Below are 104,218 nucleotides of genomic sequence, written 5' to 3'. Positions count from 1 at the left end.
CACAAACCATAAAATATCAAAATGCCTCTAGCTGACTGAATACTGGTTTGGCTCGCTCCGGTATGTGGACTTATCTCTCCTCCTGGGGCAACGTTGAACCCGGGGACCTCAACCTGAAGTTGTTAATGTAGCATCTACTACTAGCGTAAAGCTCATCTTTGAACCAGCTCCAGCATCAGAGTCTGTTTCCCATCATTTTTACTTTGAAATACCACGTAGTCATCTCAGTAAAAAAAAACATTTATTTTTACTTAACCTAAACATTGTTTGTTTTGGTTTTTATTCAAATATAAATGCACTCAAGACCGTATGAAGTGGAGAATAAGTCTTTGGTCAGTGACCAAAAGGACCTTATTGATCACATGATGGTGACATACCACTTGTGTTAGAAACAGTAAGGATAGCATACTCTCACTGATGGTGTACAGTATGCTGATGCTGTATTGCTAATCCACACAGCGATTGAGACAATCTAAAAGGATATGCATGTTACAAGAGGCTGGCAACGTTATCTCGGTAAAGACGATGTGGTCAAGCTGCAGTTTCCACTGGAAAGTATCTTCCAGCTCCAGAGTTACTGTCGTCTATGTGTAAATGTAACGGGGGGTTGATTCAAACGTAGATAAAAAAAAGCTGCACGTAATGCTCGGTGTACAGGGCCAGCAAGCCTCCACAGAGTATGTGTGGCAAGCCCACAGCGTGGCTAATCTGTCCGCTGGATGTTAATCTGTGATGTTAAACCAAGGCTCAGAAGACGTACGCAGACTTGGGGCCAGGCTGTATTACAGCTCATGCTAACTGCCCTGCTCCAGTTGTGTGTATCTTGCTAAGCCACAGGTCTAGACAGCCGCCTATACCTACCTCCCCGTGTTGGCTAATATGGTCTCAATTTCAGTATTTCCCTTGATATATTTTTGCATGTTCTGATGATAAGCATGTTCTTTAGATAAGATCTTGATATGGTAGCAGAAACGGCGTCATAATGTGATTTTTTTTATGTGATATTCTCTGTACAACTAGCCGTTTCCAGGATTTCCTTATGTTCACAAATGTTCCTTTGGCTGAACTAAGGTGTTACAAAGACATGCGATTTATTAAATGTCATGCCTTCCGCTTTAATACTCCCCGCGTTGAGTTGAAAAGCTTTGCCGTGACTGATCCGTACAGTAGAGCTGATGTAACAGTATCACCGGTATGTCGCCTGCGAGGGACGTGCTCGCTCAATCTCACCCCGATTCATCCCACATGGTCTCCAAACTATTCAGCATCTGCCAGAGTGCCAGCCTACACCATTTATGTGTTAATTGAGACCCGCACGCCTCTCATCTGGTGACACCAGCCCCACTTCACACCGCCCCGATGAATTCCATGTGTGTCTGTTTGTCGAGAGTTCCTACTGTTACCATCTCTTTCTCGGGGCCTCCTGGGTAAATAGTGAGAAAGTGTTGCCATCTCATAACAAGCTGAGCTCAAACAATGTGTTCTGGACCAAGCAATAACAAAATGTACATAAGATCTGTCATTGTGACATAATGTGGGTAGTGTGGTAAAAATATACAGAAAACCTGAGAGATGAAGCTGATACATAGGGCTGCCCTCGACCAAATCAATTAGTAGTAATTAGGATTTAATCGATAGATCTGTAAAACTGAGTTTCTCCACAAGTAATAATGCAAAATAAAGCACACAAAAATCTTGTGTTTACCAGAGTTATGTGCGTAAGTTTCTCTGCATTAAGTCATTCAGCATGAAAAAGCATTAAATAATTACTAGTTTACTTTCCATTGATGCAAGATTTGCTTCATGTTTTCCCTCCTTTAACCTGTATACTTATTTGGACTCAATGTAAAGACATCAATGTAGTTGCTGGTTGGATCTAGTCTACATAACATCTCTCACATTTTACAGAGTCAATATTTGAATTGATGACTCAAACACCACTAGTCCACATACGCCCCTTTGTATGTGAAGCATGTTAGCATGCGCGTGTGCCTCCTGTGGGCTGTGGTGCCAGCACATGAGAGCAAATAGCACATTGTTTTAATTACAAGTCCTCTGTAATAGTAACAAAAAAAACCCTGTTGCCTTTGTGATATTAAGTACATCGTATGATCGACGGCATTGCCGGGATTGTAACGTATTCAGCGAAATCAAATCAAGCATCCTCGCTCTCCTCTGGAGGCACTCTCGCTGGAAAGTGGGTTAGGCGGTCACGTCTGTGGTTACACTTCGCTTCCTTGCTAGCAGGCAGACCGGGCTAGCCCTTCCTTTCCTCACAGCAGTGTGGTCCCCAAACAATACCCGCCTGCCACTATAACTTTGTGGGACCACGTAAGATCACCGCTGATCAGCTCCACTGCACCCAGCCATTGACACAGCCCACGCCAAGACGCACCGGCTGCTTTGGTTTGGTTGTGTGATACTTGCCTAATTGTCCCTCGCTGATCGTTAGCACGATCTGGTCCATGAGAAGCGAGCGGAACTCAACGTCCTCGTCGGCGCAGCGCTCCTTCAGCGCCCGGAGGATCTGCACCTGAGGGTATTCCTGGCTGATACGGCGGTCGGTCACGAACCAAACCCGAGAGCACATTCTGGATGAGTGGATTAAAGTAAAAAAAAAAATATATCCGGCACAAAAAAAGACACAATTGTAGCTGTGCGAGGCGGCAGGTGTGTGTGTGTGTGTGTGTGTGTGGTGATCCGGGGGCTCACACAATGGAGAGCTCGGCGGCTAGCAGCACGAGCAGGTTGTGATATGGCTAAAAACAGGACCACGGCTCGTTGTCTGGACCCAACCGGCTAGGACCAACAGTCTTCTGTATCACCTTCGATTGCCTTCATTTGCAGCCATTTAGTCTCCCCGTGGTGCAGCTAGTTGAAACCCCAGACCGCGCAAAATTCGACACGAGTGAGCCGAAGATAACGGTATGTTTACCGGCAGAAACGTGTCCCTTTTCCACCGTTATCCGGCTCTCGGCGCTACTGAGAGCCGGGGCGAACAAAGCCAAAGCCGTGCCGCTGTATAGTGTCCACTTTACGACTCAAAACTACCAATGAAGTTTTCCCGCGATCGCAGCGGTATGGTAATGCAAACCGCAGACTCGTCGGTTTAGTACAATAAGCTAGCCCACAACGACCACCCTCTCCTTCGTTTGGCTGCTGTCCACGAGTTTTGGTGCTGAAACGTGCACGAGCTTCGTTTACAACTCCACTTCTGTGCGTGCCCGTGCACAAGAACATACGGGGCCTGCCCCAAAATAAAAGTTTTGGAGTGGCGTGAACCAATCGCAAATCGGAAACTTCCCCATTGTCCACACAGCACGCGGAGAGATGTGGGCGGGACGCGAGCGTCCTAACCAATGAGGGCGGGGCCTGAGGAGGGCGCGGAGTGCTGCGTGAAATCAGTGCGTGGAGTCTGCAGTGCACACGAGACTGCGCACATCCCCGAACCGGTTCAGACCAGACGTTGCGAGGAGGTTTTGGCGAATACCGACGGCGCTGTCTCCATGCCGAAGTGGCAGGAAATGAAACAAGGTCATGACAAACCGAAGCCACTATATCTTCCTTTTGTTTCCCTCAATTCTGCTTCATAATCCCAGAGATTCAGAGGCGTTTACGCTGCCATTACGCAGTAGTGCGACAGTCCTGGTGTCTAGCAGTGCTGTCCAGGGACCACTGAGTCCGCTGAGTGGAAGGAAAACACTCCCATGTGATAATGGTGCGAAATTATGCGAGTGACCCACTTCCTCCCTCTGTCCCTGTGCCAGAGACTAACATCGCTGTGGGTGGGTGGGGGGGGGGGGGGGGGTGGTAACTCCTGTCAAATGTGAACACGCAGACATGATACACATGTTTTTAGATTCAGTGGGACTTTCAGAGGATATCATCTCCGATGTCCATCACGAATAACGTCTTTAAGTTTTCTTTAAAGTAATCCGAGTCTGATGTTTGACAGTGATGTCTGTACATATTGCAAACATGAAAGGTAATAGCTCATTACAATGGTGTTGTAAGCCAATATATTGGGTTTCAACTAATTGGTACCTTTGTATAGTGTTGAATACAGACAAAACCCCCATATATATATATATATATATATATATATATATATATAAACCCATATACACATAGAAAACACAAACACGTCATTGACTAACTAAATAAGGCATACAAGTAATCTATTCAATTTAACTGAACAAAGAGACGATACTGACATGCCCAAGGAATATTTATTAGAATAAAAGAAAAATATGATCGTCAAAAGTAGGCATGCAGCTGCCTATAACAATTTGAAACCGTCACATTTTAATTGAATCCATCCGACGCTCTTTGCTTCAGTCGGCTCCAAATGATCCTCGTGGTGACCCTGTTAGGAAGCGGCAACAGACATGTTACAGAACATACACGTCAGCATAAAAGCTAATTATTGAAGCGAACTCACCCGAACAAACTTTTTTTTTTTTTTTCATCGTTGATGATAATTGTTTCGGCAGATGCAACTGTGCGCATGCGCAACACTCCTCTTTCTCATGGCGAGCTAGGCGTATTCTCGCGAGGCTGGGTCATGCTCTGCTCTGCTGTCATCAAATATGATACAAAATTATGAAATGATGTGACTGGACTCAACTCGTTAATCTGTCATCTTGAGATGTTTACTCATTCAGAGGACATGGAAAGCCCGAAACCTAGAGATTGAAATGTTTGCGTTGATGGCGTGTTGCACCCAATTCCGGCCCTGAGAAGTTGCATATCCGGTTGTGACGTGTGTGCGCGCGCGCGTGCGCGCGTGTGTGTGTGGGTGATATCTCGGGCATCCCTTGCCTCCACACACTGCAACGTCTGAAAGTCAGCAGGATCAAACCGGGCAGATCCAGTCGTGCTGCCTAATTGTCACAACATAAGGGTAAGGCATCGAGGTAGACACATGCCTCTAGATCAGGGGTGTCCAAACTATTTTCAAAGAGGGCCAGATTTGATAATGTGAAAATGCCCAAGGGCCAACAGTCCCTGCTGACATTATTTTAAACAATACAAGTAGCCTATTCATACGTTGTTATTTAATCATTTTATTTTCAATGACAGCAAATAGCAATGTAACCAAATGTAAGCATTCATGTGTGACCGGACTTTGGACATGCCTGGCCTAAACCTTAGTTGTTTCCTGTGAAGATGGAAGTTTATTTTGAAAAGACAGTATGCATGTAACAAGCGAAAACAGACTCATGTTGCTGGACTTTTGCAGGAAAAATGCACGAAAAGTGAGGAGTAATATTTCGTAACATATCAATAAAACGGGGATGAATTTATATCATTGTATAAAGAGAGTGACATGAGAAGATCAATCTCATGTCTGTAAGTTAAATCAGCTATAATCACTCTTTTAAAGTGATTAGTGACTCGTCTAAAACATTTAAAAAAGGAATAACTTCAATAGAATCATTCTATACAATGTAACTTCTTTACATTCTATTAGAATGTAAAGAAGCTACATTCTAATACAATGTAACTTCTTTACATTCTAATATAATGTAAAGAAGCTACATTCTAATACAATGTAACTTCTTTACATTCTAATATAATGTAAAGAAGTTACAGTGTTGCCTTTTCTTTTCTTCCCACAAGAACGTAATTTTGTCAGGTTGATAAAAAAAATGTCACTTTACTTCCTGACATTATTGTTACTTTAGATCAACGTCACGCAGTCAACAACAGACAGGTTTTCTGCTCTGAAGCCAACCTCCTATCCTATCATGTTTACAACATAAACTTAAATCTTAAATTCTGTGCCAAAATTCACTGTGGTTGTCCTGAAACAGCCTATGTTTTATATGTATCGTGGCAAAATACACTGCATACTTGACCCACACATGACTGTACTAGTAATAGTATATTCTGTTTGAATCATCATTCAGTGTCACTTAATTTGCAGAATATAAGATCACCATGTTTGGATGGAATCAACACAGAAGATTCAGCTAAATAGCTTTTCACATTTTGTCATGACAGGTAAAGCCTGGTTGCATTTTGTAAGGAGCAGACAGGTGATACTCATTTAACGACTTAAAAGACGAAGAAATTTTGTGTTTTCACGTGTCTCTTCACAGTTTACAGTGTTTAAGTACATTATACTAAAATAATACAAAACACAGATAAGTGCACATTTAAAAAACAAAACAACCTTCAATAGGTCTGTCTAACTATGGCAACATGTTTATTTTAACCTGGGGAGTCCTCTGGTGGTGGACTCACAAAATACAACAGCTGGCCCAGAATAAATTCCAAGATTGTTTATTCCTATGTTTTAATTTTATCAATCTTTCAAAGAAAAAAATGAGAGAAAATTCATGAACATACATGGATTTTTATCTTTACAGTTTTACAATCTCTTCCATCCTAAAAAAAAAAATGTAGCACTGTTTATTGCTGCTTTGAAAATCCTCAAATCCTGGAACAAATATTTGCAATTGCAAGCACCTCCAACATCCAGACGAGTGCAGCGCTGAGCTGTTTCTGAGCTGATGAAGTGGGACTGGAGCCACGTGACCAAGCTCGCAGACAAAAGCACGTAATTGGTCTGACTAAATGTAGTGGTGTTAAAAGATAGGGGAAGAAATTATATTACAGGAATGCTGATCAGAAATGAGTTGTTTTCATAGATGAACACTGGAGTTAGCAGGAAGCTTAAAGATCCCATTCAGATACAAAACTATATATATATATATATATATACATTTGTGTCCAATATGATTTTTCCAAAAATTAAATTACCTTATTTAACATATTTAAAATGGCATCTGCTCCTTCTCCCTAATTGAAAATCCACAATATCTAAATGTGCAAATATTGCTCATTTCAAAAGTTCAACTGTTGGACACAAAATGTATTTTTTTGCCCTGGAGGGTTCAAGTATCCAGACCACACTTGTGTAAGTTACTTGCTGGACCACCAATGGTGGTTTCTAAACCAGTTGTAATGTCACAAACCCATGCTTGTTTTAAACTCTGAACATAGGCAATTCTCCACATTAAAGGTCAAACATCCAAGTGAAGTATAACAATAAGCAAAACTGCTATTATTTGAAAGTCAGGCCAAATATTCCATATTTTTTATTTGCTCATCTTGCCAGCATCATACCAGTATTAATCCGTTTTTAATAAGCTAATTTTTGCACTTTTCAACAAGAAGGCAGTTCAAAGTGCTCCACACGAGACATGAAATGGAATTTCACACAACTATGTCTCTACTCTCTGAATTATTTCATTTAAAGTGAATTGTTTCACCCATCCTCTCAGGCGTTATGGTGGGATTATGGAGTTAGCTGTCTGCTAACTCCACAGCAAACATCTATGGAGCTAAGTGTTAGGGGGGGTTGTACACTTGCCAAGCAAATTGTTTTCTGAGGCCTACTGTGTTTGCATAGATTCAAACCTGGCTTGTGCCACTGTCATGTCTTTCCTCTCTCTTACATACTTATATATACTGTATATATATATGTATATATATATATATATATATATATATATATATATATATAGAGTGACATGACGTGCTGTAACATAAAGCTGTTGTTCATATTGAGTTTCCATGCACGTATATTTGGTGGTTTATATCCCAGTCAAGAACTTGAGTGTGTATTCAATGCTGAGTGAAAAACCTCTGTGACTTTTATACAGATTTCACTCAAAATTTGCATTTACATCCAATAGTTAGACGCAGGACCTGCCACTAATTTACAGGACATTACAATGGCAACATCAAGAGACGTTTGTGTGTTGTGGTTGCATGACTGGCAAAGCTCACGCTAATCTTTTAGCATTATGTGTCTTCAGGGTTAAAAATCCATATTTTGGCCAATCATATTTTAATTTACAATGCTCAACCCCAAACAACTGCTGCAACAGTACAGCCAGTGCGAGACCACACAAACAAATATCACTCTGACCAGAAATCTTCAGCTTCAACAAGATGCTCTGACTGATGTTCTGGTGGCCGCGCTGTGCTTCACATCAAGCTTCTCCTTGCATTCAATCAACAAATTATCGGCATGCAGCCTGGCTGAGGAATCACCAAGCCCCCTATAGTTTATTGTGTAACAGAACAGTATAATATGCTACTATAGGTGCCATTAAATGCCACTATTTTGCAGCAAATGATTTGTTGCACTTGTAGCAGTATGTAAATTGAATGCATGTTTCCCATAACTCTGGATATCACACAGACAGTGTTTTAAAAAAATAAATAAAAATAGTTTCACCCTTTTAGCAAAGTCATGCTTTAATAATTTGTCATACTTCTAATATGTATAATGATTAGAGTGCATCAGATGATGGTGATTACTTAAATACATAAACCTAACATAATAGTGTGATAATGATCACGTTGTTAATATGAATAGTTATTATATGTATGGCTTATATGCTATCCAGGGGTTAAATGTGGTATGTCTGCGTGTGTCCTGGTAGAATCTCATTAATACAGAATTTGGGAACTAGTTAGTGGATGTGATTTCATTTTTTTTTTTTCATTGTGGTGCATGAATTTATCTTCAATGTGCTCCGGCTGGCGTTGGAAGTAGTTCCGGTGGTTCAGCAGCCGAGCTGAGCACAGAGACCCGGGATCTTCGTGCTGTTGAGCGCAAATGCGAATTGCGGGTCGAGTCCGCCCGTCATGACTGTCGAATGACCCACGGCAGCGGTCAGCTTGACGCCCGCAGACGCTCACTTGCGTGCAGCCCAAGTGACAGCGTCCAGACACCGCTGGAGCTTTTGTCTTCGAGGGGGGATTTTTCAATTGCGGAATAGGCGTCTGGAGCTTCTGAACCAGAGTACACACACACACACACACACACACACACACGCACACGCACACACACACACACAACATTGAGCCGGTTCATATTCAGCCTACGACGGTGAGTAGTCTGTGCAGAATGTTTGTTTGAATGTCGGTCGTTGAGGTTTTGTGACAGTATATTGATTTACCGAGAAAGCTTCTAATGCTTTTTACTCAACGAGCAGGCAGGCTATGACAAGTTCGCTGCCTGTCACTGTATGCATGCAAGACACGGGAGCATTCGTCTTTATCCCGAATGTCAGTCAGATAAAGTCAACTTATTTATAAGTTTGCAATAGCATTCAGATAGTGGGGGGGGGGGGGGGTCGTATTGAACACAGCACAGCTGAAAACACTTTTGAAGTGATAACGGTGGAAGAAGCTTTAGAGCCTGACCGAGCAACAGACCAAGCTCGAAGAACACCGAGTCCTCACCGGCAGCAACGTAATTGTATGGAGAGGAAATGTATCTTTAAAGTAGCGAATCCACCGCAAAGTTTAAAGCACATTGACTCGATAGGTGGAGAGGGGAAAAGTAGAAAGAGAAGGGAAAATATGTCAGTTCACTTGATTTGCGGGGATTCATGATGGGCTAACTAACTTTGTTTTTACAGATTAAAATATGTCAGCTACACTGTAGGTGTTGGTTTCTGAATGTATAGACTTTTACAGTATGTGTCCTTTGTGTGTAGGCTCCTGTGTGGATGTACAGTATGTCATTCATATATAACTATCCCTGTAGGCATCGTCAGCCGGCACATTTTTTTGCAGGATGTGTCATTTCCAGTGGCTCCCCATGTCTTGTTGGGGACTATTTTACAGAGATTGTACACAGTGTGAGGACTCCAATTGCCAAGTCAGATTTACACCATTCATTATTTACAGACTCGACGTGGTGCTTCATATTAGACACAGACAGCAGACAATGGCACATCTTTGAGTGAAGATATCTTGGTACACTTGATGCAGACAGTAGATACTGCAATTTGCCATATAGCTGCCCGTGAGTGCCTGTTTTTCAACAGTGCGTGCAGTTCACTTTTGTTTGCCGTTTACCAATAATAATTGGAGTTTGTTGATGGTGCAGCTATGCTCACCTACTATGGATTTATTTTCCACAGGCGGCCTCAAATGGACAGGTATAGTCTCTTTCCATGAAGAGACTACACCACCTTAACATGAACGGTGACCATCCATTACTGTAAAGGAGTTATTATCTTTCATCATGCTGCCGTTGGCCAGCCAACACTATACAAAAACGCACGGACATGGGGAGGGATGTGTGTGTGTATGTGTGTGTGTGTGAGAAAACGCTTGAGAGAGTACACTTTTCCTGATTTGGATGCGCCTCTAATTCCTATCAAGATGAGAGCTGTCTGAACAGATTTCTCTCATCATTATTTGCTCTGAGATTTACTTGCGCTTGTAAATGGTGTTGATTGAGGGTAATTTGGCTTTTTAATTGCCAAACAGCTGCCACACTCACTGCTGATTGCCATTGTAGACTTTTTTCAGTAGATCACTCATAGGCCCCTAAATGCCTCATCAAAACGTTATGCAGAATCGCATGAAACGCGAAGAGAAGGAACCCTCATAATGTTTGACTGATTTCTGTTTTATCATCGGAAAGGTCGCCATTATTATCGTCAATGTCAGCAAATGCAACGCTAAGAAAAACGGGTGTATGAGTGACTTTTTTGAATCAAGGGCTATTTGTGGATACACTACATGCGTTTGCATCTTTTGGGATCAAGATGAACTCCATATGCCAGTGTAGCGGATGTTAGGTTGGCATAGACGAGCAACACTCAGACCATTTATTCCATGCTCTGCAGAAGACAATATCACACACATGTATTTCCTCCAGGTTGGTCATTGCACATCTGGATCATCAATGCAAAGCACCACTTTGAGGACTTCTGTCTTTAACACAACAATAGTACATTACTTTGACATATATAGCTTTGACAATGTGTTCCCTATGTTAGGAAATTATTAGCGAAGAGTTTTTAAAATCAACTGGAAATCCTTTTTTTTCCTTTTCCTTAAATCAATAGAACAAAACATTAACTGTGTCTCTCAATAAGACATTAATAACATAATAATAACATTGAAAATATAGAAAATGTAATCCAGTGTAATAAGATGCATGTGGAGTTAAGCCACTTAACATAGGCGACAACATAACACTTACCTTAGATCACGTACCTGTTTGAAGACAATACAACACATATTTCATTCTCCAGTTCAGTCACTAGACATCTGGACATGTATTTATAAAATAACCGCCAAAATCTCCACGTGAGTCAAGTTTAAAAGCGCTTCGTGAACTTCAGAGGTGAAATAGAAGCATCTACAAAAATAATGACAGCTGTCGAAATCACTTAAAAACAGCAACGTAATGTCAACAATAGGCATTACAGATTACAACTTGATTAGTGTACAAAAAAACAGTAAAATAGCACCGCACAAGTTACCCACAATGCAAAGCAGCACTGCGAGGGTTGTTACGGTCCATTAACAGCGATGTGACTTAATTAGCACAGGAAACGTTGGTAAATAAAGATAGGCTGCTCAATGACATGAAATCCACAGATTCTAAACAGAATTATTTAATTATGAATAAAATTCACATATGCTAAATAAAATTCGGAACTGATAAATGAAGTACATTTTATGCCAGTTACACTGGCTGGGTTATGAATCATCGTGGCTACTTTGTGTTCCTGCATGTTCATTATGACTTGTAAAGTATTATTTTTGTGTGAATTCATTAGTAATAGTGGGCAGCCAAGAATGATATATATGATTTATACACACATACATATATATATATATATATGATCCCAGCATATCCTGGTGTCTGTTTTTCGGAGTTCATTCTATTGAAGGTGAGCATGTATCATTCAATCTTTTTTTTTTTTTTTTTTTTTACAGCTCAATGGCTTTGACGAGCTCTGCGTAAAATGTTTGTCTGTCTGCGCCACAGCTCCCTGTAAAGAGGCTACAGGCTCACCTTTTCATACCGCTGCCATTATACAGAATCTGTGTTTAACCTTGGAGAGAAGATCTGTTTACTTAAGGACTTACTAAGTACGATTATGCTTTTAGCAAACACTAACACCCACTCTCTTCAGTTGTACGGATTGATGCCTGCGAGCGTCTTCCTTTTCTACTGGTGTCTACTGCTGTTGATGAACTGCCATGCTGGAAGATGGCTCGGCCACAGCTATTAAAAGAGACGAGGAAGAGGTCTCAAAAGCCATCTGACCTTCCTCTGTAATTATCCGGCCACTACAGCGTTACTGGGTCAACGGGTCATTTTAATTACCTCAGGTCACTTCAATAATCAGCTCTTTAAATCATCATTTGGACAAAGTGATTATTGAAATGACCTGATATTAGATGTAATCAGCAAGTGAGTGGATGTGAATCCCTTCATCCCCAATCAGCTGTTCCTTGGTTGTTGATGTACCTACTGTATATACCGTACCATAGCAAACTCTTCTATCTGCAGGCTGGGAAGGTGAAAAAGAAAAATATTTGACAAGGCATTACAGCAGACTTACTCTCCTTTTTAAGTACCTTTAAGTTCTCTGAGTGCTCACAGTCAGTGTGATTTTTTTTTTTTTGTCTTGTCCCCAGTAAAGTACACATAATTTGAATTCAGATGCAGCAAATCCTTTTATCTTGTCAAAATCCTCTTTTGATTCTGTTCAGAAAGCGTTGCTGTGATTTGAAAGAGAAAGATGTAAAAGATAAGACGGGGGGGATGATCACTTTTAAAGGGCTGTCATTTGGATTGAACTCAGCGGCGGCGCGCTGCCAGCAACCAGAGTTCAGCGCAAAGCCTCCATTGTGAACCTGATGTAAAGCCCGCGTCTTACACAAGCTGAGAGTGTTGCTGCACTCTCCTGGTAACGTTTTAATGAGGAACAATTGTTAGCCAATTTGCATGTAAAACAATGTAATTATAAACAAGCATCAAAAAGCTGTAATACTTCTAAAAAATGTAAATGACTCTCCATTTATAAAGCGCAACAAAAGCCATGCCTCTGAGCCGGGGCCTCTAGGTTTTGGATGCTCGCTTCCATTATTAATGCTATTCACAAGCCAAACTTTTTAGGTTGGGCGCTTTAATCTATTTTTGCTGTAAATTAATGAATTTTTAAAGAGGACTAGTCCTCGCTGAATAGGGCTTGATGTGAAAATGTAATTTGAGTCGTGGTGATGCAGCGCTACAGCCTGCTTTTACTGTGCAAAGCATGAGTTCACAAACAGCATCCCCGTCCCTCTCTCGGGACCTTTCGTTGGGGGAGTTTGCCGAAATGCTGCACTCCTATGTTTTATTTATGACAAAATATGCCTTTTTAACTTCGCCGTTGTCAGACTCTGGAATTGCGATAGCTTTTTCCTCGTCGGCAGCGGTAAGTCTTCAGGGTCGCTAACTCCCTCTACCTCGGCAGATGTTTTCAGGTGTTATGTTCTGTGTGGGCTTAGTGACTTCAATATTTTATTCGAGGCCTTCGGGGGATTCAGTGGAACCTACTGATTTCCTCGCCTTCTTTCAGACCTTAGAAACATGATTTTCATCAGGAGGTTGCGTTTCATTTGAGATGCCACTTGATTGACATGGGCCAGCAATCAGAAACCATTGATGAAAGTGTTGTTCTGATCCATTATCGTCCTTTCTCTGAATTAGGCCTACTCTCCCCCCATGTTATTTATTCCTCGTAAGCATTAGTCTGCCTGACCACTCGCTTTAAGCAGTAAGGCCAACAAACTGGATCTGAGGTTGAAACGGTGCGTTTCATCGATGGCTCTCCAGGTCTCCTTTGAGAGTATCAGGCGATAATTGCTAAACCCAGCATCCATAGAGCGATGAGCAAGCAGCCGCCATAAGGGCAGCTGATTTGCCTTGATATCTTATAATTGAGCCTTTTCAGGGGTATGTTTTCTGGCGCTGATGCAGAAAGTAATTAAGACGTTCAATACTGCTTTTTGGACCTTTTCCTTCTTCCTTTGAATGGCCCACCCTCCTCGACACGACAGCGCTCGCTATGCTTACAGACGTTCTTTTGACACATTAGCCTTACCGTTGCCAAGGCAGTCCTTCCCAGAAACCCCCTCTGCTTTTGCGCGCTCCGGGTGGATATTTTGTCATTACTTCATTTTCCTCTGAAAATATTTTGATGCCTCTTTCTTTTGGCTCCCCCCCCCCCCCCCCCCCCCCTTCGCTCACCCATCCCCCGTCACTCCATTCAAAGTTCTCTATTAAAATGCAGAACTGTAAAGCCTCTCTCACTCTAAAAGCCTGCTAGCAGCGGGGGACTGTTAGCTGTTAGGGATGCATACAGCTGAGCGAGTGCATCACAGCTACAAAGTCTAATGGGTGAATACATTCATCACACACGGACCCTCAACTCTTTTTAAAGGGACAATGTTCCCAGTCATGAAAGCCCCCCCCCCCCCCCCATCCACAGTGCATAGAGTGATGTGTTTAAATTCTTTGGAGGATGAAAGATTTCTTGTTCATAAGCATCCAAATCCTTGCTCTTCTTTTTATATTAATGCTTGTAATCTTCTCTGGAAGTCGAAATAGATCACAACTTCCAAGTTGCCAAAGAAATGTCGGGTAAGAAATTAAAATCTGAGATGCCACTATATTCTCCTTCTTCTAATGTTAGCCAAATGTCTATCTCTGACATTGTGAGTTCCCATGCACATTCACACTACAAGCATTCAAACGATTTAATCAAACAGTGCTATACTTCTGTATGATCAGCTGCCAGGATATCCCCTCTTCACTACCTTTGTTTTCTCTTCAACTACAGCTCTTTGAAATGTGCCTGGTGGTTGGTAGAGTTTTTGATGTGTCCTGATCGATGACACAGAATGTATCTCGTGGGGGATTTGTCTTTTACTGTGCAGGAATTGTGTAATTTGTGTTACTCTATGAGCCCCTAAATCATTGTGTTACAATTAGCTCTCTCCTGCCCTGCAGCAAGGAGAATCACTTTCAGAACTGTCTGAACTGTCACGAAATGTACTTTAAATTATTCGGCTCAGTTTTGTCTCTAAACATGCAGTTAATCACATATTTATCAATGAAAACGGATACATTTTGTTATTGATGACAACATACTATCAGTATAGTGTTTAAAGTGACACCTGCATTTAATAAACAGTACAATTACATCATAGGCACTTGATAAGGATCTTAATTTGAGCATGATGTAGTCGTCTCTGGCTACATAAGTGGAGTACGTGCAGTATACTGATAGATTGTATGGATGCTCCCAGTCCAAACATTTGTCCCTGAAATGCTACATTTAACCTAAAAGAACATCAACAAAGACCGAAATAGACGGATGGGTTACTTTCCTCTCTCTCTCTCACACGTTGCTGTTTCAGTACACTCAGATAATCACGAACAATTACACGAGACGAGAGTTTAGCACTCAGCATCTACGCATACAATACAATGCGTTTCTTTAGAAAACTGATAGCCCTAAGATAGAGGTGATATACAGTAAGCCGTCTTCTCTGCCGTGGTCTTTTTTCCTCCCTTGAGACCATGCAGGCCTCCGAGGCTGATGTGAAACGGCAGAAAGCAGAAACAAAAGGCACAGTGCTGAGGTTGGCCCAGTCACCTTGGGACCAGTTGACTGAGTCGACGAGGTAATTGGTATAGCGTCTACCAGCCGAGCAGGGCCCCTCTCCCCCAGAAGCCAAGTCATGCCCCTCCTCTCCTCTCTCTCTCTCTCTCTCCCTCCGCTCTCTTCTATTACTCACCATCCCGACGCCTCACCGGGCTAACGGTGCGAAAGCTACACCGTGCCGCCGTGCAGCCAGCCCACGCTCCCAAACTTCTCGACAACAACAGCAGCCACGGCAGCGCGGCACAGCAGGTCAGGGCTTGTGGCGGGCTGATTTGCAACTTGAGCCTCCTTTTAATGAGGGGAAAATAAGTACTTGTTGTGATGTGTCTTGTGTGTCACCACCCCCATCCCCACCTACCCGCCACCACTACAACTAGCAATGCCACCTTCCCTTCAGCGAAAAAAGAAAAGGTGCACAAATTAAGACGGCTTCCCGGGATTGTAAGAGGGAGGGGGGGGGGGGGGGGGGGGTTGGCTATGGCTTCTCCCACTGTAGCAGGGCCTTGAGGAGGAGATGGGGGTGGTGTTGTGAGGGAGGCCTCATCGGGCACATCTCTTCTCTCCGTTCCTCTTTCATTTCCCGTAGACCCACTGCCTGGCTTGTTTGGCTTGACGAGTCTGCGGCTAAACATTTACATTTTTTTTTTTTTTTTACTTGTAATTAAGCAAGGTTTCTGCAGGAGCTGAGCACTTCCCTTCCTCTTCTTCATCCTGGTGTCATGCTGGCTCTCCAGGGGGATTGGTGGAGAGAGAGAGAGAGAGAGACAGGGATTTGTGTTGCTGGTAGGCAGGCTCCTTGAAGTTCTCCCACCTTGATTATATACAGTGAGCATGAATGGAGAATGCGTGGGCCAATAGGCTCTTTGTTGTTCAAGGACATGCGAAGGTTGCTGCATGGGATGGCAGATGAAGGTTGAGATGTAGGTTTTTGTATCCTTAGGAGGCTGAATCCATCCAGCCATTGTTAACTACTCACTGGCATTGGCCCCCACTCTGTATCCATCTCCTTCATAATACTCACAGGTTTACCTGCATTTCCCAGAATGCGGGATGTTTATCTTCTAAAAAGCACCGAGAAACGTAGTGAGGCCATGCTCCTTGTGGAATCAGAGTGTGGTCCGAATGCAACATCTTCGCTCCGGTGATGAGTAACAGTTACACGTCATTCTCAGTCCAGTAGTGACAAATCTACGAATGTTCTGCAACAGAACAATTGTTGAGTCATTTCACTCTAGTGTCAAATGATCGTCTTTGTTTTTTCAAAGTATTTTCAAAAGCCCCCACCACCAAAAAAAAAGGAGTTCTCTACTTATGCAGGACACATTTTTAAGTTGAGCGCTGCTCTAAAAATAGCTTCCAAGTTAAAATGTTGGGACTTCTTGAGTTCTTTCATTGTTGTTGTGTCTGTCTGAACAGGATCTGAGACGCTGGAGGAGTAGTGTGTGTGTGTGTGTGTGGGGGGGGGGGGGGGGTTGTTTGACAGGAGAGTGAGGCACGTCGAGAGTCGGAGAATGGGAACACGGTGCGGGGGGGCTACACAGAGAGGGAAAGGGGACGAGCCTTTTCGGCTCCTCTAGAGGGTTGGAATTCCTCCCGCGCTGTTCCCCCCCATTTGGCAGGCACTTGTGAAAACAATTCCCCAGCTTTTAGTCACTCCGCAGATCCAATTGCCATTTCCACTTTGGAGCGAACGAGACCGAGAGAGGCAATCCAGATAGACAGAACACAGAGAGGGAAAGAGAGCAGAGTTTTAATCGGACTGGACAGATGCCGAGGCCAGTTGAGCGCTTGTGCGATATTAATATCTCATGAAGGCTGTCTGGCAGCGCGAGCTCACCGTCTTGTGTGTTTTTTGTGTTTGTGCGTTGCAGCAGCGGCCATTGCCGTGGCTAAATGAAGAACGTGTGAGGATGCACGAGGGAAGGACTCTACCTTTCACTTCGGTGACTTCCCCAGATGCTTTGGCCCAAAGAACGATGGAAAGGAATGGGAAGAGTAAGACCCTTAACTCATACCTAGCCTCCCATACTGCTCTGCTTTTCACTGTGTAATTAATGGAATACAATTGATTAAAGTTTCTCTCTTATCCATAGTGCACATTGCAGATCATATTTATGTGCAAAGAGGAAGTGATGAACCTGCCAAAATATTTCGTTTTCCATTGTACAAAGCAGCACTGTATGTGGAAAATGATGTGCAAGTTAACATCTGCGTGTCTCTTGCCAAGTGTGCTTTCTGCTCCAGCTGAAGGAGATGAATAGTCATAGTAAACAAACCTCCTCCTCTTCCAGACTTGAGCCAAGGCTGCTGCACAGCACCCACTCAGTGAGCCAACAGGAGATCCTCCGTACGCCACGTCGCTGAGCCTCTCACCCCTTCCCTTTGGACCCCTTCATCCTACAAGAGCCATGACCTCCGAGCTGGAGAGCAGCCTGACCTCAATGGACTGGCTCCCCCAGCTCAGCATGAGAGCGGCCATCCAGAAGGCCGACGCGGGCCACCACCACAGCCACCACCACGGACACCACCACCACGGCCACCATCACGGGCCCGGCAAGAAAGTGGTCCACCTGGAGCCGGGGACGACGCTGGACCAGGAGGAAGCCGCGCAGCACAGAGACGGCAAACCGCCCTACAGCTACGCCAGCCTGATCACCTTCGCGATCAACGGCTCGCCGCGCAAACGGATGACCCTCAGCGAGATCTACCAGTGGATCTGTGACAACTTCCCCTACTACCGAGAGGCGGGCAGCGGCTGGAAGGTAAGACCAGACAAGAGAGGAACACTTTGCAATATGTTGTCAGGCTTTTTTGGGGGTTAAGCTTCTATATCTGGTCTCAGGTCTGTGTGTCGAGGTGTCTAATACCCGGGTGGACCCGGAAGTACCTTATGTCAAACTTTTATGCTTTTAAATGACAATTACTTTTTGGAATTTAATAAACAGATATTAAATTAGACTTAGAAGCCTTTAAATAAATATTTTCTCTTTGGTCGTTATTATTAAATTGCTGCTGTTTTATTTTATTCATAGCGCATCCTCTGCTGAAGGAGTGTGGTCTCTTTTTAAAGGAATGAATTTATCTATGTGGTTTTTGGATAGCTTTTGTCTGTGTCGGATTGCAACCTAGTAATTCTGAATTAGGACCTTCTGTTTTGGAGCAAGTAGCTCATGAAATACAAGCAGGCGACAACAATTATTTGTTTTATTGTGCTCATGTTATTATCGTGTCATAGCTGCTCAAAGTGCTTCTACCTTCCCACGCAACAAAAGGTGATTACAGATCTCCATTTCGAGTGAAGTTATTTATAACTTCCAGATGTAGAAAGCTAAACCGAGACTAAACCTGATCCTGGACTGATCAAACGCTATCAGAACTCAACCCTATTGCTTAGTGCTCAAACTGCACACATCTGATCCAGCGGTTGCCCGGAAGAGCACAGAAACCTTTTAGTGAACCAGGAATGATTGACAGACGCGTGTTGTCTCATTCAGACGACATTATTAAATCCTTATGTAAATGCCGCTATGCAAATCCTGGCTGGTATGAGCAGAGAGGTGGCAGTGTTATTGGAGAGGAATGAATAGATCCCTACGGTTGTGTCTTGGGGATTCTCTACCTTATTAGTGAAGAAGGGGAAGGATACAGTCCTTCCACTGACGCATTGTAAAGGCTCTCTGCAAACTATCAACCAATTCATCTCTCTGAGAGCGGCGACATTATTTCTTCTTCTCTCATTATTTCTCTCTCTTTCACTTTCTATCTTCATCTCCCAAGCACTTCCACTCCCCCCCCCCTCCCTCTCTCGTCCTCTCTCTTAGTCACTCACTCCTCTCTTCTCTTCTTCTTTTGCCTTTCACAAACCTGTTTGTTCGCCGCCTATAATCTTCAACACACCCGTTCCCTGAGCAGAGATGCACGCCAGAAACGGAGACAAAAAGGTTATGATACAAGCCAGGTTGTGTTGGCAGAGCTTCTTACCTGCATGTAGGATTCAATCAATTCCATTTCTGTTTCGGAGAGAGAGGATATGGGTTATTAGGACCATTCAGGGTATCTCTCGCTGCAGCTCACGACTGCCTTCTCCTGCTGGTTGTACTTGGGCGCCGGGATGTTTTAGAATCCCATAATTACACATTTAGATTCATTGATTAGTGCGTATGTGTGGCTGCATTTAAGTTGCGTCATTAAAGGGCTGCACTGATGGTGTTGTGGCGATAGTTTCACATGTTCTGGCATTTATCCACAATGACAGTGCAGAGACTTTGTTGTGACACACATATAATACGTTGTGTTGCTTTCCTGTTAGGCCAGGACCATTTAAATACGACACAATGATATGCAGCATTCAAAGCACAACAGTTATAAAACTCACTCAGTTTGTCCTTTCTGTTTTTGGCCTCTTTTGTTACCAGTGAAAGCATAATACAGTCTTACACAGGTTTGTGGTGAAATAGGAAACCTCTGACTTGTGCATGAACTGATATTTAAGAAGTCCGTAAAGTATCAAATTCAGCAGTACTTCAAGGTAAAGCAAAAGTCCCATTTCTGTGTTAGAAAAAGCTGTAAACTGTTGCTTCCTGGTTGACCCGACTCAAAACAGTGGGGCTTGTTTTGTACCAGCCAATGGCCGTCACAGGGAAAGTTACGTAAGTCCGGTTCATTCCAGTTCAGGTGATTGCTGTCAGCTGTACACAGTGGGACACAGAGATTGTCTGGCTGCTATGCTCGGCAGACATGGTCGACTCACACGTTGCACACTTGGAAATCCGTGTTTTCTGAATGTACCGACTCAAGTCGAAACACTTGAGCTTTCAGAAAACGCCTCATACGTGGTCCGTTGTCTCCTTTCACCCTCTGCCACACATGCGTGCAGACACACACACACACACACACACACACACACGTACACACACACAGAGGGAGAGAGAGAGACTCCCGCTCAGGTAGGCAGTGTACGTGTGCAGTCTGCAGATTACACACAAGGAGCGCAGCAGGAGAGGAGATGAGGGTGGGGGGGAGTCGGAGAAGAGAGAGGAGACTGTCAGAGAGCAGAGGAGAGTTTTACTACCCAGCACACGCACTCCGTCTGCTCTGTATGATAATGTGAGAGGAGCGCAGGAACGCCAGAGTTGAAACCAGGACACACACACACACACACACACACACGTCAGCTTCCATCCTTAGAAATCACACAATTACGTACACTGGTTGAACACCACAGGGTTACTGCATGTGTTGCATACACACACACACACACACACACACACACACACTTTCAAATGCTTTCCAAGGTCGTGAGATTTTTGTGTCTTAGCTGAGCTCTTTTCATCTGAGGAGTAATGATGAGCACCTTCCTCCAGAGCTGTGGAGGAGATTTGGAATCTGCAACAAAAAAACAAACATGAAATTAGATAACACACAAATGCGTTTGCCATTTCTTTATAGAGCTCGTTGACGCACCCAAAAGCATCTCTGTTTTTTTAAAGCAACCGAATGGAGCTACTGGAGCAGAATGCAAACAGCGTTGCATCAGGCTGCATCATTCCCGCATTATGTTTTATCACTGGAACAGCATTATGTCCCTCATGTTATCTTCCCCAACCTCTCTCCCGCTCTCTGTCTGTGTCCTACACCGTGCACCCGCTCTACTTTCCCATGTTCTCTGCAGCCCTTTCACACCCACGTGTCCCTCCACTTTAGGGTCCACTTTTACCACAACTCGTAGAGAGCACCCAGCGGGAAACCAAAGCCAGGCAGGGCTTTCTCTTTTTGGTGCTTTTCTCTTTGTCTCTTATTCATCAGTTTGTCTCAAATGAAATATGTTTTTGGTATTTTGAGAATGTCTTTTTTTTTTTTATTATATTCCAAGTGCAATCACACATTCTAAAACAGACCTTCACCACCTGCCCGACAGTATTTTCCGTTTTGCTTTAATTAGCTTTCCTTTCATGCTGTTATTTCTCCCTATTTGTTTGACAATTTAAAGACTAAATGATAAATTAATTAAATGAAAAGCTATGAAAGATGAATCCGTATTCAATGCTGCTCCATTCTATTCAGGCTGAACATAACGAAGGGAAGTGTTGGTTATTCAAAGCTCATGCACCTCACAGTTATATTATTATTGAAATGTGAAGGCCTTCCCATTATTTACCGCTTGAGAAACACAGTCTCGTCCCGTACCTTCACCGAATGGTTTGTTGCAGTCGGTGCTGCTCCCTGGTGACCCCCATCGCCTCAGGCTAGCTCCCATGCAGCCAGGCTAATTGCCTGTGAATTAGCAGGGCCTAATGCGACGCTGTAAAGGGCAGCGCTACCGCAGTGGCCTTTGGCCTTTGGCTGAACACCACATGTCGCAGACAATCACCTGATATGAATCAGCACTGGGCCATTATTCTGCCTCCCGTCCTCTCCTGCCTGCTCTGTGGGAGATCTCCGGCTGAGCTCAGTGGAGATCGGTGCACAGTGTCAAGTGTACTTACGTGTGTGGGGAAAGGCTGTTGTCATTGGCTGCTGGGAGTTTTTTTTATTATGTGGATGTAGCTGCACCGGGGCTCCTGAGCTTGTGTGTTATGAGCACAAGTGAAATTTCACCACAGTGCTGTGCTTGTTGTGATTCAGCTTTGAGATAGTCTGTGGAAAACACAGTGTGTGTGTGTCTGTACGTCTTCAGAATATGATGCACATGTACGTCTGGGGCTGAGATGATGCGATTGTGTGTACGGCGGCTTGCTTTGGTCTGCGAGAGTCATTTCAGGAAGAGAAGAACGCCACAGCGGTCTGTTTGTTTCATTCTGTCTCTGTGTTGACCCCTTCGCCACTGGGTAACGTATACATAACTGTTGCTCCCAGTTTACATGTCACGTTAGACCAATCTGCTGTCCAGATGTGTGTGTGTGACTCAAATTCTCCTTCCTGACGCTGTAATACGTTATAATATACAATACAGATCCCATGTCATTCAAACTAAACTTTGACTCTGACACTATTTTTATATTTCAAATCAAAGCTCATATCACAATGGAAATCTAAGTATTAAAGTGTATAGATGGAGCCTATATTACTGAAGGTAGAAAATACTCTGATTGTTCTTCACAGTTTAAGCAAACTCTCAAAAACTGCACTGTCATAAGTTATACTTCTGTAACGTGAAAGCATCTTGTGATAGGTGAACCAAAATATATAGCTTGTAAAATAATATACAACAACAAAGTATTTCTTCTTCAATGCAAAGTTAATGTTGAGATTTATAACTGTGGTAATACTTCATGCAACAAATATTGTTTAATTCCCCGATTTGCAAGAAGTTGTGAATCTGAAACAATGAGATGAGGCACTTATATATATAAATATATACACATAGTTTAACTCGTATATGTAACACTGCTCGTGCTGTTAATTACATACTAATCACTAATAGCAGTCTCGGTATTGAATTCCTAATTAAAAACAAGGAATTTCTCTTGCGGTCTCCTCGAGGATTTGGCGCCCATCCAGCACTGCGTTTCCCTCTCTAACCAGCCAGGCCTGTAGCACTCTCCATATGGCTAATAATAGGCTTAAGGCTGGTTTCCGTAGCACTCTGGAATGCAACAATTATACCACAGAATGAGCTTATTCTCTAGTCACTGGGTTTGAACCCCGGAAAGAGACATGGGGCCCATCTCTTGTCAGATCCTGAATGACATCACAGTGTTTATAGAATTAAAGAGGAAACTGTAGATGTTTGAGAAATTTAGCAGCTAGGAAAAGGCACATGAAACGAACACTGGTACCATCAGTTGACTTTTCACTGAAGTCTTTTGACGTAACCAAGTCTGAACCAAAGCAGGCTTTTGTCAGTGATTGTCAGTTGTGATCAGTCGATTTTACATTTTTAGGTTTTTCAGAAATCAATACAAAGACAATGGAAGTATTGACTAAATGCAAAAGCTATCTCTCAAATAGCACAAAAGCAAGTGGTATAAAGTAACAAAAAAACAATTCTTACTCTGTTTTGCAGTTGAGCTTGTTTGTGCTCTGAGCACCGTCACTGCGATCAAACATGCACAGTATAAATGTGTGGACACTTTTACATGAAAACATCACATTTTTCACTTTGCATGTAAAAAAAACCCACACGCCTCCACCCTGGCACTCTCAGGTCATTTTGGTAGAGATCACTTTCCACACTGAAACAAGTCAAAAGTGACTAGAACTCCTCTTTGTGTTGCCAAACAACAAAGGTGTGCAACGGTTTGGGTACTTTGCTGAATCTGAAATGAATAAAACTCCAAACTTTCACAATCTGTTCATATTTTTGGGATTCTGTAGTCAGACAACTAAGCTGATATAAAAGAGATGTGATCGTGGCTGGTAAATGCTAACTGTTAAACAAACCTGAACAGCATCGAGAATAGGAAACGCAGGTTGTCGACCATTGGTAGAGCAGCAGAGCACAGGCAGGACACTCCTTGTTCTCCTTCGCCTCCTTCCCTCCTTCCCTGCTCACTCGCCTCCGCTCCCAGGAAGCCGCTGACAGAAGCTGTCACCTCGCCGCACCGCTCAGCTCGACACAACCAGCAACAGGAAGTGAGCCACAGTGGCCTCTTGCTGCTCCGCAACCTAGTTTGGTCTCGGTGTTGTTGTTTTTTTGAAACACTGTATTAAAATAGCAGCTGAAAGCATTTGTCTTCCAAATCAGTTGTGAGGGGAGAAATGCTGCTGATGTGACACAGGGAGGGTGGCTGGTAGAGTCGCAAGATAAATCCGAGGGTCACAAGATGGGTACTTTTCTTTTTTTATTGACAACAGACTGGGTAGTTTGGCCACCTCAGGACTCTTAGAACCATTTAAATGAAACAGGACCAGACCAACACTTAGTTGAACTCTTTTTTTTGTGGTGGGAACAGTCTTTCCGAGCGGAGCCGTGAGCAACTGCGACCACTCAAGTCCTGCTGGAGTATTTATCCTCTGTACAGAATGGCAAAGTGAAAGAAGTTGTTTACCTTGATGACGCGTTGGTGGTGTGTTGGTTTGCAGAAAAGCCAGAGAGGAGGTGAGGGTGGGGGGGGGGGGGGGGGGGGGAATGGAGACCAGACCTGCTACCAGGCAGGACCGCTGTCAGGATACATTGGAAACGCATGTGTGAATGGCTTGGCGCAGCTCTTTGTAGTAATTAAAGCAGGCCGACTAAGGCTCGTTACCTGTGGTTGAACGCGCTTGTGATTCCTATTTCTTCACTGACGATGCAACGTTAGCAGCCCTTGAACAGCACAGTGATGCTTTGCTAAATAACAAAGCTAACAGCGAACGCACAGAGGTTCCAATGAGTTACAATATGAGGCATTCAAGCTCTATTCAGTGAAAATGAGTATTGGTAATGGTAAACTATAACATCTTGTAAAATGTTATCTTGTAAAATGTCATTTTTACTAAAAAACATAACAAATCCAGTTGTTTAAAGGAGATGTTTTCACAGCAATATGAAATAGATGAATTGTGACCTGTTTCACTTTTTAGTTTTTTATGCACTGGTATTGGATCGATACTCGGTATCTGCAAGTTCAGGTGTTGGTGTCGTGAAGGAGAAAATCACAAAATTTGAGAATATTATTGTTTTGGAGCTTCTTACTAGATCTCCAGAGACAACAGCAATCCTTCTTCCACCTTTTCTGAGATGTCGTTGTGCCAGACACACACACACACACACACACACACACACACACACACACACACACACACACACACACACGTACGTACACACTCACTCATTCCCTTTTTCTCCTCCTCTCTCCATCCCACACAAACATATCTGTAAGCAGATACAGGTACACTATTGCAGTAAAACATGCGTATACACACTCATATTCACACGGATAAACAGGTGTGACAGGCGCCTGCACAGATGCACACACACCTGCCTACATACACACTTGTGCTCAGGTGAATGCGCAAGCAAAAACTGAACAAACACTGTAAATACTCACAGCTGCAAGCACACACACACACATGCAAGCACATACAGCGGTGTACAAACACACACTGCACAGTCAGTCACACACACACACCTCATCTTATAGATGACTTGTGTGAAGTACTTCAGTGAGGGAGTGAAGAGGGCGGGGAAGGGTCCATCAAATGAAATGAATATGTATGAGATGGAGTTTGAAGTAGTGACTTGTATCCAACCCTGCATTCTCACGGAGTGTCTGTCACTCCGTCACCATCAGGATATAATAAGGCATCTGAATGATGCTCAGAACCCAGGAGACTTTCACATCTAAGACACCTGTCCGCATGCGCTCGTACCCCCACATTCCCTCTTCCAGCCGACTCCAGCGCTTCTTCTTTGTGCCTCTTGCACCCCCCCCCCCTCCCAGCTCCTTCTCCTCTGCCTTACCTTGAAACTTTACCACATTTTACCCTCTCTTCATGCACTGTATGGGTTCAGCTGAAAGTTAATAAAATCTCCAACCTCTCTCTTCTCTCAATATATCCCCTCTCGCTATATCGTCCTTCCTTTTCTCTCCTTCTCTTCGTTTCTCTATGTCTTGTTCAGTCTGTGGGCGCACAAGGACTCTGTATGCATCCACTTTGAAGGGCATGGGAAGCTCATGAATACTGCTGTGAGTGTGTCTGTTTGTTTGTGCACGTCAAACTCCATCCTCCACAGGTTAATACATCAATGCCAGCAAACGTCTTGCCCTTTGACCTCAGTCTCCCTGCAGGCGCACAGTTGAGCGGAGATTCACACAACCACATACATCCGTTCTGTTTTACCTGGCAAAGTAGAGACTTCCAGACTTTTTGTCACAGCTTGCCAAGCCACACTTACTCTGAGGCTTTGCCATATCCAAAACAGCAATGGTCCTTTTTGTTTGAATTAGTTTCTGTATTTTGTGCATTTTTTTTTTTCAGCTGTAAAATCTAACATCATTTAATTGTCATCTTAAGCTTTATACAAGTTGATTGTGCATTTTACTTATCTGTATTTGTGTTTAATGTCCTGTACATTCTTAAATAATTCAAAAGCCGTACTTGGGTCTGAAATATGGAATAGCTGTGATACAAAAAGAGAAAAGTATCAATGTCTGTACTTAAAGGCTAGCAAGGCAAATTTAGTGTAATTTCAGTTTTTAACACAGTCATACTCACTAGGTGCCATCCACTTGTGTTTGTATGTGCATTTTCAATTTAAAAAACAGCTACGGGTTAAGTGTCTCGCTCAAGGACACATCGTCATGCGACTAGCAGAGCTGGGAATCGAACCACCGACCCCCTGATTGTAGGACGGCCCTGCTCTCCACTTACCCACGGTCGCACTCATAGAAAGAAGCTGATGGAGACAAAAAAATAATGTTTTGTTGTTTGGGAGTCGTAGTTGACCTCCCTCCTTCAGTTCTTATGCTCACACACTTCTGCCTTTGACTGTTTTATGAAAGAACCAGATATCTCCCTAATGCAGCTGCTCAGCTGATGATTCAACCAGGATGCCTCACATTTCTCTGCAGAAAATGAATTCAATTCAATTAATTTTGTACAGCCCAAAATCACAAATTTGCCTCAGAGGGCTTTACAATCTGTACAGCATACGACATCCTCTGTCCCTGGACCCTCGCATCGGAACAGGAAAAACTCCCCTTTACCGGGGAGAAAAGAAAGGAAGGAACCTTTGGGAGAGCAACAGAGGAGACAGGAGAGCAATAGAACTGTCACTCCTGGAAACTTAGTTCAGCCGAAAGTACTTCCTTCCAATTTGCCACTCTATACCAGTTGGGCTGCATTGTACGTTTCCAGTGCACCCAACTTCACCAACCCTCCATGTCAGTGTCATCAGCATTGTTTTGTTAAAATGTGACTGTTAGCGCGTTGTTGCCTGACTTGTGAAGCTTTTCAAGACTGTTTAATTCAGTTTAGAGGAAATGCCATCTCGTGTTGCCCCTTTGTATTTAACTCAGCTGCCATGACCCAAATCTTCCAAACCTACCCGCTTATATAACTTCAGCCTTCTCCGTGTGACCTGTTTCCTTGGCGTATCTACACACACACACACACACACACACACACACACACACACACACACACACACACACACACACAGCAATCTTCCTGCCTATGGCCAGAACATCCTTCTGGCTCCTTCAACCTGCACCGTACCTCATCTACACACACACACACACGTACATATTTTTACCTCTTCGACCATTTCTGTCAAGCTTCAAACGTGGCGGTCTTTCTTTGATCACGCTTCTGACTGATCCACACAAACATAAACACACACAAACATAAACACACACAAACATAAACACACACAAACATAAACACACACACACATAAACACACACAAACATAAACACACACACACACACACACACACACACACACACAGAGAGAGAGTCTTACACTCCGTTCCTCTGTCTTTCCTCTCCACCCGAAAGCAAGTTTCCAAAACCTGACTTTTTGTCACACATCACATTATATCACATTGCATTTAGTCAAAAAGTCATCCATGCTTATCAAGCCCGCCTTATGTAACTAACCTCTTCAACGCCAGGACGCTGCGCCCTACGTTAAGCAGCAGCAGCCACACACAAACATAAACAGTCTCTACTGTAGATACCCCACATGCATGCACGAAGCCTCATATCTAATAATAACTGTGTAAAAACAGTAGTTTGACCTTATTTCTCTGCAACATAGCTCTTAATCTCCAATCTCTAAAAAATGGTCCTGTAAAATCGTGAGGCATTATGGGAACTGAACAATGAACGGGGCGCATTCTAGTTTGCACTAAACATGATATATTCAATGTCTTCATACACATGTACTCACACACTCCTTGTCAAATCTCCATTTGTGACTCGTATCTATCCATCCATCTAATGTGATGATAAACCTTCAGTTAGATCATTATTAATGAGTTATTCATTCATTTTCATTATTCATTTTGACTGCAGAATTATGGTTTACAATGTCATTATTTTACAACAATAAGATTGTGTTGAAAATGTAAGTATTACCTCAGACAATATGCAAGTTTTTGTCTTAGAATATACAATTATTAATACATTATTTAAATCAAAGATGTTATCAAATGGAAATAGTGTAGTCTTGCTAGTCGTATTGTATACATTTTTCCAAAATTCAGTCTGACATATGTCTCAAGAAACGTTTGGATCTGTACTACACTTTATAAATTGTGGTTTAGTGTCGTGGATGGAATGAAAGTGTTTTTTTATTTGAGTTTATTTAGGTTTGAACAAGCTATGCACAGCATGAGTGGGAAATCCTAAGTGTTTGTACTTGTTGTGAGCTGCCACACTCGAGGCAGAGTGAAAAGTAGAGAGGAGGGAGTCAGGATATTGTTTATATACGGCTGTGACGGTGCACGTTTTCAGACAGTCGCTTCCGGAAGACATCCATGATGTTGCACTTGATTGTACTCATTAAAGGGACATATACGTAGGTGTGTTAAGAATAAACAAAGGGAGCCATAGAGAGAAGTTCAAACCATGGCTCCTTTCTCACCTCCACACAGCTGGCCAATCCCGGCATGAAGTGTGTGTGTGTCTGTGTGTGTGCGTGTGTGTGTGTGTGTGTGTGCGTGCGTGCGTGCGTGCACGTTGGCATTGTTGGTCTCGGAAAGTTGAAGAAATGGTGGGACAGGGACTCCAGTAATCCGATGTCGGAAAGGTTTGTGTGTGTGTGTGTGTGTGTGTTGGAGGGCTAGCGATGTGATCATCGGACTAAGGCTTTGTATACAAAGATTGGTTGTGTATGAAAAAGACTAACACTGTGATATTGCTGATTTTTTTCATTTGGCTATACTGCTGCATATACAACACTGATTTACTCCATTTAGAGATATTGTCCTGCAGTGGAAACATTGCGTGTTTATAGAGAGAGGGAGTTATAGAGTTGGACCAGTCGTTCAATGTCCTCCTTTCATTTCACGCAGACATGACGCCCGCGACGGTGCGATCCATCAGCTGCTGGGCAGGAATGGCGTGGCCTCATCCCGGACCAATAAGCTCATTAATCAGGCAGGGTGAGGAGCGGGAGGAAGGAGGACACAGCAGTGAATCTCATTATCTTACTTCACAGCACTGCTAATCAGTACATTTATTGATGATGTCTATTCCCCTTCAGTGAGGGGATATTACTGTTTCCTTAACATGCAGGAAAGAAGGCATTGTATCCAGTATGTGCGCACAAGCAGGCTTAGGCTGATGCTCTCCAGGATGATGCGCTCCCTTCTCGCTACCCAATTATACACACAAAGACACACACACAGTTTCCTTTACGAACACGTTCGCCCCTGAAGCTATGTGAGTGGGAAAATTGTGGTAGGTTTGTTTTTTGTTCCATTTTTTTTTTTCTTCGGTTCCATCCTAGAAATAACAAAAAAAAAACTTTATCATACTTAATGACATGAACAAATGCTCATTCATAATATGAGATTTTAACGTCAGCATTGGTAACTTTTCGGTACACCGCCCGGCCCCAACAGAGGACACACACGCCTGAAGGTGAAATTGCCAGAGTGTGCAAAGTCTGAAATACACCGGATTGTGCATTGCAAGTAGTGCACAGGTGTGCAAAAAGTGCTTGGGTAATAAAAAATAGTGTGTAAATAAAGAAACCATAGATAGAGGTTTGCAAAGTTAGACGGGCTGGCTGCTGTAGGGACGATTGGACTCGATGTTAATGAGCCACCTCCCACAGGAAAGGTTTCTGGAACAGATGGTTGCCTTTGTGCGCCGAGCTGGTGGCAGTCCTCCATTGCCGTTTGTCATCGCCCGACTGTCACGCGTCTCCTTGACGGACGGCCGCATGCAGCCAGTGACCCGCTAAGTAGAGCAGCCGTAAAGCTTTTCTCCGGGAGCGGAAGGGTGAGGCAGAGGTGGACCAGGCTGTTATGGTATGCCAGAGACGGAGAGAGAGGTTGGTTATTGTTGGAGAAACAAAGCCGGTGTAGAGCAGTGAGCGCTCAGGAGAAAGAGCAGAGAGATACCTCCCATCCCTCTGTCTTCTCCCCTCCTCCTCCTCCTCCTCCTCCCCAGTGGTATTAATTAGCAGCAGCAGATGAGTGGAGAACGGGAGCCTGAAGGGAGAACAGGTTCACGTTAGGTTAGCCTGCACTGCTGTGAGCTCTCTCGCTCTCTCTCTCTTTCTCTCTCTCTCTCTCTCTCTCTCTCTACCTCTTTTCACATGTACACAACACCCACAAACAACAGGAAGTGTTACAAATTGTGTCGGTTTCCCTTCATTAGGGCCAGAACTATGAATTTGTTATTGTATAACAGAGTGTTGTTTCAGTTCTGCTTGAGTTTTAGCTTGAACACGCCCCCTTCACATATTCAAAACTGCGTTCAACCCGACAGCACCGCAGCCTCGGACCCCTGCCCCCTTCCCTGTCTTGCCGTCTGTCTACATTGAATGTGCTTCAACCACCTTTTTTCAATCGCCAGTTTCAGGTTTGTCTGACGGAACAGATACGCTTTAGTTTGGATCAAGACGTCCGTCTACATCTGCAGCATAACGACTCGCGTTTCACCCGGCACAACGGTGGAAAGTGGAAAGGTGCTTTAATGTCACGAAAGGCCAAGATGGAGGTCCAGAGCCAGAATAAACTGTAGCTAACATCAGATACAGCAGAGTGGCAAGATAATGTCTGTGAGTTTCTTGGAAGGTGCTGATTCGCAAACATTTGGTAAAGAAGACATGTTTTTTTTTTTTTTTTTTCAATCCTATTATATTATATCTTTTGACCCCTTGGATTTATTTTATGTCCCGACCCCGAGGTTGTGAACCACTGATAAAAGGACAGAATATCCAATCTCTCTCTCTCTCTCTCTCTCTCGCTCTCTCTCTCTCTCTCTCTCTCTCTCTCTCTCTCTGGAAAAAAAGGCAACTAAGTGCTGTTGCAATTTACATAGACTGGGACCAGAATCAGTGGACTGAAAATGTATTTTACTTGTTAGAAACAATGGATTTGTTGTTAAGTGTTAACTAACTCCAACAATTGTTTTTCCCCCGTTTCTTCTTCTTCTCTCCTTCCCCATTTCTTCCACCTTACCGTCTCTCCTTCTCTCTCTGTCTGTCGCTGCCTGCAGAATTCCATACGACACAACCTGTCCTTGAACAAGTGTTTTCTCAAAGTGCCTCGCTCCAAAGATGACCCTGGAAAAGTAAGTATGTCCTGAACAATGTAACGCGACTGAAAAGCTCAGCTTGAGTTAAGGTGCGGCGCACAATGAAAATACAAGCCCATTTCAGCCGGCTTACAAAAAAAATGTGGCGACGGCGATTACTTGTCACGTGTTGAGTCGCCCTTGTGCCGCACGTGTGTGCACACGCTCGTGCATAGGAGCGCCTCAAAAGACCGCACTCACCTGCTCTGATTCTCTGTCGCACACGCAGATTGTCTGAACTTAAAAGCAATTCGTAGCTCCGGAACCACCTGAATGCATAATGGTTGCTTTCTCCGTTTTCTGCGGCTCTTCCGATATTGATTCTGCCAAGTAGTAATGTGCTACAGAGAGTAATGAATAATAAGTATATGTAGGTACACTCCTTCAGTTGCGAGGCTGTTCACGCATCTGTTATGCTTTATTAGGCCCTGTTTCTCTCTCGCACACACACACACACACACACACACACACACAAACACACACACACACACACACACACACACACACACAATCAGAGGAAGCATTGATATGTTTCACCACTGCTACTGCTGTGGTTAGGAAGCACAGTTGCCACTTCAGCAGCACCGGTTTGAAAACAACAATTTGTCAACTCCTTGTTTGTGCTGAATTTTAAAAGCTCAAATGTCTGCTTTTCAACTCATCACAGGGTTCATGTGAGAAGCAATCCACCACTTTTTCAAAAAACTGACAAGCCGAAACTTTTCATTGTGCGCTCAAAACTCATGTTATTTGTAGGCGGGGTGTTCTCCAGGCTGCAGGGATTTTGGAGCCATTGAAAAATGAATTAGGGGGAAGAAGGTTTAAATAATTCAAACACAATCCATGGGCTTGAGTGGAGGCCTATAGTCTGCAAAGATACAAAGAGAGCGGCTCCCCCGTGATTAGCCCGACCTTGGACCTGACCAGCCCCTTAATTCACACCGTGGATCGAAGCGGTCGATACCTCGGCTACACATCTGTGTGTGGAGAAGTTGAATGTGCGAGCTCTGTTTGAAGCCACAGAGAGCGGGGAGAAGCTAAATCATGCATGTGCTAACGTTAATTGGCTGTGTACTGTGCTCACTGATGTGGGACTGAGAGACAGTGGGAGGAGAAGAGGCAAGGATGGGGGGGAGGGGGGGAGGTGTTCAGAGATGAGCCGTGTGTGTGTGTGTGTGTGTTTGTGTGTGTGTGTGTGTGGCCTAGATGAATATCCTGAATTCTGTCTGCAGCTTTGGACCTCCCTGGGAGGACAGAGGGAAAATGAAAGGGGGGGGGGGGGGGGCAGACCGGCAGGAAATCAAGGACCTAAAAGCAACTGATTTCCTCCGCTCTCATTGATTGTCTTTAGTTTGGAGTGTGCTGTGTTTTAACATTGTGTATCAAAAGGATTGCGGTGGATTTCTTTGGGGAAGCGAAGCAGGAGCGTGCACCGCAGGAAAAATACACCCAGAGAAAGATTGGATAGAGAAGTGGAATAACAACTGATACATTGGTTTTATCGGATGCAAGGGAGATCCCTCTGCTGTGCTTTTTTTTCTGTTTAGTGACACTAAAGAAGTGGGGAAAAGGAGTCTAAATAGTATCCACAACAGGAGGAGATACACCAGAGACAAATGGAAATATTGTAAAGAATGGGATGGATATTACTCGAGCACACACAATAGTTGACATTAATATAATGACAGCACAGCTAATATATTATTTACAGTAACGATGTAAGGGTTTAAATAGTTTCCTCATACAAATATTTGACATGAAACTGAACTGGTCAGAGTCTCCCTCTAGGTCACTAAGAAGCTTTTAAAGTTAGTGCCTTGTTTTATGCTGTCATATGTCGGGATTACTGGCAATAATAAGAACAGGATTAACACGTTAATTAAAGAGACTGGATCCGTAATTGGTTTTTACTGGCTGTGTTAAGTGTGAGTAGTGTACGTGATGATTATAGTTATTAAGTAGTCATACAGTAGCCGTGACACCGTCACCAGGTGTTTGATGCAGGGTTCATATCACGTTCACCTCTGATCGCTCGAAGCTTAGTTTGTACTCGCTGTAGTTTCGCCGGACCGTCACGTGACTGTCACAAATAGTTCACTGATAAAAGCACTTTTTACACGTCTGGGGATCATACAAAGAAGGCCAGTTTTAAATGCTTGGAAACAGGTGGTCTTAAAAATCTTCATTTGGGTAAATATTCTGCCAGCCAAATTAATATTTAACCTTTATTTCTTCACAATGCATTTAATTCTTGACTTGCTTCTTCACAGGGCTCGTACAAAGGCAGTAAAGTAGTCCATGAATATGAGATATGAGTTTCCAGATAATTACATTCCCTCCTCGGCAGGGTTGGTTTATGGCTTTTTGCCGGGTTACACCTCCAGTCTATGGGTTACACTCGTTGTCTGTTTGTTTCTTCACTGTTCATTTTGTTTGTACGGCCCTCTGGCGTTTCGGAGAGTAATGCAACGAACTGCGCATTCAATAGAAACGCGTCCGCGCATGCTTGGAGCTGGGCGCGCCGTCTGCGATAATAAACAAAGTTGTACACGGGAAGCGGTGTGGGGAGGCCGTTAGCTTCTACCAAAACAGGACAAGTGTGTTCTTAGCTGGCTTAGCTATTGGTGAGCTTGCAGTCAGGAATGGGTTTTGTTCACAGTTCGAGGGTGAATGAAGGACAGTGCTGCTGCTGTACAGGCAGTCGTCAGTTGACAGTCAGTAAATACCCTTAAAACACAGGCTGGCCGATGAAACCATCATGTCGTGTTTTTTTATTTCCACACGTCTTAATACAAAATGTGTGGGAATGGAGGCTTGGGAGTTGTTGAAAGTCCCCTTTGACAGAGGTTTATGTTTAAAGGTTACTTCTCTTTGATGTTGGTAGTGTGTTAAGGTTAAGATGCTCCAAAGATTGAGAAGATCTTCTGTGTCCACAGCTGTGAAACTTTTAAATGATTTCTGTTCGTCACATACATTGTTAGGTTTGGTCTCGTATGGATTGTTTATACAATTGTACAGTTTGAAGGTTTCATTTTATATTTGTTATACTTATGGGAGGCTGCTTATGTATTCATTGATTAGCTCTCTGACCTGTGTCTCTCTTGCTATTTGTTCGACCACCGACACCAATAAAAGATCCAGATCCGAAAACACCTTTTTTAACACAGAAATATTGAATCCTCATGAGTAATTGTATGATTAATACACAGAGTAGATATTTGTATTTATTTCACAGGTAACACAAATACAAAAAAAAAATGTAAGTGATTATTTAAGGACTTTAATTTCCACCACTGACTCCTTATTTAAGTCAAATAGAAATAAGAGGAATATGAAAGTGTACCTAAACCAACAAGAAAAATGACAAGCAGAGCATCTTCCATCAAACACAAGACTCACCTCTTTGTTTTATTGGGGTCACTCTGCAGGGTTCGTACTGGGCTATAGACACCAATCCTAAAGAAGACGCAGTACCCAGCAGGCCAAAGAAGAGACCGCGCTCTGGAGAGAGGGTAAGTACTTTAACAACGCTCGATAAAATCTTCCTTTTAACACTAAAGCTGGTTGTTTGAAAAACCTTGTAATGTGGCAGTTCGCTGCTCAGTTGGGCTGTCGCTGCCTCAAAACAATAATCTCAATAACCGTTGTTAGTTTCCATTTTTTTATTATTATTTATTTACACCAATTCAAGCTCACTGACATCAAAGTGGCAAAAGGATGTAGCTGCGCGAGAAGGCCTGTGGTCACAAAAAACAAGAGAGCGAGAAAAGGGCAAGTTTATTTATACAGCACATTTCAGAAGGCAAGTCAAAGCACTTTACATTAAACAAAAGACAAAGTGCAGGAGAAACACATTATGAAAAGGACATTTCAATTACAATCAGTGATTTAAGAGAGAATAGAAAATATAAACAAGGAAAAAATAGAATAAGACAATAATACAATAATAAAAGTTACAGTGCAGCGTAAGAATTTATTTAATAAAAGGCAGCGGCAAAGCTTTGATTTAAGGTCAACAGAGATGCTGCAGAAATGTTTGTGTGGGAACAGACTTCCAATCTTTTTCCCCCTTCTCCCCGGCTATAATGATGCCAAGATAGACCAGCAGGCAAACAAGGTGCCTTTTAAAGCAAAAAGCTAAAGTCTAAAGCCAAGCTGTGTGGTGTGATGACACCGTTTTGGTAATTGCTTCTGCATCCCGGTTGAAAAGAGTCTGTGATTATGTGCTAGATCAGTGATACCAAGTGAAAAAGCCAAGAGGATTTGGCGTCAGGGGAACGTATGGCTTAGAGTTGATAGGCTTCGTATATATTGATACTGTGCAGTTTTGTGTGGAACGACGTTAAACCTGCAGCTATACCTGCCTGACTGTGGTACAAATAAACGTCTCTTGCCGCATGTCGTGCTTGTTTGGATGATCTCCATTAGTCTAATTGTCGACCAGAAAAAGTCCGTCTTTGAATAGGGTTGTGTAATTAGGATTCTGTGAAGACACAAAAGTAGCAAAGACCTCAATTACATTGTACACCTTTTTCCCTTGGCTGAGTTGAACAGGCAGGGGTTATCTGTGACACCAGATTTGCTTTGTGCCATTTGAGTGATATTACCTGCTTATTACTGCTTATTACTGCTTATTACTGGACCTCTACCACGTGCTGTATGAGAACCAGAGCTTATAGTCTCAATTAAACAAGGTCACCACCTTATATTCTACACACATTTTGAGACTTGTGTGGAGCCAATCCCTCAATATGCTCTAAATTTGGAATTCAGCACCCATAAAGAAGTTGCCGTAGAGTTTAGAAAAACACCTAAACTTGGATGGTTAAAGGAGCTGCAGCCATTATATTGCTACATCTGCAGAGTTGACATCACCACATGCTCTGCAGAAAATACCTCAGAGATCGTATAAATAGAACATATAAAACTGTAATTCGGTGATGTTATGATAAGTATTCATAATTTATCAACATCCCGTATCGACACTAAACTTTAAGTAGCATGACGACCCTTCCTTCAGCCAACCAATTGAGCAACTATTTCAAATGGGAGTTTTTGATTCCAGTATGCAGATACCGATCTGTTTTTGTTCCATTGCATTCTGTATCCAGCTTCTGACCCACTGAGGTTTGTCTGAATGTACAGCTGACTGTGTTTGTTGTTGCATTAAAAACCTGCAGAGTCTTTCATCATGGTGCAGCACAGCTGGTCGTCTCCCTTCTTTTCTCATCCCGTGTCTCCGTAACTCTTTGTGTATCTTGATCATTATCTTTCTGTGCGTCTGTTTGTCTGCCACTCTCTCCCTCTCTCTCTCTCCGTCTGTATCGCTGCTTTAGCCCTCTCCTCTCCAGGGACCGCAGGCAGGCGTGGCGCAGTAAAGTGCACAATCACAGTTGCTCATTGGAGAAAGCATTGAGGTAAAAGAGAGAGAGAGAGAGAGAGAGAAGGGGGCGAAAAAAAAGGGGGGAAACAATGGAAAGAAGTGTGAAAGAAAGGATGCAGAAAAAAAAGAGACCTCAAGGTAGAGAGCAGAGAGGGAAAATCGAGCTGCAAGGGGAAGGAGGGGAAAAAAGTAAGAGGAGTAAGATGGAGAGGAGGGAGAGTATTCTAGGCTGGTGTTCCAGTTAATTACCACAGAGGGCCCGGGGGCTGCCATTAGACATATTTTCTTCACCGTTTTTTTTATTACAAACATTAATTAATTCAGAGCCTTGTCATCTCGTCTTACATGGATGGGCCCTTCGACCCCTTTTCTTACGCCTCACTTGCACTGCTGGCAGACACACTGTGGGCTGTCACACGGGCTAAAGAGAAACAGGGAGGTTTTAAGTGCTAAGATTTATAGCGGTGTTACCGTCTGAAAAAAAAAAAAAAAAAAAAAAGCTGGGCTAAATATGTGGTAGTGTTTTTATTAGGGTTTTGTTGCACCTAGGCTCCGCTGTCAAAGTCTTTAACGTCTCCTGATGACAGCGGTTGTGCAAATGAAAAGATTAGAAGTTGGCAGCGAGGCTAAACGGCAGCTGCATAAATGCATTGTGTAAATGTGTAGACAGGCAGTGTACACTTAGTTTAGGAGCTGCGTCTCCGGTGTCCCTCAGCATAATCACTTTCTTTCATTTCCTGTATGCCTCTCTCCGTCTGCCTGTCTGCCGCTCCGTCACCACTCAATTATCTCCCTACCTATTCTTCCTTTTTCGCTCCCCTTCTTCCACAAGCCTTCCTCACTCCTCTCTTCACCTCTCCGTTGTCTTCTTTTTAAGTGCCTCCACCAGGGAACCGACAACCCATTTCACTGGGAGTTTATCATAAATTAAAGATTGCATTGTTACCAACCAATCCTCTTACTGTAAGCAGTTTGGGAAGGCATGCAAGCTGTCTTGAACCCTGAAAGGAGTCAGACGAGGAAAAAGTCCTCGTTTTTATTTAGATTTTATTTTTTATTTTTTCCAATTTGCTGGCGTCAATTTAGCCCCTCATCGATCTTTGAACAGTTCCTCATATCCCCACACTCGGTTAACTCTACTTCAGCTCTCTGTGAGGACGGCAGAAAATGAACTGCTGCTGAATCCATTTTAGACGCTTGAATAATGCATGAGGAGATGGGTTCATTTATCTCATCAAGTGCGAATGATGGATCAACTTTTCAGGCTGTTTAAAGTGTCCAGCCATTATAATGAAGTGCGCCTCGAACTGGTGCACATAGCTGGTGCCCGGGGGGCGTGGCGCTGATTCAGGAGCCTCAGAAACAGAATCGTGAATTTGCAAGCGTTCAGAAATTTCTCATAAGATTTGTCCAATTAAATTTCCTTCATCATTTCTACTGTCACAATCAGCTGTGAGTACTAATAGCAGCAGTGATTGTTGTTTAAGTTCATAATGATTATTTTAGGGGAGTGGCTTTGGAGGGAAGCCTGAAGGAACGGGCTGTCGGTGTTGCCGACTTGGCTACTTTCTCGCTAGATTTAGCAGCGTTTGCAGCTGGTGCTGCTAGCTACTTTCTTCTTCTTGCTAGTTTCTCAACATTACCAACCCTAGCTTTAAAATGAGCAAATGAAAATAAATGATATGCCTCTTCAAACATACATTGCTAAATATTTTCACACTCACAGATTCGTTTGGTGTCTCCGTCCTCGTTCTCAGTCCTCTGTCCTCTACTTTCAGGCATCAACTCCTTACAGCCTGGAGTCCGAGTCTCTGAGAATGGACTGCATTATGTCGGGAGGGGCGTCCCCCACTCTGGCCATCAATGCTGTAACCAACAAGGTACGACACCAGCTACTCACGTTTGACTTAGTGGCCCTTTAAGTCTCATGAATATTCCTGTCCTAATGATGTGTAATGATGATTGTTAATAACAGATGAATTAGTCAAGAAGCTGTAGTTATTTGTACTTGCAGCTCAGAAGAATGTGTTGAAGTTTTTAATAATGATTACTAACTGGATGTCAGACGTACTTGCAGCAGAATGAGTCTTCCAGGTCAAACAATGCAGAGTGGTCGCACACATCCAAATACCGTTTTACAGGTCCTCACTTACACACACAACCGTATGCACTGAAACACACACACACACACACACGCACACACACACGCTGACTAAAAAGCTAAACTGGGTGTGACCGTCTGTATAAGGGTCAGAGATTAAGTAGCGACTGGGACCTCTGACGCTTGTCTGAACTGCCACACACACACACACACACACACACACACACACACAAACAAAGAGAATGATGATGTGTGGTACCTGACCTCTTCGTCTGACCCCGACCAAAGAGGAACATTTGTCCCACAGCAGCAGCTCACATAACTCTTGAGTGTTTGGTTCGAGACGTAATGTGAAGGTCTGGACTTGACAGCTTATTCCAGTTCTCCATTCTGCTCTTTTCACACATTTTGACTCATACTTCCTAGAATTTGTCAACATGAAACACTTTTATTAGAGATTATTAACGCTCTTGTTAATTAAAAATGATTTCATCACCATCATTATATAGCCATGTATTCACTTGCTGCAATCATTTATCCACTAAAGATAGGAAGCACAGTGAAAAATTGCTGATGTTTGTACTTCTAGGTTTGTCTTTTGGGGTTTTGGGAAGTAGTTAAAGGTATTTCTCATTCATTTTGACATTGTAGAGACTTAATAACAAAATCATGCATAGATTGATATAATCTGAATCTAAATAGTTTGTGTAAAAACCATTATTGTGCAAAACTGTTTTGTTAGATCCACAGACATATAGAGTCTTAAAAATGTGACAATAGAAAGTGAGAGGTGGACATCATTAACGGCCAAGGAGATCAGCGACAGTTTGCTGTAATTTACCTCTTGCATGTCAGTTTGCACTTATTCTGTTTTCACCAAAGGGAAGATTAAAACTTGATTTGTCTCAGCCATCCCTATACATTTAGAAAAAAATGATTCAGAGCAAGGAGAGAAAGACCTTGATGATAATGATGCCAGCGTCAATGATATCCGCCCACATCCAGACAGGTGGCGTCCTGCAGGCACAGCAGCGCATCAGAGCTTCTTTAATAACACATTTGCACACTAATATTCTGTCTGCAATGGAGAGTGCCTGTTCTTCTGAAAAAGACATTCCTATAAGATAATACTAAGAGCTTAGGATAACAGAAATGTTTTTTTCTCCCGATGCATGATTGTTAAAGTAATCATTTATTTCATTCGGATATTTTAATGTTTTTACTTGAAATCTAAAATTCCTAGAAATTGAAGCTCTGCCAAGTCTAAAAAAACACAAAGTTGAAACCTTTCCAGAGACATCATGAGGTGTTATATGATCAGTTTTTCCTTTTTTTTCCTAATGTATATAGACTTTAAGTGTTCTCATAAACCACATAATTATTTCCTCATTACTACAGTAACACAGCACGGAGAATTACATGTTCACTCAGATGTCACCAAATACACCAAAACAGAAAACGTTCACGAGTAACACTTAACGAAGCCGACTTTTGAAAATGCTTATTTTTTCCGCTACGAGAACATCTACAGGGTAGAGCACCGCCCCAGAGAGCCTTTACTGTTTTCTCCCCCGGAGGCTACCATTTCACATTTGTCTATACAATTATATGTAGCCTGGAGGTAATGCTGGCGCTCTTCTTCACAAGTGCTGGCAGTCAAAGACAACAAGTAAAACATGATTCAACATGATCCCGAGGCATTTCTTTTGAAAGCTTTGTGATCCGTCACCAGAAGACCACAGTACACAGTACACTTCCTCTGAAACAATAAAGTCATTTCTGAAGTTACCTATTTGTTTCTGGGTCGCGACATTTAATCAAAATCGCCATGTTCAAGGAAGAAAGATCATCATTAGTTAACGTTCCGTGCTGTCATGCTGCAGCAAGACCAATTTGCATTTACCAGCACTGTAATTTCCATATTTCCTCATGCGTTGTCCCATAAGTTAATGGTGCTTGGGTAATGTGTTGAGGTGGACAGAGTTCACTTTAGGCTGGAGATAAGTCTGCGAATGGACAAAATGAAGGAGCAGAACTACAACATCTCAAATCACTACCTTTAGAAGGAGTTTATATGGAGCATTGCCTCAACATTTTGGCCCTGTGTAATTTGCCTTTATTGTCACATTAACAATAAATGGATCGTGTGTGTGTGTGTGTGTGTGTGTGTGTGAGTGTAGGTAGCACTCTACAACTCCGAGGCAGAAGGCAGCGAGAGTCCTGGTAGTCTGGGCAGCCTGAGCAACAGCCTTTCAGAGCAGAGTTTGGCATCCGTCAACCTGAACAACCTGAACAACCTGAACACTGCCGTCAGCAGCGGCAGCAACGTACACAGCTACACACCAGTAAGTTCTTCTCTTTATTTTGGGTGACAGTCTAATGATTGCTGAAGGAAAATATCTCTATTCTTATTTCTGTCTGCACAAGAACAGCTGACCTGCCACTGCTACAGACCCTTATTTCAGGACACTTTCTCCCACTTTTCTTCTGCTTTTTTTAAGATGATTATCTCGAACTGGCAAACGTTCAACCGGCAGCATTCAAACTAAAAGGTTTTACTATGTTCACTTGATTCTGAAATAAACCGGATGATTCAGTCACCAGTTCAGACACTCTCAGCCGGTACAGAAGGTGTCTTAGCAGACTGAGGAGGTGGTAACCAGCTAACGACATGTACGCTGGATCTACAGTACTGCTGGAGCTCTGTGTCACATTTATACTTTGCAAGCAAATATACAATCAGTTGGCTTCTGCAGAGCACATTTAGTGTGCTTAGATGACACTAGCATTGTTCTGTACAATGTAAGTAGAGTTAAGCAGATGGCATGAACAGACACGTTGATATATCTTTTTAACCTGGATACATCATAGATTTTAGTGGTGCTCTCTTGCTAAATAATTCAAATGTTTTGCTAAATATCCATTTTATTGCTGTTTGACATGCAGAGACATGCATGTTTTCTATATGGAGAATTTATTTGGGCTCCCCAAACAAATCAAATTGGCGACACCCATAAAGATGTTTGTATTTATTTTATATATATATATTTGTTTTCTTTTCAGAGTTGTGGAAATGCAATTAAAAGTGCAGATTGATTGAAAACTCTCTTGCTTGTTGTTGAATGTTGAATGTTCAATTTTTGTTTGGCAGCCAGCTATCAATACTGTTTGCGGCCCCTCACACTCCTCAAGGTCTACCAGCACTAATAAATGCTAAACCTGTAGCAAATGCTGGTATTTTTTCATAGAAGTGCCTCTGTCGAGCAAACAAATGAAACATCAGACCACTCCAGAATGAACGACTTTGAGAAAAAAGGGGCAAAATTTTGTACAATAAAATCCAGATTAATTAATACATATTTAAGCCTGCAGTTGCACACTTAGATTTTCCCGTCTCTTTGCCATTTACTGCACTCACATACTCGCACACAGCGAGGTTTATTTGTATCAAGGCGTCTCATGTCATCTACTGTACTGGTGCATACGGGCTTGGCCGACGTAAAGTACACCGGGACTTGGCAGGCCGCAGACGCACTGAGACATTTGGCCAGATGTGTGTGAGACGATAACAAGTCGCCTTTTTTAATAAAGGAAACTTATTACAACAAACAATTCATCCCCAGCTGATCAATTGCAGAAAATATGGCTGGAGAAGGAGTCCATTATATAAGAAAGACTTTTGACAAAAAAATTTAACATTCATTTGATCTCTAAATTTAAAATATCACAGGTTTAGATGCAAACAGGTTTTACTTAAATTGGCAGCTGGACACTTTAAAAAAATAAAATAAAAGTTGACTGAAGATCTCAGTCGTTAATGGGGACTTTTGCATGTCACATGTTTGTCAAAGTTTGTCAAACATTTGGTCCAAAATTACAGGAGTGCTGAGAAGTCCCAACTCTTTATTATTTCCCCCTTGTAACAGCTGCTCACCTTTTTACCATCAATCACTTTGCCCCACTCACCTCCCACCTGCATTAGCAAAGGTCAGTGCAATCTCATCTCGTTAACCTCTCATTTCTGGAGGCCGTCTTTTGTTTTCCTCCTCCCTGCATCGTCTCCTCCATCCCTTGCCCTCCTCCTCCATCGCCTCAGACCTCATCTGCGGTTTGGTCCAGGGGGATCAGGGTTAGTTCTGCCTCATTACCTGGCACAGGTGATACCCCCCCTAACTGACGGTGATTACTAGTGGCATCGCTGGCAGAGATCTCAAAGACACCAAGAAAGTTGACGGAGAGGCATCCATTACTGGGTTGGAGGTAGACGTGTGGGGGATGCGTCATGCTAAGTCGGCTTATATCTGCGGAGGCACACTGATCACAGCAAATTGCTTGTGTTTGCCGGGTGGATGGTGAGGAAGGTGACAGCTAGGATGAGACGATTGAGGGTCGAGGGAGACAGGCAGCAATCACTATAGGAGACAGAAAATTGAAGCAGTGGATTTTGTTTTTGTGTGTTCATACGAAAAGGAAATTAGTGGCAGCCAAGATTCCCTTTTAATTGCGTGAAATTAAATTTGGTATGATAATCCTAGCGAATAAAGAAAAAATAATTAATGTGAAAATTTAATTTGAATGGTACAATTGGAAAATAAATTAAGTTTCTTGAAACTGAATGTGATAAGTATTGAATGTTACTTTTTATCCGTTTTACAATGCAGCTCTCCCAATTTAAATTCAGGTTTCTCAATTTAGACAGGTTGCAGCCCACACCAATGTGTGTATGTGTATATATATATGCATGCACAGTCCATATAAACATTTGCTGCTCATTAAATCTGTGCAGTTACTTGGTTCCTTCCACCTCCACAGCCTCCTCCTGTATTAGCTTGTAGCTGTTCGTTATGTGTTTTAAATACAGTATATGTTCATGTAAGTCGGGGGGTTGTGAGCTCAGGGACAGTCTGTGTCAAGCTTGTGATATGTGTCAAAGCATCACAGAGCCACACCGCCAAACTAAAACTGTTGCTATAAATGATGACAACCTCGAATTTTGTGTCATGACTGAACAGTTACCGACCAGGAATGTGCACATCGCCATGTTTTATTTGTGACTGTGGTGCTTTAATGGATGATGTTTCTGTTTGTTTATGATAAAAACCCAGACCCCCGGTACTCCCATTGTACCAGCGCAGTGGCCTTATTGGTCTTATTGAAATATGTTTTTTTGATGCAGTGCCGATGTCAGACTGACCGCAGGCTTTACACTTTGAGCTGCCGTGTGAATTCAGCCTTTGATGTATTTTTTTCAAACCGATTCCTTGATGTATTTTTTTATTTTTTTTACCTCTCACAGTCTCTATGTCTGTTCCCTCTCCTCTGTCTTGAAGGTGAGTAGCCACTCAGAGCCTTCTTCCCAGTCCCTGAGCCTCCAGCAGCCCGCCCAGCCGCCGCCGCCGCCTCCCCCACAGCCCCAGTACGATCTGCCCGTCCTGGAGTCCCGGGACAAGCAGCTCTGTTTCTCAGACTTCGAGGACCTCAGCTCTTCTTTCCGCAGTCTGTACAAGTGCGTCTTTGAGCAGTCCTTCTCACAGCAAGGTGGGTGTCGACCCTCATTTTGCATGTGGATTAGTGTGTGTCTGTTCATGTGTTCCCGTCAAACATCCTAATTGACGCATGTGTTTTCAGGAAAAACAACAACTTGTAGACCTCTATGTCATGCACATAATTAGCTGTCAAGCTTAAGCTCCTAATGAAATGCTAAGAATTTAACATTGCTGTCACAGCACTAAAAGCATTCCAGCATTAACCTCCATCACACTCTACTCCTACTCCACTGTATTTTAATAAACAACCTGTTGTTCCGCATATCTGCGTTTTACGACTCACTCAGTCAAATGAGTAAAGGCAATTAAGAGGAAGAATTCTACAGAAGAAGGAAGAAAAACTCACAAACACATCCGCAGTCGAGCAGAGCAAAAGGGTTTCGCAGCTTTGATAGCAGCTAATTAGATTGGTTCTACAGTTTGTGAAGCATCTTGCTAATTGCTTCCTGAAGCTTTCAGGTCACCAGGCCTCGTTCCACTTCGAACCCCCCCCCCCCCCCCCCCCACACTCCTATCACCTTCCCTCTTTTCGCTTTCGTCTCCACACACACACATCCACGAAAGTTATGTAAGCGTAGAGATTGATGCGCTCTGTTGAGCTCAATAACTGCTGCCTGTATTCACAGTCTGACAAGGTCCCCTTCACTTTGTGGTCAGGGGTGCACACGCAGAAAAGATAAGACGATGAGAATACTAGTTGGGGGGGGGGGGGGGGGGGGGATGATACAGACAACTCAATAAGAAAGTGAATAAGAAAATGGATTTAGTGGATCTTTGAAAGGGTCCCTGAGGTGTGAGGCTTAGCAGGAAGTCACAGTATTTGAGTCACATTGAGTCTCCCGGACTTCATCGCCTCCTTTGAAAAACTACAGTGAGTCCAAAGACCGCACACCAAACTGTAAGTGACTCAGGTCAGTTCGAACAATGGAGACAAAATGAACATCAAATTAATAATAGCAGGGGGTGTAAAAGCCTCACGATACAAGCGTAACAACTCCCTGACGGCAGGAGGGAAAAGTCACTCCCTGAGATGTGCTCAGATAGCCTCGGTATGATTTGTTGGTCAGAAAAAGAAAAACTCAAGTCCCTCTGTATCGCTCCTCTGATGTTTGAAGAGATCTTAACAGTCACTGCTCGGGCATTCTCTGTCTTTTGGTGATAAGCAATGAAACAGCAGATAAAAGAAATGGTCCAAAGACTCTCAACAAAAGAGATAAATGTAGTTATGGAAAGGAAATAAGTTTCTGACGATAGTGCACTCTCTGCTGGCCACACCTTTGCATCATCTCTGTCTTTATATTTAACCAGTATTGATTGTTGATTGCTGGGACAATCATTTACATTTAACTCGACTTACATTACATTTAAAGGAGCAGTGCGTAACATTTAGGGGGATTAATGGGCTGAAATGGAATATGATATTAACAACTATGTGCCTGAAACTAAGTATCGTTGTGTTTTCCTTAGCTTAGAAAAAGCCGTTTATATCTACATAGGGAGCGGGTTGTCTTCCACGGAGTCCGCCATCTTGTACCGCCATGTTTCTACAGCAGCCCAGAGCGGTCAAACCAAACACTGGCTCTAGAGAGAGCCTTTTGTGTTTTTTTGTAATCTGAAGAAGATCGGTATCAAACGTGCCGCGGTGCTGAATTATTAAAGACCGGAGTTTTGATAAGCTCCAACGTTACTGGTGTTTATTTATTATCACGCTGCAGCGAGCATCTCCTCTGCTCTCTGTGTCGGGCTGAGCTCATCCAACTACACACACACACACACACATAGACACAAGCACACACACACACACACACACACGAAGCGTCAGCGAGCAAAGATTCCGCGGTGGAGACCGTGAAGTGAAGCAGGTGAAGTAAAGAATACTGGAGTTGAAGGCAATTACGCTCGTTACTGTTGGTGCAATAAAATATTTGCGAGTAAAAGCCAATACCCAATCAATACATCTGTTCAACAAGCATTAACGTGTAAACGAAAGTGAAACCTAATTCAATCGGCTCTGTCCGCAGTCTCATCCACCTCATCCAGTCTCATATGTTGACACAAGCACAGTACTTTACAGTTACTGCAGCTTCCAGTGTCCATGATGAAGTGTAAAGGAGATTCAGATAGAAGCCATTGACAAGAAAATCCTGTATCGTTGAAATGTGTGTGGTATGTGAAAAGGAACGATGTTCGGCACCCAGCCACCCACAGCCCAACAACTGGACATAAAAAAAAGAAGAAAGTAATTGGTTTGTCTATCAACTGTTGCAACAATCTCTTACTCTGGTTTGGTCAAAATAAACCTGTGAGTTAGATGTGAGAATATACTCGTTCTGCGCACTGCTGTCCCCGCTGTGTCTCTCGGCCCGCTGAGCAGTGGCTCACCATCTTCAGAGATAACCCAGACCATTAAATTAGTTGAATGAAATGCCAAAAAAGCATCCAAAAAATCACCCAAAAACTGTAACCCTACTGGGTGATGGGCATGAGGAATATTCTGTTATGATATATATGCACCAGGAAGTAAACCATAAAACAGCTCCTCAGTGCTGTGGCTCAGGTCACATACTGGTTTGCCAAAAATAACCTTTTGAGTGGCATGAAAGCAAGAGAGAGTCGTAGACAGTCTGTAGCTGGTGACACTGAAACATGAGTGGGTGTAAATGTGTGGGGAAAAAAGCTGATTAAAAGGGCAACGTGAGGGTTGAATGTACATGTATATTCCACAGATCAACAGTATTTTCAGTCACACCAAGCCTCCAGTTTTTTTTTGTTTGAATTTTTGTCGTTTTCTTGTTTGCTGTCCTCACCCGTGATATTTTTTTGTCTTTGTCTGTTTTGTTTTTTTTCCAGCAGGTTTGATGGGTATGCCTGGTGATTCCAGCCAGCAGGCCCGGACCGCCTGCTCCTATCAGCACTCTCCTGGTGCGGGAAACGGCGTCGGCCACCACCACCAACACAACCACGGTCAGACGTCACACCACCCCCACCACCCTCAGCAGCACCTCTCCCCTCACTCCACCCACAGTCAGCACCAGGCGCACGGTCAGCATGGCCAACACCAACAGCACCCTGCTCATTCCCAGCAGCACCCGTCTCTCTCCCACCAGAGTCACACCGGACAAACCTGCCCCTCAACAGGTGAGAACAGAGCCGCAGTTTTTACGGTATACGGTTTTCATGTGCAGGCATTGGAAATGTCTGGCTCTGGTGACACCTAGTGCACAGTATCAAAAAAGACAAAACATCATACTAATTAGAAAGAGGCTATAAACACAAAAACATTCCACTTAAAAAAAGTTTTCTTTAGCAACACCCCGAGTTATTGAACAATAACAATCTTGTGATTGAGAAATCCCATTGTTTCCATGAGTTATGGCTATTAATGATATTCACATCATATTGCACTACGTACTGAGCATATTGTATAGAGTATTAATACAAGCAGCTGAGTGGGAGAACCGCTGACATCAGTCTCCTAGGCGTAATCGCAACTTTAGAAGGGTCCACGAACTGGAAATATAATCCAACATCAACATTCGTAACGTCAATGCAGCTATTTCTCTGCTCTGCTGCAAACCTCTTTGCTGATTTCTCTGTGTGAAAGGAAGCCACAAAGTGTACGGTATAGTTTATTGTCTCCTAGATATTGATGCTGTTCAGCAGCGAACAATGATTCTTCTCCTCCCGACTCCCAGAGCAACATTGGTGTAAATACAATTCACCTTAAACATCCGAATAGGCTTGTCTCGGCACGGACTCATTGCATTTATATTATATTCTTTCCTCTGTAAGGTCCCAGAGCATTTGGTATTATGAGGCTGTGCTGATACAGACAGGCATCTCCAAAGCTTCACCGAGGCTTGTCCTGCTCATATTCCCAGTCTTTGTTTTTCTTTTTGGTTTTTTCTTTTTTCCCTTTGTGTCTCCTTTGTGGCAACACGGCTCTCAGGCCAAAGAAGGTACTCTTCAGATATTATTTATCTAGGTTAGTATTCCCCTCAACCAGGCAGAGGATGAGTGAAAGCAATCCCTCAGTCTTTGATCCACGGCATCCGAATGTGTTGTTGTTTAGTTTGCGGTGGTGAAGGCGGTGGAAGGCATCTTCCTTTATTTTGTTCTACCAAGAGCAAACCTGTGGCTGGCATTTTTCAACGTGAAGTCACACCACCTTGTGGTTGACTGCAGAACTTTACTGAGACTTTTTAATCTGGATTAGTTCAGATAATTTAACGCTGCCACACTGATCACACTGAACTTGTATTTACTTTAGTGTTGAAACAATTAGTTGACACTTTGATAACTGATTCATTTCGGTTTCATTTATAATTGTAAATTAAACGATTTTGTAGATGTCACCTTGGGGTCCGGGGAACTTGTGATGTCCTCAATTTACAAACGACTGAACAACAACATTTTTGAATGTGTGTGTGTGTGTGTGTGTGTGTGTGTGTGTGTGTGTGTGTGTGTGTGTGTGTGTGTGTGTGTGTGTGTGTGTGTGTGTGTGTGTGTGTGTGTGTGTGTGTGTGGTCTCTCTCCCAGACTGGTACCCCAACCTGGACTGGCTGAAGGAGAGCTGCCGCATTGCTACCAGCTACAACTGGGCTGATGTAGACCTCTCCCCGTTTCAAGGTAACACACATCCTGTAAACACACACACACACACGCACCACCAAGAGCCATCAGTGTAAACAGCATCTGAAATGATGAAGCTGTCTACTGCAGCCTGTTTTGACACAGTGAGAATTGATATAATGCTTATTATGCCGATCAGTTACTTTGATTAAACCATTACGATTCCTCTCTGAGCTTTCATATACATTCGCCCTTGAGGCCCAATATAATAACATCCAGTGTTGTAATAGTAGCCCTAATAAAAGTCATTATCCTGCATCTGAGAGGTTGCCCTCTCTGTTTCTCTCTGTCTCTCTCACACATACACACACACACACACACACACACACACACACACACACACACACTGTCTCCCTCCCTTCCAGTTGTATGATGTGAATAATCCAATTAGGCCCCGGCTCAGTAACAGCCTCTTATCACGGTCAGCACACAAAGCCGGCAACATCCACACACGATGGATGGTCTTACAACACACGGGCCACGCTGCCTCTCTCTCTCTCTCTCTCTCTCTCTCTCTCTCTCTCTCTCTCTCTCTCTCTCTCTCTCTCTCTCTCTCTCTCTCTCTCTTTTTCTTTTCCTGCGGCGCTTGACCTCCCTCCCTCTGTCGACGCCAGGCGCATTGGGAATTCGATTTTTTTTAAATATCAGACAGCAGGTTGTGAATGGAAGCTTAGGTGTGTCTTTGTTTGAAGAAGAGAAGGTGTTACTCAGGGTCTCGTTCTCCGTCTCCAAATGTGAACAGGCATGTTGTCAAAGTGATGGATTTGTGATTCTGATATGAAGTTTTTCTGTAAGGTGCTTGGAGTGTTTGCCTGGAATAAGTAATTTCTGACTGAAGCATTGTTAGTCTGATGTAAAGGACATGTTACTGTCGATATGATTCAAGAAGAATCAGATTCTACCTTATTCATGAATCAGCGCTTAATATATCTTATTAATTATATAATAATAACCTTGTAAATCCTGGAAACCCAGGATTTGCACGATTGATTCAATATTTTCACATTTAATGAGTGTGATGTAGCTTCAGTGAACGATTGAAACAGACAGAAATTGCAGGTGAAGCTGTTTTACAGTCAAAATAAAAGTTAGAAATGTAGATATTACAACAATCTAATATTGAAGCTGTGAGATATGTGGGACATTCAGGTCGATCTTTGTGTCTCTGTCGGTCTGCCAGGTCTGAAGGACAGCATGCGGCAGGCTGAGCTCAACAACTGGTCGCTGGACGCCGCTCAGATGGCCGACCTGTGCTCCTCCATTAACCAGTTCTTCACGGCCACGGGGGTCATCCCCCCGGTGGGCACCGCCCACCCGCAACCTCAGGTCCCGCACCCGACGCCACCTGGAGCACCGCAGCACCCGGCTCAGCCGCACGGGGCGATGCACCCAAAGGCCAGCCAGCACAATCAGCACGGGCAGCACAACCAACATCACCAACACATCAGCACGGGTCAGCAGACAGAGCAGGCTTTGAAGATACAAGATACAAAAGCTGTAATTTACGAGTTTATCTCAGTTGTTACTCCAGCTGTCAGATGAATGTAATAGAGTAAAGAAATACAATATTTCCCTCTTCTTAAGAACGGTATTTTAAACCTCCCACCTTTGACTGGAGGCGTTCTCTTGCAAGATTTCTGCACGTTCTTGCTGTGACGGGAGCTGAGTTACAGTCTCTCCCCTCACTGTGCCTTTGTTTTCATTATTATAGATTTACAAGAGAATTGTGGATGTTGTCGGCTTCATGGCAGCTGGAGTAAAGATATGGAGACGAGGAGACATTTTCACCAGTGGGAATTCCAGCCCAATCTGTAGGATTTCTCAAGCTTAGCATAATATGGCAGTAAAACTGTGCGCGCAAGCGATCGCAGCTCGTGTTCTGCAGAGTCACATAGGCATGTGTGAAAGCCGGGATACTAATCTGACAGTTAGTCATTGGCCTTTTGTCTGTTCTCCCACAGGGAACATGTACATCGACTCGAGACAGAGCATTTCCTCTCTGATGGGCCCACCAGGGTACCCCCACATGCCTCCCATGAGCAACACGGCTCCCACCATGACAGGTGACTGCTCCATCGCTCTCTTAGCAGGTCAGGAGGAGCAGGTGGAAGTGAAGAGTGTATGTGTGTGTGCAGGTTTATATCCATGCAAGTGTGTGTGTGTGTGTGTGTGTGTGTGTGTGTTTGTCAATATCAGAATTTCACTAGTAGATGGTACAACATCAGTATTTGATAGTAATAATATGACACTATGGAGTAAAACCAAGATGCAATTTCACACATTAACGTTGATAAAAAGCAGAAAGAACCTATAATTCATCGGTGTTTTTTTTATTAAGGTTGGTAGATTAACCATATTTATTAACACGGTTTAATCTGTGCATTGACTACAAACTATAAATATACAAGGGAGTCACAGACTGGCTCAGAGAATCAACAAAGTAACAGGTACAATCAAAGGGTTACTCCAGCAATTTAGTACTGCATTGATGTTTAGTCTCCAGTATGTGTCAAACTGCAAAAAAACTGGATCCTACATTCCTCATGACTCAAACGATGCCCCTTGTAATTTTACATAATACAGATACAGTATGTGATGCAGAAGTGGCACTGAAATGTCACTGGGTGTGCTTCTAGTCTTTAGTCTTCTGCTCTCCCTCCACGTTCAGGTCATCTCAGCCAGCTGAGTCAGCAGCAGCAGCAACACAGGCTGCCTCTGGGACACTTCCAGGTGAGACGCATGCTCGCCGCAGACGACATCCAGGACGACTTTGACTGGGACTCCATCGTCTAAACTTAGCTGTAGGTGAAGACTGAGAGAGAGAGAGAGAGAGAGAGAGAGAGAGAGAGAGACACGTGATGACAGGTGAGGTATGGAACTAGCCGAAAAACCTTTCACCTGTGTGAAAAAACAGAAGACAATCCAACAGAAAACAAACCGAAAGTCAATTTTCTGATCTTCCTGGCCTTTCTCCCACCCCACCCCCCCCACCCCCCCCCCCCCCCCCCGTTACAAGTGGATGTTGAATCATTCAAAACAATGAGACTTACACGGGATTGGACCAAGCCGAGATGCAAACACACATCGTCCAAAGCAAAAATGAAGTCTGAAGCTCTCTGAATTGTCTCATGTTGTGTCCCCCAGTGCCAACAGGGTTACACGTCGCCAACGTGTTGTCAAATCGTCTGTGAATTGTTTTCTTTTTGTTTTCTTAAATCTGTTTCCTGCTAAAAACTTGTGTGCCATGTCTGCAAAGTCTCAGCGCCTGTGCCTGAAATGAATAGAAAACGTTGTCTTTTTTCCAAACTCCCTGCAGAAAATCCTCTCTCACACACTATTTCATCCTTTCCTCCTCGTAACATCTCTTTGTTCACTCTAATACTGGGCATCTGTGTTAGCTCTTTACAGCTACAGTTAGAAGGATGATTTATGAAGAGGAAGGAAATGATTGTGCAGCTGTTCAGTGGTGGTTGAGTGAAGCACCACCTGCTGGTTAAAACAGGCACCATTATCGCTTCCTTTGCCCAAAAAAGTTCTATGCACCACAATCTGCTCTTTCTTCATGTTTGTTCTGTCGCATCGGAAACCAAGTCTAAACTTTTATTTTAAGTGTCGTCATTGTGTGTGTGTGTGTGTGTGTGTGTGTGTGTGTGGAACAGTCCATGGTGCCATGTTCTCAGGGTGTTTACATTCATAAACCACGTCAGACCAACACAAAGCCATTTACATCTCTGTACATTAGGTTACTGTGTGTTGTTCGGTGCCGTCAGTGATCATTTCCAGCTGGTGACTGTGGTCAAAGCGTTTCAAATCTTCATTTGTCAGCTTATAAGCTCACTGAAAATACTGTGTAATAGGCTTTTCAGTTGCTCAAACAACAAACACTAATTAAAATGAAAATGAGATGCTGGGGCTAGACTTGGACTTTGTCAACAATGATCAAATATAATTCAGTGTTTCATTCATCAATTTTGGGAAAGTGCATATCAATTATGACCAGGCATGAGAAGGTCGGCCGTGATTTCAAGATGCCTCATTTGGGAGACGACGAGCATTTTTTGCACAACACCAAACATGATAGCATCTAGTGAACAGAAATAAAGGAAAACCGTGAACGTTATATTTCTTTGTTTCAAAAGACATTTAAAAAAAATAAAAAAATAAAAAAAATAGATCAGCAAAGGAGCAGAAAACTAAACAAAAGTTTCAAATGCTCAACTTTTCTTACTGTGATGTTTAATTTCGTCTGTGTGTACAAGTGTGTATAGTCTTCTCAGATTTCATTTAGCATACAGCTCAAAAAATATACATGAGAAATAAAAAGTGATTTGTTTGTATTACGTGGGTACAAAGTGAAATTTGGGACCTTAAAGTGCTCTTTCTTTTTGGAAGATCTCAGTGATTGTTCGAATGGTCTAAACAAGGTCTCATAGTAAAAAAAGAAGAAGAAAAAAAGAAAAATACTCTTTATTATTGCCATTAAATGCTGTATTACAGTGACCAGCATATATATCTTGTATGTTTGTGTGTTGTTGTCCATGTAAATAATGGTATGTTACTCCTATGTTTGCCCTTGAAAAACACAGACTGAAAAAAAGAAAACAGCAAATGGAGAGAAAGTATTTTGTTATCTGTCCTTCAGGAGACACAGTATGTACATATCTTCAGTATATTGTAAATAAGTGATGAAAAAAAAAATGGCATTGGCGTTTTGTGTGTTATAAATACTCTGTGTAATGGCAGTTTAACAGTTAAAATCTGTTTCAGTGTTTATTAAAATGTCATCAACCATTTTTACTGCGCAAACCTCACATCTGCTGTCGTTATTTAATCAGTTGTCGGCATCTTTGAAACAAACACAACTGAAAGCACAGAGAGAGACTCAGCTTTGTGCCGTTTTGACCCTCGTAGCTTGTTGTCCAACAGGTGTCAGCCTAGTGCCAAGCAACAGTTTGTTTGCCCTCCATCACATGTAAACTCGGGCAGACCACCGATGTTTGCCTGTGTGAAAGTCACACGATGTTCCAACTGTATTTACGGCTCCTTTGCACCTTTTCAGGGGAAACCTGTTTTTAAAAGCGGCGCTCTCTTGCTTCCGTCTGTTGGCCTCAGACGTACGCTTGCCTTTGTGAGAATAAGGTTGGTGGTTTAAAAGATCAATACAGATGCATCAAGGATGCTTGTTTCATTCACTGCTTTCTTTTTAACAGTTAGATACAGTTAAAGATGCTGATAGGTAACACTTGAAGCTGTGTTCTCTCTCTCTCTCTCTCTCTCTCTCTCTCTCTCTCTCTTGGCTCCTAACTCTGTGATTAAAGCTCTGTTTACATTTAGCTCCATTCATTCACAGAGCATTTTCAAGGCCTGTTTCTTTAGCTTTCTAATCGTATGAGCAGGCCAAGTGTAGTTTGAAAAGCTTGTGTTGTCCTGAGAAACAAGTCGACGGTGTATTTATTGGTATTTCCAAGTGTGTTTGCATTTGTGAGTGTGTGCGTGATATTGCAGGGTTTGCAAACAGGAGGGTTGGCTGTGCCCCAAGACGAGAGCACGTCCTACACGGGGCTGGCCCACGAGGGCTGAAACCACCTTACTGCCCCAATCCGGACTCCCTCCTCCCAACCCGCCCAGCCCACCACCAGTACCAGCACCCCTCCTCCACTCTCAGCTCAGTCACTCACACACGCTCTCTTTGCTCTCTCCTGCTGTGTGCCAGTCCCTCTCTCCCTCTCCACTTCCTCAAAGTGGCCACAGCTCCTCTCTGTTCTCTTGTCCTCTCTACATCCCTCCACCACTCTCCTTCTTCCTCTATCTATAATAGCAACCCGGCACTGCCTGCTTGCTTCTACAAGTTAAACGGATCTCAGGCTGATACTTTGCCAAACTCCCCCTGAAGACTTTATTTTCACCTCATTTTTTCCTTCACCTTCCCCTCCGGAGAGGCCGGTTGGTGCGTGTCTGGCGTGTGTGAGGGCTCTGGTGTCTTGCTCTTTGCCCCAAGGGAGTCCCTAAAGGTTGTGACTGGAGGAGAAACGTTATCACCACAATGAATGTTCAGCTGCTGCTCCTGTTGGCCCTGGCCGGCCCTTTCTGTGCCTTCACACATGCAAGTAAGTGAACTCTCCGCTATCACTGTCCTGCTGTTAGCACACTGTGTCCCCTCGCTCCCTCTCCCTCCATGTGCCCACCCCACACCACTCTTTGTCTGTTTTAATCCCCGTTGACTGAACAACAACACTCTGGAAGCTGGTTTCAGGAGGTAAAATACACTCCATTTCTATTTGTGTATTCATTAACTAATTAATGAGGTTCCCAAGTGCAACTGATTTTCAATACTTTTTCTATTTTTTTTTCTATTTTCACTGTTAAATCATCACTTGAAACTGCTTCTGACAACTGCCGGCTGTAGCCTTTTCCTATGTTCCACTTTAGCCAATAATATCCCTGATGGAAAAGCAAAACGTTGGTCAAGGGTGTTAGTTTAACAAAGGGGAGCGACTCAAGAAAGTCTGTGTTGATTTTAACATGTTTAACTCCCTCTGTCTCACTTTCTCTCTCCCTTTCACACTGTTCTTGAGCTCTGGAGCAAAAGTTTGATTTGCAGACACCAAAGGGAAATGTGATGAAATAGCAGGAGCTCCGCTGCCTCGTGTCTGTAAATTCTTGGCACTGGCAAAGAGAAGAAAGGAATATCCTTTGGATGGCTCCCAAAAACAGTGCTCATACACTGCGAGGGAGGGATGGGGGCTGTAAGCGGTAACATACACCGTACACATTTATCTGAAAGCCTATCCACTGTCGCCTCTCATTTTACCCCTGATTCTCTCATTTCTCTGGCACTGCATCTGTTTTTCTCCCTGCCTCTCTTTCTCCCCATTTACATGTTTTCCCTTTCTTCCTCTCTTTCTGCTTCCTTCCTTTTCGCCTTGACCAGCAGTGTTTGCCATGGGGAAGCAGCAGGCAGGGGCGGGTGGGGGTGCTGAGGCCTAAGGAAGCTGTAGGGCAGGGCAGGGCTGGTTTGCGTGAGTGTATTAATAGATAGTGGCTCTATGAGGGTCATATCAAGAGAGAACACCCGGTACGTGATGAGCTTTAAGAGGTGCCCCACCCTCTTTTACTTGTTGTTAGACCATGCAGCACGCCGCCCCTTGGCATTTACCCATCTTTGGTGGGGTATCAACTTTTTACCACTTAACCCCACCTCTCCTACTTCTCCCCCGTCTCTTAACAGTCCTCCGCCTGCCTCCAACTCTCTGCCCCCTTTCCCCTGTTGAGCTTGGTGAGTCTGTACCTCGGGGTTGGTGTCGGCACAAGGAGAGCAGAGAGGGGCTGGGTCTATTTTTAAACAACAACCTTTACCGGTAGGAGACGACGTGTACATTTCCATGGAGGTTTCCTCTGGAAGAAAAAGTCCTTAAACTTTCAGCATGATTCTCAGCTCAGCCGTCTCGGTCCTCCAAAGAGAAGGGAAACAAAGAAAATAGCTCATTTCACTACTATGCTTCACAAATGGGGGGGGGGGCTTTTAACTCCCTCACGCCCGCTCACTTAACGAGCAAACCCCACGTATCCTGTAAAATCCTCCACCTCCTCCCTCACTCTGCTGCCCCCCCCACCACCTCCGGTCTCCTTAATGAGTTTTGTCTGCCTCTCCGGGCCTATAACGTCCCTGTCACATCTGGCTGCTGAAGGGAGAGGTCAATGCCCTTTGTCCGTGCCCACTTCTAGAAATGACTAAAATGTTGCGCTCATACTCCAAATATGAGACAAATGCTGGTAAAGAGGGACCATGAGGAAAACTAGCACTTCTCACGGGAACTGAGTCTCATTTAGAGAAAAAATAAATGCTCTGTCATACTTCCAAAACTTTCCGCAAGGAGAAAGAAACATCTGTTTATGGAAAGGAGTCTGAAGCGGTTTTAGCCAGGACCAAGCCCAAGCCCTGGTGACTGTAGCAGGGCTTCAGAGTATGGCCCCAATCGCTCTGTGGAGATTTGTTTTTGTGTTTGTCTCCTCTGTGAGTACTGACACAAATGTCTCATATCTCTAGCACCTACTTGTGCGGCACGTGAGACATGGTGCAAGAGAAATTAAGAAAAACAATAGAGCTGCTGACTAAGGAACGCTTACACAACTGGGCGGGTGTTTTATGATGTGGGAGTTGGACTTTAAGGTGAACAAGATTTGATTTTGGGCGCCTTGTTGGCGCACAAGACAGAGGTCGTGCCATTAAGGCCGAGTCCTTACCGCAGAGTTTGAGTCCGTTCGAGGCTCTGCGCTGCATGTCATCCCCTCTCTTCCCCCTGCCTTTCCTGTCTAGCTTCTTGACAAGATGCTTCTTGATTAAATTGTCGGTCTGCAGTGTTTAGTTTTGTTTAAAAGAGTTGGGAGGCTTTGTGATGCCACAGCATGATCTTTCTATTTTGTCATTTCGCAGTGGTTGCATTTAATGTCATCCCTGCCCGGATTCATTACATTTTAGGAATTTAATCAGACCTGTTCGGCCTAAGATTAAAGGCCCACTTGATCTAGCTCTGGACCAGTCTCTGCCGCTGGCAATAGAGTCCAGATGGGACCTGCTGCATGTTGTCCTATCTGGGGGGAAAAACAAAGTGTGGAGCTCGTTGTGTTGCGTCTGTGATAAGTCTTACTGAGAATATTCCACTCCAGCCTGTCTCCTGCTTAAAATCCCCAGTGTGCAGTGCATGGCACGCCCCAGTATCTCCACAGCTGACTCCTACTGGTTGAGCAGTGGAGGCTATGCTGTGCGGCATCTCGACAAAAGTGCGTTGAGATGGGCAGGGCGCCAATTTCTCACTCACATTTCCCTCCTCCAGTGTGGCGAAAACATTCTTGGGCTCCAAAGGTGGACACACTCCCTCACACCGTCTGCACGGACCCTTCCCCTCCCACACAGGACTGTGAATTAGTAGCTCTCTCACACACACACACCCACACACACACACACACACAAACGGGGGGCCTCAGCGACAGCTGATTGTGATCATAATGGATGGAAGCTGCTACTCCCTCGTATATCGTTGTGTCCCTCCCTCACTCTTTTCACTCTCTCTGCAGGTTTTATGTATGCCTGGCCAGAGTGAAGCCCCACATGGGTGCCTCCACAGCTTCTTGCTGTGTTCCTGTACAACTTCTCCTACTTTTAACCCTTTTTTTTGCCTTTTTACGCCTCTCTGTCCCTCCCTGTATATCTACATCCTGTCCATAAACCTTAGTTAAGAGAAATGTTTAAATCATTCACAGTCACAATGACTCCATTGTTATTTGAATTACTTTCTGACATGTTATTACAGAAAGCGCCATCACCAGTTGTTTTCTACTTGTGCTTACCTCGTCTTAACTTTTCCATAATGAGTGAGAAAGTGTGTTTCGCAATTTCAATGAATCAACCCTTTATTAAGGCGCAGTCAGACAGCCATAGGTTTACACACACACACACACATAAAAACATTCAGTATGAACTCACTTGCACTTTTACGCTTGTTAAGTGTTGATGATTTCAGCCTCTTTCATGCTTTACATGGAAATGGATGTGAGAGAGCATGTGGCCAGAATGATGTAATCGTGGGTAAAATCACCCACCAAACATTTGGAATAATAACGCCGCAGCTACGTAAACGTTCTCAGTCTAGGAGGAAAGAATGGAAGGAAAAAACTTAAACTGCTTTTGCTGACGGGTGCATGGATCTGAGTTTCCTCGCAGTGTCCCCTTAAGTTCTGAGCTTTTAATGAGTTTCCACGGTGCTCACATATCTAAAAACATCTTTGACTGGTTGACCCAGACTCAAACCCCCTCGTGTTGGTAGAAGTCCTCACCAGCTTCAGGGGTCCTGTTCTGATTCTGATCCCGTGCTCCGACCCCCCTGAGGTTTAACAGAGGGTCACTTACACGCTAACCACTACACACATCTCGCTGTGAGCAGAGACGCCAAACCAGAGACAGACCGTGTTCACAATGAAATCAAGCATCAGAAGGGACCCGGGGCTGTTCCCCTCAGAGCTCCCCTCCACCCTATTGCTTTCCCTTTCTCTCTCTCCGGGGATTCAGCCTTCTCAAAGGTTTCAGCTGCAACAAAAGCTATCCTTAGGGAGTGGCAGGGTCATGAACGTGAGGACGGGCGAGAAGTTAAAAGGAAAGAGAGGAGAGGGGACCTAGGCTGCAACAGTCTTACTGTGTTACTCACTAAGCAGCTGTGTTCACCCAGGATACTCAGCACAGTGGGGAGGAAATACTACTCAGAGCTAATTGTGGGAACTGTACACATAATGAAACAATTGTTGGAGGAGGAGGCGATTACCCAGCGTACGGCCATGCTCTGTGAAGCGCAGGCCGTTTTATCATCACTTACAGACTTTCCTAACCAACCGTCTGTGAGTCGTCTTTTGAAAACCCCCTTCAGTACTCTGCCACAGTGGGAACAAATACTTTGTTATATTTATCCCGCCTGTTGCTAATGAAACACGCAAGCCAGCACAGGACTAGGAATAACTGCACCGGTTGTTAGACCATTCCGGGTTATTTTTACCCTTGTAAAGTATTCTCTATTATTTCAAGTATTCAGAACAATTGGAGAAAATGGAGATGGAGAGAGACCATGATGTCAGACGCTAAGATTAGAAGACTCGCGGGTCTCTGCAGTAAGAGTGTTTTCAGGAGAGAGAAGTAGTTTTAAAGGGAAAGAAGAAGCGATTTTTAGGCCAACATCTTGTCAGTGGAAAGTTAACTGTAGACCGTAATTTTGGTGCCACATTGAAATCTGCCTCCTTAATTTTGAAGCAGTGCTGTCCAGGCAACGCTTTCAGTTGTGGCTACGAGGATGTTGAACGTGGGGTTATTGGAGGGAAATGATTAGGTTGAGCCCTGGCTGCTTCATAGTCCAGACCTTGATGAGAGACACAAGGATAAATACATGTCTTTTGGCAAATGGTAAATACAAAACGGGAGCCTCCATTTTACTGCCAGCACTGAAGGTCTTTTGAGCTCTGTCAAAAACTTGATTTTACATAGTTATCATTCAAAATCGTTACTCGAGATTGATATTATACAATAATTCCACCTATCTTTTTTTTAATAAAGAGAGAGAAACAAAAGCTACGAATGCTTTCAAAATATATGGCTGACATTTCCTCAAGGTGTTCAGTCCACCATTTCATCAAACCTGCCTGAGTCTTTCTGAAACTGCAAATCTTCCGCTTTGTGGTGTCTCTCTCACCATCGGGCGTTGATCAACCCCGCACCCTCCACATGTTAAGAGGCTGAGGGTTGACGAGCCTTCCCGCGCTCTCGTCACAGGCAGATCACTCCACAGGAAATGAGGCAGAGGATGTGGCATGCCAGCACGCAAACACAGAGCCTTAAAGACAGGATGGAGGGGTGGAGGAGAGGAGGGGGGAAGGGATGTGGATTTTATGAAGTCACGGGGTGTGCGGGTCGTGCTGTCACGGTGCTGGTGATGGGAGTGTTACCAAAGAGTGTCTGGACGTAATGTAACCGGCCAAGAGGCAGAACAACGCTGTACGGGGTCGCTATGACAAGGGGCATCCAATGTACCAATGTGTTGTCCCTTCATATAGTCACACTTTTCAGGAAATTAACCATGAATTTTAATGAATCAGTCAGTGTAAAATATATACAAATCATCCACAAAAAACAGCTCGACAGTCACAGAAACCGATTGTATTCTCCCATACCTGCATGTGAACACATCTGTGACCTCTCTCCCCAGGCCCCACAGAGGTCACTAAATGGCTTGATGCTGGGATCACCGAATCTGCAGCACACATCGTACCTGAAGTTACAGAGGTTCCTGAAGCGGACATAACTATTATCACTGGTCCTCCTGCAACCGATCCGGAGGCAGCCGCAGAAGTATTCGTTACAGAAGTCGCTACACATGGAGTCGCTGCAACAGCAGCCTTCACCGAGGCGGCGACGCCCGCCGTTCCATTGATTACTGAAGAGGACGTCGTTGAAACAGAAGCCTCTGCTGCTGCTACTGCAGCACCAGGACTCATTATCACTGACCCTCCTGTAGTGGAGACCACAGGCCCCACTGAGGCAGCAGACGTTACGGTCCAACCGACGGATGCTGCCAAAGCAGGGACGGGAGAAGACGTGGTCGTTGAAGACGGCACAGAGGGTGAGGAATGTGTGGGATGGTAGCTGGTGGTCAGTTTGAAGTCAGGTGTTATTATTGACAGAAATCATACAACAGGCAGCCTAATGTGGAGGTGAGTGTGTTTGGCAGTGCCATAAAGGGTTTAAAAGTCACATGCAAGCCTTAAATCTCTCCGAATATTACTCTCTTCCATCTTTCGCTCACATGTCATTCTGTGTTAATCAGAGGCTATTAATCCACTCTTAGATAGAAAGATGACATTTGATTCATTCTTAGTGTGAAAATATCCCATCAAACTGTCACTGGTTCTACATATAACATTAAAACTAGTCATCTCAAAATCCAACTGAAGTCTGAAAATAAGTGCTGACTCTTGTCTTTCCGTCCCACAGAGGGCCTGAGTTCTGGCCAGGTAGTCGGCATCGTGATTGGCGTTCTGTTGGCAATGGTCATCGTCATCGCCGTTGTGATCGCTGTGGTGAGGAGGATGGGAAAATACTCGTAAGTACCTCGTCTTTAATGGTGGTTACACACACACACACACACACACACACACACACACACACACACACACACACACACACAGCTTGAATCCATGTGAATGCTGGAAGTTATTCTGATGTTGTGCAGTGAGTCATCACCTCTGGCGTCCTCTAAATATGGAGCGAACGAAACAGCCTGAGCTTTTAGTCATCACTGACACATCCGACGATGAAATAGCACGGGCAGTGATGTAATGGATCCTGGACAGAGAGCTGTTCTGTGTGATAAGCGGACCTGGCATGCCCAACACAAGCTGCGGAGCCACAGTCGGTCTCTGCTGTTCATGATGCTAATGATGAATGTTTCTTGTGTCACAGGTCTGCAAAGAGCAAAAAACCCGCGAAAAAAGACATTATGGTTTCTGTAAATTTCTCTATTTGATTCCTTCAGCTAATCACTTTAACCCCTTCAAGCCCATCAGGGTCCTAATTTACAGATGTGTAACAGATGTCCCCCCCCCCTCCAAAAAAGACACAGACAAAGTTTGATGCTTGTTGCTGCTTCTGCTGACAAACAGTCCCATGGCCTCATGAGGAAAATTGGGCATTCATGCTGACAAGCGGCTTGAGCTTGTTTATTGACTTAGTGTCTGGCGATGTGGCCAGCAGTCATCAAGTAGCTTGTTTTATGTTAACAGCTTGATTTGATCCCTACAAACAGAGGGATTGCGTTTGTCAGAAGTGGGGCAGCAACACAAAGTGTTCAACTTCTGTTTTTGTTTTTTGTCTCAGGAACTAATTATCAGTCTATTTTAAAATGAAGGTTTATTTCAGAGTATATCGTCTTAAGATCTGCGCTGACTTAAGCTACTTGTTGTCCGAAGACTAATCTTGTCAACTCCCATACAACCTGGCTTTAAAACAAAATGTCTCCCTTTTAAAGGTTTTGATAAACACGCCTCTTATGTAAACCTTTTGTTGTTTCTTTTTTGTATATCGACCTACATCTTTAATCTTTTAATTAAATCTAAAAAACAGCTTTTTTTTCACCATCCATATTGTTGTCAATGTTAAATTAAAATGTGCACCATTAAATGACACTAAACTCAGTGTACAGATTAATAAACTTTAATATAAATTGAGCCTCAGATACTCAACTACGGAAGCCCTAAATGGACATAATTCAAACATTTTTAATATCGTTATCTCAAGATCACAATTTGATTATCTCGTGATCTCAAGAAAATGAACTTTGTTATCTAACAACAAAAACAAGATGATGAACTTGTTATTACGTGAAAACAAAGGGTTGTTCTTTCTTTCTTCTTTTATAATGTTTGGGTCAAATCAGATCGAGGGGAGGTATAGACACATTTATTTTCAGATCAGAAGACATTTCAGTTTTTCACTGTCAGCTCAATCTAGGCCGTTTGAAAACATTTACAGTCGGCTGATTTGACCCAAACATTTTAAGTAATAAGAGAAAACAACTTTTTTCTCATGATATCGAATTAATTATTTTGTAATCTCAAAATAACGAAGCATGTTTTTTCGAGATCATGAGATAATCAACTAGTGATCTTGAGATAACCATATTAGAAATCATGGCCGTTTAGTGCTTCCGTACTTACTGTAACTTACTGTAGATTCAACGATCTCCCTTTTCCATCCACTGTCTGACTCTCTCTCTCTCTCTCTCTCTCTCTCTCTCTCTCTCTCTCTCTTATCCCACAGCCCTTGAGGAAAAAGTCGGCCAAGCAGCAGGAGCGCACAAAGTTCTGGAAATTCTGAACTACTGAACTGTGACATCATTCGCGACCATTAAAACAAGCACGATACCAGAACTAAACTAATCGAACCATGACTCTGGACTGTTGCCAAAAAAAGAGGGGGAGGGAGGCTCGTGTGTGTTAATGTATGAAGTGTATGAATGTGAGACAAGAGGGGTACATGAGCAAACATCCTCACCTCCCCCTTCCACATCCCTGACCCCTCTAAGTGCCGCTGATTAGAAAGGCTCCCTCCCCCTACTCCCTAGGAGAGAACAAAACAAGGTGACGGCAGGATGTAGCTAGGAATTTCAGGCCTTTTTAAAAGCATTTTGTTAAGAAAAAAGAGAGAAAGAAAGGTAGGGGATTATCTGACCTCTAGGCATAAAACCTCTCTCCTTTAAAGAGTGACTGATTTAGATTTGCATGGAAGTTTGAGCCGACATACAAATGGATATTGCTGACAAAACAAAAGGAAATTAAACGCAAATGGAAGGTGCGAGCAGCAGAGACTGCTACAAATTCCGCAGGATGTATATACAATGCAAGGGCACTACATAGTATACAGCTCATATAGTATACAGCATTATGAGAAATGACTTTCTCATATGTTGCAGTTGCATAGGCTAGCATTTGATATTATGGAATACACAGCACATACAGGCAGGCTATTGTTGTGGCAAACAGACCTTTTTAAAACACCCCCTGAGCACCAGTTAAAACATTTTCTCATGTAGCCAGAATCCCTGATATGTTGGCCAACTCTATATGAAGCACCGTGTGCAGAAGTTGTTTTGACATAACACACTCATGAGCTCTGAGGGCAAGCACGGAGCTAAAAGAAAAGGCACCCTCGTTTGCAAGAGTAACGCGACATTCTGCCCACTTTAACACTGACATATAAAAACCTAATACATATCTGTGAAATTTAGCAGAAGGGTTTGTGCCACTGTCTCTGGTATTCTCTAGGTAGTTAGGAAGACTTTAACTTTTGAAGTGCATTTTAATGTGAATTGACTGTACCTTTTAACTGCCACCCATTCCAGACAGAACAGCTTGTATGACTTGTTCCTCTCTAAAGGCTTACACACAGCCCTCCGTTATTAGACATAGTGATAGCATTGTCTTCACAATGTCTTCATAGTACTTTTGTTAATAGTTAGATTACCAGAACAGCCGTCCGGTCTTTAAATTGAGCTAGCCCCTGATTGCGTGACGAGGATGACATTTTATAGTTGCACTTAGTTTTAGTGCACAGTATTAGGCAGTAATGCCCTATTTTGTTATATTTGCAATTGTAAGTGTGCTAAATGGGTGTACAAATAATGAAGTCTCAGCTTAGCTCCGCTTGCTTTACAAACTCGTTTAATATGTGCACTGAATGAGTGCTGTAATGTTTAATGAATAGGCTTTAGACACTGCAAATGTTTGCAACGACATGTCTTTGTTTCCTCTCCTCTGCTTTGCCACATATCATCAGTTCTAGGCCTTTCGTTTGTGCCACCTGATTTGTTTCAACCCTTTTATTTAATTGCAGTGTTTTTGTTCATACTGTTTCAATAAAAAACTGAAAACACTCTGAAAGCTCTCCTTTGTCTTCCGTGCCTGATGTCCCTCAATAATCCGAGCCATTTCCTATCAATTAGATCACGTAGTTACCGCCGCAACGCCTAAGAGTCAACACATTGTTGAGCAGCACTGTATTTGTTCTTGAATCAGGCTAAAATACTGAAATTCACAAACACACCATTATAAGCGTCCACGGGGGCAGCAGTCCACTCTGATTGGCCCATTTAAGTAATGCTTCAGATTTAAAAAACAACCCCCTCCTCATCGGGGAGACAAACAGCACCAAATATGGAGGAACATATGGCCTCGGACCGTTGATTCGGTTGAGCCCTCTGACAGTTAGGTGTGTTTTTTATGTGATGTTGTGGACTTTTTCATACAGTGCTGTTAAGCTGAGGCAAGGCTCCAACAGAAGGCTGCGAGTCGCACAGAGATGCTCTGTGTCTGACTCCCTCTCTCCTCCGTGTGGTTTTAGGCAGTGGCCCAATGCCCACCGCCCCCGCCTCTGCCCCAACGGCGAGCCTCATAACTCTCTTTAGCTCACTTTCTCGCCTCAGACTGCTGGGAACAATGGAGTCTTTTGAGAGGGGCAGATGGAGAGGCTATGGGCCGGTCTGTGAAGCTGTTTGCCAGCAGCTCCCTCTCTCCCCTTCAGCAAGGGGGGAATTCTGTGCATCGCTACAGGGTGGAGTCACTTCCTGGGTGGGCCCAGAATTGATCATGTGAATTCACACACACACACACTTATAAATACACTAATAGAGATCTAAATCACTAACTATGTGCCCTCTGTGCCTATGAACACATGTTATACCTATCACAATGTTCCAACAAAAATGTCCCAGCAGAGGCAGCTATTAGGACACACCATAAAAGTGTGTGATTCACTGAGAGAGTCCCAGTCGGATTCATGACAAACGCACACAGGTCGATGTCTCATATTTAATTATCAGATCTAAAACCGCCTGCTTATGTGGCGTGCAGGCATAAATATGAGCTGAGTGTGCGGAAGCTCTGCACATTCACACGTGTTTGTGTGGTCCACCGTGTGCGTGTCTGGGTTGAACATGTTGTGTACTGCGTCCGTAAATACATACATGAGCCTATATATTTGTACATAAATAACTAAAAAATATATAATGGCTTCATCAGCCACTACACAAAGTCCCCCTCCCCTCTCCTGAGGTGACTGTGAAAGTGTCTGGGAGGAAGGAAGAAACGTCTCAGCTCTAGCAGACAGATGGATGAGGAAATGTCTTTCTCGCTTAATGAAACCACACCGGTGTATTGAAGAATGCGTGTATGTTTCTCTGTACAGTGGCAACCAGAAATACCACAGCACTTTTAGCTGACTGAGTTTGTGCTCAACTCCACACAGAACCTGCGGTCTGAACTGTTTTTTATTTGTAGGATGGCTGTTGGTGCCTATTCAGCAAATTATAATCCTAACAGTTAAAGAAAGCACAGATTGCATAACAATAGAGGAATGAGCTTTTCATAACTGCAGGCATGAGGCTAATTCTCTAAACTGACTGTGGATTCTTACAAATGTGTATATTCTTTCCAGTATTCAGTGTGTTTGGTTGATGAAAATGTCAATCATCTCACTGGAATATTATGTAATACTAGACACCAGAATACCTGTGTGAAGATGCAGGAGCATGTACATACAAAACATGGAGTCCTCAGCTGACCAAGGACCTTCATACTACGATCATGTTAGTGTTAGTCATGCAGCCTACAGTTGGCCGTATCACAAACAGTTTGAGAGCATCAAATGCACTCAATCCAATGCCTTTATAAAACCAGTGTCTGGCGTGTGATGTTTTAAAAGTGTTGGGCAAAATGCATTTGTGGCTTTAAGTGGACGCTTTGTTTAAATCTCCAGGAAGTTACAGATACAAACAAAGTATGCCTATTTTATACATGACTAGACACTAGTGTAAACAAGGAGCAGTTTCCTCCATGTGTGTCATTAGTTTATGTCTGCACTCTGCAGTGCTCATCTCATGGAGTTGACATGAATGCCTACTGTGATTGGAGTGATTGGAGTGTAGATCTGCGTGTGTGCCAGGAGCGCCACATGTCAAGCCTGGAGAGTGCAGTGGGTTTGTGATGTCATGAGATAAATGTCAGCCCGTAGGCCCGTGGAGCTTTGAGTGACGCAGACAGCTGGGTGGATGGAGAGGGCAGGGCGGAGGGGTGGAGGGGTGAGGAAGGGGAATAAAGTTGGGTGACAGGCACAGTGTGTTTGTGGTCAGATATAGTATGGATGATGCAAGTAAATAGCTGAATTTGCTTGTGTGACTGTGTGGCCAGCAGAGGGTCGGAGACAGTGAAAGGGGAGATGGATTGATGGGGTGTGTGTGGTATGCAAGTGTGTGTGTGCACAATATCCTTGTACATATGGCATGCTACTTCATCGGGGGTCAGAGTGCATCTCTTATTGTGTGTGTGTGTGTGTGTGTGCAGAAGTGACAGCGGGCAGTGGGTTTATTGGACTTTGGGGGATTATTTGCAATGGTGTGGTGTGTGTGTGTTTGTGTGTGTGTGTGTGTGTGTGCGTGTGTGTGTGTATGCTGTCAGTATATAAATATACAGTACAGTGGGCTACAGTTGTGCGGACATATACAGTATCACGTGTTTTTGCACAGTACAATTTGTATTTGTGTTCCGACATGCTCACATTTACATTTTCCTCCCTGCACATCTGGCGTCCCATGACATGAAGCGGTTAAATTGTATTTCTTCCCTGTGACATATCATGTTGTGGGATTACAGATAATGCTTTGTTTGCCTCATGTGGCACATAATCTTCTATAAGGGACCCTTATTGTTTCACACTGACTGATCTGCCTGATACACAGACACGCTGTGCACCACCTCTCCCTTCCTTCTTTGTCTCTCGCTGTATGTTCATGTTGATGGTGAATGTTTCATTGTGAATAGAGTCATTGGCACAAACCGGCGCCCACTACCACAGGATATGCTGCCATGCATGTAATCTGGGACACTTTGTTTCAGGTTCTCTCACAATCACTCAGTTTCCTGTTTGCTTTTAAAGTTGCCCTTTAAACCTATTTTAGACCTTGTGGTGTGGATGAATTACATGATTCAAAACACTGTTTTTAAATTCAAACATACAGTACCAGGGTTATTTATACAGTCAAACCAGGTGAAGCATCGCATGGTGACCTTAAGTTTGGCAGTGAAGCAAGCTGCCTATTTGAGTTACATAGAAGAGGATGCATTATACTTGATATGTGGTAGCAGCGTATAGCCTTACTGTAGCTCAGCTTACTATTTTAGAGTTAGGGAGTCTGAGTTGCACAGCTTTTGCAATGATTTTCTAGCTATGCAACTATGATGCATGAAAGTACAATTTGTTCTCTGATGAAGCCACATAAGTAATGACTTGCTTTCAGATCTAGCAAAACTCATACTTACTCTATGACAGACTTTGACTGCTTAGCCATATGTGTGAAATGGCTTCCAGGCGGTCAGCACCTGGTTATATGATGATTTGACGTATGTGTCTGACCAGTAGACCCCATCGTGAACTGCTCATCATAATTCTACAGCTGCAATTGCCATCAACTGCGAAATACATTCTGGAGCCTTGAGCATGCACAGAGTGATGCGCTATGACAAGCTATAAATAAACATGATCACAGTCAACTTGAAATTGTAGGTCGATTTAACACACCCCACTGTGTCAGCAACTTCACAGCAAAGTTTGGGAGGCTGCATCTAAAATACAGAGAAGGAGAGAAGCCTGAGTAGAGAGAGGCCCGTTGTTTATGATCTTTCATTATGGCTCACAGAAGTCGGGCATGTAGTTTGAAAGTGGAACACCACTCAGCCCACATACAACATTGCTACAAGAGACATACCATGCATGTGGCATGAGCACACCACCCATGTGCTGCACAATGCCACAAATGTACATGTGGGGTCTGGTGAACTCCTACAGATCCTCTTTAAGAACGTCATTTATGTTGATTCTGGAGGTTGAAATAATGCCATGTGAAACCAGAGGGTAGCTTTTTATATGTGTAGGTGGGAGCTTTATATGAATCAGTGCCTTGTGATTCAATTGACAATTGTTAGGGAAAACAGAGAGCTGGTCAGGGGAAGAGAACAAATGCTACTGCACATTATTAATCATCAACTTGTCAGCTTGGTGTTGCCTTTGTTTTCTCAACAGCTGTGAACCAGATATGTTAATGTGGCTTCAAGATATTCAGATATGACCTGGCTATATATATATATATATATATGCAGTATTTATTCATTAATTTCTTTTACACCACTGTTTACATTACAATTTATAAATGTGGCAATCGTTGTCTACCACAAATGTATTTTGTAACTTTGTACAACCTTTTTTTTTTTACATGTTTAATGACTATTGTTGGAGGGAGCTGAGAGCTATGATTTTAGACTCATTAATTGTTGTGCAAATGATAATAAATAACTTGAACGTGAACATCAGAATTTATATTGGCAATCAACTGCACAACCATTAACCACATGATTTTGCAAGATAAAAAACTAAATCAAGTAAGAAGTGTATGCACTTTAAATTGTGTAGATTAAGACGAAACCATATTTTTTTTCAATAAACTTTTTTTGCAGACAAGCTCACAGTAATTTGTCATATTAAAAAAGAAAAATCTAAATAATACTACTGTATTTATTACAATTGAAAACAATAAACTCATTACCATACAAATTGCTTCATGTTCATACCATGCAATAAGCACAGAAATACATTTTTGAGGTCTATGACCAAAGTTACACTACATTCAAGTGTACTGAAGTTGTTACCAACTTCTTTAGATTGAGACTTTATTACATTGCGCCCTCTACAGGCCCTTTTAATATACTACAAGGACACAGTTTGCTCAGAAACATATTTAGAAATTGTATGCGTCTTTGTCAAACTTACTTTACTTTTTAAAATTAATGGTTCAAATGTATTTAGAGCATGAAAATTAAAATGCATCTTTGATAATATGAAGAAGTTGTAGATTATCAAAATCAAAATCAAAACCAAAAGTATCAACATGTAGGTCTAGCACAGGTATGGCTCTGAGTTTAGTTTTAAAATTTGGAGTTTGGTTTTTTTCCTCACAATTTTAGATTAAAACAAAAACTCGTTATGTATAAAAATAAGCTGGAGACAGCGTGCATATCTTGCATAATCTTAGATGAATATCTGTAATATCTTGCCTTGCATTAGATATGCACATTGTTTATGAAACAACTAGTAAAGGCTGGCAACGATGCGCTAATGTTCTCATTTTAGTCCGAGATGACAGCTGCCTTTTGACATGATGTTTTCTTTTTTTCGTCGAGCCTTAACAAACCCTTTGCTGATTGGTCCAAATTTGACTTCCTCATTCACTGACCAATCAAAACGTCATTATCTTGTTGGTACATTAGGGAAGAAAAAAAAAAAGAAAAAAGAAACTCAACTGTACACAACCTGCAGGAGAGGAATATTTCAAACCGTTCAACGGCAGTTCTTATTGGGGAACAAGTATGTACAGAACCTGTAACGTGCAGTTTGTGTCAACGGCCAGTGTTCGTAATGGTCGAGTGGAACATTCTACTCTAGATGTAGCCAGGGCTTGCGAGCTAGCATTGCAGCTAGCAGTGTATTGTCAATGCTCTAATGGCGATAACAGCTGATTTCTTTCACTTAAGTGAAGCCGTGTCTCAAGACCTTGACGGCTACAGGGCTCTCATTTTGGTTTAGCGGCTTTCTCGTACCAGGACGACAGAATAGCGCTATTTTAGAAAAGCCAGTTGACCTTTCAGTGGACGAGCTAGCAGCCTCTGTAGCAAAAAGAGTAATGTGACGACGTGATGTGTGGCCAGCTAGCAATGGTGCAGGGACCGGGGGAAGCGTCATCAGAGCAGGTGAAGCAGATGCATGTTAACGAGTTAAAATAAAAGGTCAAATGAAACGGATAAGTCCTTTTATTTTACATCTGTTTGATGTTCGGCAGATAAAGTCAAATAAGTAGTGATATTATAGCACAGATGGATGGAAATAGAAGTTAGTATTACGAAACTGGCTCAAAGAAATCAGTATGTAGGCCCTTGTGGGAACAATTTTTCGATTCTGCCATGTCGTGACTGATTCTGTTGTATTTGTGCAACTGGAACTCAGTCCACGATGGTCTTAAATAATTGAAAGATATTTTGCATTAACATGAACTATAAAGTCTTTGTTTACGTTTCCCCTCGTGCCTACAGTTGCCTGAAAACTGCTAGAAATTTAATAATTATGAAGAATAAATAAATATAAAAAATATCCCATGCAAAACGAGCTGACAGTTAAAGAAAAGAGTAATTTAGTAAAATAGATTGTTGATGCTTCAAGAGCTCGTGCGCTCGCGAGGAGGAGCAGGTGGAAGAGCACGACAGAATCATGCACTCATGATGGGCCTCTGCCATTTTGTCCTACCAAGCAGTACATGAAGATCGAAATGCACATCTGTGTGCTTTCAAATAACAAGTGAAAGGTAGCTGTTTATAACATGCTAATGACTGTGTATAGTAGCAGGTTGTAAGGCAACCATGTCATGTTAAATGAGGTAATCTGGGGACAGATTAGCTTTATTTTAGGACTGTAGTCAGCTAATAGATAAAAAGAAAACACTTACTGTTTATAACACTGTGTTACAAAGTGTGGGTGCGTTAGTTTATGCGGTGTTTGTTTGGTACATTAGCAAACAAATTAGGACCTAAGGTTTATTCAGCAGCCACATGACTGAGGAGATAAAGTACACTGTGCTCAACTAATCCCACACTACAACTGTTCACTCGGATCAGTTTGTAGTTGGAGCTTAAGTGTCATGCTATGTGATGGAATGGGCTTTGTAGTCTTTTGTAACGCGTGTTGTCTTTCTTCTTCAAACAGAAAGAAAAGCCTGTGTTCATCCATAAAACCAGCTCTGGTTTCTACTCTGTATTGATCATTAAAATGGTAAGACGGCGTGATAACAATTCTATATATTACTTTAATGTTGACTTACTGGTTTGTGTTTCAAATGCTGAGGTAATGGAAGTATCATAATATATACTCGTCAATAATGGTACATTATGTCTGAACAAACAGGAAGTGGACTGATTATATAAAGAAGAACATTGTATTATGATGTATAGTATTTAGTTTATATCATGAACATATGTATAATGTCATACAATTGTAATACACTTCAGAATGTCTGAGTTGTATTAGGTAGTGGCAATATGATGTTTGTCATTAATGAATAAAAATACAGTACTACTGCTATTAGTTTGCTTTACGCGATAATTTGATAAAGCAGACGATAAGTTTGTGATGTATTGATTTGCATTGCAGTGTAGGGTGAATGATTCGACTGCATAAGTGTTTATGATTCACGTTTAAGTCAATTAATGCGGTCCTTAAACGGCCCTACAGCTATGTTATGTGTGCGTTTGCTGAATGACATCAGCTTCTTTATCTATTCAACAGGTGTGACAGACTCGCTTCAGAGAGCTGGATACAACCTCCACTAAACATGGAGGACTCTCCTCACTTGTACATCTCTGAAATTGGCGACAATGAAGCCATGGAGGGAGATGGGGAGGAGGAGGATATTTATCAAGAGGAAACTAACATGCAGCCAGACATCAAGTCACTGTATCCTGATCTTTATATACATCCCAACCAGGACACCGAGAGAGACTGGAACTCTTTTCCCTGCCAGCACTGTGAGAGACATTTCACCAGCAAACAAGGCTTAGAACGACACATGCACATTCACGCTCCGGAGAACGACGAGGCACACGCGTACAAAAGCCGCCAGAGCAACATGTCCTTTGGTTCAAACGCGGGTCAGTCGCAGCATGAGAAGATGAAGCCTCTGGACTCAGTGGGCTCAGTCATGCAGCTTCACGCTTCATCCCCCGCTAGCTCGAAGACTTCCAGCAGCGCTCAGCCGGACAAACCGGGAGTATTAGAGGGGCATCATGCTTGCAAGCACTGTGAAAAGATGTTCACTACGCATACCAACAAGCGACGACATGAGCGCAGGATCCACGAGCAGCATCTGCAAGTCTCACGTGTGGAAAAACCTCAGCTGGCCCAAGAGGGAAATCTCCAGAGGATGCTCAGTGAACCTTCTCAACAGGAAACGGAGATCGGTGACGATGCAGCACCCGCAGCTGTTCTGGAGAATGACGTGGGATGCGGAGAACAATACATGCTCGATGTCTCCGGCAATATTTCAGAGAATCTCAGCTTTTATATCGATGGAAAGATAGTGTCGACAAGTACAGTTAGTAGCTGTGAAGCGCCCGAGAGTCATTCTGGGTCTTCGACTTTAATTGGACTGGACGCCCTGATTCTAGACCCCGGCCAAATCAGCCAGGTTTTAAATACAGATTCAGTCGCAGGCAAAGAGATACCTGGTCAACCACAGGTCAGAAGAAGAACTGCAACGCCACCTCTTTTACCGCAAATTAAAACTGAACTGGAGTCTGAGGTGGTTGTGTCGTCGTCCTCCCTTGTATCCTCTTTAATAGAGAATCTACTTCCTCAGAATGCCGAGTCCACAGCTGTGCAGAAGGAAAGAACGGTGTTTCTGTCTCCGAAGCTGAAGCAGCTCCTGGAGAAGCAGGACGGCCTTAAACCTACACTAGCCCTCATCGCAGATGCCCAGAAGCCCTGTTCACCCGTCTCTCTGTCCGCCCTGGCTGCTGGAACAGGTAGGTTCAAAAGAAGGACGGGGTCTCCACCGAGCTCTCCAACATCTAAAGACGAAACGGCAGATAGCAGAGATTGTGACGCTGTAAGTACAGGGCCGATAGAGACCCAAAATAGTTCACCCGTGCACCAAACAGCCGATGCGAAGGATGACACAACTCCACCTGTGGAGGAGCCGGCAGTGAAACCTGTACCCACAGCCGGCGGTAATTCCTGTAATCAGCAACCACTGGATCTCTCTAATACGGTCAAAAGAAGTGAAGATTTAGCTTTAACTGATGCAGCGCTGGATTTGAGCTTTCAAAGGAAGACACTAGGTGAATCTGAACTGACATTGGAACTAGTTTCACAGGCAGTTTTGAAAGCAGGGAAATCAAATACATGCATTGCAGAGACGGCCGTGATAAATCTCGGAGAGCATAATGTAAGCCTAGGGAACCCTGAGATCCCTTTAGTCACAGACTTCACAATACTTCCAGGTCCAGATGTGATGGAGCCCATGGCAGAGGGACTTGTTTACGGGCTTGCGCTTCCCTCCAGTTCTCTGACTCCATCCCCCGCATCCCTTAACCCGGCTTCGCCGTGCACCATAGCCTTTGCTTCCCCAGCCTCACACTCAGTGCTCCCCACCGCTTCTTCATTAATAACCCTCATTTCTAACCCTCCAAGCCAACCGATACGGTTACTAGCCCCAAACATATCTCCCGAGCCCCTGGTACTCTGCACAGAAAACGCATTGAATTTTTCAGAGTGCGATTTAACGGCTGCATTTGCTGCCACAGATTCTGCAAACTCTCTCTCCCGGTCCCTTGACCCGGCTCTGAATCTACCCGGCCACGTGTTTCTCTCTGATCAAATAGCGATGTCAGAAGTGCCGTTCACGTCCACTGTAACTTTAAACGATTCCCTCATCAACTCGTACAACATTACCAGCAACACAGTGTTGATAGAGTGCACAATAGCTCTTGAAGCCCCAGGCAGTATAGTCCCCACTGCAGTTAGCTTACATGAAACCACTGCTGAGCCTCCAGCACCTCCACACATGGTTGTTAATCACTTAGAACAGCAACAGATCGTTTCAGTGCCCAACCCTCAAACTGTGGACCCCACCATTCTTATGTCCTCCTTTGCAGAATCGCTAACTCCATCCACCACCACCTCAGCGATGTCCGATTGTCCTGCTGTGGGTGAATCAAGTCCTGACCCGGAGCTTGTTGTCAATGCAGAGCCAGCAACCATAAAAGAGGAAGAAGCTGCTGACAGCCCTGTTTCCATACCTGAAATCTCACCGAAAACCCCACCGCCTTCAGAGAAAGCTCCAGAGGACGAATCCTCAAACGGCGCACCGAGCGATGCCCACCAGCAGACGTTCACCAAGAACTTCGTCTGCAATGTGTGCAACAGGCTTTTCCATTCAATGAAAGAGCTGGGCCATCACGTGGGGGACCATGCCGATGAATGGCCGTACAAATGCGAGTTCTGCGTGCTGCTCTTCAGCAACCCCTCCGCGCTGCTCGATCATCGATCGAGCCTCCACGGTGTCGGCAAGAGTTATGTCTGCAGCGCGTGTACCAAAGAGTTTGTCTATCTTTGTAATCTGAAACAGCATCAGGACGAGTTGCATCCCGGCCAGCAGTGTACCTACACGGAAGAGGAGAAGGGTAAACTGAGACCTCAGAACTACAATAACTCGATAAAAGTCACCACGGAGCCGCCGGTGCCCGATGCTGCAGGGGAGCCCAAGAAACCGGTGAAAAAGGAAGACAATGAGGTGGATGTGGCTGCTGAAGAACTGTTCACAACGATAAAAATCATGGCCTCAGATGGAGCCAAAGTCGAGGGGCCCGATGTCCGTCTTGGCATTAACCAACACTATCCCAGCTATAAGCCCCCTCCGTTTCCTTACCACAACAGATCACCCGCCGGCTCACTGGCTTCAGCCACAAACTTCACCACCCACAACATCCCACAAACCTTTACGACGGCCATCCGCTGCACCAAGTGTGGAAAGAGCTTTGATAACATGCCAGAGTTACACAAGCACATCCTGGCTTGTGCCAATGCCAGCGATAAAAGGAGATACACGCCCAAGAGGAATCCCATCCCGCTGCGCCACTTTGCAAAAACTCAAAACGGAGTTCTGTCTACCACCAACACGACGAACGGACTGAACGCTTCGAACAGACCCAGTCAGTCCAACCGGTCCAAACCTAGCCAAGAATCGCCGGTGAGCGTGAAGTTCAAGGTGCTGGACAAAAGGAAGAAGAAGTTGGTCCAGAGGGTCATGCCGCAGAGGAACAAATCGGCCCCGTCGTCAAATAAAATGTCACGTCCGCACGTGGATGAGCAGCAAGAGATCTTCGTCTGCCCGCACTGTAGCAGGGAGTTCACCATGCGTCGCAGCAGAACCAAACACATGGCCGTCTGCCCCAAGAAGCCTAAAGAGGTGAAGAAAAGGAAGGACGGAGGCATCTCTGTGACGAAGGAAAACGACGGACACCTGCACAGAAGGGCGGAAGACAAACAGCAAGCGTCGCCTCAGCATAAAACAAGACTCCAGAGTTCTGTGCCTGCTAAAAGGCCCGCCATCCTCCCAGTGCAGACCGTCTTCTCAAGCAAAAGAAGTAAAATAATCATAAAAGAGAGCACGCAGCCAAAACAGGAGACGCCCACACTGAACGAACTCCCCATTGTTCGCACTTTCAACCCCTCTATGCGCCAGTACGGCAGAGTGCAGCACAGCGTCAAAGGACTCCCCATTAAGATCTCCATAGTGAAACCGCAGCAGGCCGCACCACAGAGGGACGAGCTGCTTCCCGCCCAGAGCTTGGAGCAGGCAAGCGGAGCCGCCACCAGCAGCTCGGGGCGGAGTCCCACCGCCTGAAGACTTCCCAGCAGCCCACCGGCGATCATCAGGTAGTTTGTAGTTTTATAATGGTCATGATAATCTAGGGATGTGTGTAAATAAATCATTGAAAAAGAGCTACAGTACACAGTAATTCCACATCTGTCTGGATTAGATAGGTACAACAGCATAAGTAAAACACCGGCAGCTACAATAATCAAGCCTCTTAAGGTCATGTGCAGTATAATCTGGAAATTACCATTTTGGACAGACCGCCAATAAGATCTCGGCACTGCCGTGTTTTTAAATAGCTCATGTTATGTATAGAAATCAATAATTAAAATGTTACTAGCAAGAAAAGAAACAAAACCTCATTTCTATATCTTTTGCTTGTTCGACATCATGTTTTGATGTCTTTAGGACCCTGCTGTGTTGGAGCTGCTCATGCACTCTCGTGTCATCGTGATACTGAACTGTTAATCACACTGGAGACCCCACGGACCCGGTTTGCATCATACTGTACAATAAATGAAGATGGATGACTAAGGATACTGCAGTGAGTGGAGGCATTCAACTGAGTATTTGAATGCTTTTTGTAGTAGCTTTGGAGTTTATTTTTTTTTTAATATTTCTCCTTCATTTCATAACATTTCTGTCAACAGCTTGGATTTGCACTTTGAAGTTTATCCGACTGCTACATGTCACAAATTGGGAAGGAAGTGGGAGGAATTGAGCTGGAAGGCTGCTCTCATTTCCTACTTTGAGTTTTTTTTTATTTTCAGAGAGAGGATAGCAGGTGGCAATCATTCTCAGCATGCATTTGCACTTTTTCTTCTCTGTTGTCTGTGTCCCTTTGGTTTAAACTCTTCCTGCATGCTTGTGCTACAGCTACATTTAATTGGGATGGTTATGTTGTTAAACTCCGACGTTGGTCTAATTGACAATAAGTGGCGTCAATACGTGGAAGATACGTCTAGATTACTTCTAAATGCAAAACTACGGGATCATAGAAAAGTAACACACCGCATTGCAGTGGTTCTCAACCTGGAGGAAACAAATTGAGTAAAGTAATAATAAAATCGCATATTTTAGACTAGAGAATGTTTGTTTATATATTGCCTGTACCGGCGATATATATATATATATTTTGCCTCGGATTACATTTTATTGAGTGTGTTTGTGAGAGTGGGTCTGACTGGGGGATTGCTGAGCAGTCAAATGGAGAGAAAAGTCACGGAAAGCATGAAAAAGCCACAGTGCCTGGAGCACAGTGGACAATGATTCGTTGCAAGCTGTTCCAACTAAAGCAACGATTGCCCGCACCAGAGCAATCCCAGCAGAGGGAGGTCGTGGCCCACGAGAACCACTGCTCTACAACACCGTGTAGCTCTGGATATCACAGGATGTCACCGCTCTTGATTACTATTAGAAAGGTCCGTGTTTTCACCATCGGTGTGAATGTAACATTGGTAGATTTAATGCGTCAGCCTTTGCAAATCAAATTTGTATATAATCTGGTTGTCTCAGTTGCTATGTATTAGTATGAATGTTTTGAGAATACTTCTCTCTATGTGCCATCCAATGTATATAGTATGACTAAATGTGGCATCAAGGGGATCACCAATAAACTAGTTTGGCGTTCCCCTTACATGGATTTTATTTTGATGGCCCACCAACATATATTTATTCTTTTGTCTCGGTGTGCTGAACTGCAGGCTGCTCATAAACAAAGCATTGGTGTGCTATCACCTTTTATTAAAGGGCTTTCCCTCTGGAGCCTAATCCCACATGTTTGAGTTGAGTTTATAGGCCAACACAAATACTTTTTCAACTTTTGGGAAACAGTTTGATGTAATTGCACAGATACAGAAGTACTGTGCAATCTGAACAGCTTGGATGCATCATCGCCACTTTTACAATAATAAGAGTTTATTTCTGAGCAGCGTTGGAACTCCTGCTTGGCCTCACTGCACTTCCTCTGAAATCCTGACATATGTACAGTAGCCCAGTTCGCTTACAGGCTTTATTTTGCACCTGTTTCAAAAAACTCTTGTCACAAAATATAATTTTGTGTTTTTTGTTGTTTTTTTTTTCCTTCAAAAAATATAAATTGTCAAATTAGAAAAACATTCTGTTTGGGTCTCTGTTGTGCGTAGCGCTCAAGCCTTTTGTCATTGATTGTGTGAAGTGTGTTTAATAGATTCCACATGTACAGTACGAATCACAGAATGGAAATGTAACGCTGGAACCCTGTAGTGACATATGGAAACGTTTGTGGCGAGTTGTCACTAATCTCAGAGTGAGTGTGATGAATTGTATCTGTTTGATTTGTATAAGCTACTAGTTTGAAGAGCTGGTGCTATACAGGGTACTTATTTCCTTATGATTATCATTATGTTAATTTTGGCAAAGTAAAACTTGACAATGGCCTGTAATTGAGAGAGAGAAACAATAATGGTACCTCCTATTTTACATTTTGCCTTTTCAACCCTCACTGGTAAAGTCTGCTTCGTGCAGACGGACGGACTGCAACGTGTTGGATGTACAGGACGGTTTTGGGGAGACTGTTATTTAACTGTGAAAAGTGCTTGTAGCATTTCAAAGTGTAAATTGAGTCGTGTATATTTATTAATAATTTAAAATCATGTAATCAATATCTGAACAGTTCCTCTGTATGATTTGCACTAAAGTCTTTCTTAAAGAGTGTGTTTAAAATAAATAGAGAATGTTAAGATTATGTGACGTCTGTGTGACACTTTCTTCGGTACACAAATACAATTAATCACATTATTGTTGTTTAGTCGTTAATGTAGAAGTCTACGGATTTCATGTTGGGAAATTATACCAAATTCTCAGTCCTTACTTTAATGTTTTTAACCGTATTAACCAGATTTGCATAGTTCCTGCATTGTGAGCCTTACTAGAACATACAGAAATGTCCAGGTGGTGGCACACTTTCCTTATTTATACCTCTGGAGCGGTGGATTCAATAGAGAGCAGATCTTGTAATACCACTGCATCTCTTCTGCTCTTTCTGTTAGATAATCCATATTCAGGGATGTTTCTGCCCCATTTTAAAGCATGTTTCCACCACCAGTATGATCAAATGTGGTATTAAGATGCAAAGACATCCAGCCTGTGACCTGTTTTCTGAGAAAGCGGTGGATCTTTTTGTGGAGTAGCTATCAACTGTATTTGACCCATTTTTATCTTTTCATATTTAACATCTACAACAAAAGGATGCACAAGAAATATGGAAAATTACGTTAAATAAAAAATGAACGAGTCCAGTGAAGAGTGAAAATACACGGCAGAACTAGAAATATCAAAGTACGTGCATCAAAATGTATGTGCACTTGCTTTGGCTGGAGATCACACCGAGAACCGTCTCCAAACGGTGACGCACCGTGCCTCTCAGGAGAACTAATCTGCACAAGCACCGTTTTTTGTGGGAAAAGTCTTAATTAGCTAAGTTAGCTGTGGGTGGTGCGGAGTAGCTGAGAAAGTAGAAAGGGCGGAAAAGAGCAGCAAATAACGTGAGTGAACACCGAAAGTAGGGAAGCAGAGTTTGTCGGTAAAAATTAAAGAGGCACCGGATTTGCTGTGAGGCTGTAAATGAAAAAGTGCTGCTGTGATGCCCCGGCGACGATATTCTGCAGGACCCCCAAAATAGTCCAATCAACCAAACTCAAAACACCTGCTTTTAGGCAATACGCAAGGATTATAGGGAGCTGTCATTAGCTTAGCTTAGCTTAGCATAAAGTGAAAAAACACACCTAGTGATGTCTAAAGCTGACTTATTTGCACATTACAAACTGTTTCCGTAAAGTGTTGTGTTCAAGGGGGCCCTGTGGAGTGTTGTTGTAAACAAACTCACATTCAAGGTTACTCACCAAAAACACATTGTGTGAGTGTGTACTTGAGGCCTAACAAGCGTGTTTAAAACATTTCCTTCCAGCATAAAATATTTGCAATTATTGGAACATTTTGAAACCGGCATTGTTTACGTCCATGTTTACTTGCCAGCCTGCCAGCAGTCTTCTGGTATATATTGAATACTGGTATAGTAGGTAGACTCAGCATAGCATATTTTTACTAAGATAAGACATCTTTGCATGGCAGAAGCCTTGAGAGACCACTTTATCCCTTTTTTAATTGAACATGGATGTTGACTTTAATTTAGTGAAACTAAATTACCAACTAATACCGTCTGCAGAGACCAGGTCCAAGTGTCGGCACGCTTTCTCAATCAAACATTAAATGGATGAAAAGCAATCTAAATTTAATTGTTCGTCAACATGCAGTGCAATGGGCACGACTTGAATTGTAATTTTGGCAGTTACGCAGAATCTTTTATTTGCCACAGGCTTATATAATACAAGGATCCAATGGGAAGAATGGGTTGGAAACAGTAGCTGTGCTGATTTCCAGTCTGACATTGAGCTATCAAAGCAATTCCCCCTGATCCCCTTGTGTAATCATGGTTATAGCCAACACTGTAATAAAAAGCAGATGCACACACTCCAGCAGCAGCAGGTGAAGCGAGCTGGTACACAGCCTGCCGAGTGTTCCTACGTAAAGGCGTGTGGGTTTGTTCTTCCCCTGGTGAAGCTTTTATTTCCACTCTTCAGAAGTGTTGAGCACGTTAGTGACAAATCCACACTGGTGGTTTTGGATTCTTTGGATACCTTTTGTTTCTCTCAGATAAGTTCACAGCTCCAGCGGTTCCATTTATATGTATATGAAATTGAACACGTAAAAAATTGTGAACACAAGTTTGCAGTTGACTTGATGCTCTTAAGATTCAATGCAGATAATGTATAAAAAGGCATTTAATACACCTCGCGTCCCTTTTTTTAATGATTATAAAAGTCAAGTCTCTGGGAGCGAGGGACCAGCCTTCATGTGCTTTTTCAGCAGCAGTGCCTGGCAGATGATTTTTTTTACATACTTACGAGTTGTGCCATGTGTACCTAGAGCGACACACCACAGCCCTGGAGGTACAGCTTCTCCCAGCGCTCACAAGCTCAGCAGTAACCTCAAACTGCGAGGCTGCATTTGTATGCTCAACACGGCTGCGGCTCTTAGCCCCGGGGCCATGTTGAATTCTCACAGGAAGTTCTAAAGAGGAGCCGAGGACACATGATCAGAGAGGATCGAAAACAAAAACATTCATCCCAGAAGTCTGAGGAGAAACCTTTGAGCTCCTTTTTTCGCTGATTTCGTCAGTTTTATTGAACGTTTGGTGATATAAATTCTGAACTGAATCCAGTGAAATAGTGAGAGACAAATTGTATTTTTTCCCTTCCTGCAGTAGATGGGTTTGAGGTCTGTCCTGATTCTGGTTTGTGGAAATGAAAACAAAACAAGTAGAGTTTGAATAAAGGCGATGACTAATATAGCTGAACAGTGCATGAAATGATGACAGGGACCTGTCAGGATCACAATGTTGCAGGTGAAGAGAGATTAAAGCGCTGAGTCACACCATCTCTGGCATTGCTTCTTCAGGCTGACGTGACAGTGATGGGATTCTCATTCTTTAACGTCACAACGTCACTGTGTTTAATGAACTCTTTACTGAACGTTAAAACTTCTTCTTGCATGTTTCTTCTTATATGTTTCTTCTTCTTGTGTTTTCTTTAGCACAATTTTGGCCAGATCACCCTTGAAAATTCACATATTTGAACATCTGTATAGGCTTGCAGATCTCCTTATACAGCTGCCGCCGGTAACTTATATAAGACAGAGAGTTCAGAGGAAAGAGGAAGCGGCGTTATAAAGGTAACCAACCTGTCACAGCATCACTGGTGAGAGCAAATGATGCAAACAGGATGCTGGGATGAAGTACTTTTGTACCGGTCTCTTCTCCCCTCTGCATGCTGTTCAGCAGCGGAACAGACATGGTAATGAGGGCATTAATAAAGGATGTGGATCCATATTTAATCATCCACTGGCCCCTTTAGTTTGAAACTGATTTTCTCGTCTGTTTTTGAGTTTTCTGCTCAGAATCAGTTTTTGCTTTGAGCGGGACTCGCGGATGTACTGTTTATTATTATTTTTTGCCTGCACAAGCAAAGTGCTGCATAAGAGCTGCATACACCTGACTATATCGCAAGCAGGGTGCTTCTCTATATTTGGAAGATAATACCCGAAGTAAGCGTGGGGAGAAATAACTCAAACTTTATTATCCTGAAAGAAATTTGGTCGAGAGCCATGCAGGCATAAACCGCACACAGTAGATCACAGAGAAGAGGAGGAACAGTAAGGGTGGAGGTGTACAAAAACAAAATCCAGAGCCCTGCATTTGGCTTTGAGTTACACAGCGTGTGCATGCTGGCAAGCTGAACAACAAAGTCATGATTGGCTGTGTCAGTTAATAATTCTCAGTTTGTGTCTATGTTTAGCTCTTGTGTTTGAGGACTTGCGAGTCCTGTTTCCCCCCCCCCCCCCCTTCTCTGTGTCTTCCAGGCTCCCATCGAATAAGGATGCTACTGAACGAACAGACCTCAGGAGTCACTCTGAGAGTCTGCGTTTACTTGCAGGGTCTATGACCTTATTATCACACATTTGTTTTACTGCCCAAGTCAGATGTTGTGGTGCTTATCTGCAGTGCATCTTGTCACTTTCTCTTGGTAGAGAAGTCAGATTGGGTTTAAAAAAAAAGGAGGGGAGACAAAAGAGAGAGAGGGGGCGACCACAGCCAGAAACTACAAGCAGCAGCAGCCACGGTATAATGTTCTATACACACACTTACACACAGTCATCTCTGTTCTCACTTTCATCAGGGGAGAGAGTCCGTCTCCTCTCTGCAGCCCTTCTCATCACTCTCCCTCCCTCCCTCCCTCTCTCTCTCTCTCTCTCTCTCTCTCTCTCTCTCTCTCTCTCTCGCTTGCTTTGTTCATGCTGTTCGCTGTGCTCTCCGTCTGAAGCAGCGCCCCGCAGGAGCGCTAATGAGCAGGCTGAGAGCAACCCAACACAGATCTCCCGTCAGCTCAGGAGCAGCAGCAACTCTGACGGCATCTGAGGCACAGGACTGATCTGCAGTCAGCGGCGAGGCGGTATAGGGAAAGGCGTTAGGAGAGAGGTCGCGAGGTGGCTTCAAAGGCAAATTAGCAGTTGAGAGAGTGAGAGGAGAGACAGCAGACCGTCCACCCCCCCCTATACACTCTGAGGCTGACCCACAGCAGCGCACGCTCTCTTTCTGAAGACGAAGGACCTCTTCCCCTCCCCGGAGGAGTTCAGCCATGGAGGAGATGCTCACCTGCAACCGCAGCCCTTTCTCCCAGGTGTTTGGGCGTCAGGGTCAGCTCATGCAAGCCAGTGAGTGTTAACGGCCACCTAAAGTCTGCACACATATTAAAGTTGTATTTACCTTGCTTAGATCCTGATTTGAGTTGGACTTGATTGCATGTGATCCGATAATGAGTGCATCCGTTTTTGTATTGGATGTTATAATTTGTTTTAAAGTAGAGTGTTCTGATAATGAGACAGACATTTAAATACAGCAATATTGGAGTGCAGAATTAATACGTTTTGGGAGGCAACAGTTGAAGAAAAGTGTGTCCCAGTTTCACGGAAAAACATTAGAAACATAAAAGAAACATGAATATTACTTTCAATGTGTTATTCAGTTATCTCAACACTTTGAATGTTGCCCTTTTCTCTTATGGGGTGGTGTATGGGCTTCTTCTCTGTTGTGGGAAAAAGACACAATGTGTATTTCACACGACTTCATGCAGCATGGCTTTCTAAAATGTATAGGGTTTTACATTTTTTTTTATTCCCAGGAAGAATTACATAACACATTGTGATGTTTACATCAATATTGAATCATCGTGATCCGGTTTGACGCCGCGATGTGTTAATGAAGACAGACTGTGATGCTGCTCTCGTGCGCAAGAGAGATGTGAAAATGTGTCCGCTCTGTCTCGTGTGGGTTTGCAGGAGCAGACCCGTCCCTCGCATGCGTCTGGGTATATAATCTCCTTTGATCTCCGTCCGACCGAACATGCCACAGGTCTAAAAAGAAAATGACAAGAAAGTCGTTGAGTCGCAGACTAAAATTACAGTGTGAACAACTGTAGAATATAGTACATTCAGTCTTGCAATAAATGCCTCTGTGAAGTTCCCTATGTTTGCTTTTTGGTGAGACTGATAATAGAGAAGTGCATATTGTTTGTCCACTTGGTCAGAATGAAGTGTTGATTCTATTCACTAATTTACACTGAGTTAAACAAATGCTTCCACATTAAATGCTGCACCAACGCTACAAATACAGTTCTCTAGATTTCATCTCCTCATGTCTGTGAGGGAATTAGAAATGAAATACTAATTTTGCTTATGTAATTAATGGGATTACTTTCAAATGATTATCAATGTTTGAAGTGGTTCTCTGCGGTATGGGTGCCAGATACTCACATGGTATACCATTCAAACTCTGCTCATGGGCGCACATATGCATTATTTATACAAGCGAAGTCAGTGTGAATTGTATCGCTTGAGCTTTGAGGTCTTGCCGCTTTTTCTTTTCAGGATCAAACCCCACAGCATGACACCATCTGTTCTGTTACAAGGCGTCACATAATTCCTAAAACAGAAAATGGTACCGTTTGGTTCATGGCTGACCTGATGAGAAGCATAGTGAGTTAGATGATTGTATATGCACATGCCTGTATTCTATCTGCTGGCATGTTCATCCACTGTGGTACAAAAATGTATTTTTCATTTCATCAACTCAATTGCCACATGAGGAGGACCTTGAGCTGTTTCTTTTGAGTCTTGAGTTGAGCCGTGCCGTGTGTGATTTAACTTCTCATTCATCTGCAACAAATGGTTTGCTTCTCAGCTGCCGTCCTGCAATGGGAAAGCAATGGCCTTTCCCTGGCCTTCCTCTTGCTTTGGAAACAGTAACATGTTTGAATGGCTTCTCTGTGAGTTTTGGAGTCTTTAGAATGAATTCGATTGAATTGGTTTCCTGACGATAACTTTACATCCAGGCAGAGTGGAGACTGCAGCAGGCAGCGTAACGCCGACGGAGAAGACATGACTGCTTAAATGTTCGGAGGCACGTCAAGCTTTCTTTGTGCCAATTTGTTTTTGGACTTTCACATACGGAAATTACCCTGACACTGCATATTCAGCCTTTGTTGCATTTTTTGCTTTACATATGCCCGAAGGGGGGGGGATCATTCTCTTCCTTCTCTGCTGCTTTGTCCCACTCAAACTTAAAGACAACTTGAAGTCAAACTGCGGTGCTCGTTCACAGTGACTCTCCTCTGAGGGCCTGCTGATCAGTCACAGCATATAGGTGAGAGAGCTGTGCGAATCTAAACCCAAATGTTACTCTCTGGTTGTGAAAATGACACTATCGGTGCATGTGTTGTGCTGAATTACAGTCAGTCTCGCGCTCCCCAAGTTATCTATGCTCTTTGAAGCTTGTGCTGCATGTCTGTGATTTCAGATGTGCAAGCGAGGGAAGGGAAGGGGGAGATGGAAGGAGAGAAGAGGGAGAGGATGGGGGCAAGAAAGTGAGCAAGCTGCAAATTGTGTGAATAAGAGATGGATGTTTTTTTCTTCTTCTATTTTTAGCAACAACCTTACATACTGTTACACAGCTGCGGGAAGACTAATCCACAGTAGTGCTGGCTCGCAATATCTGAACAGTAATTATAGGGGGATTTTTTTGTTATCTTTGGCTGTCACCCATCATTGGATCAGAAGTCCCTCAGCTATATGCAAAGGCCTTCCTGAATTGCAGAGAGAAAAAAAACCCATTTCATGAGTGTTGCTCACGCCCAAAGAATATTAACAACCTTCTGGTGGTTCCCCGGCAGAATAACACTTGACAGATTTTTTATTTATTTTTTTGCCTCATGAATCGCATTCACGTGGCAGTGCCAGGTGCATAATCCTGCAACAATTCTCTGACTCCCCCACTGGTGGTTTGATTGGTTCTGTGTTCAGTGTTGTGATGTGCTGTCAAGAGTCCCCCGGTAACCAATGTTCCCGTTTGTTGGGGGAGCCTGACAACTTAGTTCTTTTAAAAAGTTGAAGTGTTCTGGAAAAGTTCATGTCTATGAATTTTCAAGGTTGGTCCATTTTAGGTCGAGCATCATTTCGCCTTGTGTGTGTGTGTGTGTGTGTGATTGTGCTATCAAATGCACTGTCCCTGTAACTGAAATCATAAAAGCTCACCATTAAATAGCACAAACGTATTGGAAACGTATATCTGTTGAAAGGATTGTGGATCAATAGTGTCACCTCACCATGACCTGAGGTTTCTGTCTCTCACAACCTCACAAGCTTCCTGTTTTCCACTATAATGTGAGAACCCGAGTCAGCAGAGCATCTGACAAATGTGTGAAAAAAGGATCTGCCTGCCCTGAAGCTGAGATGAATTGATTGTCACTGATAGAGGTTAATGATAACTTGTTGTTGGCGATGAGAGTGTTTATTTTTAGTTTAGCAGTCAAAGTAGGAGACCGCTTCCTTTCTTACCATCACTTTACCCTTGAATATCCCCTTAATACCTCAATAAACCGTCGGTAAATCCCTGCTCAGGAGAGGTGAACGTGATTTGAAGTTTTAATATGTGACCACTGCAGGTGTAGAACATATTTTGGTCTTCTTTGAAGTGATTAATTCCTCTCCTGCTTCCACTCGTGTTATGGTTCCAGCACACTCGCAGATTCCTCACACCTCCTTACCCGGTGGGCTTTCCTGCAGTAAGAGATTAGTTTCATGCTGCTGGTGTTGCTAATCATGTAGAAGGAGTCACGTTGCAAGAGGTTTTGCCGGTACAGTAAGTGTGTGCACCCCGCCAGGTAACACCTCATTTTTTTCCCCATCACAAGGCGAGTCACTCATTTGGGGCTTTATTGATTCATTTAGTTTGCACTTGATAAAAAAACATTCTAATAGATATTCTACTTCTGACTCTACAAGACCTGCGCATTGATATTACTATTTGCGCTGTCATTTGGATTTGCATGAAAACGAATTAATGGTGCTTTATTGAAGGAATAAAGCCACGGGAGAAACATTATCACTCAGCCAGATTCAAAATGATCTCACACAGTCTCAGTATGTGAGGACAGTGTTTCACACCACACTAGAAGATAGAATAGGCACTGACAGAGACCATAATCATGACTCCTAATTCATGTCAAAAACATGCTGTGCAGTACTTTGAGGTACACATTTCTGCGTACTTTCAGGGTTACCACACAGTTTTCGGTTTGTTGAGGTAAAACGTGTTTTTAGTTCTATGGGAAGGATTGTTGTGCATGTTGTAGAATTTAAGGGATACATTGAATTCTGCATATTGCTGCATGTTGGGGTGATTAGCACTGAAGCAGGAAACAAATTTGTGCGCTTGTACCTCATTCATTTCACCTGCACAGTGTAGAGGTTTGGATAAATCTTAGAAATATTTCATTCTTACTAATCTCTATATTATATTCAGTAGAATGTATCTTTGTTAATATTTAAACTCTTTTAAAACAGTGTTTATACCAAGTGCACAATCTACAAAGAGCATGAATAATGTTGCGCCTGGTGCTCACAAACCAAACGTTAGAAGGAATATAGTGTTTTCTCAATGGCTTCTCTGCAGTATTTTGGGTTATTGCAGCATAATACTATTGTGACTGTAGTTTCCTTTTGTTTTGGGAATGCATGTTCACCTCAGTGGATTTATGGTCAGGATTAACATTGAATTTATGACCCAACCAGACAGAAAGAAAGAGATTATAATCATGTAATATGCCCTGATGCACTTTATGTCTAGACCTGTTATTGACAAATCAATCACAGATGAATGCGGGTCATTCTTCTGCACCAGTGGACCTACGCTTCCTCACATGAGTTAGAAACCATAGTATTGCCGTCTGTGAAGCTAAATCACGTCAGAATCACATGTGAACTATAGAGCTTGCTATGTTGGACAAACCAGCCAAGACTGTAAACTATATGCAAATAATGTTTTTGAATTGCATGTTCGTAGGTGATGTTTTCTTAGTGCTAGTAAAAAAAACGTTGGGTCAAGTTGTTCTGGGAATCGCTTTAATCGCCTTCAATGCAGTCATTTGAGTTCAAGCAGCAGACCATGGGACACCCGGCACACAACATTTACAATGCACCCCCTTCCCGTTTCTGTGCTTAGAATTGGACATCTCCAACTTCCATTAACCTTCAGATGAATGAGCACGCTGCCAGAAGAGCATGATTGAAAACAGACTGGGGGTCAGCGGGCGCTGTCTCTGCATATACTTGTCTTCTCCTCTATCGTCTAGTGAACAACCTTTCCAATATGAACTTTGTGTGTTAGCACATCCTGTCACACGTGTGTCAGATTACGTGTGATTAAAATTGTTGTGTTCTGTGGAGCATTTACAGGAGATATAGAACAATAAAGCCAGGTGAGAAAAACACTTCAGCCTACTGATTTTATCTACAGTGCAATAAAACCCATAAAAAAGACAACATGTTGGATACTTGAGCCATGTAAAACCAAAGCACACCTCAAGGACATTAGGGTAGAGGGTATCTCGGCTTTAGAGCTTCACACATATGTCACAATTCGTGAAAATTCTCTGCTTGCTGTTGCACTCATAGGCTACCGTTTACTTTGATGTGTCCATACGTTTCTAACAGCAAATCAAAAGGCACGAATGCGCTATATTCACTACATATGAAGCCAATTGAATTTGGGAGGTTACAGCTCTTGAACAATGTGTAATGTTTTTTAACTAACTTACTAACATAGTACAATTTAAAATACAGGCCAAGAAACTAGATTGCTGCCTGAGAAATGTGAATAAACTGTAGGCCTATTGTAATCTACAACAATACAAAACAACTGAACAATGTCTACTTTTTGTATCTTAGGACCATCTGAAAAGTTGTAATTAACAAAAAAAATATTGGCAAATAACAAAAATGGAAACTCTTTATTTAGAGACATATTAATGGTCAGTTCACCCGAAACAAATTACCTACTTGGAACTGCTTTTTACCAAAGAAATAGTCCGTACAGAGAATAGTGAACGCGTTTCCTGTGCATTTTCATGCATACCAGACTCTGGAAAAAGATGATGCAGAATATAAAAGGTAAAAAGTAATTTTCTAGTTGACTGTATTTCTTCTTTCTTTGTATTTATTTTGTCTTTTGTATTTTGCATTTTTTGTGAGCCCATACCTGCCACCACACGGTGGCTCTGTTACACACACACGGATTAATGGGCTGAGAGACGCAGGTGTTTCAGTTTTGGATATTTAAGGTAAGAAAAACATGTCTATGCTCGATAATGTCTATTGTTTAATCAACAGTGCAGCAGTTTGTGCAGCGCAATTATTAAAGTTGTGTTACTTGGTAAGAGTGTCGGAGTCATTCGGCTCCAATAGTGGCGGCAGACTGAATGTAGATGGAAATGACAGTATTGTCTCATGATGGATCGGTCACCAACAGGACTGCGGTCAAGTCAGCAGACACTCGGATCTCCGTGGTAAACCCTGCAGACACTTAAATATTAGTGCGCCTATATGCTGAAATTCACGGTAAACGCATTCAAACGGCACAGATCGGGAGCGAGCGAAGGACTTTGCAAAGTTAGCTGCACAGCCCTGTGTTAATTTCACTGATGAAATCCTATGTTGATGCATACAGGTGCTGATGAGGTAAGTTTAGCCTATACAGCCCTTAGTTTTTGTACTAGACGGCAGAAATCTATGTTTTTTTTAATTAATATTGGCAAACAGCATGTTTTTCATACTTCATGGGTGCAGCTGGGGGGTCTCCACTGTTTGTAGTTTGTGGTCGATGGGAATCTTATCTAGAGATGAAACCTGCAAAGAATAAGGGAGTAGAGAAGCTCGTGTGTGTGTGTGTGTGTGTGTGTGTGTGTGTGTGTGTGTGTGTGTGTGTGTGTGTGTGTCTATTGTCTATTATAGAAATGTGTGTGAAAGTAGTCTTGTCACAAGTTTAAATTGCTGGATCAAATGTATTATTCCAATCCCCTACTATTGATATTTTTATGAAGCACTTTTAGTTATTTAGAATCTCGTTTTTATGTTCCAAGGGTAGACTGGGTGTTTAATGTGAGCAGGCACTCTGACTCAATTTTACATAATTACTTTTAATTGAGCATGCAACTTATTAAGAAATAGATGAAGTAATATTATTAAGAAACCACGGGCTACTTTAAATTAGACTGATATCAAATACACGCATATCTGTTAAAAGGAGCTGAGTGAAAACCAGTGTGTTCTCTGAAAGATTATGGATTATATTTAAATAAACATGATTTAAGCAGTGGCCGCTGGCAAGTCATCGTTTTGTCCAGTGTTGGAGGATCTTTTAAAAATGTTGTCTTTTGAGTGAGAAACTGATGTGCTGCAGTACATCCTTGTCACATTTTGCCACTGATACAAGCGACACTACCGCCACAAACAGAATCATACAACATAAACACTCTGAAACTCCCTTCAGTGTAATTACTCAATTTCTGTTGGCCAACTGGTATACAAACTACCAGTGAGCTCTCAGTGGTGCTGTGATTATCCTAACAGCAGGCAGTGACGCACAGCAGCACCACAGGCCGGCCACAAACCGGCAGGGCTGGATGTTGGCCAATAGACGGGCAGCAGCCTCAACAGCCAGGCTACCCTTCTCCCTCAGCCATGGACTGACTGGGACCAGTTCGTTATGTTTGGATTCCAGTTTTTTGTTTGTTTTATTTTCTAAAATTTGATAGGTAGCTGAATCTAGGCTTTTTTTGTTTGACTTAAAAATGTCAGCAAACTAAGTGTTATGGTACACGTTAACTGACCCTTACAAACCACAAAACAAAGTAGCTATGAATCTCTTTCATGGGAGACATTTTGACTTGTTAGGGCAGGAAAAGCACCGGCTATGGAGAGCAGCAGCGTGCACAGCCCCAAATCGGGCGAGGATCAAAGAAACAAATCACCGGCACTCTCAGATAAAGGGTCTTCTTATCTAACGTGGGCAAATCTGAATGTGTTTCAGCTAGAAGCCATCACCAGCCATGGCGGATGCGTTTGGTTTTGGCCGCGATAAATAAAAATACTGTTTATCTATGAGTTGTTTTGTTTCCTTACAGCGCAGGTTATGACATGGCACATTTCGGCTCCTTAAAAGGATTTCTTGTCTAATTTGACAGATTTGTGTTTCTCAAATTGCCCTCCCTTGGTGGCAGATGTACTATAAGTAAGGAGATAGTCTCTAGTTCTGCTCCTGAAAAATGATTTCTGCTCTCAGGTGGTGTCACATTTGACATTATACTGGTGCAGTTTTTCCAGACTGTACGAGGGTGAAGCCTAAAGGCACAGAGTTCACTGGGGAGTGTTGCGTCAGATGTTCCCATCCCGCTAACAATAGCATTATGGGGTTCAGATTAAAACTTGACAAAGTGTCTGTTTAGACTCTGATGATTGTTGCCATGTTTTAGGGACAAATGATTTCTCTTCCGGCTGATCTGCAAGGCAACTTTAATCCTCACTAATCACCCCGACTTGATTGTGTTTGCAGTTGTGATTGTTTGTATTCTGTGGTGTTCAGATGACACGTGTTTCCTCTCCTGTGTTGTTTTTTCTTCTCCTGCTGGCTGCATTTATCTGTGGCGACATGTGGATGATGCGTCAGCAGCAGCATGTGATCTTTCTGCCAATCACGTCAACCCAAGTCTCTAATCCTTCACTTTTCTGCTTCTAAATCCTCACTTCAGGCGTCTGTGCTCTCCCATCTAGACAATCCATCTCCGGCAAGCTTCCCTCTGTGAGACGAGAGATCATTGATGAGTGATAAAAGCTTAGACTTTAATCCCTAACACATACAGGATTATAGGACAAGTGTTGCACATTTGAAGTAAAGCAATAGCGCCCGCTGTGACTTTGAGAACACGAGGGGAACTTTTTTTTAGTTTACTTGTGGTAATAATTATCCAAGTAAATATCCAACCACACTTAATAGCTGTCGAATGAATTTATATAATAACCACTAACAGAAAAGACTCTTCTTGGTCATTTCATATATGGAGGACAGAACCTGCCACAATCAATAAATACATGACTCTGAAGGCATTAAGTAATTGATATAATGTGACATAATATTTACCTTTGTAGTAATTTAACTCTTTACTATTCATTTCATTTTTCCCATTTATTTATTTTCATCAACTTTGACATTCATTTATTTATTTTTGCATTCATTTTTAAAATATATTTTAAATGTTTTTTAAAATTAATTATTAGATGTATGTATTCATCCATTTATTTATTTGCGCATTATTTTTCCTTTGCATGTTTACCACTTTTTTCCCCAAAACATATTTATTACTGTGTTGTTTTCTCTTTACCATTTATTTTTGCATTTCTGCTTCATTATGCAAAAGAGAGTCATATGTCATGGGGTCAACTTTTTGCTGATTGGTTAATCCAGAGTGCAAAGATCAACTATTCATGCTAACTAACGCAGTCTGCTTATCAAATCATTTACTTATTGATTAGAGGTTTTTTGCAGGTTCTGTCCTCCAGTCATAACTTTACCTCTCAGATGCGTTTGACTATTTCAGCCATAAAACAAAGAATACTAAGAGCTCTCCTAATTTAGTGCAGTGCATGGTGAATTAAAGTTGAGTCACAGAGGAAAATTGAACAGCTAACTCAAAAATGATGTAAAAATATTGAATTCACCATGGTAGACAAATCGTGATGCAACTCAATAAATGATGAAACTCTGAGGAAGGAAAGGGGCTGAAATGCTTCTACCTCCTATTGTGCATTCAATAAGCATAACATACAATATTTTGGTAGTGCAGGAAGTGTCCTCAATGTCAAACTTACTCTTCAAGTTCGCTATACTTATAGCTTGATTTAAAATAGTGAGAGAAAAGAAGCTAGAAGTCCAGTGCTCATTAATCAAGGATAACTGCATTATGGATGGAGAAATGATGCTCATCAAATGTTAAACATTTATTAAAAGCAGAATACTCAATTATGTTTTTTGGTAACACTTTATAATAACTACACACTATGAAGCATTAGTTAAGTATGAGTAAACACTTAATTCATCATTTATAAAGCACTGTTCCTACATTAATAATTCATTAGTATGCAGTTCATAACAACAGTTATAAATGTTTTATTCTTGATTAATAAGCTCGTCTATTATGTGTTTCATTATTGTGTTTTCATACTTTATAAATGATGGATTCCCCATTTGTAAATGAAGTATGATTAATGATTAATGATTAATTCATGATTGATTAAGGTAGTTACTACTCGTTAGTAAAGTGTTTTGTGTGACCTCATCTAAAGTGAGGACTATTTATGCCTTACAAAGCATTTATAAATGACATTGAAGGGCCAGCAGTGCCTCAAGACACAAGGCAAATAGACACAACACAAAGTGATCAAGAACATATCAATATTTATTGCAAGATGCAAACAATATACTGATAAATACAAACCTCTCAGCCATTAATTCATGTAAGAAACAAACAAACAAAGACATTCTCCTTCAGGAGAACATGGCTGGATACAAAACATTTGTAAATATACGACTGGAGCTAACCAGGAGCTTTGCATATTAGTTTACATTTACTTATTTAATTATTCATTTCATACCAAGCATATCGATCTCATTCACATCCACTCCACATATAACAGCTCGTTAGCCATCTGTCACCTGGATTGCTCTATTTACAACGGAGGTGACGCGATAGCGTGCGCCTGTCTCAGGACCTCTAGTGTTAGCTGGAAGGCTAGCTGGATACTCATCCTCCATAATGTGTAACGTTACGTGCCAGCAAACTAAGAAAACAAACAGACGGGCATTGGAGGCCCGTCAGCAGTCATTATTTCTGGCCCGGATCCGCGCGTCTTTTCAACTTAGGTCGGAGTTTTAGATCGTGTAAGTGCACTTCTGTACTACCAGTTCCTGAGCGAAACATTTGTCCCAAAAAAAGTCTGTAGCTACAATCTTTTCACATCGTACTGTAAATGGGTCATAATGTGTGGAGTTTTGTGAAAACTGTGGCATGGAAAACATGGTGATCGCTGAACTAGCAAATAGTGAATTCATAAAAGAATTCTTAAAATAATTCAAAAAATGCCATTGAGAAGAGAATGGAATGCTGGATGGAACATGCTGGATGGAACATGCTGGATGGAACATGCATGTTCTGGAATAGAATTAGAATGTTGACGTGTCACTTTAATCTTGCCTCTGCTATAGTTGTCATATGCAAGATTCATTTCTCAGGCTTCTCAGGGAGAGACAGTCGCGTCTCTTAACTCCTGCATGGTGACATGTCGCTGTGTTGGGCTGCTGTTTCAAGACTGTCGATAGAGGGCGGTCTGTATTTAAATCATGTGCCAACATGCGTTAGGGTACTTCGCATTAATTTAGAGAGCTTTGCTTATAGGAGGGATATTTTGAAATATAGTATTTATAATCATACAGTTGTAAAATAATTAACTAACTATGTCAAATGTTGGGATTTACTCTAACCTCCTACATTAGGACAGTGTCTTTATGCTATCATTCACTAACAGGTTATGGATCATATTTATATCTGACACTGGTCATTGGCCACTGCTGCTGTTGTGGCACATGCATCAAGAGATTCCATGGCTGCTTATACCGATGCTGACGGTGAGCGTTTGAACTGTCGGGGAGAGACAGTTCTTACATCCTGCAAGGTGGCATGTCGCTGTGTTGGCCAATCCACAGGCTGCTGTCAGGGTGGGCGGTCAGTCTTCTTCCTCAAGTATGTCATATGCCGCTGTTGTGGCATATGCATCATGAGATTCCATGGCTGCTTATACCGATGCTGACGGTGAGCGTTTGAACTGTCGGGCAGAGACAGTTCTTACATCCTGCAAGGTGGCATGTCGCTGTGATGGCCAATCCACAGGCTGCTGTCAGGGTGGGCGGTCAGTCTTCTTCCTCAAGTATGTCATATGCCAGTCTGTTTGAGGGTACTACCGGTGTCCGATGTAGGATGATGGAGTAATATACTCTCACCAAACTCCTGTCGTGTAAACCAGTAGCATATCTGACCTGTAACATTGGATTCAGAATAGATTTTGTCCGTTAGCACTTTTTTTAATTTGGTTTAGTATGTTTGGTGACACCATGATAATTTAAGGATTACCAAATCCTTTTTAATGGATTTTTAATGTTTTTTATGCTCTCATTCTCACTCTTTGTGCTTTCTCTCCTCGCGGTACCATTAACGCACATTGCTGACTTTGCTCCTCCACCGGAGTGTCTGTGCTTTCCCAACTCGCAGGTTTCCATGGATCCTGGTGATACCTGAACCCTGGTCTTGCCTCCTGCCGTGGTTCTGTCATGTGCATTGAATGTGTTGTAACTCTGTAAATGTTGTTCATTCTGTACACATGACATCTATTGCACTTCTGTCCATCCTGGGAGAGGGATCCCTCCTCTGTTGCTCTCCCACAGGTCTCTCCCTCTCTTCTCCCCATTAAAGGGGTTTTTGGGGGAGTTTTTCCTGTTCTGATGTGAGGGTCCTGGGACAGAGGATGTCGTATGTGTACAGATTGTAACGCCCTCTGAGGCAAATTTGTGATTTGTGATTTTGGTCAATACAAAAATAAATTGAATTGAATTTAACCTGCGCCTACTGTTTTCAACAACTCCACAGAAGACACCTGGACAGCTCTGAGGCAATATCTAATTAGTGCTATTTAGTGCCATATATATACTATATAGTAACAACGTCTCTGTGTAGTCAACAACTGTCAAATCAAATAAAGAAAGTACACATCAATTATATTTTAACAATTATTATTCTCAGTTTTCCAATTTAACTGGATGGATTATAAATAATATATAGAAATACATAAATAATGCATTTCAAGTAAAACAATGGCTCCATCTAAAAATAAAAGGGTGAGGGTTACCCTAACCCTTTTACACATCATTTCTGTATTTAAGTACACGGCTGTGAAAATACGTAATTATAAAGATAGTTACCTAAATACAGTAAATCATCTGAATCTTGATATAATACTGGCTGCGTTTATTGGAGGTTGTTTTTAATGTCTGTTAGATCAAATGTATTAAGAGTCTTTAGATGTACAGAATTATCACATGGCATTTCTGCTTATGTTCATAACCACATCTTGGCCAGATGAATGTAATGGCAACCTTTATATTCCAAATGAGATGTTAGCACAGCGCTCACTCACTTTAACTCGCTAAAGGACGAGACAGGCCGAGGAGAACGTTTGTTCTTAAAGCAATAGTTTGACTTTGTCAAGTACTGTCTTTGCTCTGTACTGTATTGTGTCTATAGGAATACATCATTGCTGTGCTGTGTTGTAAGATTGACAATAAAACAATGAATTCCATTTGGTCGTTGATGAAAAGGTTAGGATGCTTGAAATAAGAAATTCTGACTTTGACAAAGCCGTTTTGTACTTGTCAGTGGTGATCAAACAGCCTTATAATTATGGCAATTCTAGTTTCAAGCATTAACTTGCTCAGAACCAGTAATACAATCTCAGTAACAAGTTATAATACCTTATTAAGATAATTAAGGACTGAAACGCTTGAAACAAGTGAAATGCTCGAACATAAAAACTGTAAGAAGAAATATCTTGTCAGACAAAAAACAAGCATATATTGCCTTGATTTAAGATGCTTGGTTAAAATGAATAATTAAATAAGTAAATGTAAACTAATATGCAAAGCTCCTGGTTAGCTCCAGTCGTATATATTTACAAATGTTTTGTATCCAGTCATGTTCTCCTGAAGGAGAATGTCTTTGTTTGTTTGTTTCTTACATGAATTAATGGCTGAGAGGTTTGTATTTAACAGTATATTCTTTGCATCTTGCAATAAATATTGATATGTTCTTGATCACTTTGTGTTGTGTCTATTTGCCTGTTCTGTTCAAAAACTGTGTCTTGAGGCACTGCTGGCCTTTCAATGTCATTTATAAATGCTTTGTAAGGCATAGATAGTCCTCACTTTAGATGAGGTCACATAAAACACTTTACTAACGACTAGTAACTACCTTAATCAATCATGAATTAATCATGAATTGCAGTATTAATATGCGTTTATAAAGCATATATTAACATAGTCCCTAACCACGAGTGTATAACTAAATCATTATATATATAAATGCATGAATAATGTACATCTAAATAAGTTATTCATCATTTACTAACACTTTATAAATTATCTTATTAATCATCTACAACTCCTTAATAATTGGTTTGTAAAATATATAATACTTCATTTACAAATGTGGAATCCATCATTTATAAAGTATGAAAACACAATAATGAAACACGTAATAGACCAGCTTATTAATCAAGAATAAAACATTTATAACTGTTGTTATGAACTGCATACTAATGAATTATTAATGTAGGAACAGTGCTTTATAAATGATGAATTAAGTGTTTACTCACACTTAACTAATGCTTCATAGTGTGTAGTTATTATAAAGTGTTACCTGTTTTCAGGTTATTGGACAGATAATAAATGATATACTCTGTCATCATCTAACACGGTTGGGAATGTGTTTCATTCTCTGGATGTGTGAAGAGGCTTAAAGTTTGACCTTCCACTGTAATTATCAGAGGCCCCGCTGCCTGCGGGGGTAATCTCACTGCGGCTGAGGTGTTAGGATGGCTCAGCGCAGCGGGCTACCAAACCACAGAGCAGAGCTGCTCGACTGAGCTGACCTCCAGATCAGGCCGGAGCCGGTGAGTGGTGTTGACTCCACTAAAGAAGCCAAACGTACCATGTTATACATGTTGTTCCTCTCATAGAAATGTGTGAAAGGAATTATTTTAACATGAAATATTATGATGAATTTAAAATAACCTTGAAGAAAAAGTTCAACATTTCAGCAGCTGTAAACAATTAACACGTTTAATCTGTATAGAAAACGGTGCATAGTTCCCAAAATGTCAATTTCTTTTCCTTTTTAAAGGGGCATTCAACCCAAATTCTAAAACCATTTTCCTCACTTATTATCATGCACTTACTTTTAGTGTAGTTTGTCCAGAATAGTACCTGCTCGACGTTTCCAGAGTGTTGAATGGTTTATTTAGAACACCGCGAGTGACTCTCATCGTCTGTTTAAAAAGCCAAATAACAGTCACAGACTGTGACAAAACAAAGTGTCAGTTAATACACTCGCACTTTAGTTGAGCGTTTTGAATTCATCTTTATTGAGACCACAGCGAGTGACTCTCACTGTTTAACAAGCAGACAGACTGTCACTGTGATAAAACAAATGGCAGGACAGCCGTGTTTGTGAAAACACAAACGATTGTAATGTGTTGTTTATTCATCTCCTGTTCCAGAGCAGCCACTCTGTGCTAAAGATGCTATCACAGCTATCTAGCTTCTTTACAGCTGTAACACAGCTGTATTCTCCACCATCATTGCATAATCGGATTGGTAACCTCAGTGCGATATCGGAGACATGAATTATGTCATATCGGAGCCCCGTACCGATATCTGCTCGGATCGGTTCCATCTCTAAAATACGCATACTTGAACTCCTAAAATATGTTGCGTGTAAACAATGTTTGCTTGAGCCAGTTAGAAGCATGGTACAAATGCACATGATCAAGATGGTCGTTTTGTGTCATTAACATCCTGCTACTGTTGTGGTGTTGATTTATTTTCCATCGCTCTGGACCAATAAACTGATCACGATGACAGCAGTGTGTAGTCTAAACCCGCATGTTATGGATTTACAGTGTTCAGAATATTAACATGTATTACACAGGCACAGTACTTAAAGAAAAATAAAGCCCAAACTGCATGTCCACAAGTGGAAAGAAAGAAAATATAGATATGACATTTTGTCATATCGGTAAATCAACCCTTTAATGTTCAAACATGTCTTCATCACTAGATCATCTACGCACTTGTTCGTCTTGTTATGGCATCATGTCTTGTCGGTAACTCTGCAAGAGACGGCGCCATAATACAACAATTGAATGAGCATTTCCTTCAGTCGTCGGTACTTGTCAACCATTTAAGTCTGATCTAATGAGACACGGGTCCACTGGAGCCATTTCATTAAACAGAAGTTTCCTGAAGAAACACAACATTCAGTGTGAACTTAAGCACTAAACCCCGAGAAAATACTGTCATCACACATGTTATCCTTCTTGTTTATGTTTTGGCAGCAGCTTCCATCCCCCACAGCCAAATCAGCAGGGATGACAATGAAAGGAAATGGTCCTGTCAGGTATGATTCATGCCCCCCCCCCCTCTCCTGGTGCCAGTATACAGACTCCTCAAGTGTGGTTTGAGAGGCTTGTGCTGATAAGTGTTCGGATTAGTTTTCCCTCTGCCGATAATAAGGCGCTTTATTACTACTAAAATGTTCTAAAAATAATCTCTATAATCTGCGTCCTACTATGCATTTAGAGATGTTTCTGGTGGAGCGGCATGTCCGCCCGCTGAGCCCCGTTAGGACGAGTGATGAGTGAATTTCAAATCTTTGATTACAAACCAGTTTGCCGTCTCTTTTCCGTGGATCCAATAACCTCACATCGTTCTGCATGCCTGCCTGCTCACCGAAACCTACGGATGGGGCTGTAGCAAAAGTCATTTGTCCTCATCCCCCAAGGTTTGATTGAAGTTTTTAAATGAAGCTTTGAATGTCTTTCGTCATCACCCCCCCAACAAATGGAGAAATATGATAGAAATATGATTGTGTTATTGTGGTTGTATAGATGTAATACATGGTGCTGCCAGGCCGCCCCTTAGCCTACAAGTGTGTGTGTGCTTCTCTGCTGCAAGTGGGAGAATGTTTTTTTGCCGCAGCAAAAATGTTGTTTTTGAAAAGGCCAAACGCTAACAAATATGTATTGCGGCAGAATATTCTGTTGAACATGTTGAGAATTTTGGAAATCATTTATCTTTCTTCAACAAATTATGGACCGAGGACAGAGGCATTGTTCGCGGTGTGTCTGATAGGGAGAGGGGACGAGTGGGTGGACTACTGCACCCAATGTCTCTGTAAAATATTGATGATAATAATTTCAATGTCAATACATTATAGATGAAGCTTCAGACTATTATGTACAGGCCTAGTTATGGATATGATTTGGATTATTAAAAATAAGCAAATAGCTTAATGTTAAGCAATACTCAATGCTGTGATGTGGCCGCACCAAGCACACACACACACACACACACACACACACACACACACACACACACACACACACACACACACACACACACACACTTTAAATGGAAGCTGTTGTTTGAATAGAGACGACATTACTTGTCAAGGAGACATTGGGTACATCCCAAGTCTCTTAATTGTCATTTCCTCGTTCCTCTCTCCTCGCATGGTTTCCTCCATGCATCCCTGGTGGGAGGGATTAAGACGCAAGGAAAGGACCCAAGTGAGGTAAACGGGGATGCAATTAAGAGACTTGGGATGTACCCATTGATGTTTAGACAGACGCCGAGCCTCGCTTCCGCCCCCTGATGATCGGATCCCCTATTGGCGAGCTCAAGTGATCGTGATTGGACGATATGAAAATAGAAACGATGGATTTTTGGGGGCGACCGTGGCTCGCTGGGTTAAGAGGGTTGTCTGGCAACCGCAAGGTCAACGTTTCGATCCTCGACTGGGACGTGTCACGTGTCGAAGTGTACCTGAGCAATACACTGAACCCCAGGCTCCCTGGGTGCCTGTCATTGGCAGCCCACTGCTCCCTATATACAGGGATGGGTCAAATGCAGAGACAAATTTCCCCCTTAAAGGGATCAATATAGTATAATAAATTAAAAATTTAATTAAAAAAAAGTTCAACTCTGAACTTCAGTTGGAGGTGTTTTTTCTTGGGATCCACATTTTAATCATCATAGTCGGGCAAATACAATAAGATTCATCATCCTCTAGATACTTGTCCCAGATCCAAACTTTGACAGTCTCTACAAAGACAGTTGTTACAGTTCAGAGAAGCGCTGCGAACAGCAAACTGTCAGAACCACCCAGCATCTACGAAAAGACTCCACAAATGTTCTCAAGGCATAAAAAGCCAGACTGCTTTTGGTCGACAAAAGAGTCTAATCTCATCCAGACTTTGGCGCTGGGGTGTGTTGAATCCTTCCTGTTTGTGCAGAGCTTTGTGTTGGCTGCGACCAAAATCAAAATTGACCAGAAAGGCAACAAAGCATTAGACGAGAGGCTTTTCCTTTTAACTTAAGAGCCTCGAATCTGTTCATGAGCCGACAGTGTTTATGAGGCTACATTATTAGAAGATGGAGTTGATGCGCAAACGGCATTAGTCCAATTATGTTGCCGCAGCTGTCTCTTTGTGTCCACACATCAGATACTTTTTTTTGTTTTTTTGCTGAAATGGAGAACAGGCTCAAGCTGCTCTGTAATCCATTCAACAATTGAGGATGTTGTTACAACTGCAGCAGAAAAACACAAGAATGAGGGCAGAGAGAAGAAGAGAGCTTCAGTCATGTAAAGCTCAGCAGAAACAGAAGGGGGGGGGGGGGGTAAAAAATGGAGGGGGATGCATTCTCTGCTGGAGGGAGAAATAGACAGATATGTTGAGCCAGCTCTGGGTTTTTCTTTCACAGGAACATACACACACACACACACACACACACACACACACACACACACACACACACACACACACACACACACTCGCACGCTTAAATACACCCACATACACAAACCATTTTAGGTGCACAGCTATCCACCTCCAGGAGACCACATCCCATTTGTGCTCCTCTCCCTTTTATTTTGCCCATTACAGGGGTAGCGGATACGATTAGTGGAGTTTAATGAGCTCTGCAGAGATGAGAGTTCTGCTCGCCGCTCTCCGCTTCACGGCTACAGAACCTCCGGGCTTCGGCTACGCCGAGCGAGCGATGCCTCACTCTGCACCATCTCTGTCTGTTTATCGGCAGCATGTGAATCTCACACTGCGGACTGTAGGTGGGGATTTATGGCGGCATTATTTGCATTTGTGTGCATGCCTGTAAACATGCAACAATGTTTGCACATAGGGGGGCAACCTGTTTATGGCGTCACCATGTGCCTTTTTAACTGTGAGCTAAGGGTGTTGAATTCTGTGGCGTGCTGCGTTTGTGTGTGTGCGTGGAAGAATGCAGCAATGGGTCTTCAAATAATTATTTCATCCAATCCATCCCAAAAATGTCAGAAGGTTGTGACATTCAAAAAGCAAAAGATATTCGATGCTGTAAAGCAGTAAATGCCTCACACTTGAGAAACTGGAATCAGGAAATATTTCACGTTTTCTGAGACTTAAACGATTTAAAAATAGTTGTTGGTAGACTAATCGATTAATAAACTTCATTTCAGCACAATGTAGAGTGTGAGCATGTTTGTCTATGTGTCCTTAATGGGTCGGACTATAACACACCCTTTCCCAGGCGACGGTGACTTTTCTGCCAGGTGGTAATGTCGATGCTTATGGTTTTTAATGAAGGTATTTTGTTCCAATCGATGTCCCACTTTCATATTCCCCTCCACACTTGAAACCCCCAGAGAACGTCTGAAAAACACTTCAAACATCATCTGATCTTAACAGACTTAAACGTGACATTAATTTAAAGATTGTCGTCTTCTCTTTATCTTTTACTGTTATCATTTTGTTAGGCCTGGAAACGTTTCTGGCCTCAGTGATTTAATTGTTTTTCCTTCATTTCACAGTTTGTCTGATGTTGTTTACGGCACTTGAATCAATTTCAGTTTACAGGCATTGAGATCAGCAAAAGGCCAATACTGCAGTGCTTTATTGTTGTCATTAGGGGGCAGTGTTGTACAGCACTACTGCCGAGGCAGATCATTTGAGAAATCTTTTTGGATGCTGCATCCCTTCAGCTGAAATGTATGGCACAAAATGTTGTGATTATTACAAACTACTCCACTTAGATCACCTCTGTTCACCGTTTGAGTTCTTGCATGCTGCTTCCTGCCTTCATGCTTCAGTCACTCGTCAGCAGCAGCTTCAGAGTCGTGGTCTTGGTTGTAGTTCACCCGTCTGCGGTGTCAGACTTCCATTTTCTGCATGAAAATAGGAACTTTTAAAAACGTTTAAATCAATAAAACCCCCACCAGCACATCTTAAACTGCGTTTGTCTCGGAGCTTCAGAGCCCATAAGAGTTGATCATTGCCTAAAATAGCTATTATTATGTTGTGTTTTTATGTTAATGATGCCATTGATGATCTCACACACACTTGAATATAGAATTGTATTACTTTTAACTAATGGCCCTTATAGCCCTTATAGCCCATCTTTCCCGT

The 104,218-nt window shown here is 42.8% G+C and overlaps 4 protein-coding genes and 1 long non-coding RNA gene across 9 annotated transcripts in view; 3 read left to right on the top strand and 2 right to left on the bottom strand.

Annotated features, from left to right (window-relative positions):
- The window catches only part of rimkla (ribosomal modification protein rimK-like family member A), an 11,406-nt gene extending 8,565 nt beyond the window's left edge, over window positions 1-2,841 (bottom strand). Inside the window, exon 1 of the mRNA XM_076090931.1 lies at window positions 2,428-2,841. Within this exon, the coding sequence (XP_075947046.1) occupies window positions 2,428-2,590 (163 nt within the window). The 5' untranslated portion in view covers window positions 2,591-2,841. The remainder of the gene's footprint in view (window positions 1-2,427) is intronic.
- Window positions 2,842-17,902: 15,061 nt separating this feature from the next.
- On the top strand, window positions 17,903-52,127 carry LOC142952621 (forkhead box protein J3-like). The gene is made up of 11 exons (XM_076094458.1): window positions 17,903-18,256; window positions 31,595-31,669; window positions 35,101-35,184; window positions 38,834-38,935; window positions 41,337-41,501; window positions 44,487-44,694; window positions 47,556-47,840; window positions 49,242-49,331; window positions 50,515-50,787; window positions 51,296-51,424; window positions 52,003-52,127. The coding sequence occupies exons 1-11, from the start codon at window positions 17,903-17,905 to the stop codon at window positions 52,125-52,127; spliced, it is 1,890 nt and encodes a 629-aa protein (XP_075950573.1).
- Window positions 51,649-58,230, bottom strand: LOC142952644 (uncharacterized). Of its 2 annotated transcripts, none has more exons than XR_012954695.1 (3): window positions 57,983-58,230; window positions 56,691-56,785; window positions 51,649-52,146 (listed from the first exon to the last, which is right to left on the bottom strand). It is a non-coding gene; the product is annotated as an uncharacterized LOC142952644 (long non-coding RNA). The 2 variants fall into 2 exon arrangements; XR_012954697.1 differs by having other exon boundaries at window positions 58,154-58,225.
- pdpn (podoplanin) lies at window positions 54,984-65,306 on the top strand. 2 transcript variants are annotated; one of them, XM_076094472.1, is made up of 4 exons: window positions 54,987-55,441; window positions 61,079-61,492; window positions 61,864-61,972; window positions 63,688-65,306. In XM_076094472.1, the coding sequence occupies exons 1-4, from the start codon at window positions 55,378-55,380 to the stop codon at window positions 63,692-63,694; spliced, it is 594 nt and encodes a 197-aa protein (XP_075950587.1). In that variant the 5' UTR covers window positions 54,987-55,377; the 3' UTR covers window positions 63,695-65,306. The 2 variants fall into 2 exon arrangements, with proteins under 2 accessions (XP_075950594.1, XP_075950587.1); XM_076094479.1 differs by lacking the exon at window positions 63,688-65,306 and having other exon boundaries at window positions 54,984-55,441; window positions 61,864-61,976.
- Window positions 65,307-70,683: 5,377 nt separating this feature from the next.
- prdm2a (PR domain containing 2, with ZNF domain a) lies at window positions 70,684-79,619 on the top strand. Of its 3 annotated transcripts, none has more exons than XM_076094436.1 (5): window positions 70,684-70,836; window positions 72,226-72,291; window positions 72,805-73,753; window positions 73,874-76,953; window positions 77,303-79,619. In XM_076094436.1, the coding sequence occupies exons 3-4, from the start codon at window positions 72,851-72,853 to the stop codon at window positions 76,919-76,921; spliced, it is 3,951 nt and encodes a 1,316-aa protein (XP_075950551.1). In that variant the 5' UTR covers window positions 70,684-70,836; window positions 72,226-72,291; window positions 72,805-72,850; the 3' UTR covers window positions 76,922-76,953; window positions 77,303-79,619. The 3 variants fall into 3 exon arrangements, with proteins under 3 accessions (XP_075950551.1, XP_075950560.1, XP_075950542.1); XM_076094445.1 differs by having other exon boundaries at window positions 72,805-74,039; window positions 75,171-76,953; XM_076094427.1 differs by having other exon boundaries at window positions 72,805-76,953.
- Window positions 79,620-104,218: the final 24,599 nt, after the last annotated feature.

This window comes from Anarhichas minor, unplaced genomic scaffold, assembly GCF_050575085.1.
Source record: "Anarhichas minor isolate MPS153535 unplaced genomic scaffold, ASM5057508v1 ptg000003l, whole genome shotgun sequence".
In the NCBI taxonomy this organism is placed as follows: domain Eukaryota; kingdom Metazoa; phylum Chordata; class Actinopteri; order Perciformes; family Anarhichadidae; genus Anarhichas; species Anarhichas minor.
This window is presented reverse-complemented; position numbering and strand designations above follow the sequence as displayed.

Excerpts from the sequence above, each read along its gene's own strand:
- LOC142952621 (XM_076094458.1), top strand. The coding sequence starts at position 17,903 with ATGACCTCCGAGCTGGAGAGCAGCCTGACCTCAATGGACTGGCTCCCC. Across the intron at positions 41,502-44,486 it reads ACGTACACAGCTACACACCA|GTGAGTAGCCACTCAGAGCC; the intron begins GTAAGTTCTTCT and ends TCTGTCTTGAAG. Across the intron at positions 47,841-49,241 it reads ACAAACCTGCCCCTCAACAG|ACTGGTACCCCAACCTGGAC; the intron begins GTGAGAACAGAG and ends TCTCTCTCCCAG.
- pdpn (XM_076094472.1), top strand. The coding sequence starts at position 55,378 with ATGAATGTTCAGCTGCTGCTCCTGTTGGCCCTGGCCGGCCCTTTCTGT. Across the intron at positions 55,442-61,078 it reads CTGTGCCTTCACACATGCAA|GCCCCACAGAGGTCACTAAA; the intron begins GTAAGTGAACTC and ends CTCTCTCCCCAG. Across the intron at positions 61,493-61,863 it reads CGTTGAAGACGGCACAGAGG|AGGGCCTGAGTTCTGGCCAG; the intron begins GTGAGGAATGTG and ends TCCGTCCCACAG.
- prdm2a (XM_076094427.1), top strand. The coding sequence starts at position 72,851 with ATGGAGGACTCTCCTCACTTGTACATCTCTGAAATTGGCGACAATGAA.